The 121,896-nt window shown below is 28.2% G+C and overlaps 14 protein-coding genes across 14 annotated transcripts; 11 read left to right on the top strand and 3 right to left on the bottom strand.

The window, feature by feature from the left end:
• Positions 1-7,068: 7,068 nt before the first annotated feature.
• Positions 7,069-8,997, bottom strand: OCT59_008358 (uncharacterized protein; the record flags this gene model as incomplete). Its single annotated transcript, XM_066142395.1, has 3 exons — positions 7,069-8,245; positions 8,301-8,509; positions 8,743-8,997. 3 exons carry the CDS (start codon positions 8,995-8,997, stop codon positions 7,069-7,071), a joined length of 1,641 nt encoding a protein of 546 aa, XP_065999281.1.
• Positions 8,998-12,641: 3,644 nt separating this feature from the next.
• On the top strand, positions 12,642-12,902 carry OCT59_008357 (uncharacterized protein; the record flags this gene model as incomplete). The annotated part of the gene is made up of 1 exon (XM_066142394.1): positions 12,642-12,902. One exon carries the CDS (start codon positions 12,642-12,644, stop codon positions 12,900-12,902), a length of 261 nt encoding a protein of 86 aa, XP_065999280.1.
• Positions 12,903-30,843: 17,941 nt separating this feature from the next.
• On the top strand, positions 30,844-32,867 carry OCT59_008356 (uncharacterized protein; the record flags this gene model as incomplete). The annotated part of the gene is made up of 3 exons (XM_066142393.1): positions 30,844-30,880; positions 30,948-31,249; positions 31,392-32,867. 3 exons carry the CDS (start codon positions 30,844-30,846, stop codon positions 32,865-32,867), a joined length of 1,815 nt encoding a protein of 604 aa, XP_065999279.1.
• Positions 32,868-39,303: 6,436 nt separating this feature from the next.
• Positions 39,304-39,558, top strand: OCT59_008355 (uncharacterized protein; the record flags this gene model as incomplete). The annotated part of the gene is made up of 1 exon (XM_066142392.1): positions 39,304-39,558. The coding sequence occupies one exon, from the start codon at positions 39,304-39,306 to the stop codon at positions 39,556-39,558; it is 255 nt and encodes an 84-aa protein (XP_065999278.1).
• A 377-nt stretch (positions 39,559-39,935) lies between these two features.
• Positions 39,936-40,364, top strand: OCT59_008354 (uncharacterized protein; the record flags this gene model as incomplete). The annotated part of the gene is made up of 3 exons (XM_066142391.1): positions 39,936-39,976; positions 40,071-40,126; positions 40,198-40,364. The coding sequence occupies 3 exons, from the start codon at positions 39,936-39,938 to the stop codon at positions 40,362-40,364; spliced, it is 264 nt and encodes an 87-aa protein (XP_065999277.1).
• A 77-nt stretch (positions 40,365-40,441) lies between these two features.
• Positions 40,442-40,890, top strand: OCT59_008353 (uncharacterized protein; the record flags this gene model as incomplete). Its single annotated transcript, XM_066142389.1, has 2 exons — positions 40,442-40,511; positions 40,586-40,890. 2 exons carry the CDS (start codon positions 40,442-40,444, stop codon positions 40,888-40,890), a joined length of 375 nt encoding a protein of 124 aa, XP_065999276.1.
• Positions 40,891-51,341: 10,451 nt separating this feature from the next.
• OCT59_008352 (uncharacterized protein) lies at positions 51,342-52,340 on the bottom strand (the record flags this gene model as incomplete). The annotated part of the gene is made up of 1 exon (XM_025319085.2): positions 51,342-52,340. The coding sequence occupies one exon, from the start codon at positions 52,338-52,340 to the stop codon at positions 51,342-51,344; it is 999 nt and encodes a 332-aa protein (XP_025174634.1).
• An 8,823-nt stretch (positions 52,341-61,163) lies between these two features.
• OCT59_008351 (uncharacterized protein) lies at positions 61,164-61,619 on the top strand (the record flags this gene model as incomplete). Its single annotated transcript, XM_025332259.2, has 1 exon — positions 61,164-61,619. One exon carries the CDS (start codon positions 61,164-61,166, stop codon positions 61,617-61,619), a length of 456 nt encoding a protein of 151 aa, XP_025174635.1.
• A 4,217-nt stretch (positions 61,620-65,836) lies between these two features.
• Positions 65,837-66,689, top strand: OCT59_008350 (uncharacterized protein). The gene has a single exon (XM_025330523.2). The coding sequence runs from the start codon at positions 65,909-65,911 to the stop codon at positions 66,506-66,508; it is 600 nt and encodes a 199-aa protein (XP_025174636.1). The 5' UTR covers positions 65,837-65,908; the 3' UTR covers positions 66,509-66,689.
• A 3,197-nt stretch (positions 66,690-69,886) lies between these two features.
• Positions 69,887-72,343, top strand: OCT59_008349 (uncharacterized protein; the record flags this gene model as incomplete). Its single annotated transcript, XM_025319086.2, has 1 exon — positions 69,887-72,343. The coding sequence occupies one exon, from the start codon at positions 69,887-69,889 to the stop codon at positions 72,155-72,157; it is 2,271 nt and encodes a 756-aa protein (XP_025174637.1). The 3' UTR covers positions 72,158-72,343.
• Positions 72,344-73,174: 831 nt separating this feature from the next.
• On the top strand, positions 73,175-74,603 carry OCT59_008348 (uncharacterized protein; the record flags this gene model as incomplete). Its single annotated transcript, XM_066142388.1, has 4 exons — positions 73,175-73,565; positions 73,629-73,859; positions 74,010-74,120; positions 74,185-74,603. 4 exons carry the CDS (start codon positions 73,175-73,177, stop codon positions 74,601-74,603), a joined length of 1,152 nt encoding a protein of 383 aa, XP_065999275.1.
• A 6,728-nt stretch (positions 74,604-81,331) lies between these two features.
• OCT59_008347 (uncharacterized protein) lies at positions 81,332-82,021 on the bottom strand (the record flags this gene model as incomplete). Its single annotated transcript, XM_025326744.1, has 1 exon — positions 81,332-82,021. One exon carries the CDS (start codon positions 82,019-82,021, stop codon positions 81,332-81,334), a length of 690 nt encoding a protein of 229 aa, XP_025174639.1.
• A 30,202-nt stretch (positions 82,022-112,223) lies between these two features.
• On the top strand, positions 112,224-112,628 carry OCT59_008346 (uncharacterized protein; the record flags this gene model as incomplete). Its single annotated transcript, XM_025332261.2, has 1 exon — positions 112,224-112,628. The coding sequence occupies one exon, from the start codon at positions 112,224-112,226 to the stop codon at positions 112,626-112,628; it is 405 nt and encodes a 134-aa protein (XP_025174642.2).
• Positions 112,629-115,994: 3,366 nt separating this feature from the next.
• OCT59_008345 (uncharacterized protein) lies at positions 115,995-116,261 on the top strand (the record flags this gene model as incomplete). The annotated part of the gene is made up of 1 exon (XM_066142387.1): positions 115,995-116,261. The coding sequence occupies one exon, from the start codon at positions 115,995-115,997 to the stop codon at positions 116,259-116,261; it is 267 nt and encodes an 88-aa protein (XP_065999274.1).
• Between the last annotated feature and the right edge of the window lie 5,635 nt (positions 116,262-121,896).

Here is a 121,896-nt window from a genome sequence, read left to right as displayed (position 1 = left end):
TGATGAGCGTGAATTTAATATTATACGTGAAAAAAATTGATTGGTCGAATGTCTTATGATCGCTGATCATTTTTAGATTATTATTTTGACATTTCGACATTTCTGATTGGCCGAATTACTAAAATTGTAAATTAAAAAATTTTACTTTGTAAAATTCTTATCAATACAACAACTATTAACGTAAGAGAATTCAAGTGCCTTCCGGCTGTTCTCCTTTACGGCGGGTTATAGCTTTCCTAGTTGTAACCATATTAGTAAAAAGAATTTAGGATTTACAATCGTTATGTTTCACAATTTGGTTTAGCGCAGAAGTTACGTTCGTGTGTAAAATTTTTTATTTATTTTATTTATAATAAAAACACTACTACGTTTGTGATCAAGGTAGAAGAAGAAAAATAGAAAAAGGTTTCTTTGATTTTGACTTCTAATACCCTTTTTAAGAAAATTTTATAGCGTAAAAGAATATAATATTAGAAATGAAAGAGAAATAAAATTTATTAATATATATTTTTCCTTGGCAAATTTGATTAAAAATTAAAAAAAATTAGAATAAAAATATGGGATATGAGATAAAAATATGAACGAAACAAAATTAAAAAAAAATGATAAAAAAAAAAATCAATTTCAAAATCCATTATATTCGTGACAAAGCATTGAAATGTAAAATTTATAAAATAACAAGTTTTATGAAGTTAATAAAAGTGTACTTTTAAGATTAAATTAGGCATTAAAATTTCATAAACTAGTATATATAATTGAGTTTTTCTTTCAAAGAAAAAATCACTTTTTCGCATTTCTATTAACTTTTCTCATTCGCTATCAAAAAGGATACTATTTTCAGAAGGATAACCCATAGAATAATTGTTAAGAAGATGTAAAGTTGTTTATTTTCTATTATATAAGAAATTTGTCTTAGAATTGTTTCATACGACATAATTTTATTCTTTAATACTGATTTATTGAAATTTTACCAAATTTATGACGATAATAATACTACAAATATATTGCAATATAGTATTGGATACCTTTTAGAACAAGTTTTCAACTAAAAAAGTTATCTCACTTATCCATGATGGTAAATTTTATTAAATTATTTTGTGTTAATTATATATTTAATACTGTTTAAAATAAAACTTTTGTTTCTTATATGATATAAATTTCTTCTATTTTATTTTTGAAAATTGATAACTAAATAAAAAAATTATATTAAAAATAAACAAGTATCTTAAAGGCTTTAGATTGGTAAAATATAAAATTTTTTAATATTGCGTAATAACATATTCAAATATAACATTTTAAATTAGAAATATTAAAGCTAAATTTTTTAAAAAGATTTTTGTCAAAATTAGTTTTGAAGCTTCAAAAACATTAATTTGCTATAATTCTAAAGTTAACAGAAATAGCTTTAACAATTTTTAAATAATAAAATATAGAAATACTATTTTTTTTTAGAATTTTAGAAGTTACAAAGTAATATTCACAAGAAAAATTTAATTTTGCACTTAAATAAATTAAATAACTTCCTTATAATAACAACATTTATTTGTTCTGCGAAGATTATAATTTATTATACTTTTGTAGCAACAAGATGAATTATGTGTACAATAAAATAGAAGCGGAAACAATCGATAATATAATAATACTGTATGCATTTTTGTAAAGAGAAATAGTAAAGTAATAAAAATATATTTAAATGAATACAAAAATAAATTGTTCGTGACATGAAATTATGAGTTACAAAATTATAAACTAATGAATAATAATTCTGGATTTTCACCAAGTGTTGACGTTTTCGTCATTGAAGTTGTGTCACTAAATTTACTACTTCTTCATCCCGTGAAAGATTTTTTTCTAGATCATTATCTTTAGATGATTTTAGAGGACCATCAATTTTATCTTCTTCATATTCTTCTTTTCCATAATCATTTCTGCGAAGGCGTTCCCATTACAACATTTGCCCACTCAAAGAACGAAAATCTTTTTAATTGACACAATTGTTATTTTGTTGTTTTAATTTGACCGTGAGTTGAACGGGTTTGAGGTTTTGAGCATGAATATTCAGGGAGATTATTACCATTGGAGGACACATATACTTTTGAGTGACTTCGTAAATTCTCACCACTACTTGATCCCTTTTTTTATCTTTTCCCTCAATGACTTGCACAATCTTAGCATCAGCAGTAATTACATAAGCTAATGCAATAGATATGTTTTTATAGTAATTGATGTTATTTTGAGCAAAATGTGTAAAATATCCAAAATAGATAAAAAATGAAAGAAAAAAGATACGAATAATCGCAAGAAATTCTAGTACAAAACAGCTGTGAATAATGATCGTTTGCTTTTAATATTTGTTGATATTTGAAAAACATTCTTATTAGCTTTGACTAATTTTGAACTAAGCGGTAGGTTAGATAAGGAATTCCACGAGAATTCCAAGGTAAAGGAGTAGTAGCATCATCATCACAAATGACTACATCAACAACAGATTATTAATTAGTAAATTAATTATTTTTTTATAAAAGTGAATTATTAACAAAAAAAATTAAAAATTATTGCACGTGCAAATAATATAAATCTATATCTGACCTATAATTATGTACATGTATATTATGTATTTGCACTAAACGCCATAACAAAACGCTGATAGTGCTAATCTAAATATAATATTTCCGACATTGTAACTTTCTGAAGAGCAATACATTGAGTGTACGTTAGCTATTTTGGTGTCATATAAAGATCGAAATTTGCTCCTGTACGCACAATTTGAGCAAAATTGAAAATAATTTTAAGTATACTCGAAGTATTTATTTGTATTACGAGCTTTGTACAGTATCATCAAAATGAACATATTGCGAAAAGATTTCTAATATACTTTACTAAAAATGGCCAATTTTTTGAAATATTTTTATAGACCTAGATACAATGGCTTTCAAAACAATTGTGCAATTATTTTGTAAAATTTTTAAAATATATCAAGATATATTTAAGGTATTTTTGAGATTAAAATATTAAAATAATATCAAAGTTAATTATATTATAATAATAAAATAATAACAAAAATATTAAAAAATTATTGTGATATTATTTTGAGTTATTTTTATAGACCTAGATACAATATAATTACAAAATAATAGCAAAAATATAATAAAAACATTTTGATGTATTAAATGTATTTTTGTAGTATTTTAAAATTATTACAAAATCATTTCAAAAAATTGGCCATTTTTAGTAAAGTAATACACCTGCCCAAATTACCATATACACTTAAGTCTGAACATTTTGTATAAAGTTATCTTAAATTTTTTTTTAAAAAAAAAACTTTATGGTGTGGGTTAAAAAAAACATAAAAAAGTCTCTAAATTCTTATCGTTATACTTATAATATAAAAAAAAATGAGCAAAAAAAGTCGACAAGAAATTTTAAATATTATACATTTTTAATTTAAATCTTTTAACAGAACATACTAACAAAGTCAACAACTGTAAAATATTATATATTGTTAATTGTACTGTAAAACGTTATAAATATAATAAACACTTAGGTGTTGTTCTTCGAAGTCTTTGGTAAACTCGGGAATGAGGTTGCTAATTTGTTTTCCATTGCATTCCATTTTCTTTGTACGTAGTTTTATCTACAGACAAAAATTTACGAGAGTTATTTTTTATTTATTTTTCTTTGTAACGTGATTTTTTTTACTTTAAAAAGGTTGTCAGAATGGTTAAAACTTGCGGTAAACAAGTATATAGAATCTCTAAGCCATAAAATATCTTTATTGATAAAAATATAAAAAAAAATACGTTATTATACTACACAGATTTAAATAGTGTATCATGATTTAATATCATTATTATTTTTTTCGCAATGTGATGTAACGAATACACAGATATTATTACCTATTTAACAATGATGATTGGTTACTTTTTTGGTTACTTTTTCTCCGACTTAGCAAAATATCAATCTCATCTTGTAAACTTTTATAACTAAACGTTCGGCTACTGTAAACAGCTTCCGAATGAATAGGTTTATTCGGTTTCCAATTCATTAAGGTATAAATGTAACCGGCATTTTGTGAATTGGCAAGTTGATTTGTAATTGTTCCATCAAAACAACCGAAATTATGAAAACCATTCTTTTCAAAACGATCATTCTTATCATATAACCTTATATTATTACTTATGGTTTTATAATTGCACCTGAATAAATTAGATCCGATAATATTGTTACTAATTACGACATCAGTTTGCCTTCTATGATAACACCAAAACTCAATAGAATTTAATACATCCTTTATGCATGGGCGTTTCGAAATTAATTTTTGATAAACACGAATATAAACTTCCAAATATTTAAAATTCTGACATCTTGAAAATTATAAATTAAAAAAAAAAAATTGTAAATGTTTAAACAAATTGAACTTAAATTACTTTAATTGAATTGTGTAATGTGAAACGTGTGATATACTATTGAAGTCATGTGTACACGTTCCAATTCCGGTTAATGAAATTTTTTATCATTTTTCGGCTCCTTTTTAGAACGATGCAATCAGTCATCGGCCGCAGCAGAATGTTGATTTTGTTTTATTTTATTCCATTCATGAAATTACCTGCAACATTGTAAATTTCTTGATTTAATCTGATTTTTTCATTTAAATAAAATTTTTTGGCTTTTTTTAAAACCAAAAAATTTTTTACTTTTAAATTTTTTTCCGATTATTAATTTTTTCCCTTTATAATTTACTACATTTTTTTTATCCATCCCAGGGTAATACAGCTACTTGACTGATCATCATGGTTTTTGATCGTATCCTGACTGTTATTTAGCGTAGAATATTAAATTTTTGTTCTGCTATTATGGTTCGTCACCAATATAAAGGCTAACCGACTTTGCATCTTGTGTTGAGATCACTGTATTATTGCTAGTATCATCATTAATATCCTGTACGATACAACATTTTAAGATATGATTACTAGACATTTATTAATAATGTGAACAAGATGAACCCTTTTCTTTTTAACAAATTACCAGAGGAATTTACTGTATTCACGTAAAAATGGGCAAGAATTTTTATATTAAGACTTTAAGAGTCAATTTAAATAAGAGGATAACGTTTATAACGTATTTTATGGAAAATTGCAAAATGATTCAAAATTAGGTTAAAAAAACATGTTTGTGGTACTTCTGTTTGTGAAATGGGTGGAAATTTATTCCACGCGTGAGATGTAAAAAATGCTTTTTTTTATCATCGCCGGGGATAATACTTATCCATCAAGTAAGAAAGTAATAATGACACACTTATATTTTAATTGTCATGCAGTGTGAATAGGTCTAGTTTTTTACTATTATTATGATGGCATTCCCGCATTAGTAGGAAATAAATGTAATAAATTGCACAATTTATATGATTATACAAATAACAATGAATTGTGTGCAAGCGTTATACAGTATATGAAATATTATTATTAAATACAAATTTTATTTATCACACGAAACAAATGTTGCAGTACTGTGAAATTTACAAATTCATTACAAAAAATATTTTGTATAAATTACAAAAAAAAAATTTTTTTTTTATCATAAAAGTTACATTGTAGCATTAAAAAAAATTACATCTACTGTTGAAAAAAAATACATATATATTGTTACCATATCTCATTATAGCAATCTATAGTTATAGAAAAAAAATATCTCACTAGTAACTCTTTTACATAAAGTTACTAAAGTGACGCGCAAAATCGCGCAAATTGCACGTGACTATTTGTTGCGCAGAAAAGGTGGTATTTTACTATAAATATATGTAAGAAAAATCTGGTGTAAGCTACTTTATCAAAAAAGATAATGAAAAAAAAAATTCCCAGAAAAATTAATTATAACGATCTATATTAATAATAAGAATCAGGAAAAAACTGTGGCGCTACAACATCGATCTGATCACTGATCCAAACCTAAATGGTAAAGAATGTATTCGGGAAAAAAAATTCAGCTTGAAAAAAAAATAGCCAAACCAAAAAAGGAAAAGGGGAAAATGAAAAAAAAATGAAAAAAATTTGAAAAAAATAAAAATGAAAAAAAAAAATTTGTGCAGATGGACAGAGAACCTGATTTTGAAAAAAGAAACTAAAAGGAAAAGGGAAAGAAAAATTGAAGAAAAAAAAAATAAAAAAAATAATTATTTTTCAGTTTTGGAAAAAAAACTCTCTAAATGGAAAACAAAAAAAAAGAAAGAGGAAAAAAACAAAATTTTTAAAAAAAAGAAAAAAAAAGGAAAAGAAAAAAGGTGTTTCAAAAGAGAAAAGACGAAGAAAAAGAAGAAACAAAAGTAAAAGATCAGTTCAAGAAAAAAAAATGAAGATTAAAAAAAGGGGAACTGAAAAAATTTAGATCGGTTGGATAGAAAACTGAAAAAATGAAATTCTGATTAAAATTTCATTAACCGGAATTGGATTAGATGTACAACAGTACATGACTTGCCGATCAAGCGGGTCTTACTATAATCAAAATTAATTTACACAGATGTTAGTCACACAAACACCATTTTTTAATTAAATAGAATTACACCCGAATTTTATTAGCTATTAATCACTTTTTTTTATATTCATGATACTAAGCTTTTTGGAACATTTTTAGAAAATTGTCATTATAATTTGGAAGTGATTAATTTAGATATTAGTATTTAATTCTGAGAAATCAATATGATTTTTAAATAAATAACATTAGTTTGAAATTTTTAGGTATGAAAAATTAAAAGATGAAGATTAAGGCAAGAGATATAATGTTAGTGAATTTTTAGTCCACTTACTTATTTTATTCAATTTGAATAAATAAATAAAGTACTTTAAAAGTCAATGACTCAATGTACAGTAACTGTATATATTTGTGCATTCTGTTTAAATATTGCTTTCAATGATGTAGAATTATGTTGAGTCACATAGTACAGTATATATGTAGTGTTAATGAATATATGAATTAATATTTTTTCATAATAGCTTTATATTTTGTTATAAAATTACTGACTAAATAGCACTTAAATGTATAATTTAAATTGCTAAACTAAAATAGTACTTTAAATTATATTACATTATATGTATAATTTGATATTACTTCATCAACAGGTTTCCATAAAATACGTCGAAACCCAATTACTAAGATAACAAATCCTTTTAATTTATTAGGATTTGATTTAACTATTTTAACACGTTCATCAAATATTCCTGAGCTAAAATAATCAGCAACTCTTCCCTTTGCAATTGTATTCATATATGATTCCAGTTGTCTTATACCACTATTCAATACCTCACCTATAGTTGTCTGATTTGTTCTTTTATACTCTTTAGACCAATATGTATATGGTCTTTTTAATAAGATTTCTTCATCTTCCTTTTCAAGGATTTTATCTAAGTTTTCTAGTTCATTTGCACCATATTTAATGTTCTGATTTCTTATTAAACCAACTAATGAAATATATTTTAATTCTAAACTAATATAAATATCTCCTGTTACTTTCAAAACAAAAATATCTGAATAGCCAAAGCAACCTGATCCCTTTAGCTTTTTACCATCCATTACTAATGAAAGTTCTGGAATACAATATTTTAATGGTAGAAGATTTTCAACAATTGCCTGAAGCATAGATTCATCTGCTGAAGATAAAGACATCCTTGATCTTGTTAATAGAAAGGTCTTTAAAATTTCAATAAAAGGTATAATATTACCTATAACAAGACTTTCATATGCTGAAGCAACAAGAAGTGCATTATTAATAACCTGCCTATATATTAAATTATTTTTATTTTGTTCTAAAATTTGAATTTGTTTCTTCCAGGATCTATCTGTATCATCAGTATCATTATCTCTTATTCTTTTCAGTTTTCTTGTTTGTCTATCTTGAAGAATAATTTTTTCATTCCATTTTTCATTAAAAATAGATTCTAATTTTTCACCTAAACAATATTCTTTACTTTTAATATCATTATATGTATAACAATTACGAAATATTAAACGAATATCTTCTTCAAATTCTTTTAAACTTTTGTATTGATTATTTTCTAATTTTAAATTTATAGTAAATAGGTCCATTGGATGTTTTATAACCTTATTTTTAACATCCTCATCAGCATATTTATAAAATAAATAAGCATGAGATTCATTTTCAAGTTCATGAAATATATCATAACAAAAGTTAGTAAGTTTAATGTTCTCTTTAGATAAATCTAGTTGTGAAGATTCAGAAATATTTTTAACAGAACTTTTAACTATTTTTTTTGAAATCTTGTTGTAAAGTTTCAGAATGTTCAACTGACTTTTTTGGAAGAGATGTAACAGTGGTAAAATTATTTTCTCTTGATTGTAATGTTTCAGTAAGTTTAATTGGCTTTTTTGAAAGGGATGTAGTAAATGTATTTTCTTTTTCACATTCTTTAATAATTTTCTGATTTTTTTTATATTCTTTAATAACTTCTTGCCAGAATATTTGCAACTCTTTCTTGCGTTGGGAGTGCTCTGTATTTACCTATTATAAGAAAACAGATTGTTAATTGTATGCTAAATTTTTATTTAGTAGTAAAGAAGGTACATAGCCAATTCCTCCTCCAGAATTAGCAGACTTTACTAACAACAAAGTTAGGGTGCCTGGAATGAGAGCCCGGAGTGGTTACCGGGCGAACGAGACCAGTAATTCTCACAAAGTGACTACGACGAGTATTAGGAGTTACCCACCCTTTGCAAAATAAAAACAAAACATACCTTTTTCTTTAATTCATCAAAAGTATTTGAATCCAATAATTGTTTTGCTTTATTTAAAAAGCGTTTATTCCAAGTAATGTTAAAGCTTTGTTGCCACTTGGTTGGTATTAATAAAGTGTTAGTAGTTAGCTGAGTTAGTGAAGCAATAATAGTATTTTTGTTAAGTATTAAAAATCCATGGTAAGACCAATTTCTTGGTTCATTTAAGTAAGAAATAAGAGCTTCATATCCAATATAATTTTCATCTGTATTCATGATTAATTTGTAATATAATATAATATAAGTAGATTGTATTAATATAATATAAGTGATTAGTATTAATTATAAGTAGATTAGTATTAATTATAGATTATAAAAAATTTATAGATTATAAAAGATTATAAAAAATTTTCAAAGAGAATTTAGACATCTTAAATACAAAAAAAATAATATGGTTTGTACTGATATATTGATGCAAAATTAATTGTCAATCTGACCCATTATTACAAAAAATGACAAACTAAAATTCATCAAAGTTTATTATTTTTTGTAATAATGAGTCAAACTGACAATAAATATTATGTTTCATTATAATATTTTTTTTATAGTCATATCATTAGTTATTATTGCAACACAGATGTATCATTTAGAGTAAAGCTGTATTAGATTGTGTATATTAATACAATATTTCCCTAATTCTTTTATTAATAATGATACATTCTACTTCAGAAATATTTGTCATGACTAGATAATTTTGTAAATTAATAAAAAACATTTGATCAATTAATCATGAAGTAAATGTGTAATAAAGAATAATAATATTAGGAAAAATTTTTATATGAAGTCCGTCAAAAATAATAATAGTTAACACTCATCAAAGATTGATCTATATAACAAATAACAATGTGTCATCTGGTATATATGCGTACTACATCACATATTATGATAATTAATTTGTTTTTTTTTCTTGGTTTATATCATTAGTTTGTTTTAGATTAATATAATAAATTTTAAATTATGAATCTATTTATGCAATATGATGAGCCATAATGCCATATTTATTATCATATTAAAGTTTTTGTAATAATAGGTTAGACTGACAAAAGCTGAGTATTTGTAGTGCATCATATTGTGTCAATATTAAAATATATTTCTTTAGTAGGTCTTAGAAAATGAATGAAAAATCTAGACAAATTACTTGAAAAAGAAAATGAAGATCTGAGTCATATTATTTTTTATATTTAAGATCTCTAATTTCTCTCTCAATGAATACTATACTACTTTTAATAATAAATACATTTGTTTAATAAATTTACACTTTTGTTTAATAATCTAAAAATACTTTTTGTGAGACACTTTGTAAGTTAATAAACATGAGTATAGGAACTAAAAACTATATTAGATATGAGTAAGAAAATTGTATAACAACCTCTAGCAAGATCTTTATTCAGCTTCTAATCAACCCTTTGACCACATTACTTTTGAAAAAGTGTCAAAGCTTTAATATAGCCTGAAACAATTGCTTTTTAGTTAAAGAAAAGAACTGTTGAATACAAATACTTTATTTGTTGAATTAAAAAAAAGGTGCGTTTGCTTTTATTTTGCAAAGTATGGGTAACTCCTAATACTCGCCGTGGTCACTTAGTGAGAATTACTGTTTTGACAACCTTGGTAACCACCCCAAGCTCTCAACTCAGGTGTCCTTACTTTGTAGTTGATAAAGTCTGCTAATTCTGGAGGAGGAATTGGCTATGTACCTTCTTTATCACTAAATAAAATTTAATGCACTACTAATAATCTCTTCTTATAATAGGTAAGCACTATTATTTTACCTTAAAACCTTATGATAACCCTGTATAATTTAGATGGTGAAGTATATTGTTCGGATGTTAAAATAAAATTTAATTTGGAATGGTCTAAATAAAAAAAAACATATAATTTACTCACAATCTTATTGTAATAAGTATTATTGCTTATTTTATAATAATAAACTTTTATTGTTTTTTTACCAATTAAATTTTAAATTGCTAAATATTTAGTAGTTGTATTGAACTGAATTGATGTAATCATAAATATTTTAACAAAACATTTGTTATTATATTTATTTTGTTAGAAATTATTTGCTTTATATTTCATAATACTTTTAGTTTTTGGGTTTATTAGTAATATAGTAATTTTGTGTAATAAACTTGTAAAATAGTCACCAGGAAAAAAATGGTAGCTGGATTTATGTGCCAGTTCTTTAGAGCTAAGGATTAGGGTTAGGATTAGAAAAGGGATTAAAATTAGGATTAGATTAGGGTCATATAGAGTCACGGCGGTCACACCCTAACCTTATAATATTCTGGGAAAGAAATTTTTTATATGTAAAAATGCTAATTGTCACGCAATCCGGCTACTATTTTTTCCTGGGTTATTTATATACCTATCTTATCACATGATTATTTAATTACTGCATAATCATGCGTCACTTCAGAATATATTGATTACATTGCACACTATTAGGTCTTTACCTCCCCATAGGATGGTCGACAATACCATATTCCTTTACTACTAATAATGTAATAATTAGCACACTATTAAACATTTGACTACGATGAATCTCTTTCCATTTCTCTGCCTAATAAATAAATAAATTAGAAATAATATAGTTAATATAAATGCATCTTGTCTATACCAAGTATAGTTAGTACCACACTTCATACTATACTACAACATTGGAGGAATAATGAAAACTTATCAGATAATTAAGAAAACTAAGAAAACTATTCAATACTCATCACAGATAAAAAGAGATTATCATTAATTTTGACAATTTGGCTAGTAGTTAATTAGTCCATCCAAGTTGACAAGACGATTCTGTTACTGTTTAGTAATTTAATAATATATTACATTTATAGGTGCCGTCAGAATTGCCGAATTGAAATTTAATACGGGCATCACAAAATATGGATTTTACAATTTAAATATTTAACAAATCATTGAGACCAGCATTATAGATTTATGATTACAAATCATCTACAGCATAACCAGAAAAAAATATTTACTTACTTTGTATTTTTGACATTAGGCATTACGGTAATTTAATATATCACGGTATAAGCTTCATATACCGTAATCAATTCTGACGGCAAGTATAATTACATTACGTACCTTAAAAAGTCAATATTAAAATCTTGTATCATGTTCTCATTCATTCTCCTTTTGTTTTGAATTTGGATACCATTACGTTACGTTGCGTATAAATAATATAACCAATGAAAATTAAAATCATTAAACTAAATTTATACGTTTAATAGATTTACTTACATAATTACCTTTAATTGGTAGGTTTTACTCATTCAAACCAAGTTTTTATAACAATATTTATAATGATAAAAACAAAAAAAAAAGGATTGTATCTCTGTAATGATCATTTTATTAAAGATAGAGCAAAACTTCTTTTGGAAAATCGTCATACCATATTTTCCAATTTTGTCATTAAATGGTTGTCAGGAGCAATGATTATTATATTAATCATCAACGCCATAATAATTGTTACCAGTATTGTATAATAATCATTTTGAACTTAACATTTGTGTGCTGAATAAATTTCAAATCACAATCAAAAAGTGGTAGATTATTATTTTCTACATCTTTAGAAAAATTTTGTAGAAAATGACGTATCATATGATATCAGAGACTCGTTTTATTGGTAAAAAACTGGTTAATTTCTTGTCATTAGGAGCATGCGATTCTACGCCCAGGAATTCTTTCAAAGAAAACTATATTTATCGTTAAATAACAAATATTAACGAATCTTTTTATATAAACAATGTATGTATTCCTTCCCGTACAAAATTTAACAAAATATTAACAAATAAAATTTTTAAAAATCTTAAATTCGACTAAAGACTACTCTATCTTGTTACTTTATCACAATGCCAAAATTTATTCTTATTACCTTGTTTCTTACCTTTACTTTGGCCTGGGTTACTCAATCTATTCCTGCCATAAATTACCTTGAACATGCTACTGAACCTGCCAAAGAATTTTTCTATTTTCCTTCAAAAGTTAATCGAAAACTTAATGAATGCAATTATTGTGGTGGATTCTATCCCCAATGTTGTGCGAATTTATGTGGTGTCCTCGGTTACAAATATTATCAATGTCTTGAATGCAGTTGCGGTTGTGGGAATTGAAAATTTCACGTAAATTATAATTATATTTTATTATTTTCTTAGTATTTACTTGTCTTGTTTGTCTCATTATTTTTTCTTATTGTTTCCTTATGTTTCTTTATTATTTTTCTTTCTCAATGTAATTATTATATAAATAACAAAAAAAATATTATAGGAAGAGTCATGTGAATAACATGTATTACAATATAATAAACAAATAGCGCAATTCCTTTGAAATTGGGATCATTAATAAAATCTTTATCATGTACAAGTACTAATCAATCACTCCTAACTTATCCCTTTAAGTATTCGGATGATAACCCATTTATATACTACTAGATTAGTAAATAACTAATACTTATATATCCTTATAGGACCAAACTGTATCTTTTTTACATTAATTGAATAGCTTTATAGCTTTATTGATGATATACATAATAAATGACAAATACATAATAAAATTAGATTTTTATACAATAAACCTTAAATAGACTATAAATTATCTCGTGACTGATCTAATAGTGTGATCGTGAGAGTTTATATAATAAAACACTTATTGCATAGTATTTAGGCAATAACGTTCGTGGCACAATCTGAGCCAACCAAATGGCCTCAATCGAAAACAGCACGTTATTGCCTAAATACTATACAATGCAATGATAAGATTGATAAGTATATAATATCACATAGTGATATTATTAACGGAATGTTAGTTTGATATGGTTATAATATTAAATTATTAATTAAATATCTAACAAGAGCCCCTGAATACACTGTGATGATAGAAACCTCGTTGTAGGATATATATATATACTGTATATCCTTCCTTTTAAAAACTCTCCACACATAAAATCCCAAGTCCCAACTCCTTGGTGAGGGTTGGGGTATCGGCGGGTATTTGATAATTTAGCGTTGAAGTTCTTATTGTACGGATATGAAAAGTTGGCCGAAGTTTAGAATACGGATTTAAACAAACAATGATTTATTTTGTTGTACAGATTTGCAATAATAATTGCTTCCGCGTACAAATTTACAGTAATAATTGTTTCCGCGCGTACAGATTTACTCTAGAATCAGGGGGTTCGACGTACAAAACTCATAAATATACTTTTTATCATGTTTTTTTTATCAGTTAATTTAATTATAAATATGAATCTCAGCAAAAGAAGTAATTCAAATTCGTCCAAAAATGCTAACATAGATAGAACTGAAGTATTGATAGTATTGATGAAATCAAAAAAAAAATAGCCAAGAAAATCCAAATATTCAAAATAATATATGAAGTTCCTCGTATAGAAATTGAAAAAAGTTTGGTATATAGAAATGTGATTATTAAAAAAAGTTCAGTGTACGGATAAATATAAAACCTGAAGTTTTTTAACGTACGGATTTATAAAATTGGTTTGTACGGAGGTGGCCTTTGTTCGCGGAAGTTTCATTCACTGGAGAAGCTTGTTTTAAATGCTGTATATCTATCTTTTAACACATCACGGACATTCGTTTTAGCATTTCATTCTTAAAATTCTTTCTCAAGCATTACTTAATTATTCTCCAGAAAATTATATTTCTTGTATTAAAGAATATAACATCTTTAAAACCCTATAAAAAAAGAATGTCCGGAAATTGTAGCTGAAAACGTCCGGAAAATGTTTATTTGTCTGGAATATGTCCGGAATATTGCAATATTCCGGACGTTGGAAAATTTCCATTTTCTGGAAAATGTCCAGAAAATGTCTAGGAGGGTTCAGACCCAGCGTCCAGAAAGTGTCTGGAATATTGCAATTTTCTGGACGTTTTTTGGACACACGGACATTTTCCGGATGTTTTTAGCTACAATTTCCGGACATTTTTTTTTTACAGGGAAAGCATTCTTCATTTCTAATCCCAATATAAGATTTATAGCATGAGCTGCATCTTCTAATAGTGTAACCTACTGCTTTCCCATGTATTTACAGATAATGGATTAATATCTTGTAAATTTCTTCATTGCACAGGATTGTAGGCATTAAATGGATGATTGGGAGTTCTAGGAGCAAGTCCCACATTTCTAAAAAAATATTAGTCAACTGGTCTTATCACCTTTTTAATATGTTCAATTAATGATAAACTTATGAGGTTCAAAGTTATCTAATTTAGTAGGTACCTAATGGATATTTGATGCTTTATAATGTGGTTCATAATTTTGTTCTTGTTCTTGTTTGATCGGAGGACATCTCCATTTGGCCAAAGAAATCTTTGAAATATTGCATTTCCACAAAGTTTAATCAACCTGTATGTGAAGACAAAATATTCTATTTCCACATGATTTGATATGAGATCTGAAATCAACATTACATATATGAATTCGGAATCTATATGGATTACGAATCCACATATGTGGATGCGAGATGTTGGCCAGAATTAAAGCATAGTGCCGGACTAGGATTTCGTAATGCTGGCCAAGATCCGATTTCCACCGGTATTCAGAAACCACATACAATATATATATATGATATCCAAGAATCTTCTTTTATATTTAGAATGATTTTCTTACCCTAAATTGGTAAATAAAATTAATCATTTTCTCAAAATATTCGATCAAGAAACTTATAAATGGTAATAAAAAAATGAACCTTAATATACTAATAAAATCTCGAATTATATGAATTATGAGTTCGGTCAATTTTATATAAATAGGTACATAATATCGTTTTTGTTTCCTTCATCAACTTGTCAAGATATTTCAGTTATAAAACATTTTAAAATGTAACAAAAATTCCAACTATAATTACTATCATTGCAGGTCTAAGAGGGCTTCCCTTTATCATACTTTGATAAAAAACAGATAGAAAAGAATTCAACGTAAAAAATTTTGAACGAGAATTTGGTCCTCAAGGTACAACACAATATTGATTTTGGAAACCTAAAATACAGTGTACCATGTGAATTGTAACTAACTCTGACTGTTTTGTTTTAAAAAGACCGATGACAAGGATTTCATATAACTTTAAACAGTAAAGGAGTACAATATTTTTAAATCGTATTCCCTCTTCAGTTGCTTCAAATCTTCCAAAAGCAAATCAGTTCCTGACTTGGAATTTCATGGCCATATAAATAAGTTAAGGATGTTTATGAAGCAGAAAATAATCTTGCAATTATTATAGCTTATCGCGAATTAATGTTCCAGTCCTGTGAGTAAAAAATGTATTAGATACGAAGAAACTAAAAGTGTTTGGGTATTTTTAGGATTGAACGAGAGAATTTTGGGACATTTTAGTTGAGTAAATTTAATATATTATATATATTATATATTCCTTATATGTTTATTCTGATTAAATAATTTGATTTCTTCCCTTTTAGTTTGAATAACTAAACTTGATGCAGATATAGCAGTAATCATAACAAAAAATAAATATAAATTTTACTTAGTAATCTATAGATTTTACTAAATGCCGATCAAAAAGTGATTCCTTCATTAGGAGCAGAATAGGACGACTTTTAACTTTTTCTAAATTCATAAAACTTTGCTTATATTTCCTCATTTATTTCCTGATGCTAGTATTACTGTCTAGAAGATAATTTAACTTTTTAGGAAAAATTTTTTTACACGCGCTAGATTAGTATACCTCACTATTATCGATACTCTAAATATACTTGATAAATTGTAGTCGTTAATTCATTGCTAAGTGCAACATCAGGAGAATAAAATAAGCGTAGATCTACAAAATATTACATGTGTGAAAAACTACGCAAATCTACACCACTCGCGACGATATACGAGTGTGAAAAATTTAGAGTAATTTTCAATAGTATAAAATAGTGAATTTTTAAAATTGACGTAGTTTTTTTAATAGTTAAAATAATGTATAAAATTTTTCTTTTAATTTTTTTCACGTTTTTATTATTTTTTACTTACACTAAGAGTCAAACTTACCTCACATTTTATTTATTTATTTTTTTTACTTACACAAGTTAACATTAAACATGGCAGGGAGCTATAGTCATAGTATAATTAGAACTGTAATAATTCTGACTTTTTTTTTAATTAAGTTGGTTTATACTACCATACAGTATCATAATTATGATAAATAGTTTTTAAGATTTAAAGAGAATTTCTAAATTTTAACTGGTGGAAAAATTACTGGTAGATCATGTGATTGTGTATTAAATATTCATGTGATTTATTATGATGATGCAATTTCATTTGGCTCGCTTCGCTCGCCGGGCTTTTCTAGCCAAACCATAACTTTCACTTTATTTGCAAAATTTTTGATTATATTTAACATATCTATAAAAAAAAATGAGAAATTACTCTTAACTAGCTATTAACATAATTTTTTTCTCATTTGGTAAAGGATGATCATTTTCGGTTTATTTTACTTGTTAATCATTTTTGGCTTAGTTATTTCACTTGTTAATCATTTTAAGGTTAATTATCTTGATTGTTTATTTTTTGGTTTAAAAATAAAAAAATATATATATCAGAATATGTGATTAACTTTAAATAACAATACAGAAAGATTGTTTATTACTTGATAAAGCATTTATTTAATATTTACTATCATCATTTTTGGAATTACGGCTCTGGAAAAAAATTTTTCACGATTATATTGTAATAAAACAATTCTACTATCTGATTGCTGATCATTTTTAGTTCTGGAAAATTATGATAACTGAATATCATAATAATAAGACAATGATAATGAAATTTTACCATTTAGTTGTTGTTTATTGTTTTGTTTCAAAATAAAAAATTACTTGATATAACATTTATTTAATTTTATCATCCAATTGTTGAGAAAAAAAATTTTATGATAACATTATAATAAAACAACAATTTTATTATCTGATTGTTAATCATTTTTAGAATTACTACCCTGAAAAAATTTTCATGATAGCATTATAACTAAAGTTGCCTGCCAAAACTCTACAGGCTATTGTCGAAATGTTGAAACTAAAACCTGTAGAAATGCCGAAATGCCGAAATAGTTTTGACATGTCAAAATTGTCGAAACCTAAAAATATTACGTTTCACGTAATAACTCGGCATCCAATGATCGTAGAAAGATGCACCATAGCTCGTTGGAATCGTCTCATAACGACGGGTCGAATGGTGGCTAGATCGTCTTTATACGATCACTGGATGCCGAGATATTGAGCGAAACGTCAAAAATCAGCATTTTGTATTTTGCGATACTGCGCCATTTGACGTTTCACTTAATAACTCGGCGTCCAATGATCATAGAAAGATGCACCATAGCTCGTTGGAATCGTCTCATAACAACGAGTCGAATGGTGGTTAAATCATCTTTTTACGATCATTGGATGCCGAGATAATAGATGAAACGTCAAACGGCGCAGTAGCGCAAAATACAAAATGCCGATTTTTGATGTTTCGCTTAATATCTCGGCATCCAGTGATCGTAGAAAGACGATTTAACCAACATTCGACTCGTCGTTATGAGACGATTCCAACGAGCTATGGTGCATCTTTCTACGATCATTGGACGCCGAGTTATTACGTGAAATGTAATATTTTTAGGTTTCGACAATTTTGACATGTCAAAATAGTTTTGACAATTTTGACATGCTAAAACTCCCTTATTTCGGCAGGCAACTTTAATTATAACGATAATGTAATGACGACGATAATGAAAATTTACCATTTGATTATTGTTTATTTTTTTTGTTTAAAATAAAAAAAAAATGTATCTATATTTAAATAAGTAATAATACAAACAAATTGTTTATTTACATAATATTAAAATTTGTCATCCGGTTGTTGATCATTTTTGGCTAACAAAAAAATTATTCAGTTTTCACATGATTTGCTAAAAATTTTATCCCATAATTATTAAGCAAGAAAGATCATTCTATATAAGTGCTATATCACCCTATGGGTGGGTGGGTGGCGCGTCACGTTATTGTTATGACTTGAAATGATTGACATGTCATGATAGGTTAACGTTAACTTAACGTTAACATAAGATTAGTTTTTGAGTGATTTCCATTTTAAGATGCTGATCCCCCATCTTTGGTATTGATTTGCTGATTATATAAATACATTTCAAATCAAGCTTTTCTATTTTAGTACGATCGGCAACCAACAAATCTTTTAGTGTTTTAACTAAGAATCGAACCGAATACCTCAAGATTAACTATATTAAGTCTCATTATCCGACCACTACACTATTTATTCTTTTTTTTTAATTATTATATTATATTTCATATTTATCTTAGAATAAAAATGTATTTATATAATTTTTTTTAGTGTTAGACTATAAAAATACCAATTATTTTTAGTGTATGTCTATTTGTATAAATTTTATGCAACTTTTTTAAATACAAAATTATTCAAAATATTTTAAGTTACATTTTCGCGTGGGTTATGCAAAGTTGTATTTATGCAAATTTCTAAAGCGTAGATTGCTGGAACTACCTACTTATGTAGAATTTATGAAACTTTTTAAGTTACAAAATTAACAAAATATTTTTTTAAATTGTTTTTATGTGTAGATTACTTAAATCATATATTTAAGAAGCTATTTCAAGATAAAAAGTGTCATAAATTTTCATAAATGGGTAATTTCGAAGTTTTATAAGATACTCCTTATTAAATAACTATGTTTAAGTGTAAATTATGCAAAATTGTATATTTATAGATTTTTATGGAGTATAAATTTCCAGGGATTATACATATTTGACAACTTTACGCTAATATTCGCCTCATATAATCTCCTGATGAAGTAGCCGACAAAATGCAGCCATAAATCAATTTGAAATCGTTAAATGTAATTGAAAAATAGAACCATAAATGTATTAGTATAACTCAGATCATTGATTTGTAAGATAAACTAATAGTTAAAGTCGCAAAATATAATAGGTCGCAAAATATGTCCGCAGCCGGAATAATAAAATAATATTTTTACCTGCAGATTGGCAGATATTGTCGATCACAGAGTTATCAATGTTATGCTGCTGCACAATAGAGATAATTATTCAGTAATTACTGTTGTCTGTATTAGTAATCAATCACTTTAGTAAGCAAAACAATTTTATTATTGTTATAGAAAATCATGATCCCGATTATCACCGAGGAGAGATTCTCGATTTTAATAATGATTCACATTCAATAATCATAAATCAGGAAGGGAGGGAAACATAAAATCTTTTGGTTATGTGAAAATAATGAATTTACAATAGATGAAATTGTACAAGAATCAATATATCGATTGAAACTTATTTTTGAAGACCTTATCAACACGATGAAGTTAAAATTTTAAGAAATTATAGTTTTGACTTTATAAGGATTTTGGAAAGTCCTTCAATAATACTGAGAGGAAAAAGTAGAATTTGTGAGATGCTGAGAGGAGTATACAACGAGAATTTTAATAATTTAACAAGTAAGAAAGAAGATAAAGTTGTTATCAAAAGGCTTTGGAACTTCATCTATGATGAATTTAAAATAGAATTTGGATACCGAAAAGATTAGAAGCCAAAGCAGGCATACCAAGAATAGATCTTAGAAAAAAGAGGGTAAGATCAGAAGAAGATGACTTATTAGAGAATGATATAGATAAAATAAAAAATATTAAAAATAGTAAAACACAATATAATCTAGGGATTGGAACCGGTTAATGTTAACCGGTTAATTAACCAGTTAAAACGGTTAACCGGTTAAAGGATTTTGAAAATCAGTTAACCGGTTAAAACTATATTTACCATAATTCTAGTCAGATTTATATAATGCGGCCCAGAGACATGTAAATTGCGGCCACGTGTTCCTAAACTTGAAGTTTTAATGCCGAATTTTTTTCTATTTATTTATAATAATTTTAGTGATACATAGTCTTCCTATAACTAAATATGCAAGTAAAATCAAAAATTGGTACAATTTGCAGTAAAAAAAGTTTTTAAAATATTTTTGATATTAACCGGTTATTAACCGGTTAAGACCCTTGGTTAACCGGTTTTTAACCGGTTAAGGTTTTTTTGGACGGTTCCAATCCCTAATATAATCTAGAAAAAGTAAAAAAAAAATAAATTCAATCAAATAGTAACCTTATGAAAAATGATAGAATCAATTATGGGCGGTAATAGTATCAAGAAAACATGGGATTTGACGGCAAAAATGTATAATTATTTAGATTAGACAAATTATAGGATAGTTAGTTTTAGAAGTTTGTGCTTAAAATACTTAGTTATAGGGTGTTGAGAAATTTATTTTTGATACGCTCTAGGTGTTTAAAATTTAATTATGTAATTTGTAATAAATTTAAATAATTAATAAAACGCGTTACTATTTAAAAAAAAAAAAAAGAAAAGAAACATAAAATCTGTAATGAAAGAAAATGGAAAATAGTTTCAGCGTGATTCAGCAAATAATTTATTCCATATATTTAACTAGGGTAATTTGGTATTGTTAGTGAGTTATAATATAATTATTGCATTATTCAGTAATTATTTATATATATTTTAAGTAATATAATAGGGTTTATATTAAAAAGTTGATTTGTATTTTGTATATTTATCAAATAATAAATTTTATGGTTTATTTTGAGTTTATTAGTTTTATTAAAGAAATATTATATTTAATGATCAAAATAAATTAATCCTGTAACATGTTAAATGGTAATAATATAAAGATAAATATAAATATAATAGTTTGTATTGATTTTAATAAAATATTAGATATGATGATAATGTTAAGTATACGTCAAGGTTGCATGGGATGATCTCCCTCCTGAATATTATCGAAAATTAATTGATAGTATGCCTCAGAGGGTCAATGCTGTTATTTTCGCGAATGGATATAGAATTAATTATTAAATTTTTGTAAAATTCAATAAAGGAAGGCGTAATGAACATGTTAAATTTTTATTTTCATTTTATAAAACATATAAAAATTTTTTAATTTTGAAAAGTGGCCGGATCATTTAGGCCACCATCTGTATGTAACATGATCTGTCCATGTTATTTGATTGGCGGTCGGGTCATATTATACACAATTCTTTATTGCTAATATAATTTTCCGGTTAATGAAATTTTAATCACTTTTTTTACAAAAAAACTTAGTTTGTATTAATAATAATTTTTCTATTCCCATCCTCTTGGAATGAATGATGCAGCTATCCAGTTATTTTCAGTTTTTGTAATTACAAATTTTTTTTAAATGAATATTATTCCTTTTTCAGTCAAAGCCAATTTTTTTTCCATCATTGTAATTCTTTTATTTATTTAGTGTTTTTAATAATTTTTTTATCACTATAAAAATTTGTTTTTAAATTTTCTATTAATAAAACAGTGGCAAAAAAAAAAATAATAAAAATTGATATGAAAATATAGAAACATAATATGGACGAAATTATATTTATTTTGTAAAAGATATTTTGCGATGTGATTTTAACATGATTTATATAAAGAAAAAAACTCCATTAATCCATTTATATTTTGAAACAATAAAATGATATATCTTTTTTTTATACTGTATATTCATACTGTATGCTTATAAAAAAATAAAATCTCCATATTTTTTAATATTCCACATTTTAAAGTACTTAATTAAATTCATATATTTATTATTAAATTCAAATAATAGAATAGCATCTGTTTTTTAATACTAATATATTTCATTAATTTATAATGTTTCATACATTGCATTTATTTATTAAGTTTCATTTATTCACATTTATTGTTAACCTTTTGTATACATGCAATTTACTTTATATATACTGCCTATTATCAGAATAAGTATGTTAATTATGTAATCATTTATGAACTTAATAAATAAACGCGTTAAAAAAAGAATCAGAATAAGTAAAAATTGGCAAAAAATCGGATAGCCAATTTTTGGCTACATCTGTCCAATTTGTGACTTTTACAGCCGATTTCATAAATCGTTAGTGTATTACCAATATAAAAATGTAGATTCCATAATCCATATACAATTTTTTTGTATGGTAAAAAATAAAGAAAAATTTATATTGTAATATTAAATTTAATTTTAAATAATAATGCTTTATTAAGTAATATTAAATAAAAATTTAAATTTTAAAAATACATTAAAGAATGTAAATTTATTTGCAATTCAGTATAGTATTATCATAAAAAATATAAATTACTCCACTGCATTTTCATGAAAATTGGATTTTGACTGCTAAACAACTTTTAATTAATAAAAGAAGTCGATTTCCTTTGACCAAAATGTTCAAAATACGTTCTGAAGTGACAAAACAGAAAAAATAAAATTCATGAATGAGTACCGTTGTGAAAAACGTGAATAACCCTTCAAGTATTAACTGTACCTTCATGAAAATTAATATCCAAGCAGATTATGACCCACTGAAAAACTTTCAATTAATATAAGAAGTCAATTTACTTTGACTAAAATGCTCAAAATACGCTCTGAAGTGACAAAACGGAAAAAATAAAATTCGTGAATGAGTATCATTGTGAAAAACGTGAATAACCCTTCAAGTATTAACTGTACCTTCATGAAAACTAATATTCAAACAGATTATAACTCGCTGAACAACATTCAATTAATATACGAAGTTGATTTACTTTGACTAAAGTGCCTAAAATACGCTCTGAAGTGACAAAACAGATAAAATAAAATTCGTGAATGAGTACCGTTGTGAAAAACGTGAATAACTCTTCAAGTATTAACTGTACCTTCATGTAAACCAATATTCGAACAGATTATTACTCGCTGAACAACATTCAATTAATATATGAAGTCGATTTACTTTGACTAAAGTGCCGAAAATACGCTCTAAAGTGATAAAACAGAAAAAATAAAATTCCATTGTGAAAAACGTGAATAACCCTTCAAGTATTAACTGTACCTTCATGAAAATTAATATCCAAGCAGATTTTGACCCGCCAAAAAACTTTCAATTAATATAAGAAGTCGATTTACTTTGACTAAACTGCCCAAAATACGCTCTGAAGGTAAAAAAAATTTGTAACTTAGTACTATCATGTAAAAATGTAAATAACTCCAAAAATATTAACTGTGCTTTCATGTAGATTAATATCTTAACAGCTTCAAACTTGCTGAACTACTTTTAATTAAAGAGCAAGATTTACTTTGGCCAAAATGCTCAAACCATAATTTGAAATATGTGTAAACAAACTATAATATTTGTTTATATTTAAATTCTGAGTTATTTAATTTAAATATGTTTGTGTTTATATTTAAGGAAAAAAAATAAAATTTTACTTCTATTTTATTAGGTTTTTGTAAATGAAAAGACAAAAAAATAATCAGCTGAAAAAATAAAAAAATTCTTTGTTAATAACTGTAATACATGATCACATGTTGCAATATTAAAATCGGAAATCCTATATTTAAATTGGTAATACGTATTACATATATGACCGATAGGCCAAATTATATCTCCTGCTATTACAATTGTAAAATAATATTAAAATTATGAATAAATTAAAAGTTTTTCTAATTTGAAAAATGCAAATCTTTCTGAATTACTCAAATTTTCAAATCTGTTTATTATAGTATAATCAATAGTTAATTTTCACTGCAAAATCTCCTAGGAATGGATAAATAAATACATATAAAATTTACTACCCAGTAAGGTTTTTTTGGATGGTTCTAACCTCTACTTATTATTTATTTTATTTATTTTATTTTTTTTATAGAGAGAAATTGTCATAATACATGTATTATTTTAAAATTAACATTTTAAAAATTAAATTGAAAAACTATAATTTATTAATTAACAATAAAATGTTTTTTGTTAAAATTATTTAAAAATTTTTTAAATTATAGCGAAAATGCTACAACAGTAAATAATATTATAATAGCGAAATTAATCAGCAAACAAATGAAAACATGCAAATATTGAATGATGTCTCAATTTAACAGGTATTTTCAGTGGCACAGGAAGAGTTTTTGCGAAAAGTTGGCATTAGAAGTTTTTTTCATTGACATTGACATTGACATTGACATTGACATTGACATTGACATTGACATTGACATTGTCACTGACATTGACATTGTCATTGTCATTTACATATAAAGTTATATAAGATTAATTTGAGAGTTTTTTACCAAAAAGGAAATTTTTTTATAAAAAGAGAAATGATTTTCAATTTCGAGGCAATTCAGCAGGTGTTTTAATAACAAATTGAGAAATGATTTCCATAGAAAATCTCGTGACAAAATATATAATAAATTTAAAAATAAATGATCAACAAATGATCAACAAAATTGTTACTAGTTTTATAAAAAACGCCCAATAATATCTTTTTATTGTTTTAAATAGCGTACCGCACTGCTCCTCTTTGAGAACCCAGATCCAATGTACGGCTTAAAAATTTTAATTCCGGTAGAATTAGGCTAATTTTGGCCATGTATTTCATAAAATACATGGGTAATACGTATATATAACTTTAAAATCGAAAAAAATATATACATAATGTACATATACAGTATATGTATGAAGAAAATAAAAATAAATAAAAATAAGAAAATATTTATGTATATTTTGGATGTGACCGATGTAGTAAAAATATTTTTAGTCGTTAACGAGGACGCCACAACAAGTCACGTGAAACCAACATTTTTTATCGAAACAAATAATCATGATCAAAAAAATTCATTAAAACATTCAAAATCTTTATAGTATTATTTCTAAAAATAAGTCCAAAATAACCAACTGGAGAAGCTTGTTTTAATGCTGCATATCTACCTTTTAACACTTCTGCGGATGTTCATCTTAACGTTTCATATTTATATTCTTTAATACAAAAAATATAATTTTCTGAAGAATAATTAATTAATGCTTGAGAAGGAATTTCAGCATCTTTAAGAGCATTCTTCATTCCTAATCCAATAATAAGATAAAATGATTGTTACAAATACCATTACAGGATCATAGCATGAGCTGCATCTCCTAATAATGTTACTTTTCCATACATTTACAGATAACGGATTAATATCTCTTCGTTGTACAGGATTATAAGTTTTAAATGGATATTTTTCTGGATCGGGAGTTGTTTTAGAAGCCAAATCCCGTATTATTAATATAAGAAATCTTTCAAAGGCAGGGTTTAATTGTTATGGTTGCGGTCTTAATTTTCGAATCATCTAGTGTTGCCTGCCGTAATAGTTGTAAGTCTAAAATGAAGTAATTATAATGGTTGTAAATCAGAATTATCATCTTTTAGTTAACCACAATAGCACAGTATTTACAACCAAATTACAACTTGTGTTTATAATATTACAACCCGCTTAGGTTGTAATTCAAAATATAATAATCAATACTCATGGCACACAACCTTAGAATCATCCTTTTAACATGTTCAACTACTGATACGGGATCATTATCATCAACTTTCACTTTTTCAACGTTATCGAATTTAGTAGGATAACTAATGGATATTGATGTTCTATAATGTGGTTTGTAATTCTATTCTTGCTCTTGGTCAATTGGAATTAAAAGAAAAAAAATAAATATGACATCTAAGGACAGATTAATTAAACTTTATAGAAATGCTTTATTTCATAACACTTTTAGGTACAGCTACTCCTGCATTAATTAGTGTTACTCCATAATCGAAAATTTGTAATTCAAGTAATTTTTGTTTTCGAACTAAAAGAAGATGAATATAAAACACATATTCAGTTGAAAATAAATAAGGGCGAATAAAATATATTTAAAATGTTTTATTTACCTGGAGAATTTATTCCATCTGCACCAACTAAAATGTCACAAAATTCTCGTGAACGATCTTTAAAAATACCAAAACACCTTCTTTAGTTTCTTCGTATCAAAACATTTTTTGCTCCATTGAACTGAAACATCTTCCGATAGAACGTCCCTAAATCTATACAATAACTGCAAGATTATTTGCTACTTCATAAACATTCTTAACTTGTTTAAACGGAGGTTTCAATAAAAGATTTCCTTTATGATCGGTAAATCGGTAACTGTAATACCATGAAATTCTAAGTCGGGAATTGGATTTTGCATTACTTTTGGAAGATTTAACCTATGACATATTGTTAAGGTTTGCAAAATATGTACTGTATAACTGTACCTTGAGGACTAGATTCGATTAGACTTTTGTTAAAAAATCTTTACGTTGAATTCTTTTTTGCTTATTAATGCATGATATAAAGTAAGCCCTCCCAGCCCTTGAATTTTTTGTTGTTGCATTTTAAAATGGTTTAATAATGAATACAGAAACTTACAGTATTTCTTGACAATTACGAGCAACACGAGTCGATTTATAAAGAAAAACTAAAGAAATCAATTAAGCAAGCCCAAAATTCATAACATGTGCTTTCAAACTTTTCTAAAAAAGGATCATGAATATAACGAGTATTATACACCAAAATTTGTCGCTCATTTTGCGTTGCTTATTATTTACAATGATTTAGACGATGAAACTTCCAACTCAGCTCATCTCAAAGAGCTCACGTGATTTCATTCATCCGATCGATGCAAGTTTCGGTCATTTGACTACTTTTCGGATTGGTTAACGACATTGTATTAAAAATTATTTTCCCCTTTTACAAACATCTCTCTAATCTTTAATCTCTTAACCCTTTAACTTTTTAAACTTTATACCAATCCCATCCCTCCTACCAAGGGACCACTTTGCTACAAGATACAGTGGTGTTAGGGTCGTACATTACACGATTTGATCAATGTTGTGGAACTAAAACGAGGTAAGTGACCTGTCATCTCATCATTGTAATTTATAGTGGCGTTAAATACTAATGGGTTGAATTTGGCAGGACCATGATAATGATCTATATATTTCGTTAAAGGAAGTAATGTCAAGTGCGCCCTAAAAAGGGTGACGTATAAATTCCTTAATTTCCTATTCGTTTTCTTGATAAATATGTTATTAATTTGTTGTTACGGTGGCCCGTGTTACTCATACATCGGTGCTCTTTAACTTTATAGATATTTTTTCGAGACGACATATAACGAGTGACAAAATAAAGAATATTTTCTCGTCATAACATTAATTTATGAAAAAATCGATAAATTTAATTTTAATACATAAAAATACGAAAAAATAATTATTTGGAGGAATGATTAATTAATTTAAATTTAATATATATTTTAAATTTTCTTTCCTATAGTAACAAAGAAAAAGTTTTTTACAAAAAAAAAATATCTAAATACATCTCCAATTTAAAAAAAAAACATTGAAACATTGTAAAACGGATATTTCTAAGTTTAGAATTTCTGCATAAATAAAACTAACAAATACTTAATTACGTATTAAAATATTAAGTGAATTTTTCAAATTACCTTTCCTTTTATTTTTCTCCTATACAATCTTCACAATCCTCCAATGTATTCAAAACATTCTTTTTACTGGAAAGTTGAAAGGTTCTTTACCATCCCGGTTTCTGATAACTACATAGTTCGACCAGAGTCCGGCCTACTTCTTCCTTTCTTAAATACGTACGCTTTTAATACCACTTAAATGCTCTTTTCTGTGAAACACATTTGTATTTATTCAAGTAAGAAATAAACGTAAATCTTTCTGAGAAAACATTTTAATAGATAGTTCTTCACTAAAGGATTCAAATGTTCAAATGTTTATCTTCTATATCTTCTATTACTACTTCCTGATCTATGTATGATATGAGCGCTTTTTTCTAATAGTGAATTCTAGAATAAATATTTATGATATTTAATGAGAAATAATTTGTACGGTTATACTTTATATATTTTTTTTTATTGTATATTCTAATATTCAAATGTAAATGGGTCATACTTCCATATTGCCAAATATACAGTACTAAATGGATTATATGATATCCATTCAAATTTTTATCTGCAGTTTGTACAGTTATACTTTATATTTTTTTTTTATTGTATATTCCAATGACTTCCATATTGCCGAATATACAATATTAAATGGATTATATGATATACATTCAAATGTTATCGTTATATCATCAGTTTTTTTTTATGAAATCAACAATTTTTTGATTCACGCAAAGTCACATTCGTCACATTCGTCACATGACATCAACCGAATAGATGAATATTCTACGCATTTCTACAAAATGAGATCATAACGATCAACTTCAAATACCATATATTTTTTTTTAAAAAAAAAATTCTTTCCCTTAATAATACTCTGTCTCCTATCATTTTCTCCCCCAAATATCATGTCACACAAACAATCAAATTAGAAAAGTTTTTTACTTTAAAACAACATTATACAATATTAAAATAAATTAATAAATTAATAAATAAATAAATAAATATTAAAACATATCATAACATAAATATCTTCATTCATTAAATTATTTAAACATTTTTAATAAAATGTATGCAATCGCGAAAAAAGATTGTTACTCAATAGTGGCTTAGCGAACATATAAAACTGTAATTAAGAATATTCGAATTTTACTACCATATTAGTATTATATTCAAGGTAATAGTATAGCAAAAAAAAAATTTTCGGTTAATCGGTTAATATATAAATCCTGTATATGTAACACGAAGCAATTATATAATGTTTACAAATCGTACTTAAAAAAAAAAGATTAAACTTTAAAAAGAAAAAATATTTTAAAACATAAATTTTTTTATAATAGAATAACAAAAAAAAAATTTCTAAAGGAAAGGTAAAAAGTAAAGGTTTTTCAATAGGTCAATAATAATTTTTTTTTGATAATATATTTACACAACAATATTACTGGAATTCAACCTGTATTTTTTGATATTTTTTGGTACTTTCCTTTATAACTTTATTTAATTCTCTTTTAGTTTTTCCTTCCTTCTTAATATGATAATCTAAATTTTTTTTTCGTTTGTTCTATTTACTCCTTATACTTCTTATTAACTTTTCCATTTTTCTAATTGGTTCTCATCTTCAGACTGACAAATAATATTTTTAATCCAATGGTTATAAATATCTAATAAAGATTAAAATTTTTTTTTAGCATTTACAAGGCAATTCAACATTTGTGGTTGTATAATCAATTGTTGTAAATAATAAATGTTATCTTTAAACTGTCAACTTTAAATGCAAATAAATTTATTTAATAGATAAAAATTTGGATGCAAGTTAAATTTCAGGAACGGACTCAATAAATTTGTCAATCTAATCCATTATTACAAAAAATGACAAACTAAAATTCAAAGTTTATTATTTTTTGTAATAATGAGTCAAACTGACAATAATTATTATGTTTCATTATAATACTTATTTTTTTTAGTCATATCATTAGTTATTGCAACAAGGTGCATAAATTCACCATGTATCACGGATGTATCATTTAGAGTAAAGCTGTATTAGATTGTTGTATATTATTACAATATTTCCCTAATTCTTTTATTAAAAATGACACATACTACCTCAGTAATATGGTATTTGGCATGACTAGAGATGTGTACTAATAAAGAATATATAAGGAAAAATTTTTATACAAAGTCTATCAAAAATAATAACATACAGTCAAAAGGTTACACTTAATACCTTATTTAACTTATTAAGGGTTGATCTATATAACAATATATCTGGTATATATGTGTACAAATACATCACATATTATGACAGTTAATTTGCTTTTTTTTCTTGGTTTATATCATTAGTTTGTTCTAGATTAATATAAAAATTAAAAAATGTTAAATTATGAATCTATTTATGCAATATGAGCCATATTTATCATATTTATTTAATAAATTTGATTTTTTTTTTCATTCTTACATGGATTGTATATATAGTTTTAAAGTTTTTGTAATAATAGGTTATACTGACAAAAGTTGAGTATTTGTAGTGCACCTTATCGTGTCAGCCTGAGTCATATTATTTTTTATATTTAAGATCTCTAATTTTTCTCTCAATGAATATTGTTTAACAAATAATACTTTTGCTTAACAAATACTTTTGCTTAATAAATACTTTTATTGTTTAATAAATAATACTTTTGCTTAACAATTACTTTTAATCTACAAATACTTTTAATAAACATACAATCATGAGTATAGTAACTGAAAACTATATTGGATATGATGGTAAAAAAATTGTATAACTTCTAGCAAGATCTTTATTCACTTCTAACTAACCATTTGACCACTATAGCTCTTGTTTCTTACTTAAGTGAATCAAAAAATTTGTCTTACTGCAGATTTTTAAGCCTTAACCGAAATACCATCATTGCTTCATTAACCCAAATAACTAGCTCTTCATTAACACCAACAAAATGGCAAAGCTTTAACATTGCCTGGAATAATCGCTTTTTGGTTAAAGCAAAAGAACTGTTGGATACAAATACTTTTGTTGAATTAAAAAAAAAGGTGCGTTTGCTTTTATTTTGCAAAGTATGGGTAACTCCTAATACTCGCCGTGGTCACTTAGTGAGAATTACTGTTTTGACAACCTTGGTAACCACCCCAAGCTCTCAACTCAGGCGCCCTTACTTTGTAGTTGATAAAGTCTGCTAATTCTGGAGGAGGAATTGGCTATGTACCTTCTTTATCACTAAATAAAATTTAATGCACTACTAATAATCTCTTCTTATATTAGGTAAGCACAGAACATTTGCGTTATATTAAATATTTACAAATATTTTGGCAAGAAGTCATTAAAGAATGTGATAAAGAATTTGAAAAAGAGAATCAAGTACTTGCTGAAACTCCACAACTAGATCTTTCAAAAAATAACCAAGAATATGAAAAGGAGAATCTCTTACCTACTGAAACTTCACTCATTAAAGAATGTGATAAAGAATATGAAGAGATTCAAGTACTTGTCGAAACTTCACAACTAAATGCAGTTAAAGTTACTGTTACAGAGGCATCATTACTTCCAAAAAGAATAGTTAAAATTTCTGCTAAAAATCATTCTGAAGTAGATTTATCTAAAAAGAATGTTGAACTTATTAACTTTTGTTATGATATACTTCATGAACTTGAAAATGAAACTAATGCTAATTTATTTTATAAATATGTTAAAAAGGATGTTAAAAATATGGGTATAAAATATCCAATGGACTTATTTACTATAAATTCAAAACTAAAGAATAATCAATACACAAGTTTAGAAGAATTTGAAAAAGATATTCGTTTAATATTTCGCAATTGCTATACATATAATAATGTTGAAAGTGAAGTATATTGTTCAGGTGAAATATTGGAATCTATTTTTAACAAAAAATGGAGTGAAAAGCTTATTTTTCAAGATAAACAAACAAGAGAACTAAAAAGATTAAGAGATAGTGATGCTGATGATGATACAGATAGATCCTGGAAGAAACAAAGTCAAATTTTAGAACAAAATAAAAATAATTTAATGTATAGACAGGTTATTAATGATGCACTACTTGTTACTTCAGCATATGAAAGTCTAATTATAGGTGATATTACACCTTTTATTGAAATTCTGAAGTCCTTTTTATTGACAAGATCACAAATGTCTTTATCTTCAGCAAATGAAGCTATGCTTCAAGCAATTGTTGAAATTCTTTTGCCATTAAAATATCGTATTCCAGAGCTTTCATTAGTAATGGATGGCAAAAAGTCAAAGGGATCAGGTCGTTTTGGTTATTCAGATATTTTTGTTTTAAAAGGAACAGGAAATAATTATATTAGTTTAGAACTAAAATATATTTCATTAGTTGGTTTAATAAGACTTAATCAGAAAGTTGAATTTGGTGCAAATGAATTAGAAAACTTAGATAAAATCCTTGAAAAGGAAAATGAAGAGATTTTATTAAAAAGACCATATGCATATTGGTCCAAAGAACTTAAAAAAACAAATCAGACAACTATAGGTGAGGTATTGGATAATGGTATAAGACAACTGGAATCATATATGAATACAATTGCAAAGGGAAAAGTTGCTGATTATTTTAGCTCAGGAATATTTGATAAACGTGTTAAAATAGTTAAATCAAATCCTAATAAATTAAAAGGATTTGTCATCTTAGTGATTGGTTTTCGTCGTATTTTATGGAAACCTGTTGAAGAAGTAATATCTAATTATACATATAATAAAATTTAAGGTATTTTAGCTTAATTAATAACCAGTAAAAATAATTATTATGCAGCCAAATAGGATCATGCTGTTTTTAACGTACTGATATTTTTCAGATTAAGTAGACTAAGTTAAACTTTATTGTACAAATATCATTATAATATTACTGATATTTTTTACACATTACGTCATATGGATTAAATATCACTTATATTGCTTTTATGATTTTTATAATAAACATGAATATTATGCTAAATTGATTTTTCTGTTAAGCTGAGAAATTATACCATAATCAAATAACTCTTTAAAGTGATCAACATTCATCGAAATTTCTAATTGTGGATTTGTATTAGTTAATTTTAACGGTTGTTTAATAGTATTTTGTTGATTTTCACGAGACTTTTCAAGTAAAGCTAAAATAAATTGTAACAAAAAAAAATTATAAAAAAAATCCAATAAATCTACACAATATTTTGTTAATAATTAATATTCTTTACCTTCTTTTGCAGTTTTAAAATTATTATCCTCTTTGTCCATTATTTGTTTATTATTTTCATTCATACATGAAATTTGAGAATTTACTATTTCTGCTGATTTTTCATTAACTGATAATAAAATGCAAATATTTAATAAATCTTTAAAAATCAATGAACAGCAATGTCAATATACCCGAAGTCAACTGCCTATGAACTTTATTCATTAACTGTCCAACAATCTCATTTTTTTTATTATCAGTAGGTAAAGTGTATGATGATAATCCAGCATCAGATCTATGGCAAGATATTAATTTAATATCTTCTTTTGGAATTCCCATTTTTTCACAATTTTGAATAAGTGCACGATGTCCAGAGTGGTTAGTAATCTTCCTTCCATTAAGATTTACGCCAGTAATTTTACAAATTTCATTTAAAAAAGAATTTAATCTTTTGGATCCTACATGATTTGGCTTATACCAGACACCAGTTCTTAATGCTAATGTATTAATAATAAAATAAATCAATTTTTAGTGTTAATTAAATATTAATAATTTGAAATATTACCAAATTGTTCTTCAATTTCTTGAAGGTAAAAATCAGGTTCTGCATAATGAGGATGTAATGATAAATATTGATCAATAAATGGAGTAATATCCGGATGGCTTGGTAAGGTTAATTTATCTGCCTTTCCTCAGCTTTCAGTAAAACCATGTTGATTATTCTTAGAACAATAAATAAAAACAGTGTATCCATCATCTTCACTTTTAACAAAATCAGTTGCATTAAGTAATGTATGTTCTCCACCACGAAGTCCAAGATAAATTGCATTTATAAAAAATACTCTTCTTAACAATCTTTCAGGCGTGGAGCCATCTAACAATCTATGATTTAAAATTTGGGTTATTTCATCAGCTTCTAATGAGTCTGATCCTTTGGTTTCACCTTTGCCATTATTAGAAAGATATCTAATCTTTTCATCTACAACTTTTCTTATCTCTTTAAAACGAACATCATTATATAAATCAATACTTTTAATTTTTGAATTATCTTGAAGGAAGCAGTTAATAGCTGCAAAAGAAGCTCTAACAGAATTAACAGAATAGTCGGAACCATCTTTTTTACTCATATTAGCAAAATAAGAACACAATTTTTCAATTAAAACTTGTTCATTTTCTACTTCTTGAATTTGACCAATGTATAATTGTTCTTTTCGAAACTTCTCTAACAAACCCATCCAATTATTTGTCACGTTGACTGTATTTTTAACTTTTGAAAATTCACGATAAAATTCAACTTTTTCTTTTAGAGAAGCAGAAGTTTTCAAACTATCCTAAAACATAAAATATAGATATTGTTAGAAAACAAAAAAAAAAGCAAAATAAAGCAAAATAAATTAAAGGTGTACAATACCTTATTTCTTTACTTTTCAAATTTATTTGCTTCGTTTGTGACATTTTAGTTAATATAACCCTATAAAAAAAGAAAATTCGGAATTTGTCCTGAAAAGTATAGGAAATGTCCGGAAATTTTCCATGCATCCGGAAAACATTTGGAAACGGTCACGTTTTGGAACACTTTCCGGACACACAAATTCCAGACATTTTCTTGACACTCCAGAATTTGTCCAGAATTTGTCCAGAATCGAGCGTCCGGAAAATGTTCCAAAACGTGACCGTTTCTGAATGTTTTCTGGACGCACGGAAAATTTCCGGACATTTTCCATACTTTTCAAGACAAATTCCGAATTTTCTTTTTTTATAGGGTAAGTATAAAAGAAAAGAGACAGAGAATAAAATAGTTTAAAAATAGTTTAAAAATAGCTTAAAATATTATTCTCGCACTATGTATGATATAGTAATGATGTCATAAAAGCATGATCATCAGTGTCTACATAATAACACAGTTATTGGGTATGGTGGTTAAAATATCATCCGAACTGCTGCGCAGTTCGGTGATATTTCAACCCCCCTACCCAATAACTATTATATATTTCATTACATTTCATTCATTCCAAAATAATCATTCTTTCTGGCTGAAAATTTTGAGGGTGGGTGTTCTGCCTGTGGACTCCATTATGGACTATTGGATATATTGAAGGGGAGGTCTAAATAAAAAAAGCATATAATTTATTTGCATTTATAAAAATAAACTTTTATTGTTTTTTTTTAACATACTTTTTTACAAATTAAAATTTTAAATTGCTAAAATATTTAGTAGTTGTATTGAACCTGAATTGATGTAATCATAAATGTTTTAATTATTGTAAAGCGATTTTATTATCCCAGATTTTTTACTATATATTTCTAAACAACTAACATTTTGCACAATTTTCAATTGTACAATATCCAATTGGATGCTATTTTTATTTTACAAGTTTATTATACAAGATTACTATTTATTATGAAATATAAAGCAAATAATTTCTAACAAAATAAATATATTGACAAATGTTTTTATTTTACTCAAATTTTGTAAATGGCTGTCAAAATGCATTGGAGCAAATATTGACCAACAAGAAAAAAATGGTGAGCTAAGGATTAGTAAGGTAGGATTAGGGTTAGCGGATCCATTCACGGAAAATATAAATAATTCGATAAATTCTAAGGTTATTAATTCTGGAAATATGAGCCATTTACGGAAAGATGGAATATAAAAAATGGATTGACTTTTTTTACAGGGATTAAACTTTTGCGTCACTTCAGAATATTGATTACATTGCGCACTATTAGGCCTTTATCCTTCCCGGATGGTCAACAATACCATATTCCTTTACTACTAATAATGTAATTAGTCCAGAGTGAAGCGAAGGACTAAATACTATTCGTGTCAGTTTCACAAATATCCCGTTGTCCGCCCGCTCACTGTGTGAGTCAATGGCATTCATTCGTATTGGTTCTTTTGGTTATACGTTACTCTTTATTTATGCATGATAAAATAGAACCTATTTATATAATGAAAATATACGATAATTTTGTTTAAACTGAATTTTATAATGACGAAACATCCTTTTTTTTGATATTTCAATTAAATTTATCGTGCTTAATATTGTTTAATTAAGATTTTGCTTTTCGCTCCGGACTTCCAACAGTTACCGTTCCCTAGTAATTAGCATACTATTGCAGAATATACGCATAGCTAAGATTAGATAGCTTGCCTTCTAATTAAGAAAGAAACATTTGAGTAACAACCCTTTCTTAGAGATATCTGGTCATTGTAACTTTAGTTTTTATGCAAGAAGTCAATAGTCAGAATAGAGGGCTTGAAATGGATTTTAAGATTACGGGAAATATTGAAAATTAACTAGTAGCTAGAATAGTTTTGAGCACATTTATTATGTATCTCTTTACATTTCTCTGCTTAAATAAATAAATAAATCAGAAATAAGTTATTAAAATAATTGTGAAAACAAATAAGTTATCAAAATCAATAATAAAAACTTATCAGATTATCAAAAAAACTAAGAAAACTATTCTATGCCAACAGATAAAGAGATTATAGTTAGTCCGTCCAGGAAACCGATGATTCATCTTTATTGTCAGTGTTACTGTTAGAAATGAGATGTAATTTAATAATATATTACAAAATTTACATTACGTACCTTAAAAAGTCAATATTAAAATCTTGTATCATGTTCTCATTCATTCTCCTTTTGTTTTGAATTTGGATACCATTACGTTACGTTGCGTATAAATAATATAACCAATGAAAATTAAAATCATTAAACTAAATTTATACGTTTACTTACATAATTACCTTTAATTGGTAGGTTTTACTCATTCAAACCAAGTTTTTATAATAATATTTATAATGATAAAAACAAAAAAAAAGGATTGTATCTCTGTGATGATCACTTTATTAAAGATAGAGCGAAACTTCTTTTGGAAAATCGTCATACCATATTTTCCAATTTTGTCATTAAATGGTTGTCAGGAGCAATGATTATTATATTAATCATCAACGCCATAATAATTGTTACCAGTATTGTATAATAATCATTTTGAACTTTACATTTGTGTGCTGAATAAATTTCAAATCACAATCAAAAAACGTAAATAAAGTGGTAGATTATTATTTTCTACATCTTTAGAAAAATTTTGTAGAAAATGACGTATCATATGATATCAGAGACTCGCTTTATTGGTAAAAAACTGGTTAATTTTTTGTCATTAGGAGCATGCGATTCTACGCCTAGGAATTCTTTCAAAGAAAACTATATTTATCGTTAAATAACAAATATTAACGATTTTTTTTATATAAACAATGTATGTATTCCTTCCTGTACAAAATTTAACAAAATATTAACAAATAAAATTTTAAAAATCTTAAATTCGACTAAAGACTACTCTATCTTATTACTTTATCACAATGCCAAAATTTATTCTTATTACCTTGTTTCTTACCTTTACTTTGGCCTGGGTTACTCAATCTATTCCTGCCATAAATTACCTTGAACATGCTACTGAACCTGCCAAAGAATTTTTCTATTTTCCTTCAAAAGTTAATCGAAAACTTAATGAATGCAATTATTGCCCAGTAAAAAGTCATTGTATAAAAATCGTGCAGTTTTTGTTTTATTTTTGTAATAATTATCTAGTTTTTGTTTAGTATTTGTATAATTGAATAAAATCGCATTTTTTCATAAAATTTAATCATATGATTATTGTAGGCTTTTCGTAACATTATTAATATTCTGACATTTAATATTAAATTAAATTTTATTTCGTAAACTTAAATGTGTGATTATTGTAGATTTTTTATAAAGTTATTAAATTCTAAATAGAAATTGTACAATTATTTAATATAGATTTTTGAAATTTGTTTGAAATTTGTACTATTTATTTAATTCGTGCAATTACTAATTACTTTCACCATTTGAAATTTGAATCTATATCACTCTCACATCAATAAATTGCTCAACTAGCGTATTTTTGCAATATCTTTGTTATATGGTGAAAATTAATTAATGGAATATCATATTCTATATGTAAAAAATACACAAATTTAAAAATTAGAAAAATATGCTAAAATATTATATCAATATATATATATATAGTTTAAGAATCATAAACTTTGTAGCCACGCTCAATTAAGGCAATGTATTACTAGACCTACACTAAAGATGACTTTAGCAAGGCTTTCTTTGAGAATTAAAGAAATTTCATACAATTTGCCAGCTGGTGGGATAGCTTATGACCTCTAACCTCAAGTCTGTTTATACTAATAAACCAGAATATTTGCATACTAATAAAAAGTATAGTTAAGGTACTTCAAAGAATGCCTAAAAAGAAAAAAACAAATAAATGAACATTAGAAAACATTCATCAAAATTAAAAAAAAAGATAAATAAATACAGATGATCCCAGAAAAATTACAGCCGAATATAAGGGATATGATCAATATACTAACCAAATTTTACGTGTCATCTAGATCCATCTAAAGGAAACCTTTGGCATTTTAGGCAATTACAAGAGACTTTTAATCCTTTGTTACTTCTATTTTTTCTTTTTCTTTGACAATTTTTTGTAATCATTTTTTTTTAGTTTGTTATTTTGATAATTAAAATTTTGATAATATTTTTAATGATTATAAATGATATGATTTAATTTAAATAATAAAAATTCTAAGCACTGTATAGAAATAATAATGTCACCATAAATAGTCTAATTATGAAATAAGTAAGGCAAATGATGCAATATTAGCTAGGAAATTATGTAATGTTTCAAAACAATCAACGATTGTTAAAATTTCCAGCTGTGCCACATTCCTTATTAATGATAAGAAAATCAACAATGGGCTTATATATTAATAATAGGATAGGCGTAAATACTGCGCCACCAAAATTGATATATAGTTTAAGCATAATTTCGTGATTATAATGATTACAACTTTTATCTTTTCTTCCAAAGCAAGAAAAAAAAATAAAATAATTTCATATAAGTTTATATTATCAAGTTATTTAATATTCACTATTTACTATATTATCTAAAATGGAATATAATGATAGTGAAACAACTGAAACATCCAACTCTGAGAGTAGCTCTTTTAACAGTGAATATGAAGAAAATGAAACGTCCAAAAAAATTGCTGAACTTAAACAAGAAATTGCAAAACTAGAAAATACTAACAAAATAAAACAGAAAAAAACAAAAAAATTATTAACATTAAATCAACCAAAAATATCAGAAGCCAAATCAACTGATAGTAAATTAGCAATGAAAATAAAAAAAGGATCGTTAAATTGAAAAAATAATACAACAAAAATGAAAAAAAGATTATAAATCAAAAAAGTGATACTGCTGAATTCTCTAGCAATGAGCCTGAACAGGTAAAATTAACTAAAACATTACATATTTACATACATATTTTTTGGGTTTATTACTGATTATTACTGTATTTAATTTTATTGCACGTCATATAGCCAATTTCAAAAGGAAAATATAAACACCAAAACATTTCTTCTTATCTTCATATACCAAAAGAATTTGGCATGGTTATATGGTATTGTAATGTTTATAATTGTATTTTTTTTAAAAAAAAATTGTTCTCTAAAAATTGCAGGAGTTTATGAGACTTTTAGTAGCTGAAAAGCTCTATCCTTTATGCCCTACTACTGAATATCATGATATGCCTCTTAGTGAAATTAATAAATGTATTGATAGGGTAAATAATTGGCATGAATTTATTAGTTTGATTTTTTTTAACTTAATGTTTATTTTTTATTTGTTTAATTTCGAAAAAAATCCATCTTTTCCAGAACTGTAAGTGATTGGGAAGAACGTGAGATGATCCGTCGGCATGTTAATTATAAGCGTAAGTCATATGTTTAATTTTTAAATCGATCAGCAGAATTGTTTAACAATACTCTTTTTTTAAACATATAGGATCAACTCTTAGTGATAAAACTCAAAAGACACTTAAATCTCGTAAACCAAATGGAAATAGCAAAAGATTTAAGAGAAAAGTGGTTGAATCTAACGATGAAATCAATGAAGAAGAACAACAAACAAGCGGATCAATTTTATCAACAAAAAATTGTGGTAATTTTTAAATATTATATGAATTTTTTTTTGTAAATTAATCAATGAATTATATAATATTTCGAAATTATAGCATTATTACTGTAGAATGCCATTATTGGAATTTAACAGCTCAAATATAAAAAGTTTGGAAGAACTTAATAATGAACCTTCACAAAGTAAGTATAAATTATAATGCATTTTATAGATTCTTAACAAATAATTAACTAATAATTATATTATATATTGAAAGCAGTTGATAGAGTAATACAACAAAAAAGTGATGTAGAACAAGAAACTGATCAAGAAGTTTCACAAGTTAAAGATCATGGTAACAAGCATAAAGCAACACATAATAATGAAAAACAAAAAGAAACTTCTCAAGTAATATGTTCTAGTTGCAAGTGTAACGTAATACAACAAAAAGGTGATGAAGAACGAGAAACTGATGAACATGAAGATGATCAAGAGGCTCCTCAAGTAAAACATTGTGGTCGCAAGCGTAAAACAACACAAAAATTACATAATATAAAAAGCAAGAAGAAATCCTTCAAGTAAGACGTTCTAATCGTAAATGTAATATAACACAACAAAAAAATGATGATAATAAACAAGAATATAATAAGAAGCAACGTAAAAAATAGTTTTATTAATTATTTTTAGTATAGTACTATATTATCAATATTTTATAGCAAAATTAATACATATTTAATATATTATTCTTACAAAAATCTAATAAATAATATACAAATTTATTTCAAATTCTAAATAAAAATTCTACATATTTATTACAAATTTCGTATAAATGGATGCTCATAATTGTATTAAATTCATTATACTAACATATTTTACATTTTTTATACAAAAACTTGATAGAAACTTTTTACTGGGTTGTGGTGGATTCTATCCCCAATGTTGTGCGAATTTATGTGGTGTCCTCGGTTACAAATATTATCAATGTCTTGAATGCAGTTGCGGTTGTGGGAATTGAAAATTTCACGTAAATTATAATTATATTTTATTATTTTCTTAGTATTTACTTGTCTTGTTTGTCTTATTATTTTTTCTTATTGTTTCCTTATGTTTCTTTATTATTTTTCTTTCTCAATGTAAATAACAAAAAAAATGTTATTATAGGGAGAGTCATGTGAATAACATGTATTACAATATAATGGGATCATTGATAAAATCTTTGTCACGTACAAGTATTAATCAATCACTCCTAACTTATCCCTTAAACGGTAGCAATAGTAACATTTATTATTTATCTTTATAGGATCACACTGTATTTTTTTTACATTTATTGAATAGCTTTATAGCTTTATTGATGATATATATAATAAATGAATACTGTTTAAATCATTAAAATACATAATTAATAGTGTGATCGTGAGAATCTATATAATAAAACACTTATTGTATGCAATAACGTTCGTGGTATAATCTGAGCCAATCAAATGGCCTCAATTGAAAACAGCACGTTATTGCCTAAATACTATACAATAATAATTAAATATCTAACGAGAGCCCCTGAATACACTGATAAAGACCTCGTTGTACAGATTTTATAATTTAATGAAGTTCTTATTGTACGGATATGAAAAGTTGGCCGAAGTTTAGGATACGGATTTAAACAAACAATGATTTATTTTGTTGTACGGATTTACAATAATAATTACATCGCGCGTACAGATTTATTCTAGAATTAGGGGGTTCGACGTACAAACTCATAAATATACTTTTTATCATGTTTTTTTTATCAGTTAATTTATTATAAATATGAATCTCAGCAAAAGAAGTAATTCAAATTCGCCCAAAATGCTAACATAAGTAGAAGTGAAGTATTGATAGTATTGATGAAATCAAAAAAAAAAATAGCCAAGAAAAGAAAAAAGTTTGGTGTATAGAAATGTGATTATTAAAAAAAGTTCAGTGTACGGATAAATATAAGGCCTGAAGTTTAACGTACGGATTTATAAAATTGGTTTGTACGGAGGTGGCCTTTTCCGCGGAAGTTTCATCAACTGGAGAAGCTTGTTTTAAATGCTGTATATTTTAACACAACACGGACATTCGTTTTAGCATTTCATCCTTAAAATTCTTTCTCAAGCATTACTTAATTATTCTCCAGAAAATTATATTTCTTGTATTAAAAAATATAACATCTTTAAAAGCATTCTTCATTTCTAATCCCAGTATAGGATTCATAGCATGAGCTGCATCTTCTAATAGTGTAACCTACTGCTTTCCCATGTATTTACAGATAATGGATTAATATCTTGTAAATTTCTTCGTTGCATAGGATTGTAGGCATTAAATGGATGATTGGGAGTTCTAGGAGCAAGTCCCACATTTCTAAAAAAATATTAGTCAATTCACATTCTGGTCTTATCACCTTTTTAATATGTTCAATTAATGATAAACTTTATGAGGTTCAAAGTTATCTAATTTAGTAGGTACCTAATGGATTTTTGATACTTTATAATGTGGTTCATAATTTTGTTCTTGTACTTGTTAATTTGATCGGAGGACATCTCCATTTAGCCAAAGAAATCTTTGAAATATTGCATTTCCACAAAGTTTAATCAACCTGTATGTGAGACAAAATATTCTATTTACGAATCCACATATGTGGATGCGGGTAGAGTTTGGAACCGGATGCACCATCCAGTTTTTAAACCGGTTCTACCCGTTTTTTTTACGATTCGGTTCAATCCGGATTCATGCTGCAAAAACCGGTTTGCGTTTAAAGCGAGTGCAACCAGGTGCTCAACCCGGCATGATATCGAAACTTTATAGTGCCGGCCCGAATTACGAAATTATAAATCACGTGATACCGGGTAAATAGTTTAGCCACCGGGATTTTTATCAGTTATAGAAAATTATGGTACACAAATTCGTGAATTGTGTTACACAAGTTTTGTAATTCTGGCCGAAATTATAAACTCGGCCAATTATATGCCGATCACATTTAATTCTGGCCAAAATTACAGTGTACTGTACACTTGACAAATTCATGCAGGTTGTCAGCAAATAGAATTTTGTAATTTGTCACGTGTCCCGTACATTTTGAAATCTGATGCAAAAATGGAAACTCTAATCCAGGATGTATGATAGATCATAGTAGAATTCCATAAGTTAACTGAAAACCAGGAACGTACTTTATTATTTATTTATTATAATTAAACAAATATAAAACCGGGTACAAAAATCGGTTTCAACCGGGTTTGTAAAACCCGATTTGAAAAGGGTCGAACCGGTTGCACCCGTTTTAAATCCGGTTTCCAAAAATACAACCGGTTCCAAACTCTAGATGCGGGATGTTGGCCAGAATTAAAGCATAGTGCCGTAATGCCGGCCAAGATCCAAGAATCTTCTTTTATATTTAGAATGATTTTCTTACTAAATTGGTAAATAAAATTAATCATTTTCTCAAAATATTCAATCAAGAAACTTATAAATTTTAATAAAAAAATGAACCTTAATATACTAATAAAATCTCGAATTATATGAATTACGAGTTCGGTCAATTTTATATAAATAGGTACATAATATCGTTTTTGTTTTCCTTCATTAACTTGTCAAGTATTTCAGTTATAAACCATTTTAAAATTTTAAAATATAACAAAAAATTCCAACTATAATTATTATCAGTGCAGGTCTAAGAGGGCTTCCCTTTATCATACTTTGATAAAAAACAGATAGAAAAGAATTCAACGTAAAAATTTTTGAACGAGAATCCGGTCCTCAAGGTACGGCATAATATTGATTTTGGAAACCTAAAATACAGTGCATCATGTGAATTGTAACTAACTCTGACTGTTTTGTTTTAAAAAGATTGATGGCAAGGATTTCATATAACTTTAAACAGTAAAGGAGTACAATCACTTTAAATCGCATTCCCTCTTCAGTTGCTTCAAATCTTCCAAAAGCAAGCCAGTTTCCGACTTGGAATTTCATGGCCATATAAATAAGTCAAGGATGTTTATGAAGCAGAAAATAATCTTGCAATTATTATAGCTTATCGCGAATGTTCTATCAAGTAATGTTCCAGTTCAGTGAGTAAAAAATGTATTAGATACGAAGAAACTAAAAGTGTTTGGGTATTTTTAGGATTGAACGAGAGAATTTTGAGACATTTTAGTTGAGTAAATTTAATATATTATATATATCATATATTCCTTATATGTTTATTCTGATTAAATAATTTAATTTCTTCCCTTTTAGTTTGAATAACTAAACTTGATGCAGATGTAGCAGTAATCATAAGTCATAACAAAAAAAAGTATAAATTTTACTTAGTAATCAGAAAGTAAGAATTTACAGATTTTTACTTAAATGTCGATCAAAAAGTGATTCCTTCGTTAGGACGACTTTAACTTTTTCTTCATTCATAAAACTTTGCATTATATTTCCTCATTTATTTCTTGACGCCAATATTAATGTCTCGAAGACAATTTTACTTTTAAGCACCAACATCTTCTTTGTGTTACTAGCCTTGGAAAATTTTTTTTACACGCGCTAGATTAAACCTCACTATTATCGACACTCTAAATATACTTGATAAATTGTAATCGTTAATTCATTGCTAAGTGCAAGTAGCCGACAAAATTCAGCCATATTAATTTGAAATCGTTAAATGTAATTGAAAATAGAACCATAAATGTATTAGTATAACTCGGGTCGTTGATTTGTAAGATAAACTAATAGTTAAATTCGCAAATATAATAGATCGCAAAAATATGTCCGCAGCCGGAATAATATTACGGCAGATAATGTCAATAGAGATAATTACGCAGTAATTACTGTTGTCTGTATTAGCAATCAATCACTTTAGAAATCACGATCCCGATTATCACCGAACTATTTTATCAATTTTAATAATGATTCACATTCAATTTTCATAAATCAGGAAAGGAGAAATAAAAAAATCTGTAATGAAAGAAAATGGAAAATAGTTTCAGCGTGATTCAGCAAATAATTTTTAACTTATTTCATATATTTAAATACCTTACCGCGCTGCTAAAGATACCCCCTTTGAGAATACCCTCACGTCAAAAGACCCGGATACAATATACGGCTTAAATTTTAATTCTGGTAGAATTAGGCTAATTTGGCCATGTATTTCACAAAATACTCACTGTATATATACATTATGTATATATATATTTCGATTTTAAAAATTATATATTACCCATATGTGTATGAAAACATAAATATTTAAGAAGAAAATAAATAAATATTTATGTACATTTTGGATGTGACCGATGTAGTAAAAATATTTTTGTGGTTAACGAGGGTGACGCAATAAGTCACGTGAAACCAACATTTTTTATCGATCAAAAAAATTCATTAAAACATTCAAAATTTTTATAGTATTATTTCAACTGGAGAAGCTTGTTTCAATGCATATCTACCTTTTAACACTTCTGCGGATGTTCGTTTTAACATTTCATTTTCATATTCTTAAATACAAGAAATATAATTTTCTGAAGAATAATTAATTAATGCTTGAAAAAAAATTTCAGCATCTTTAAGAGCATTCTTCATTCCTAATCCAATAATAAGATAAAATGATTGTTACAAATACCATTACAGGATCATAGCATGAGCTGCATCTCCTAATATTGTTACTCTTCCATATATTTACAGATAACGGGTTAATATCTCTTCGTTGTACAGGATTATAAGTTTTATTAATAAGTGGATATTTTTCTAGATCAGGAGTTATTTTAGGAGTCAAATCCCGTATTATTAATACAAGAAATCTTTCAAAGGCAGGGGTTTGATTGTTATGCTTAAATAATCGGTTGCGGTCTTAATTTTCGAATCATCCTTTTAACGTTCAACTACTGATACGGGATCATTATCATAAACTTTTATTTTTTCAACGTTATCGAATTTAGTAGGATAACTAATGGATATTGATGTTCTATAATGTGGTTTGTAATTCTATCCTTGTTCTTGTTCAATTGGAATTAAAAAAAATAAAAAATAAATATGGCATCCAAGGACAGATTAATTAAACTTTGTAGAAATGTTTTATTTCATAACACTTTTAGGTACAGCTACTCCTGCATTAATTAGTGTTACTCCATAATCGAAAATTTGTAATTCAAGTAATTTTTGTTTCGAACTGAAAGAAGATGAATATAAAACACATATTCAGTTGAAAATAAATAAGGGCGAATAAAATATATTTAAAATGTTTTATTTACCTGGAGAATTTATTCCATCTGCACCAACTAAAATGTCACAAAATTCTCGTGAACGATCTTTAAAAAATACCAAACCACCTTCTTTAGTTTCTTCGTATCCAACACATTTTTTACTCCATTGAACTGGAACATCTTCTGATAGAACGCCCTAAATCTATACAATAACTGCAAGATTATTTGCTACTTCATAAACATTCTTAACTTGTTTAAACGGAGGTTTCAAGAAAAGATTTCCTTTATGATCGGTAAATCGGTAATTGTAATACCATGAAATTCTAAGTCGGGAATTGGATTTGGCATTACTTTTGGAAGATTTAACCTATGACATATTATTAAGGTTTGCAAAATATGTACTGTATAATGTACCTTGAGGACTAGATTCGATTAGACTTTTGTTAAAAAATCTTTACGTTGAATTCTTTTTTGCTTATTAATACATGATATAAAGTAAGTCCTCCCAGCCCTTGAATTTTTTGTTGTTGCATTTTAAAATGGTTTAATAATGAACACAGAAACTTACAGTATTTCTTAACAATTACGAAAACACGAGTCGATTTATAAAGAAAAACTAAAGAAATCAATTAAGCAAGCCCAAAATTCATGATCCAATCAAAACATGTGCTTTCAAACTTTTCTAAAAAAGGATCATGAATATAACGAGTATTATACACCAAATTTGCCGCTCATTTTGCGTTTACAATGATTTGGACGATGAAACTTCCAAATCAGCTCATCTCAAAGAGCTCACGTGATTTCATTCATCCGATCATGCAAGTTTCGGTCATTTGACTACTTTTCGGATTGGTTAACGACATTGTATTAAAAATTATTTTCCCCTTTTACAAACATCTCTCTAATCTTTAATCTCTTAACCCTTTAACTTTTTAAACTTTATACCAATCCCATCCCTCCTACCAAGGGACCACTTTGCTACAAGATACAGTGGTGTTAGGGTCGTACATTACACGATTTGATAAATGTTGTGGAACTAAAACGAGGTAAGTGACCTGTCATCTCATCATTGTAATTTATAGTGGCGTTAAATACTAATGGGTTGAATTTGGCAGGACCATGATAATGGTCTATATATTTCGTTAAAGGAAGTAATGTTAAGTGTGATGGTCAGCGCCCTAAAAAGGGTGACGTATAAATTCCTTAATTTCCTATTCGTTTTCTTGATAAATATGTTATTAATTTGTTGTTACGGTGGCCCGTGTTACTCATACATCGGTGCTCTTTAACTTTATAGATATTTTTTCGAGACGACATATAACACTAATCGAAATCTGAAAGTTTTTTTTTCTTCAAGTTCGAAGTTTCATTTTGAAACTTGAAAGCTTTTTTTTTAAAAAAAAAAATTTCCTGTAGCCGGAATCCCAGATGAGTTTTGAAACTACTTCTAATAATACGTTTTAATAACGTTAATAACAGTTTTGTTTATAGGCAGCTGGCACTGATGAGCACTGACGAACAGACCTAGAAATACCGGAATTCGAAATTTTTTTTTTTTATAATATTGATTTAATAACGTTTTTTTATTTTTTTTTCCAATCAAAAAGAGGAATGTTTAACCAAGAATAAAAATTTTTACAATTCAAGCATTTTACTACTTCTAGTTTTGAGAAAAAAAATCGATGCACGTAATAAAATTATAAGAATTCATTATAATCCTATTTACATTTTGCAACTTAATACGGTTTCTATAGACAATAGAATCGATTATTATTTTTTTTTTTTTTGATATAATAACAACGAGTGACAAAATAAAGAATATTTTCTCGTCATAACATTAATTTATGAAAAAATCGATAAATTTTATTTTAATAACATCAAAATACGAAAAAATAATTATTTGGAGGAATGATTAATTAATTTAAATTTAATTTATATTTTAAATTTTCTTTCCTATAGTAACAAAGAAAAAGTTTTTTACAAAAAAAAAATATCTAAATACATCTCCAATTTAAAAAAAAAACATTGAAACATTGTAAAACGGATATTTCTAAGTTTAGAATTTCTGCATAAATAAAACTAACAAATACGTAATTACGTATTTAAAATATTAAGTGAATTTTTCAAATTACCTTTCCTTTTATTTTTCTCCTATACAATCTTCACGATCCTCCAAAGTATTCAAAACATTCTTTTGACTGGAAAGTTGAAAGTTCTTTACCATCCCGGTTTCTGATAACTACATGGTTCGACCAGTGTCCGACCTACTTCTTCCTTTCTTAAATACGTACGCTTTTAATACCACTTAAATGCTCTTTTCTGTGAAACACATTTGTATTTATTCAAGTAAGAAATAAACGTAAATTTTTCTTTCTGAGAAAACATTTTAATAGATAGTTCTTCACTAAAGGATTCAAATGTTCAAATGTTTACTACTTCCTGATCTATGATATGAGAGCTTTTTTCTAATAGTGAATTCTAGAATAAATAAATATTCATGATATTTAATATGAGAAATAATTTGTACGGTTATACTTTATATATTTTTTTTATTGTATATTCCAATATTCAAATGTAAATGGGTCATACTTCCATATTGCCGAATATACAGTACTAAATGGATTATATGATATCCATTCAAATTTTTATCTGCAGTTTGTACAGTTATACTTTATATTTTTTTTTTATTGTATATTCCAATGACTTCCATATTGCCGAATATACAATATTAAATGGATTATATGATATACATTCAAATGTTATCGTTATATCATCAGTTTTTTTTTATGAAATCAACAATTTTTTGATTCACGCAAAGTCACATTCGTCACATTCGTCACATGACATCAACCGAATAGATGAATATTCTACGCATTTCTACAAAATGAGATCATAACGATCAACTTCAATATAACGATCAACTTCAATACTTCAATACCATATATTTTTTTTAAAAAAAAAAATTCTTTCCCTTAATAATACTCTGTCTCCTATTATTTTCTCCCCCCAAATATCATGTCACACAAACAATCAAATTAGAAAAGGTTAAATCCAAAATGTTTTTTTTTTTAACATTTACTTTAAAACAACATTATACAATATTAAAATAAATTAATGAATAAAATAAATAAATAATAAACATATCATAACATAAATATCTTCATTCATTAAATTATTTAAACATTTTTAATAAAATGTATGCAATCGCGAAAAAAGATTGTTACTCAATAGTGGCTTAGCGAACATATAAAACTGTAATTAAGAATATTCGAATTTTACTACCATATTAGTATTATATTCAGGGTAATAGTATAGCAAAAAAAAAATTTTCGGTTAATCGGTTAATATATAAATCCTGTATATGTAACACGAAGCAATTATATAATGTTTACAAATCGTACTTAAAAAAAAAAAAGATTAAACTTTAAAAAGAAAAAATATTTTAAAACATAAATTTTTTTATAATAGAATAACAAAAAAAAATTTCTAAAGGAAAGGTAAAAAGTAAAGGTTTTTCAATAGGTCAATAATAATTTTTTTTTGAAAATATATTCAAAAAAAAAAAACTTCGTTGCATAAACGAAATACCGAAAAATCCCGAAAAAAAAAAATTTGGAACGGTCTAGATCCTAGAATTTTTTTGATCAATCAATCAAATCAAATCAAATCAAGTGAAAAAAAAGGGGGGAAATAAGTTTAGACCATTATTGGGAATTTTTATCACGTGATTAATCAAAATTTAAATTAATCCCTTTTTTTTAATTTTTGGGAAAAGGGTTATTTCAATAATAATAATAATAATCCCTGTAGATCAACCAGATGATAAAAGTTTTGTTGACTAATATTGTACAAATTAATTTTTTTTTTTCGGAGCGTTTTTTTATATTTTTTTAGTATGGATGAAGAAATATGAAAATAAAATCGGTTTATAAAATTCGGTGTGGACAAATTTTAGCGTAAAATTCGGAGTGCGGGTTAATAATACCAATAGATAATGCAAAAAATCGAAATAAAATCGGTTTATAAAATTTGGGGTGGACAAATTTTAGCGTAAAATTCGGAGAGCGAGTTAATAATACTAATAGATAATGCAAAAAATCGAAATAAAATCGGTTTATAAATTCGGAGTGGTTAATAATACTAAAAAAAATCGATAAATGAAAAACAATCGTAAAAAAAAAAGATAATTAACAATTCAAGGACAGACAATAACAAATAATTTTTTAATATAATATATTAAAAAAAAATTCCAATAGGAAAATAATAGGAAATAACAAAATCAAAAAAAAATCAGATACAAAAAAGTTCATATAAACACATATAAACACGCATTGACCATATACAATTATACATGTACTGTATGTAAATCGATAACTGTAAGACTTTAAAAAATCATTTTTTTTTTTTAAGATAATGGATTTATTTTAATTTTTTTTTTTTAGACTTAGAAGAAAATAGATTTAAATTTAAAATTTTTTTAAGTTTGTAAAAAAAAAAAACTTAATTTAAAATTTTTTTTTTTTCAAAAAAAAAAAAACAATAAAAAAAAAAAAAATCTTTAAAAAAAAAAAGACAAAGTATGTATAATCATATTTCAATAAATTCTCGTGATATCTTTTTCTTCGAAATTAATAAAATAAAATTAATGTAATAACCAGTATTTAACAAAAAAAAAAAAATGAAACAAATAAAATATAAACGAATAAATAAACGCTGATAATACTAAGTGATAACGAGAAAAATAAAAATTTTTTTTTTTTCATAGAAAAAAAACCAAAAAAAAAAACGATTAAAACATTCTTTTTAAAAAATAAAAAAAACGAATGGCACAAAATAATATTAAATTCCAACTCTATATAAAAAGTTAATAATGGAATCTAAAACTTCTTGAGGTTTTTCATCTTGAGGTAAATGACCACAATTTTGTATTACTTTAAATTCAATTTTAGCATCTGAAGGAGCAACTGAAATAATATCATCGAAAATTTCCCTGTGTTTATCAATATGTAAATATTTATCATCATCACCTGATATATATAACATTGGTACTTGTGCTAAATATCTTTTATGAGGTAAAATTTCTAATGGTACAAAATATTTCATTAACCATGAAAGTGATTCATAAAAATTTGGTAAAGTTAAAGGAACTCGATAATTTGGTTTTACTACAGTTTCCCAATCAGGAATTGAATCTGGGTCATGATAAAGAGTCGTAAGTGGTAGATAACGATATAATGCAGCTTTTAAGAAAAGACGACCTGGAGCTGAACCTAATATATGTCTACCAATTGGTGGTGGTCCTTGATCATCAGGACTTATAGAAGGACCTAATAAACATAAAGAATGTACTAAATGTGGATATCTGATAGCAATAGTACAACTTATAGCAGCACCAGCAGATACTCCAACAAATACAATCTTTTTCTCCCCATATCCTAAATTATTCACAAATTGTAACGCAAATTCTACAGACGCTTCTTGAGTATAAGGATTTTTTCCTTCTTCCCATTGTGTAGGTCTTTCAGTAAATCCAAAAGTTATTCTATCATAAGCAATAACATGACATCCTGTAGCATCAGCTAAAGGTTGCATAAGATGTCTCCAAGTATATTGATTTCCAAGAATTTGATGTAATAAAAGTATTACAGGTTTATTTGGTTCATTTGGAACAAGTTGCTTTTTTTGTATTAATTGTCGATGACTTGCTGGGATTACTAATTTATAAAATGCTTGAACTCCATTGACTTCTACGAAACGTCCCTCAGGGTCTGATGACGATACAATTGATTCAAGAAAAACTCGTTGAATTGATGGAAGTTGTGGAAGTTGTTGTGTCATGATAAGATCTTTTTTTAAAAAAGAGAGTAAAATAAAAGAGAGAAAAAAAAATTAAAATAATTAATTTTATGAATAAGAAATAGTAAATAATATTATATAACGGGGAGGATATTTTTAATGATGACTTAAAAATATTTGCCTAAACGTTACGAATATATATAAACAATTTTTTTAGTGAACAAAAAAATAAAAAAAAAATTTTTTTTTTTTTGCGGAAAAAAAAATCATAAATCAAATTTTGAGGAGAAAAAAAAAAATAGATAAATAAATAAAATGCACAGACGAATAACATAATCAATGTATAATCATATAATGTAATATAAATATTTTAATCAACAAGATTTCATTTACATGATTGTACAAGTACACAGAAACTGGCTAAGATCGGAAATTCCTATATATATATTAACTTTTCTGGGAAAATGGCGTTATTTTAAGAGCAAATTAAATTCTGTAATTTTTATTCAAACTTATTCAAACCTTTTTTTTTTTTTTGTCGAAACAATGCAAACGTTAAAGTTTAATAGTAATACGTAAAGTTATGCCAAGATTTTTAATATAATGTAATTCTATATATATATTTATATAAATATAAATAAATAAAATTTATCATATTATAATATATATAAATATAAATTATGTTTTTATTTTATATATACATATATATTATATATTGGGGGATCCGGAATTCGGTATCTTGTTTACATGAAAAAGTTTAAACCGGAAAAACAAATTTTTTGAAAAATAACTTTTTTTATATATATATATATATAATATATATATATATAAATATATATTTTTATATATTTTTTTTTATTCAGAATTTCTATTTTTGGATTTTGGATTATTGAATTATTCAATGAATTAATAAATTATGGGTTAAGATAAAACAGTGATAATCCGATGATATGTTTGATTTACTCCAAATTAAAATTAGTTTAGTAAACTGTAAATCATCCCCAATAATGAATAAAATTTGTTGTATTGTGTTGTATTGTGTGTTGTTGTGTTTTTAATAAATATTTATTTCTCATGCACAGAAATTTTTTTTTTTCTTTTTCTTTTTTTTTTTTTTTTTTTGTTCAATATTTCAATATGTTAATATGTTTCAATATGTTTCAATATTTTTCTTAAAATATAAAATTACTTAATCGCTTACTTACGTTAGGAACTTTTTTTTCATTTTTTCCTTGCATCTTTGCAACCAAAAATGATCGGAATTATGTAGATCGTCTCAGATCCCAACGGATTCGGCCGAACGTCATTCATTTATTCATTGGTGCAAGTTACCGTACATCACGCTTGAAAGATATATAGTATGAAGTACTACCAAAGTAGTCAAATTTTAATTTTTTGATTCACTTCAAAGAATATTTCATTTTACGTGCTTCGTACTGCTTTCTTTTTTTTCAATTACTATTTATTTGTCAAATAATTCCTTAAAACTGCAATATGTCAATAATGCATGGTTTACACATGGATTTCAGGGATAAAACTAGAAAAAAAAAAACTTATGTAAAATTAATTATATAAGGTTTACAGAAAATTATGTAAAAATATTCAAAAAATGCAAGATTTCTTTCAAAAAAAAAAAAAGTCATTTTGTATATATAGTATACTTATTATTCATACCAAAATGTAACATGTACCTTAAAAGTTAGAATATTCTATATATATTAAATATTTATAAAAATATTATCGTTATAAATACTGTACAAGTATAATATATATATGTATCCATTGAAATTTTTATGGTTTGATTGTACGTTACCTGTGATTGTAAGGATTATGATTATTTAATATAATATTAATATTGTTTTTTTTGCGTTTTTATTACTGTATTAGATACATTAAAGTTATTATCTCCTGAGATTTTTTTGCATTCTTTAATAGTGAAAATATATTGTAACTGAGTTATACGGTTATAGTTTAGAATTACAAAGAACCATGCAATTAGGAAACACTAAATAATTATTTTGACCCTGACTAGTGACTAATGACTTAAATTAGAAATTATTGGTATTTCGGGATTTTAATCTTTATAAGAATCTTCCCATTTGTCGTTCTAATATTAGTAACATCAATAAAAATATAACGGGGGTAAATGAACCCCCTTTTTAATATATAATCTCCAACACAGTTGAGAAATATAAAAAAAAAATAAACTGTAAAGATGATCCTAAAATTTTACAACTTACAATTAATGTTTTTTTAATTTACGTCTCTAAATGAAAATTGTCATTTAACAATCGATTATCAAAGAAACTATACAAAATGATAATGTTAATCATATGGTTCCGAAATTATTAAGAAATTCGCTATTTACAAATTTCAATAACGATAAAGTCATTTTGTCAAGAAATTGTAAAAAGTTGTTGTTGACAGTTGTTGACAGTCCATTAGAAAAAAATTGCAAAGATATACAGTATATAGTACATTGATAAACGATTGTTGGTGAAGATATGGTTAGACTACCGCGAAACAAAGAAATGAAGTAAGAACACGTATTTTGATTTCATTAAAAGTTTACCTTCTTGATCTGTAACTCGCATATACTGTACAGCATGACTGGTCAAGTTTTACAGCGTTGTACCGCTGATCATGCGACAATCTGTACGACAAAATAATTTTCTCATATAAAGTGTTGGGATCCCCTTATCATTCATTCATCAAATGTTACAACGAAAATCGTTGCTTCCAGACCGAAAATGCAAAAAATTTACAATGTAATAGGTTATTAAAAATACTTTTCAGGTGTTAAACCCACCAAACATTAAAGTTTAAATTCTCTTTTAAAAGATAGAAACCCAATTTTGATATTCCCAAAAATGACAAGACGCCCAGGAGTTTGTTAAGATATATAAAATGAGAAATTTTGGAGGTAAACTTGATAACTCATCCACAAAAGCTATACATGAATACGAATGATTTATTAATATTTTCATTTTGATTTTAATTTAGGCATTTAAGGCTGATGCGAGAGGTTTTAAAAATATATCACAATTCACAACCATATTTTTCTAGGCTTAACCCCATTACTCAAAGACCAGAGACTTGGATATTTTCTTCCTCTGTTTATCCTCAATTAAACCACGTAAAATTAAAAACTAGCGTGTAAATGAATGAGTACGAGCGTCAAGTTGATGAAAAATGGTGGTTACAATGCTTTTGACGGTATTAAAGTTTGTCAAAAAATAAAATCTATAAGTTTTATAAGATAAAGAATTAAGGAGATATGCGTGTCAATTTACATTAATTATGGTATGTTTATTTTTATTATTTGGTTCTTTTCAGCACATTTGTAAACTTTAACATTTAATTGATCACGTCATTTTATAGATATACGGTATGTTTCTGATCTCCATTTATTCATTTCTTTTTATTAGATACAAAATTATTATTATTTTTGATTTTGGCGCATACATTTATCACCAGTGTTGCAAATAGATTATTTCTTTTTTTTAAAAAAAATAATCTTGTTACTTATCATAATTACACATGCTACTGTATTATCTCCAACAGAAACAATTATTTCACTTGATCCAATAATTCCTGGAATGTTGTCTCGATTAACTCAAGAGTCATTTATACATGTTTGACGGCTGATGATTTTGGCTCACCTGTTTACGGAACTTTGTTGAATCACAATTCACATGCGCATCTGTTTAATCACAATTCACATACGCATTTAAAGTCATTACAGCAGATGAAAATGACAAATTTTTAAAAGAGTTTCAATACGAATTCTAAATAAAAATCGACAATCCATGAAGCTGATCATAGCGGAATTTACTGGATCCCAGATAAAGGTGCCTGTCATATCGAAAGGGAAAGAACGGAAAAGGAAGGTTGTTATCCATTTATTATTGCAATCACTATATGTTCTTTTTGTAATGTATGATTACTTTTGATAGGTATGTTTGATTTGAAAATTATATATAATTGTTGTATATCTTATGTAGTTTGTTTATTTAGACTTTATATTACTATTAGGCGAATTACGGCAGCAATTACGGCGTCAGCGTCTTAATTAATTACGACATATGGGGGTTTTTTTTTACGGTTACGGATTTTCAACATGAAAAAAATTCGACACTTCGGCTTATGTCGTATATATTTTTGACGGCATCCATATTTGAACTATTCTTTGAAATTATAATACAGAATGCTAGGATTTTCGTCGCCACATTGGGGTAATTTGGTGATAACTGTGTGTGAAGAGTTCATATGTAACTTAAGGGAGGAATTTTCTAACTCTTGGCTGTGTAGCCCAAAGTGCTGAAAATCATCTTGTTAAACTAGGTTACTTATTCTGCTTCTAGCCATTAGCCATCATCAAAGTTGGTTAAATTGAAGAAGTTCAGTGTCTATTAAAGGTTCTCCCTGTCTGACTTTCAAGGTGGATTCAAAAGTAGAGATCTAGTTTTGAAAATCAGCTTGGGTTTGGGTTAGCCATGATTTGTATCAGTTGGTTCTGTTGGAATAATAAATCTAAGTTCAGTTCCTCAAGAGTTACAGGATCTTGTCTTGGTGGTTTTAGGAATAATTTTTCCTTGATAACTAGATCATCATTTGAATATTGGTTCGTCATTTCGTGAATGTTAACAAACGTTCCGATAAATTTAAAAAAAAAACATTCGAAACGTTAAAAACGTTTCGATAAAAAAAATTAAAAAATCGGAACGTTAACACATACCTTCGGCGTCTTGGACCTACAAAAAAATAGCTCTTCTACGAATTGCCCATTACATTCAAGACATCTACATTCAACTAACCTATTTGATATGGATAGACTTGAAGTCGACAATAGAAGAATCTGTAATTAATAGGACCAAAGATTGTTGGGTGCCCTGTTCCAAGTTGAGAATATATTTTTTTAAGTCGCCATTCTCATAAACTTGTTTATCGTATCCTATATTCAATGATTTTGGTAATTATGATGAAAAAAAGATGAAATCAAGTTAATAGTAGTATAGAAAAATATCATGAAGGTATAATTTCATCGTCATTTAATTTTAACACATTTTTTTTTCTTTTGTTTGTTGAAAGATTAGTTCTAATTTTTTTCACTTTGTTTTAGATATTGGTTGAAACCGAGTCATTTTACATATTATCACATCAATAAATCATATCAATGACACGGTTTCCCGACGTAATGTATGTAGAATAATATCCTTTTTTTTTTAAAAAAAAAAAAACTTTGACGCTAATATTTATAGCAAATTTATTTCTCTGGGATAGACTCGAGAAGAAATTAAAAAATTAATTTATGAACATCAATGGGATATCAAAAGATTTATTAGAACAGCTCATATTTCATATAGTTGAAGTTATAGTGTTAACAAGAGCCCAGTGATCAAATTATATAAATATTAAAAAATACATCTATATAAATTATACTATACTGTTAACTAGTTATATCAATAAAATAGATCTAGATTGATAATGGGAAAATTTTTCAATGAATTTAAAAATTAAGTAAAGATCATGCATGCACGCACGCACTTAACATAAAATCGTTTTTAATAAGCTTAAATTCCGCCTCTAAACATAAATTTGCAGCCAAACATTGTTTAATTGTGCAGGATGTTTAAAATAATATTGTTTATTCACAGATTTCAATTGGCAATAAATTGATTAAAAATCTACGCTAAAATCTTAACTACTTTAACTAAATTCCCACAACCAAACATGAATAAATCTGCATCGTCGATAAAATCTTAACTACTTTAACCTAAATTCCCATCAGCAAACATAAATTTGCAGCTAAACAATGAAAATGAAACAAACGCATAACCCATTATACCATTAGAATGGGCGTCATTTTCTGATTACTAAGCTGAATTTTTCAAATTTTTAATGCAAATCCGAAACCTGACTTGTGACTCAATAACCATGTCATATTTCAGAAGACTAAACGAGCAGCAATTTCAACTTAATTCTATTATGCCATTTTATCCTCTAAATTTGTGATAGAATATTCGAATACCAAAATTCGTGTAATCGTCCATTATTCATCGATTATCTGGTAAAGGGCGATAAATCATCGAATTAAGAGGAATCATATTAGTTTCATCACCTGATAAGTGCAAGTTGATTTAAAGAAATTCTGCCCTTCACGCCCATTCCGATCTCAATTCATGGTTAGAGCAACAGACAAGGAGTAATCCAATAAAGAAGCGGATATCTCTCTGGTTCCATTTTGGATTTTGTTCCTATCTAGACCAGAGAATATATATGCTCGAATGTTTCGGGATTAGACGGCCGATGACTCATTATTTTGGTAACTTTAATACCAAAATTTCTCTAGGTTCTAAAAGAAATGAATTTGTAGAACTGTTAAACAATGTAACTCGTTTTTTAACTTTCAATACTATTTTATAAAAAGATCCATTGAAACACGTTCAAGAGGTATTATTTGTTAGAAAGGTCAATATCATTCTGGAATAAAAAAAAAAACTTTCATTTAAACATTACAAATTGCTTGAATGAATAGTAGATCTTTTTCTATTAAAAGAATTTGATTTTTTCTATCGTATCTCTTTTTATCTTGCGATCATCATAAAAGCGGCCACGTTGTTGGCGTACATCGGAAAAAATAAAATTTCCGTTAAAAACTCTCACCTATTTTATACATTTTCATCCTCCTTATAGAAATTTTGTCCAATTTCTTCTTTTTTTTTTTTTTGTAGGGAATTCATTCTGTTCCTCTTTATGGACTTTCGTTCCTTTAGCCCTTTAGAAGGTATATAACTCATTTTAATTGAAACCGGTTTTTATTGTAAAGTTTTAAAGTAGCTTTCGTGAATGTAATTTTTGTGAAGGTAGTTATTCTTAATGAAAATATAAACAATACACAAATTTTCAGAAAAGAAAAAAAAGAAATTGACATTATTGCGTACTTAAATATTTTTATGAAAAATGATTATTTAATAAAATTTTTATGTGATTTTGATTTGAGCGTTAAAAAAAAAATGAAAAAAAAATGAAAAAAGCGTAATTCAGATTAAACCGATTATTAATTTCTTCTCACTTTATGTTAAAAAAGAAAGAATTATTTAAATGAAGGCAATATCGAAAAAAAAAAATTTTTTTCCTAGATTATGTGGTAGAACCGAGGACGATCACTCCTCAAAGGTTTTTTTTGGTTTTAAAAATTTGAGGAGGTGGTATACTACAATAGCCCGTGATATACATTTAAGTAGTACAAAGCCTTAAGCCAGTACAAATTAGGAATTATATCTGCAACACCGGAAATCAGAATCAGCTCAATATTCCATTTTTGAGTATGTACAAAATTGGGCTAAAACGACATTTTGCATAATTATTATTCCAAAATACATTCAAAAAAAAAAAAAGTAATCATAGAACACCAATAACCTTCGTGAATGACAGGATTAGTTCATATATAGACAAAATTAGTTATATTTAAACAAAGAACGAAAAAAAAAAAATTTTAAAGTACTAAATATACCGAATCAATTATGCGTGAAAAGTAAAATCTATACATTTGATCATTTGAAATCAGATAAATTAATGTTCGGAACAAATTTAAAGTATACATTAAGTAATATTTGAATGGTTTTTTTTTATTACCCCAAGATTTTGATCATTAGTGGCTATGTTAACCAAATCAATCATTCGTTATTATTATACACGTAACTCATTGTCTACATTTGCCATTATTATTGTTCCAATAAAAATTGTTAATTTCAAGCCGCAACAATAAATCTGTTCCTGTTGGATGAAAAAGCTTATTAATATTATGTATGTCATATGTTTCTATCTTAGTTATATTTATAAGATTACCGTTTATAAGATCCGGAAGTGATATTCCCCATGAATGATAATTGTTTAATTTTGGTGACAATTAAACTATTTATATCTCACATGTTAATCTGATAAACGTATTTGATCACCAGATCTTAATTTGAACCATCAAAAAGTAACAATATGTACGTACTTGATTCACTATATAAAGTCATATTTAGCCACTTTTTACTGTAAAAATTTAATTCATTTAATTCAAAAATGAAATTTTTTATCGATTTATTGATTGAAGCGGTAATTAAACTGCGGAAATTTCCGTGCGGAAATTTCCAATGATACGTAATACATTTTCTTTCCTTTTTTTATTCAAAATAAGATAAAAATACAATCATAAATAAAAATAATCATTTCAACTATATAAGCCTAATAATAGAACTCTTCATTTGACCTAAAAGATAATTAGCGGAGTCTTGTAGTTGATTGATAAAGTTAAAAGTGATATGGCGTAATAAGACTTTTTTTTTAATACAAATTGGTTTTATAATAACGCGTTCTATCTTTATTATTTTACTAATGTTATAAAGTGATAGTAGGCCATCGGCCGAGACAAAAAAAAGAATGATTAGTTAGTTTTCTTATTTAAGTCTGGTTATTTTCTTCGCGGAGATTACAATGAAACGACTGCTTATCTAATATTACTAAACGTTATTAAAATGCTGAACCACATTATAATAAAGTAATCAGACATCATATTATATCATGACGTGATTTTCTTATAGATGAATACTATTGATTATTTTGGCGTCGATAACGAATTGACCATTCATCTCTCTTTGTTAATACTATTTCCGATCAAAAAAAAGTCTTTGAGTGATTGTTCTACATTTAAATATTTCTTTTCGATTCAAAGTATCAATAAACAAATGAGATAACATGATATCTCTTGATGCATGAAACAAAGTGTAACTTTTTCTTATAAAAAGACCTTTTCACGGCCAGATGGAAAAATTGAATTAACCATAAATCTTATATATATATATATAAATTTTTAAGATGTCCGATGTTGGTCCAAAAATCGATAGTAATGAATTCGGGCAGTATTTTTTAAGTGTCCCGCAAGCTTGTGTTTACTATCATCTATTGCCTCCAATAGATGCACTGGAGTACAGAGATTTCCTCAGGTGTAATCCTTTCATTATGTACAGAAGATGTTTACAAAAGGCGTCTGGTCTGAGTACGCAAGAGTGCTCGAAAATTGCAAAGATATCTTGGTCTTCTGCTAATGATCAATTAAAAGAGTTTTTCAGGAATTACGCCAATGATGTTTTAAATAACAGGAAAAAAGTATATCGGATAGTAAACAACAGGAGCAAACCTAAAAAGAGTTCTTTTAGAAGGTTCGTCGTTGATCAAGAGGTACATACACGTCAACATTTGGAAGCTCAGACTGAATTTCAAATATGTTCGATGAGACCAACAATAATGAGATTTTCAATCTTTGATTTCTAAGAAAAAAAAAAAATGTATATGAGAAAATTTTCTTATCTAAAATTAAGTTTTAATCCCTATGGACTATCATAAATTATAAGGAATTCCAAAACATTTCGTAGAATAGTACTGTTCGAAATATGATATGCAATGAAAAATACTTAAAATAGTATGCGATAAAACCATTTTTATTTATTTTCTTATTTTATTTATTTTAGCTATAACTTTTTTGTTACATTTGTTACATAACCGAATTATTATTTATGCAAAAAATAGTATAACGGAAACCGGGGTGGTGGAAAATCAAAAACATCGTTTATTTATTTATTTTTTTTTTTGTTACGTAATCGACTAAACTGGGATAATTTAGTATGAAAATCATTATTTTTCGAAAAAATCGATAATTATTTTTTTTAAGTAAACCGGGATAATAATTTAATAAAATTTATGAAAACCATTATGTTTTGTTCATTTTTTATTTGAACATTTAACATCCACACTTGTGAGCTAACTGTATGATTATTTTTTAAACATATAATGTACAATGAATGTATATGCTATTTATTATTGACTAGCCTACTGAGCTACAAAAGCTCGGTAAATAATGCTGTCCTCACTAAATAAACATTAAAAAGAACTAAGGTTATCAAATCGACGGTTAATCGTACGTGCATGTAAGTCTTGTGGAGTTATACGTGAATACGTATGTGCATATTCGTACATAGTTATTAAATTTTGATTCGCTTTGAAAAAAAATATTGGTTATATTTTATAATAAGATGACCAGCGACAATTAATTGGATAATAATATTAATTAATAGACAATTTCGCGAATGAGAATGATCGTTGTGGATATATATGTTCATTAAAAAAGTAGTATAGACTAAAATATTTATTTCTCGTAATTTTTAACATACCCAATTTTTTTATACCCATATACGAATAGTTACATACTAATTATAAGATATTTTTATAAAAACAAAGAAAAATCTCCGTTTTCAACCTACGATATGACCGACATTTTTTCAATAAAAATAGTAAATACAAATTACATGACTGATAAAATTTTTTATGTATTTTATACTAAATGAGATTTACGTATAAGTTTTACATATTAAAATCTTTACTTTTTCTATTCATCTTAATTGCAATCCACGAATGAATGAGTTTTTTTTTATAAAAATGTAACCCAAAACTGGACTAGTTTGTTAAATGAAAGAACTTGTGAATCAGTAAAGTACAGTATCAAAATTTGACAGTTATATTATTATCATGCGGAGAAATATAGAAAATCCATTTAATATGATTATTTTTCCTATTCGCATATATACAGTCATGAAGGCGCTCGCAGATCGTAATAAACTTTCACCTTTTTTTCACTAAAGGTTACCATGTGAAGTACCTCAATGCAGTGGAATAATGAATTGTTGGAAATTTTCCTTTAAGAAAATTGTTGTTAATTATTATTAGCGGGAATTTGTTCCGATAGATGAAAATCGGATAATTATCTTGACGGAAAATTTTCGGTCCATATTATGTCAGCATATATTAATAATGATTATTAATAATTTCCAAATTATACCTTTAGAACCAAAAAAGTAAATGATTCTTCTTAATTATATCGGAGAATTTTTTATCCACTAAAAAAAAAAAAATTAATTAAATGTAAATGAAAAAGATTTTTTTTTTGGAAATACCACGGAAATTAATTTTTTTGTCATCAATTCATGCCCAAAAATGTTTGAACTTTGAACTTGAAAAATTACTGATTAATTTTTTTTTTTATTTGTAAATGAGTTTACAAATATCTTTATCTCTAATTATGATAAATATAAAGAATGCATAAAATAATAATTATTATAAATGAATTTTTATTTTGAATTGACCATTTGTTTTCGAATATGATGATTTTTTATTTTGAATTGACCGACCATTTGTTTTTCGAATATAATAATTTTTTATTTTTAATTGACCATTTGTTTTTCGAATATGATAACATCATATTAAAAATGAATTTAATTAATACCGAACATACCCTTCCTTCATATTATTAAGTATGATAGTAATAGAACGAATGTCTAATACTTAATGAATTTATATAAAATGAAATAATAATAATAATAATACATTATTATTTTTTTATTATTTTTATTAGTAATGACCAATAATAAAAAAAGGAGATTATATTGAATTTTATTAATTTAGAAATTAGATGAAAGTGAAAAATATACATCATATGAAAATAGTTTTTACCCAACAAGAAGTATTTTAAAATCGTACAATGTAAAAAAAAAAAATCCAACATCCTTACTAGCTAATCCCCTGCATAGAGAAATGCATAAAAGTGGGACAAAAAGTCTTTATAATCAATCCCATCCCACAATTCCACATACATGACATCTTGCTAAAAATTTTTATATTCCGAAAATTCTCTTAATTTGTAGCACAGCCACCACATTTTCTTTGATATTTTTTAAAATTGGAAAGCTATGTCAAGGATAAGAAAATTTTTTTTTTCTTTTTATGTTCCAATTTGATATATCCCTTGATATATCTGTACGTTACACAAAAATGACCATTTTTTTACGTCAAGAGTTCAATTCGGCCATCCTTTTCATTTAAATTATTGTAATACAATGCTTATTAAACATAAAATTTAAGTATGATAATTCAATTTTTAGTTTTGAGAATACAAAGACAAGTTTTAGAAAAATCCAAAAGTTGAATTTAAATCTAATCCATTTGTTCGCACAAAATAAAATGTCTATCAAAAAAAGCTGCATGATTTTTATCCCCTAAAAAAAATGGACTAGGATAAATTTAGTCTGTTATAAAAGCGATTACCATTACTAAAAGTTAGCCAATCTCTTAGGCAAAATTTTACAAAGACAAAATATACCAAATATGATACAATATGAACACAAAAGGCTTGATAATACATGACGATAAAATATTGTTTTTTTATCACCGTGATATTTAAATTATGTAATTGCAAATGTATGTTGATCCTAAAATGGCAGATTTTCTTTCTAATAAGCTGCATGTACTATTAGTTGAGATATAGGTAGATCAGATAGATTAGGCGTAAGAAACATTCATTTATATCGTTATTGCTAAGCAACGCGAAATTTTTTTATAGTATGGTGCGGCACAATAATCCCATTCATGTTATGACTTTTATGACTTACAATTATCAATGTAGATCATCTTAATTTTAACGTCTTATAGGATTTATAGGATTTGATTAAGACTAATTTGTTACAGAAAAGGTCATTATTGCCTTTTATTACCATGAATTACACTACATATGACAACGAAGAATTAGTTAACACAAATTCTTAATCGGTATTTAAAATGGTCGCTCTTAATTCCGATATATAATACCTCTCACTTATCTGACAAATAAATACGTGATTAAAAGTTAAAAGCCGAATAGACGATGATGTATTTGTCAAACAATTAAATTATTCTGATGTCATAACCATTGTATTGTTCCAACTTTGGATACGAACGAATGAATAATCAATAAAATTCTTTTAATGGTAAAGATGATTAGGCGCATATTCTGATTTTTAACACGCGTCTCATTGTAGATCATGATCGATGTAATGCTCGGTGTAATGCGGGGAGCTTTGCCATAATCTACATCAATAAACGATATAATTCTAATTAGAAGGATTTTTTTATTATGGAAATGGTACTCCGCATTGATCTAAAGAGATTTTTTTTCTTTTTTAATAATAATAATGAACACGTTGTAACGTTTATTTTAAAAATTGTGGCTTAGATTATTATATGATAAATTTCAATTGAGGTTAAATATGTCATATTATTTTTTATTTATTTTCCATTTTTCTCACACTAAAAAACTGAGATCAAAATGTCAAATAATATAGGGGTAATTACCTTATATAGTAATATTTTAATGAAATGAGGCTTGAAATAATTTTAATTAACGAATCGGGGTAATTTGAATTATCGGAATTATTTTGACGGCGAGTAAGCGAATTGACCATGTGTCAGCTGACAAAATAATTTAATATTATTAAGATTCGATACGATTGACTTTGTTAACGCTTTTTTTAGCCGAGAAAAAGGCGGCCGAAAAAAAAAAAGAAAATTTTTTTATTACCTTCTTTTTGACGAATAAATTAATTAAACAATTGATTCAATCGAAACAAAGCGATTTAAATTTCTTAAAAACTATATAAAGACCATGTTCTGAGATATTTCAAAATGATAACGAAGAAACAATTCCTTCCGTCTTATATTTATCGTATTTATTCGTTAAAGCTCATCGTAACGTCATAATGAGTCAATTCTCATCCGTACAACCTCCGGAAGTATATGAGGTTAATGGAATCAAGTTCATGAGAATCCTCGGTATAGTAATCACTCTGCCTCCTCCAGAATCGGAAGTTTATAAGGAATATCTTAAGTGCAATAACTTTTGCCTATTTCGAAAATCATGCACCGAAGCGCTTAAAGGGTACGATATAGACCCTAAGGAGATTTCACGCATAGCGGCGGACTGCTGGAATGTAGCGGATAAAAATTTTAAAACTTATTTCACGAAATATGCTAATGCAATTTTCAAAGATCGAAAAACTCAAGTGATTAAGATCAAAAACCCTTACGTTTACAACGCCGATCGTATTACCAAGCGTAGAACACGAAAGCCCAATAAGAAAAAACCTTCTAAAATGGAAATTAGATCAAAAGAAGCTATCGATGAGCTATCAGTTGGGCAAGAATCTCTTATGAGCAAACGTTATCAAGAGGATATTAGTAACTTCGAAATTATTGATACTTCGCCGCCACCCGAATTACCTTCGTCGTCATATTCTTTCTACATCAACGAGGCGAGGAGAGCAGAGGAGGTATCCTTCCAGCCTCTTTATGACTTTTGAGTAATATAAGCAAAAGAAAAATAAAAGAAAGAAAGAAAAAGAAAGAAACAATTCGTGTTCATATTTAAGATTTTATTTTATTATTATAAAAATTTAAATTTAGCTAAATTTAATAAATGATGTAACTTTTAAGCTTTGTTCCGCGGAAAAATAAGAATAAATTATTATAAGGACTTATGAATTACTTAGATTTTTTTTTTAAAAAAAATAATATATTTATATTTTTTTTTCTTTTCTTTTCTTCTTTTTTTTTAAAACAAAATTTTTTTTCTTTATTTTTTTTTGTTAATTTTTTTTTTATTAAGTTTAAAACGTTCAATTATTACGCTATTTATATACGTACAGTTTTGTTCAACGGTTATCTTTAAAAAAGGCTATTCCCATAAGATCTACGCTTCTGCTGTATTAACTATAAATTTAACTAAATTTTCATAGTATGCATAATTTTGCATGAAAAATCAACTATTAGGTCGGATGATTAATTCCAAAAAAAAAAACATATTTAGGAGAAATGTAACAAAAATGATATTCTTTTGATATAATTTCTATCTTATTTGTAATATTTAAATTCACAAAAATAAACTTTATAATCATTTTTGAAATTATTTTGCATCGAATCAATCTCAATGTGCTTAAATCAAATAAATAAAGAATTTAAGCCTTTTCCCTTTTATTTTGGAAATTTGAATCAAAATACGTGTCATAATTATATACATTATACAATCAAAAGTATTGTTCTACAGATTATTTCTTTTTTACTTTACTTTGTTAAAATTTCCATATATGGTTCAACCTATTTTATTTTTGTCGAATAATAATAAAAAAAAATTCCATTGAAGTTGAAATATTACGAAATAAAAAATAATAATTATTCTCAATGTGTAACTTTAATAATAATACGTAAGAAAATTTTCGATTTCCCTCCGCACAAAAAAAATTTTGTAAAACATAATAATTCATATACAAACGAATGAGATTAATTTTACATATATTATTATATTATGTACACTCCCCGGTAAAAAGTATCCGACCACCCTAAAAATTAAAAAATCTTAAAAAATTCAGTGGGCCCAACAATAAATTTATATTTATTTTAAAAGTTTGAGACATGAGACACTTTTTAAAAGTGTTTTTTTAGCTTAATTATTAGTAAAAATTCGCGGACATTTTTAATTCTAAAAATGGCAAAATTCTTAACTTTTTAACTAGAGCAGTTACGGCCAAATGAATTCCAGAAATCAATTCTTTGACTAAAAAATAGCTTATGTTTAAAAAATCAGAAAGATTGGACTGGTAGTTGCCGAAAAATCCACCACTGAAGATCATAATTTTTATACTAAAATTTGGCAAAAATGGTGATTTTACCGTTTTTACATATAAAAATTATGATCTTCAGTGGTGGATTTTTCGGCAACTACCAGTCCAATCTTTCTGATTTTTTAAACATAAGCTATTTTTTAGTCAAAGAATTGATTTCTGGAATTCATTTGGCCGTAACTGCTCTAGTTAAAAAGTTAAGAATTTTGCCATTTTTAGAATTAAAAATGTCCGCGAATTTTTACTAATAATTAAGCTAAAAAAACACTTTTAAAAAGTGTCTCATGTCTCAAACTTTTAAAATAAATATAAATTTATTGTTGGGCCCACTGAATTTTTTAAGATTTTTTAATTTTTAGGGTGGTCGGATACTTTTTACCGGGGAGTGTATGTGTAATATATGTATATTTATATAAGTTTTTGAGTAAAGCGTCTTTATTATTTACATTTCTTGATTCCAATTGTGATTTAAATTTATAAATACCCGAAAACATTATCGTCACTATTAAATAATAATTTTATGGAATTTATTAGAAGGTTTTGGAGTAGTTTCGTATAAAATATTTTACAAAAAAAGCTGGCTTTTCTTCGAGTAAAATACCTACAAAAAGCTGACGGGGAATGAGAAAAAAAGAATTGAAACTAGATCACGTGTTTATTTCTTTCGAATATATCGTAAACATGTATGTGCGAGAAAAAATCCTCATCGATCGCTTCATAAATTACACAACAATGACAACGTTGCATCATTTCTGTTCTTATCTAACAGTCAAATTATAGTAACATAGTCTAACCTCGATATATCGATAGTTTATATACCGATAATTGACATATACCGATGAATTTCCTTTGTCCCGTTTCGCAACTAATAAAAAAATCTCATTATACCGATATTATATATAATTTCGCGATATAACATATATCGAAACAATTCCTTTGCCCCTTTATAGTAATGTATAACATATACCAATATTTTTGGTTACACTTTGCCCAGCACCGTAAATTTAGCGGAGTTAACGATCATATGAATTTTGAAATTATTATTGGTTGGCCAAAAAGTTAACCATAATGCTGGCAAGAACTAGATTTTGGCCCGCATTATAATTTGCTAACGAATTACGGCATATAAAGGTAGCTTATTTGTTTTTCTTACTTCACATAAAATAAATAAAGCTTATTTGTTTCTATATATAATATAATCTATATAAAGTGTCATCACGTCGCATAATTTGTCCAATGAAAAATGTAGCAATCATGCTTAAAAGTTCATAAAACTTAATTATCTAATAAAATATAATATTTATAAAATATTATGATTTAATACAGTATCATATCGCTTTCAGTTCGGCTTGCAATATAGCTTTTGTAACTGTTTAGGTTAAACTCGATATCGCATTTATAAAGTTTAAATTATATATTTAAGAATTGTCTTTTCAATTTATTGAAGAATAGAAAATATGAAATTTTCATTTTCCAATAACTTTCTTTAAATTTCATGTTTAACATTATAAATTATAGTTTATTAAATTCGTCTAATTTATATAAATTTACAAATCAAATATTCTCTGTTTGAGGCATGTGATGCGATCACGTGTTGATCATGTGATGAATAAGCGATCCCGGGTGACATTTTGGGTGTGATGCCCTAATTGTCACACATTAATCGTCGCCCCCCTACCTTGATCGATGCCCCTGCCATAAAAATTTACTTTGTCAGTTAACAATTGCAACTCTTAAACAAATATATTTTTTTAAGAAATAATACGTCTTTAATCGTTAACAATTGAATATTTTATTTAACAAATACAATTTATACATAACAATTTAATAAATATAATTAATTTATAATTTAAGCAATTAGTTTTTTTTTTGTTAATAATTCCAATTTTTTAAACGAATTATTACCATATGATAATTTGATTGTCACTCCTTAATTAGTATTTATAAGGCGATCTATGATGTCATGTTTGATATGAAATAATCAATTTACAAAAAAAAATTCCCAAGAAAAAATTTTTTTCTTACAATTTGCCATTTTTTAACCGTTCGTTATAACTAAATATGAAATTCCAATTTTTAGATACTGTAATATCATCGGTAGATATATTGCAAAATTCCGTTTTACGTTTAAATACTGGTAATATTTCTCAAAAAAAAAGTAGGGAACGATTAATTGAAGAACATAAGAAATTAGATTATTTCGGTGATAAAAATAAATATTTGGTTCATACCGCTCGTAGTCAACCCAATTTGAGTTTAAATCTTCAACATCGGATATCCATAGCAAATTTACAAATTGATCATAAATCCACCGAAAATTTTTTGTTATGTCGAGTGATAACCAAATTCATAAACATAAGCGCTCTTTTAGCTCTTGTGGAAGATCCAGATGGTAATGTGGAACGACTTGCTTTATACAATTGGACAAATATACCCAAAAACAAAGTAGAACAGATGGCTTGTCGATCTATTGATCAAACATTTCTACCAGTAGGCACCAAACTCGTTATCAAAAACTTATCATATAAAGTTGCTGCCGATAAGAATACCATAATTAATTCAAATAATCCTGATGATGTTATTATCATTGATCATCATAATGACAAGTTATTTAGCGACTTAATATGGACCTCCGATCTATTGGTTAAGAAAGAAATTAAAGGAAAGACCGTTGATGAATTCCGTTGTCGTGGGAATGATTATTTTGCTTCAAAGAATTACACGGCAGCTATTGATGAGTATTCAAATGGTATCAAACTGAAACCACAAAATGGTACATTGTTCGCTAACCGAGCAGAGGCATATCTGCGATTATTTCAATTTCGTAATGCTCTCAATGATGCAGAAGTTGTTCTTAAATATGAACCTAGTCATTTAAAAGCAGCTTATCGCAAAGGTAAAGCTCTTTGTGGTCTTAAACGTTATAAAGAAGCCATTATTACACTTCAACATTTGCATCAAAGTTTAAAAGTCAGTACAGATGGTAGTATTTCTTCGATTAAGCAGAGTACAGAACAATTACTCAAACATGCGAAAATTTTAGATTCTGAAAATAAAAATGGGCAATATGATTATATTAGTATTATCAATGAGTATTGTGAAAGAGCTAAAATTAGAAAAGATAGTAAAGGCAATGACGAATGGGTCCACGAAGTAGGACCAAGATTGGATCATGCTGATTTTTTATGTAAAGATATTGAGATTTGTTCGATAAAAGGAAAAGGAAGAGGATTGATTGCAAAATGTGATATTCCTGAAAATACTTTATTGGTAGTCTCTAAGGCATTTAGTATAGTATATAGTCATGAAGTCCTTGGGTATGCTATGAAGAGTCATATTCAAAATGATCAGACTACGTGTGTTGCATCATCTTTGTGTACTGGGGAATTAATAACCCAAATTACGCAGAAACTTCTGGAAGAACCCTATCATTGTCAGGAGGTGTACGAACTTTACAATGGCTTGAATTTAAATAAAATTAACAAGAATTTAGTGAATGTTGATATAATTGGAAATATTGTCAAATATAATTCTTTTGCATTGGATAATGTTATAGTTGAAAGTGTTAATTTGAGTGGTAAAGGATTATGGATTTTACCATCTTATTTTAATCATTCATGTATTGATGGAAATGTTACACGATTTTTTCTTGGAGATTTAATGTTTATGCGATCTCTTAGACCTATTTTAAAAGGTGAGGAACTACTTATTTGTTACAGAAGTGCTGATAGTAGCTATGAGATACGATCAAGGTATCTTAAATCAATAGGCATAGATTGTCAATGTCGACTTTGTAAGTTGGATAAATCTGAAGCACCAAAAACCGTACATAGAAGAACACAACTCCTTGATACTGTTGAAAAATTAATCAAACCTTTATCAAATGATCCTGATTCTTCTCTCATTAAAAGATTAGAAAAGACAATTTTTGAATTACACGATCTTAGAAAAGAACATCCAGAGCTTGAATTTGATACACTAGCACCCAGTAAAATTCTAGCACTCGCTTATCGCGAAAATGGAAACCAAAGTAAGGCTCTTTCTATCCTAAAAGAGGTATACAGTTCATATAAAAATGTTCATCTGGAAATCATTAATGGTATTATCTTTGATATCGTGTTATTATACATTAATCTCAAGCAGATGGAGGAAGCAAGAAAATGGTTTGACATAGTATTGAAAAGGTTGGTAGAACCTATATTAGGCAAATGTATGGATGATGAAGATAAATGGAAAAAAGAAGCACTTTATTTGGCGGAAAAAATTATTCCAGCTTTGAATTCGACTGTTAAACAATTGTATAATGATAATGATAATATGGAGAATGCTTAAGTCAAATAGTTCTAGGAAGTAATTAATAACAGCAATAGTAAAATAATAACAAAAGTTATATAGTAAAACAATATAAGCAATAGAAATAGTACAAGTAATAACAACATTTTAATCAATCATGTTATTATTCTAAATAAATAAATACAATTTGAAATTTAGCAAGTATTATTATTGCTAATTGCTTAATTGGCTTTATATTTTCACAATGATCGTAAAGATAAAGTTTTTATAAAATTTTTTTCAATTATATCAAGTATATTAGGTAAATACTGGTGTTCATTATGAAAAATTACGAATTTAGATGATCTTGCCGTCGGAATTAATTACGCTTATACCGTAATTATTTAATGTCAAAAATACAAAAATTACACACAGTAAATAAATATTTTTTTCTGATTATGTCATAGATAATTTGTAATTCGTAAATGTTAAATATTTAATTGGTAAAATCCATATTTTGTGATGCCATAATTTTAATTCGGCAATGACACCTATAGATAAATTGACATTTTGAAGAAGAATATACCGTATATATTTTTCTTATTTCAGGCGATCTAAGCAATTAGGTTTATACGATTGAAATAACAATATTTGGTAAGATAGATAAGTTTAATTGTAGATAAAAAGTTTAATTAGAATTTTTTAATGCGCTTAATATCGTATAATAGATTCACCTTTTTCTAATTATCGATAGAATTTTCGGTATGATAATAATATGATTCTCTTGTCATAACTTACGAAATTAAAATTTATATCCCGTCGATTATGCCATCATAATTTTATAATACGATAACTTGTTACTCATCAACTCTTACCATCATAATAGTAAAATTAACTGTTGAAATCACAAGTCATGATTTATAATTATGAACAATTATGCTTGTGGTTCAAGTTCTTAAAGTTATTTAAAGACTTTACATACACTAAAAGAATAACAAAAGTGCAACTCACAATATTAATATAAATAATAATCAAATCACTCTTTATATATATATATCATTACTAAATCCTTTACTAATGTCTGGTATACTTGGTTATCTCGCTTGTTGTCGAGGTAGAAACAATGATAGTCGTCTAATTAAAAATGTAAAAGAAGGCACTCGACCTGAAATTAACGTTTCAGCTGATGAACTTTTTCCTCGACCTATAATTGTAAGCCACCTCAAAGCTATTTTCCAACCAGCCAAAAATCAGTCGCGTTATTATACAGTTTGTGGTGAACCTGGAACTGGGAAAACTACACTGATCAAACTTGCATTAAAAGAAGTTGGTCGTGGTGTTGTATACGTCGATGTCCCTCCTTTTGTTAATGATTTTGGCGAAACATTTGGGGAAGCTATCAACTTTGCATTTGAGGAGGATGTCTCTTTAAATAATCAATTGAGACGAAAATTGAGCGGTACTAATAGTGAGTTTATACCGTTACTGCATTTTTATAACATCCAATTGACCTTAATTTCTTTCTTGATAGATGAATCTGATGAACCGAAGTGGGTGAGGGCCTTGATAACTTTTCAACTTGCTGCTAAAGCATATAATGTCAAATACGATATACCTGCGGTTATTGTGTATGATAATGTTGACCGATTAGATCCAAAAACCATTCGTATCCTTCAAAATAGTGCCAAAGATAATGCTGATAGCCAAACATACATTGCATTGTTTGTCAGCAGTGAAGGCTCAGTTCTAAAAATAATGGAAGGTAATATAGTCATTATTTTTTTCTCTCTAAGAAATAGTGTGATTTATTGTGCAATTCCTATTTAGGTAATTCTTCCTCCTACTCACGAGCATTTGGTCCGATTGAAATTGGCGATCTTACTAAGGAAGAGTCGATAGAATATCTAGTCAGCAAGCACAAAATCAAAGAAGAAGCAGCAACTAGTTTATGAGTTAGCTGGTGGTCGTATTATTGATCTAAATCTTGTTGCAGACGAATTTCTAGCTGGACAATCATTTAAAGGTAAGAATTAGTTTGAGTTTATGCAATTTTGTTTTGGATTAATTACATAGCTCTTTTCCTATAGTTATTAAACAGGCAATCTTAAATATTACTGAGAAGAAACTTCTAAGAGCACAAATCTGCCCAAAACAAAAATATCATAAAGTAGCATGCCGAATTATTAATTCTTTATTGACAAACAAAGAACTTAAATATATAAAATATTTACAATTTTTTGATAATGATGAGGAAGCTGATGAAGTATTAGAAAAGAATGTATTTGCATACCATCCAGGAAAAAATATTATTACATTTCAGTCCCAGTCAGTAGAATTATACATTAAAACAGAAGCTGATGATTTTGGTGTTAAGCTAATTGATACCACCCCTGCTGATGAAGATAATTATGCGTATGCTATAATCCAAGAGGAATATCTTCCTATCACTAAAGAGCCTTCACATCAACATTCATCTAATTTAAAATCTCCTAGAGAAAATTATTGAAGTAAGAATCATAGTCCAGTTTCAAGCAAAAATAATGTAAATCCTAATCAGCATTCTGAGAACCTTCAGAAATTTCAAGAGAGCTTTCAATACCACAAATCACGTAAATAACAGATGAAATTATAGAACCCAAAAGTGGAGAAAATGAGATCAAATATTCTTTATATATATGAAAGTCAATTCTTTTAATGCTTATAAAAAAGTATTATATAATGTATTTTGTAAAATAAAAGCACAAATACACAAATCTGAAGTGGAATCTTATTATTATATTGTTATTTAAAGTAATAAAAAAAGTCAGAAGCTTGACTAAGTTAAAAATAAATTGGGATAGATAATGTTCAAAGGAGGAATAAAGCGTGAAAAATCATGCCCACCATTTTACATAGTAAAAATGAACACTACTTTACATTAGTATCCAAGCTATTATTAAGTTTACTATATAACCATAAACCAATATCATTTAATGTACTAATGAGACCATCCTTTTTCTTAATATTCTTTTCATAAAACCCCTGAACTGTAACTTTGTTAATTTTCTAATTTTCCCATCCACCAAGTGCACGGATTTCCATTACTACATGTAGCCACTTCTCCTCCAAGTTTAACCTTTTTTTTAGCCTGATTCGATTGAAAATTTCCTTGAATTAGGTCCAGGCAGAAAGGCTAGTGCCTTTGAATGAGAATTAATTCTATTAATGAAATGATTACTAATGTGTTTAGGCGACTTTTTTAGGGTTAGGGTTAAGCTCTTTGACGTAGGATTGGTTGTTTTTAACTGACAGTTCATTTTTCTTATTTATAGATAGCTGGTTCTGATTTCAAAGCACTTGGAAGTTCAAAAACTAAGTTGTATTAACACTTCTTTATTTCTATTTTGTAAATAGATAGGTTTTTGAATAAAGTCTGAAACTCCAATAAAAAATGTTAGTATGACATTTTTATTTCTCTCCTGAAGGTTTTTGGCATCTTATTTTTGGTCTATGAACGAAACCTAATAAGTTTACTAAGCTGAAACCCTTTAAAAAAAAATTAAGAAGCTTTTTAAACCACAATTTTGTGATTTAGAGCTTCCTGTGGCACTTTTATGTCATATTAAGTTTAACCATCAAATTGTAGGTTTTTTGGTAGAATTTAATTTTGTTGATCATTTTTATTCACTAAATTTAAAAAAAAACACTTCAATCGCAAATTCACAATTCATTATAACACAAAAAAAAAAATTTTTTATTTTTTAAAGAATGTTGTGTTAACATGTAATAAGTGATTAATAAAAAAATATTTTGAAACATTTTTTAATTATTTTAACAAAAAAAATGTTGCGAAAACATTTTTTATTAATAAAGCAACATTTTTTAATTGTTTTAATAGAAAACATTGCGAAACTGTTTCTTTAATAATAATTTTATAAAAAAAATGGTTTTCACAAACGTTTTTAATTATTTTAACAAAAAACGTCGCAAAAACGTTTTTTATTAGGTCCATCACTCCTTTCGTCTTTCTTCAACTTTCCATTACTCCCTTTCGTCTCCCATCATCACTCCTCTTCATCTTCCCATTACTCCTTTTCGTCTCCCATCACTCCTTTCGTCTCCCATCACTCTTTTTCGTCTCCTATCACTTCTTTTTGTCTCCCATCACTCCTTTTCGTCTCCCAACACTTCTTTTTGCCTCCTATCATTCCTCTTCATCTTTCCATCACTCTTTTTCGTCTCCCATCACTCCTTTTCGTCTCCCAACACTTCTTTTTGCCTCCCATCATTCCTCTTCATCATTCCATCACTCTTTTTCGTCTCCCATCACTCCTCTTCATCTTTCCATCACTCTTTTCGTCTCCCATCATTCTTTTTCGTCTCCCATCACTCCTCTTCATCTTTCCATCACTCTTTTCGTCTCCCATCGTTCCTTTTCGTCTCCCATCACTCCTCTTCATCTTTCAATCACTCCTTTTCGTCTCCCATTACTCCTCTTCATCTTTCTATCACTCCTTTTCGTCTCCCATCACTGGTCATTTTTTTTTTACAATAACTTCCACTTAAAAGATCTTTCAAAAGTATGCCAAGCTCCCCCATGAAAATGACCTCTTGTTGATTATTATCTAATTTAAAAAGAATATATTAACATAAAAGTAGCGTTGCTATTTTAATTACACATAACTATAAAAAATAAACAGTTAAATTATTTTAAACATGTACATTTTTCTTTCTTTTTTGAATCTCTTCCTCTTTTTTGTGAGCGAGTCATTTCTTTAATAACATTTTGAATATCATTCACTTATTTTTTTTTCTTGTTTTTTTTTTTAATTTCTAAAATTTTTCGATCACTGCTTTGTGTTATATCGTCTTTCTTTTTCGTGAAATCGAAATTTTATCTTATCATATTAATATTTTGTTAAACATTTTTGTCATATTTATTTGTTAATTATTTCGCCATTTATTCACTTCAAAAAAATTCAGTCATGTGATCAAACTATGTAAAAAGATTTTGAGCTGAATTAAAAAAAAATAAAAATCTCATTTAAGAGTTTAAATATAAAAAGAATGGAAATAATAGTATTTATTTAATGTCTGAACTAAATTTTTAGCGTTGTATAAAAAAAACTAATTAAAGAATTTTTTTTTTAGTTTTGAAAATAAATTTTTGAAAAATAAAAAAAGAACGATCAAAAAAAATTATTATTTCGGTATTGAAATAAAAACCAAAAATAAAAAAAAATCTCAAACTCATTTTTCGGTTTGAACCGAAAAAACCGAAAATAAAAAAATTTTTTGGTATAAACTGAAAATAAAAAACTGATTAAAAAATTTAATTTGAAAAGAAAGGTCGAAATGAAAATAAAATTTTCGGCATTAAAAAAAAAATAAATAAATAAAATTTAATTTCATTCTAATAAGAACCGGTAAAAAAAAAAATAAAAAAGGTAACCGTGGCTAATCTAATTCCAGTTAATGGACTTTTAATTTTTTTTGCTAACGAAAAAATGTTCAGTTTTCTTATTACTACCTGGAATAGATCGGATCAGAAACACCAAGCGTTTCATGTTACACAACCTAAATTATTAAAGCATCGCCAAATTTTTTAGTTATATAGATATAAGATAAATATGGGATAAAAATATAAGTGGATAAAATAAAAAAATATAAATTCTAAAAATCATGATATGTATGATAAAAATTTGTCAGCCAAGATTTATTTTATTAAAGTAACAGATTTTTATAAGGTCTTATAGGTTTAAAACCAATAATTTCGAGAAAAATATGGGAGAAAAAAAACCTTAAAGGCAAAAAAAAAAATGAAAAAAATTGAAGTATGTTTCACCGCTGACACAATTTCTTTTCACTTGTTTTAAAAAGGTAACTATTTAGATTCTAAAATCAGGAAAATACATAGAATACTCATAGAATCTCTCGCTCACAAGATTTATCATTCCAAGAAATTTTCTCTATCAATTATATTGCACATGCATACTACTCATAATGTTAATTTTATCAGGACATCCCGATTTTTAAAGTAAAATTAGTCATATTTCTTGATCATTCAACAGTAAAATATTTTTATTTGATTTATTCTAATCAAGTTAATTGTACCGGAATTTATAAATTATCCATTAATCTAAAGGGAAAGACATGTAATAATAAAGTCTTAAATACGATTATTCCCTAATCTTGAAATAATTGCAATTTATTGTAATTATTATTATTCTTTTTATATCAAAATTTATTTTATTTATTTTTATCATTCTAAGTTACCAATACTTGGTAAATTAATGTAACTTCATTTTCAAATTCCTAGTAGGTATCCAAATTTTTACCTATAAATAAACTACCCTAAAACCTTTTTAACAAAATTATTTTAATGTTTATTTATTAATACTATAACCTGCTGGACACGTGAGCAAAAATTATTATTAAATCAGTCAATTAACTTTAAAAATTAGCTAAATCCTTTTCTTTTATCCAAGAATTCATTGGTTATTTATTGTTAAACAAATTTATATTTCTTAAAGATAACATTTATTATTACAAGAGCTGATTATGCAGTCAATATTTTAACATAAAAAAAAGAGAATAAATTTTATATATTTATGGTTTATTCCTCTTATTATTCAAAAGGTATGCTACTGGTTTGCTTCTTTTTTATAAATAATTTATACGCACGCCGCGAATATATTACTAATATTCCTCTTTCAAATTCGTTCATATAAAAAAACAAGTTAAACCGAAAATACTATTACTAATAGTCCACCAGAATTACTTAATAATTTAAATAGAATTATCTAAAATATAAAAGAAATCCCGTTCTACATTTCTTGCGATAAACCTCATCCTCAAACATCAATTCTATATTTGAGAACGAGGTTTTACCGCCAGATTATGACGGAATTTCCTGTATATTTTAGATATATCTGTTTTATAAGGAAATTTCTGTTTCTAACTAAATTAAAAAAAGGTAAGTATTTAATCGTGATCTTTATGAAAATGATAATTATTAAATATTCAGTGTTGTTTATTAATATCTTGTTAAATTATAAATTAGACAATAAAAGAAGTATATGACGCTTAATAGTATTTATAGTATCACAATTCTTACCTCAAGGTCTATATTTTAGATTATAAAATTTATTAATCTTATGTAATTATAGTACCAGTCAAAGTACGAAAAACGTAGAGGGATTAATTATTTCGATTATATGGAAGTAGAGAATTTTTTATTAAGTTTAATATACGCGACATTTCAGATCACGCGTCATGTAAAATAGAATATTTCCTATTTTATCATTTAACAAATAGTTTATTTTAATATCGTGCTAGTGTTATAGTTATAGGTGGAAGCGGTATTGGTAACTAGAGAAGATAAGTGTCGACTAGGGATAGGGATCAATAGATTTATTTTTTTTCAAATTACCAGCCAAAACTCAAAAAACTAGAAAGCGGATCAATGATTTTTCTATGAATAACAGGATGAAGAGGAAGAAGTCGAGAAAAAGGGAATAGTCATGGTTCAGATTCCATATAAATTTCTCTGTATTAATAAAAATTGGTGATTTTATTTTTTTCTCGTAATTTACTGCACCCATATAGTAGCCATAAAAGAAGTTTTCAATTTTTCGCTTTGAATACTCTGGAAAAAGAAACTTACGTTTATTAATAATATTAAATTATTATTTGGATTTTTAATTATTTAATAAAATCACACTATCAATATGAATATGATTTAACAAAGAATTTTGAAACGAATGAATTTATGTTGGGAAATTTATTTAATAATACAATGAGGAAATAAAAATAGGTAAAAAAAATAGGTAAATGTTTTTTAAAGCCTGACAATTGGGACTGAGCATAGCGTGAACGAAAGTAAATTGAATTAAACGTATGTTATTTTTTTTTCAAATTTATTACAATATATAATATATTTAATTATTTTTTATTTTTACTTTTGTAAAACAAAATACGAGTTTGATGTAAATGATTTCAAAGGTATTATTTGATAATATCAATAAGCATCAATTAATTAAGATAAAGAAAGGTATGTGATTTGGGCAATGCAAACTATACAAGTAAATATCCTTGAATTCCGCTAATCTGAAAAGATTTATTATTATTCAACTTTATTAATTTTATAGAAGATACTTAAAAGAATTTGAACCAGAGATTAATGGAAATCTCACCAAAAGCAATTCACGCAATTATTTGAGATCAGGTATTATTTCGAAATTATAACTTTTACGATATCATTTTCAATATCTCATTGCTTTCTCATTCCTTATTACATATATATGAGGGTACTTTCATATGAGTTTCCCGAAAAGATGAAAATAAATAGTAATAGGTCTTCACGTACCGCGTAGAGATTTAGAATACAGTAATTAAAAAAGGCTTTCTAAGCGGTATGATGAATAATTTTCTGTCATCGTCGTAGTAGGATAGAACAATTTACCTAACAATGAAAAATATATAAAATTAACTGAGGAAGAGAAAAGATTAAAATGAAAAAAAAAAGATTAAAAAGAGCGATAATATAATTATGTATTAAGCTATTTATTATTCATTAATAAATTGATTTGTTGTTAATTTTTTAATGGCGTGTATTTCAAAAAGAGAAGTTAGGTACTAAAATTTTCCCTTGATTGTTTTAAAGAAAAGAAATGAGGATATATTTTTGTGATCGCTCGTGATGGTTAGTATATATTTAATTTTTATATGAAAAAATGGAGAAAATTGTTAAATTAAAAACAATTCATATTATTGATAATTATTAATTATTGATATTAATGAACTAATAATTATATTTGCATCACGTTTAGGAAAAATTGACAGAACAAATTTTTGTCGCACAATTCGTGGCTAAGCAAAAAAATATTCTGGACTGATTATCATTGCTACGGAGGAGAAGGTTCAATCATAAACTCGAAAGTAAATTATTTATCTTTTTTCGAATCTAGTGAGAGCGTCGCACAGGCATTGCATGATCTCTTTAGGACCGCATCATTACACATGACTCGTTTCTTATGTTCATTCAATAAAATAAAACTTTATTTATGGAATAAATCATTGCCGGCAAATAATCCGCCGCAATGATATAAGCGATTTGAAAGCGTAAAAAAAACAAAAAATTTGAAAAAAGAAAAAGGGAAAATAGAAAATAAAAAGTGGTTATGGCTCTAACATAGACTAGACCGCCAAGTTTTAATGTAAAAAGTATATTATGATGTTTGAGAAGACTTGATTTTAATTTAGTGAAATAACTGGTTCAATATCTGTAAATTGTGCAACTTTTCCGATCGAACTTAGACGTACAATATAAGCATAAGCAATTACTTCGTTAGCAAAAGCTGGATCATTCGGGTCTGAAATGCCTGGCATGAAGCAGAAAGATACAATATCATGCAATTTATAATTATTAATTATTTGGCTGTAATTGTGTTGATTCTCTACTTCACCAATTTGTTGGTTATTAACTCTTCCAACCACATCAAATACTTGTATTGGGTTTCCATTTGTATCATATGTATTAAATCCGATTGTTATAGTTTCACTGGTAGCACCTGAATCAAATCTAATAGTGCCCGAACAAACTTTATCATTATGATTGCCATTAGTCCAACTCAAAAGTTTGCTTCGTGGGACACACATTGCAAATGGTACTTCATCGTTAAGAACAAAATCAATACATTTTTCGCTTGGATTACATTGTTGTTGGTGACTAGCCATTACATTATTACCATTTTTACATTGAACAGTCATTGAGGTCTCTGTTTTGCAAAAGGAACCTACAAACACAGGAAAGTTGCGGTCTGGACATCTAGCAACCGTTTCTCTCTTGGAAATAGTTGAAATAGATACTCCTGCAGTTGTTGTTATGATAACAACTAAAAAGAAAGTGCATATTTTAAAAAATCGAGCAAATAATGTTCTCATCATGAAGAGAAAAGAGAATGCAAAAATAAGTGTGTTTTAGGCTGTTCTTGTAAAATTTGTAAAATGATCTAGTGTTTTTAGTGTATATTTTTACGAAGAAAAGTGTTGTTATTTAAATATTTTTACAAGATGCGATTTACAACTTCATTCTCTTTATTAATATAGTGAGTATCTTTCATTCAATTAATTTTTAAAAAAAGTTATTCATATTAAATTTATAAAAGATACCGGAAGGGTATCTATCATAAAGATAAATGATTTTGAATTGTGCAATGCGGTACGTCTGCGGATGATTTATTCCGTGTTAGTATAGCGTCTCTATATTATTATGGCTAATATTATTAGTGCTAAAGGAATTTTGATCGGTAAGTTCATATCATGATGTTTAAAAAATTTAAAAAAAATTTTCGTCTAACACTTTTTTAATTGATCGATCACAAGATCTACATGATCATCTACACGTTTTTAATTTTAATTAATAAAAAAAAAAGAAATATATTTGAAACTTTATTTATTTTGATCAATAAAGATCAACAAAATCAAATACAAATATAAAAACTTATTGTTTGATGCCGCAAGTTTATATGTAGTGAAAGTGGCACAAAAATGAATATTTTGTACTGTACGTTTATAGCAATAGCTATAGCAATAGCTAATAGCTTTTTTTTTTTCGCAAATCAATATCTATAGCTATAGCTATATATAGTAATTGATATATTTACCATGGCAATTTAGTTCCCAGCAATAGCTATAGCAATAGCTAATAGCTTTTTTTTTTTTCGCAAATCAATATCTATAGCTATAGCTATATATAGTAATTGATATATTTACCATGGCAATTTAGTTCCCAGCAATAGCTATAGCAATAGCTAATAGCTTTTTTTTTTTTAAGCAAATCAACGTCTATAGCAATAGATATAGCTATATATAGTAATTAATATATTTACAATGACAGTTTTAGTTCCCATTTCGCAATTAATAAAAAACCATGATAAGTCAATTTTTATGATATAATATATACCTGTTCTGTTCCCTTTATGCTGGTTAACAATATATAACTTTAAAAAATTTTCTGACCAATTAATAAACTGCAATTTCTTACTAAATGTAGATTTTGTAGCTTGTACTGGATTTTGTTTAGTGTAATGCAAGCCAAAATTTGATACATGACCAAATCTACTAATATTCATTAGTGGTACTTTTTCTGATTAAATCATAATGATGATAATATATTTTTATACAAAGTTCTTCATATTGATGTATTATTATTAATAGGTATACAATAAAAATGAATTCCATATAATAGTTAGTGTTCCGAACGGGTCGGGTCAATTCGGGTGACCCGTCGGCGAAAATTTCGGGTCGGGTCATCAAATTCATGACCCGACCTCGGGTCGGGTCACAGTTTGACCCGACATAATATTTCTGGTCAGATGGGTCAAATATGTAAAAAAAAAAACGCTGAAAACGTTTTTTTTTTGCATTACTATTAAGAAAAAACGTTTCGGCGTTTTTTCATATAAAATTATTAGAAAAAAGACGCTGAAAACGTTTTTTTTTTGCATTACTATTAAGAAAAAACGTTTCGGCGTTTTTTCATATAAAATTATTAGAAAAAAAACGCCGAAACGTTTTTTTTGTATTAATTATTATAGAAAAAACGTTTCGGCGTTTTTTTATATAAAATTATTAGAAAAAAAAACGCCGAAACGTTTTTTTTTGTATTAATTATATTATAGAAAAAACGTTTCGGCGTTTTTTCATATAAAATTATTAAAAAAAAACGCCGAAACGTTTTTTTTTTGCATTATTATTAAGAAAAAACGTTTCGGCGTTTTTTCATATAAAATTATTAAAAAAAAAACGCCGAAACGTTTTTTTTTTGCATTATTATTAAGAAAAAACGTTTCGGCGTTTTTTCGTATAAAATTTAAAAAAAAAAACGCTGAAACGTTTTTTTTTATATTAATTATTAAGAAAAAACAAGAGTCCATCATTCATGGGGAGCTGTGAAATTTATAATAAGGGAAAAATGCTGTTTCAGCATTTTATATCAATTTATGAAAAAAACTGCTGAAATGATATTTTTTTCATATTAACCTAAGAAAAAAATGCCGAAATGGCATTTTTTTTATCAATTATTGAAAAAAATGCATTGACCAGCAGTCAGGTTGACCTGAAATATTCGGTTACTAGTAATATTTATTCTTTTTTTCTAAATAGTTCGATTTTAGTTTATTCCTTTATTTATTTTAATTAATATATTAAAAAATACTTTTAAATTCTAAGAATTTTATTTTTTTTAGTATTTTTAGTATGATTTTTACTTCAAATCACCAAGGGTGATCATCACCGTTGGCCAGAATTATCAATTTTTACCGGCACTATATTTTTTTTAATGCTGGTCGATCATCATAATTTCAGTCACCGGTGATCATCACCCCAATGATAGTTAGAAAAATTCTTTAGTATGATTTTTCTTATTACTGATTTTTTTTTCTATTTTAATTTTAGTAATGTTTTTTCTTTATCGATAATAATTTCTTTTAGTAATTTTCTGATATTCTTTTTCTTTTTAGTTTTAGTAATTTTTATAGATCTTTTTCCCGATTTTTTCTTAGTAATATTTTAAAAGCATTTTTTCAAATTTTTTTTATTCCCGATAACAATAGACTGGAGGGACGTTTTTTTTTACAGCTTCGGTAAATTTTTTTTTTGAGGATAATTTTTTTTCGATCATATTGTATCTCCCTGATAACAATAGCCTTTCTTTCATTTATTTATTATTTTTTTTTACATATTTTATTTTATTTTTTTAACGATAGATCATTCAGTAATTTTTTTTTTCATTAGAAATTTTTTTTTATTTTTTTAAATTTTTTTTTCCAACAATAGAGGACTTTGCCCTTTCTTTATGTTCGGTAACTGACATTTACTAATATTAATTGGTAATAGTTAGTTCCGGTTATAAAAAAAATTTACTTTTTTTTTGCTTCCTGGTACTAACTGGCGTCATTCTAATACTTAAGTAATAGTTCTATCGATTTTTTAGTAATAACAATAGGCTTTGGTGATAAGAATTTTTTTTTTGTAACAATAGATTTGATAATGGAATTTTTTTTTTTGATATAAATTTTTATTTTAAACGATGGTATAATCTCTGTAATACATTCGTATGATGGTATTCTTGGTGATGAGAAATTTATTTATTTTTTTTTGTAACAATTAATTATTCAGAATTAATTTTGTGATGAGTCTGTAAACGTATAAACCATAAATTCTATAATACTGCAACATTTGTTTAATATCATAATATTTGTCTCAAGTTATTGTAATACTAAATCATTCTAATTTAATCATATTGTAAATACACTTCACATTATTGTATTGTAAATATTGTAAATATAATTTATATCATTCAAATATAAATAGTTGTATTATACTAATAAATATAATAATATAATAATCATATTGTAAATATAAATTACTATATGCTCAGTATTATACAATGTGTTCTTAAAATTAAATTCTTAGTCTAATATTAAATCAAATCTACACCTTTTCTTAACATGCAAAAAACCTTTTTAATGTGCAAAGAATTTTTCTATGTAAAAAAATTTTTTCTGAGGGTACTGACTACCTTTCAGAACTCTTTTTCAGGCTTTTTTTACACCTTTTTAAATTTTTATTTTATTTAATTTTATTATTTATTTTATTTTGAATTTCAATTCTTCAAATTTCTAATTACAAACAAAATTTAGTGTTATATAAGTAACAAAATTCTAAACATAAATCAGAATTTTCTTTTCAATACATACACTATAATATGCAATTAATATATATTCTGGCGCAGCGCGACGGGTTACGGCTAGTATTAACCTAAGAAAAAAAATGCCAAAATGGCATTTTCATATCATTTTATGAAAAATGCCATTTCAGCGTTTTTTTTAATATTAACTTATGAAAAAAAAATGCCATTTCGGCATTTTTCATATCAATCTATAAAAAAAACGCCGAAACGACATTTTTTCATATTAACTTAAGAAAAAAATGCCGAAATGGCATTTTCATATCATTTTATAAAAAAAAATGCCGTTTCAGCATTTTTTTTAATATCAACTTATGAAAAAAAATGCCATTTCTGCATTTTTTCATATCAATCTATAAAAAAAATGCCGAAACGACATTTTTTCATATTAACTTAAGAAAAAAATGCCGAAATGGCATTTTCATATCATTTTATGAAAAAAATGCCATTTCAGCATTTTTTTTAATATGATATTAACTTATGAAAAAAATGCCATTTCGGCATTTTTCATATCAATTTATAAAAAAAAAACGCCGAAACGACATTTTTTCATATTAACTTAAGAAAAAAATGCCGAAATGGCGTTTTCATATTATTTTATGAAAAAATGCCGTTTCAGCATTTTTTTTAAATATCAACTTATGAAAAAAAATGCCATTTCGGCATTTTTCATATCAATTTATAAAAAAAAACGCCGAAACGACATTTTTTCATATTAACCTAAGAAAAAAATGCCGAAATGGCATTTTCACATCATTTTATGAAAAAAATGCCGTTTCAGCATTTTTTTTAATATTAACTTATGAAAAAAATGCCATTTCGGCATTTTTCATATCAATTTATAAAAAAAAACGCCGAAACGACATTTTTCATATTAACTTAAGAAAAAAATGCCGAATGGCGTTTTCATATTATTTTATGAAAAAATGCCGTTTCAGCATTTTTTTTAAATATCAACTTATGAAAAAAAAATGCCATTTCGGCATTTTCATATCAATATATAAAAAAAATGCCGTTTCAGCATTTTTTTCATATGACTTATGAAAAAAAATACTGTTTCGGCATTTTCATATCAATTTATGAAAAAACTGCCGAAATGACATTTTTTTTCATATTAACCTAAGAAAAAAAATGCCGAAATAACATTTTCGTATCAATTTATGAAAATATGCCGTTTCGACGTTTTTTTCATATTGACTTATGAAAATATACTGTTTCGGCATTTTCATATCAATTTATGAAAAAACTGCCGAAACGACATTTTTTTCATATTAACCTAAGAAAAAAAATACTGAAATGGCATTTTCATATTAATTTATGAAAAAAATACCGTTTCAGCATTTTCATATGAAAAAAAAAAACATTTTTTCAAGAAAAAAAAATGCCAAAATGGCATTCAGTTTTATGAAAAAAATGCTATTTTTGCATATTTATTCATATTAATCTGTGAAAAAAAAATGCCATTTCGGCATTTTCGTATTATTTTATAAAAGTTTTGGTAATTAATTACCTTTGACGTTCCCAGTATGATGATCATTTGTTATTTTTTGAAATTTTTGAATGAAGATCAAAAGAATTAAAATATTTTAACCCTCATATCAAATAATTCGGTAGATTTTTTTGTGATCATATCCAGAATGCATTAGACCATTGACAGTCATATCTTAAAATGAAAAATTATGAAAAATTGTGAAAAATTGTGCGTTTTTATGGATTAGTTAGTGCATTTTTATGGATTAGATTTTGCATTTGATCTAACCATAAATCCAAATTTGGATGAAAAAGTCTCAGATAATTTTATATACTGTATATGTTAGTATAGCGAAGCTAACGTTTTTTAGATTTTTTTTTGATTAAAAAAGGAAATAGCTTTCTATTTTTGCTTTAATTTTTTTCTCTTTTCGTAAAAAACTTTTTTTTGTTGAAAAAAAAAATCAAAAAAATTTTATAAAAATGAAAAAAGGAAATGGGTTTCCTTTTTAATTTATTTTTTTTCTCCTTTTGTAAAATTTTTTTTCGTTGAAAGAAAAAAAAAATCAAAAAATCATAAAAATATAAAAGGAAATGGTTTTACATTTTTGATCTATTTTTCTTTTTTTGTAAAAAATATTTATTTTATCTTTATATCTCTTTTTATACAAAAAAAAATTTTTATCAAAGAATTCATAAAATTTAAAAAAGGAAAAATGACTTTCAAAATGTTCAAAATCAATTTTTTCTTAATTAATAATTTTTTGATTTTTTTTTTAATAATAATTTTACTCCATTTTTTAAATATAATAATAATTTTTTTTTTAATAGTAATTTTTTTTAATAGTAATTTTTTTTTTAATAATTTTTTTTTTAAATAACTTTATGATGTATACGAATTTGCAGATCACTATATCACTATTTACAGCTGATTTATCGTTCTTAAAAAAGTGATTATTATTATATCTTCAAAAAAATCTAGATTATAGTACAATTTAGTATCAATACTAAGTAAATTCAGTAGTTTTTTGTTTATAATTAGGAATTTAATATGGTAATAATTAGTTAACAAAAAATAATAAATAACATTATTAAATTATATTTATAATATTAAAATGATATAAATTATATTTACAATAATATAGTTTATATTAATGATTTGACGTTTGAGTGTATTTTCACCCTGGGCGATTTGGCGATTTAATAATTTTTCACCTTGGGTGATTTAACCTATATAATTTACCTGGTGATATTTACCCGGTGATATCACCTCATTATTAAATTTGTACATTAAATTTTATTGGCTAATTAATGTGCTTCTGTAACTACTAAGGTATGTTTTTTATTTTTTTGTTTTTGATTTATTACATGTAATTTCCGTTCCCTACTAACTTTATCTCTTCTTTTAATTTTATGAGTTTGGTTTTTACTTGGTCCCCCTGTTTATTTCATTTCCGTCCCTTCTCCATTTTTTGTTTTCTTTTTGTCTTTTCATTTCTTTTGCTCTTTTTATTCTTCCCTTCCTACATTTTTTCCGTTGTTTTTATTCCTCTTTGTTTCTTCGTCTTTTCATTCCTTTACATTACCCTTTGTTCCTTTCATTTTTATTCCATTCTCGCTTCATTTTTTTCGTTCCTTTATCTTCCCTATAAAAAAGGAATGTTCAGAAAACATACATAAAATAAACATAAAATGTACATTATACATAAAATGTCTATAGAATGTCCATAGAATATATAGGATATATGCAAAGGGGACTCATATACTTTTTTGTACATTTTATATACAGTGAGCCCATTTTGTATATTTTTTATATATTTTATGGACATTTTATAGACATTTTATGTATATTGTATATTTTACGTATATATTCTAAACATTCCTTTTTTATAGGGCTTTATACTACCCTTTGTTCCTTTCATTTTTTTTATTCCCTCTTGCTCCATTTCGTCCCCCTCCATTCTTTTCATTTTTCTTCATTCCCACTTGATCTTTTTCATCGTTCCTTTTGTTTCTTTCAGTCTCCCTTTGCTCCATTTCATTTCTCCCTCACTCCCCCTTCGTTTCCCTTTTATCTCCCTATTTTTTCATTCACCCTCATTTTTTTGATTAATTTTTTGGAAGTAAATTTTATAATTATTTCTTATTTTATATTACGTCAAACTTAAACTTATAACCAACTCAAAAAAAATATTTGAATAATTAAATGTATTAGATCTAATCTATTCATTTCATTTATTATTATTCTTTTGGTACTTAATTTGACTAAACCATTTGAATTAAATCTTTATTCAAAATCTGGTAGTTATTTAGAGAATTTCGGATATGTATTTGGTTATAATAATCTATTATTAAATCAACAATTCAAAAAAAATTGATATTTTTACATATTTTATAATTAATTAATTGATTTTTATGAATTTGAAAATCAAACTATTTATCCAACGTTCAATTTAATTGAAAAATCTTACTCATCTTTCTATCAACGTCGGTCAATTTTCCTATATCTGATATGTTATATTGATTTTTTTTAAAAAAATAATAATTTTGTAAATATATTTAATAAAAAAATTTGGGGGAAAGAAAAAGGGAAATCAAAAGGGAAATTTCCAAAAAAAAGGAATCTGAAAAAAAAATAAGTACGAATAAAATTCTGAAAATTTTTTTTAAAAAAAAAATCGGACAAATAATTTTCTGATTAAGGTAAAAATTTTATTAGTTGATTGGAATGCACATGGATCGAATAGTTTTTGACCATAAATAGATCAGAAAGAGGCTTGTCACGGGTTTTAATTGTATGGGATTTCAAGTTACACAATTCCAAATTATTTACACGGAGACTATAAATCCAAACGTCAGACAAATTTTTTTAGTTATATAGATTTTTTTTTTTAAATAATGATTTACTAGTGAATAAAGCTTTACTATTTGGTTTCCTCTTTTAGATGGTTCTTATTATCTTATAACACAATGAATGAATCGAATGGCAGCTCCCCTGCTCTCCTGCTAATAAGTCAATTTCTTGTTTATCAAAAACTATTATTTAATGGCTTAATTTAACATGCAGCAAAGGTGGCACAGATAAGCCTAATTCATGATTTTACTCTTATGATTCCATTATCAATTTTTGCTTTTCCTCCTATAATATGTATATAATATATATATATATATATATTATATATTATATAATATACTGTACATATACATATATATTATACATTATACAATATACATAAAACATTAAAGTAAAAAAATTATGCCCATATTAGGAAAATGACAAAGGAACCTCTGCCGATCATTTTTTATTGAAAATTACCCATAAATTTGGGTAAAATTTGACAAATATAGCAATTAAAGTTGCCGATTTGTGATCATCAAAATTAAATTCTAAATCAGGCCAGACAATTTTTATTTAAATATCTTAGTGGTGTCAACATTTCAGCATTTTTTCATGTAAATTATATTAAAAAAAATGCTGAAAACGTTTTTTTTTTGTATTAGTTGTTAAGAAAAAACGTTTCAGCATTTTTTCATATAATCTAATATTTAAAAAATACTGCAATCACGTGGGAGTTATGTTTAGACTACCACATAAATAACTATTTACAAATTGTGTAACCACAGTGCATGACACACATGACGCAATAACATCGATTTTAATAGTAATAATAGGCAGTTACGCATTTTTAAATTAACTTTATTCCCTTTCCCTTTCTTCAACAACGAAAAAAGAGAAGCAAAAAAAAAGAACCCACCGCGCGTACCTAAATGGAAAGAAAGTAGAGATTAGAATGAACGAAAAACAAAACAAAACAAACAAAACAAACAAAAAACAAAAATAAGTCGCACCATAGAGCTGAAAAGCCGGGACCTAAATGGAGAGGGTAAAAGTTAGAATAAACGAAAAACGAAATTAAGCAAACAAACAAAACTAAACAAAAAATGTACCTTAGGGTCAAAGAGCTGAAAGAACTGGGACCTAAATGGAGATAGTAAAGGTTAGAATGAACGAAAAATGAAACAAAGCAAACAAAAATGAAAACAAGTCGCACTTTAGAGCCAAAAGCCAGGACTTAAATGGAGAGAGTAAAGGTAAGAACAAGCGAAAAGCGAAACAAAACAAACAACACAAACAAAACTAAACAAAAAATGTACCTTAGGGTCGAAGAGCCAAAAGAACTGGGACCTAAATGGAGAGGATAAAGGTTAGAATGAACAAAAAATAAAACAAAACAAAGCGGAACAAGCGAAAACAAAGAAAGATTTACCTAGAATCTTGCGTTAAAAAGAGGACTGACCTAAAGAAAAAAAATGAAAAAGGTTAGCAATCTCTAACTAAAGGAAAATGAAAGAAAGAGGACTCTACCTACCCGGAATCTGATGCTGAAAAGAGGGCTGACCTAAAGAAAAAAAAATGAAAGAGGTTAGAAACTTCTAACTTCTAACGAAAGGGAAATTAGAAGAAAGAGAAAATACGAACCCGATAGAAGAATACCAAATACCGACCTACAAAAAAGAGAATACCAAACTGATCTACAAAAAAGAAAAGAATCCGATGAAGAATACCGAATACCGACCTACAAAAAAAGTAAAAGAATCCTGAAGGCGTCGTTCTACAAGAAAGAGAATCCCAGAGTGTCGTTCTACAAGAAAAAGAATCCCAGAGTGTCGTCCTACAAGAAAGAGAATACTGAACTGACCTACAAAAAAGAAAAGAACTCTATAGAAGAATGCTGAATACTGACCTACAAAAAAGAAAGAATCTCAGAAAAAGCTTGCGCTGCACCGTGATTTTGCATGGCGCAACTTTTGTTTTTTTTTCTTTAGAGACGAACTTGGACTTCAGCTTTCAGCTTTAAAGTAAGTATTCGCGTTATTTTTTATTTCTTTTTTTTTTGATTTGGGAATGCTAGGACTCCGAGCAATACTGAAATAGGTAACAAGAAATAACGCGTAGAATAGGCTAAAATAATCATGAAAATCTTTCCTTTTTTAGATAAATTTTGATAATGTTGGTAAGAAATATATTACTTTATTTAGTAACTGACTGACATTATCATAATTCCGGCCCTGAAAAAATGCGTAGAGCTAATAGTAAAATTTTGCCAATTTCCTATGACCTATTTATATATTGTTCAGGGTCCTGGAATGCTACTAACGTTTCTTTTCCTTTCTTTTTCTTTAGGAATGAACTTGGATATTACCGGACACTAGATTTCAGCTTTAGGGCAAGTATTTGCAATTGTTTTTTTGTTTGTTTTTGTTTTTTTTTTGATTTAGAAATGCTACTAACGTTCCTTTTCCTTTCTTTTTCTTTAGGAATGAACTCAGATATTACTGGACTCAAGATTTCAGTTTTGGAGTGAGTATTTGTGTTGTTTGTTGTTTCTTTTTCTTTTTTGATTTGGAACACTACTAATGTTCCTTTTCTTTCTTTTTCTTTATGAACGGACTTGGACTCCAGATTTTGGCTTTGAAGTGAGTATTTGCATTTGTTTTTTTGTTTCTTTTTTGGTTTTTTATTGATTTGAGAATACTACTAACATTTCTGATCTGATCTTTGATTTTTGCATTTTTATTGATCTTTGTGTTGGGATGTAATTGCCTTGATCTTATCCTCAATTTTCGCGTTTTTTATTGATCTTTGTGTTCTTGACTTTTGGGATGTGGTTACCCTTTGATCTTATCCTTGATTTTCACATTTTTTATGTATCTTTGTGTTCTTGATCTTTGGGATGTGGTTACCCTTTGATCTTATCCTTAATTTTCACATTTTTTATTGATCTTTGTGTTCTTTATCTTTGGGATGTGATTACCCTTTAATCTTATCCTTGATTTTCGCATTTTTATTGATCTTTATGTTATTAGGCAAAAATAAAAGAGCCATAACAAAAATAGTTCAAAGTCACTAAAAAATAAAAATTGTATTACAATGCAAAAAATTAACCAATAAAATTTATGTATAGTGAAAATCACTATTAGTGAAAATCACCATTAGCAAAATCCAAAGAATAAATAAAAAATAATTTTTTTTTTAAGAATTGTTAAGTAAAAGTGCATATTACTATAAATATACAGAATTATTATACAGATTGTAAGCAGATTTACCCCTAACTGTTAACGTAGTTAACAGGTGAATACTAGTAAATATTAAAAAAAATGCCGAAACGTTACTTTTTTAACAGAAAAATGTCAAGTTTGGCGTTTTTTTTTTTTTAAATAAAAAATGTCAGATTCGACGTTTTTCATTAAAAAAAACTTTTCTTTAACTAAAAATGTCAGGTTTGACATTTTCAATTAAAAACCCCGGGGTTTTTTTTATTTTTTTAGTCATTTTTGATATACAGGTCAAACGGGTCAACGGGTCAGGTCGGGTAAGACAGGACCCCGGAAAATACTTATATAGGTAAGGTCCCAAAAATATTTTTTATTAGTAGCTCTAAGCATAGGTTTTTACTATAATCGCTAAGCATTGTTGATATCTAACCTTAAAAATTATATAAAAATAAGCAAATCAATCTTCTAACCTAATTAAATTTTTATTATAACACATATAATTTATAAAATATATTTATTAATTAATATATTTTATTAAATCCAATTTTAAATATGTTGTGAAGCTAAACTAAACATAATATACAAGTAGATTAATTAATAAAGTTAATAAACAGTAAAAGAAAAATTCGAAATTAATACTATTACAAAAAATGTAAATTTCTCCATAAGTATTATACTTACACCCATAAAATTTAATATGTAGGTAGTTTCGACCTTGCTGAACAATTTTTAATTAATTTAGAAAGTCGATTTCATTTGACCAAAGAGGTGTAATTACGCTCTGAAGTTGTAAACGGAGAAACGAAAAATTCGGAAGTTAGTACCGTTATGAAAAATGCACTTTTCTCCATAAGTATTATACCCACACTCATGAAAATTAATATATAAGTAGTTTCGACCTTGCTGAACAATTTTCAATTAATTTAGAAAGTCGATTTCATTTGACTAAAGAGGTGTAATTACGCTCTGAAGTTATAAACGAAAAAGTGAAAAATTTAAAAGTTATTACCGTTATGAAAAATATGCTTTTCTATATAAATATCATACTTAGACTTAAAATACAAGTAGATTTAACTTGCCGAATAAACTTACTTAAACATAAAAGATAATTTGATATAACCAAAGTGGTGAGTAGTGAAATTATATTTTAAAGTAAAACATATTTATAGTAATTTTATTTAACAAAATAAACATGTATAATATAGTAATTTTATATTAAAAATAATACACTGAGTTTAATAAAAATTCAAAAGAAACTATTAACAGATAATTAATAAAACATTGAAAAAAAATGAAATTTCATCAAAAAAAAAATTTTTGTTTATGTATTTATATAAAATTGTGAAATGTAGTACAAAATTAACACTCACCGTTGAGATCCCCCAATTCCCCCTGTCATCAATTTACAAGGTTGCCACATCGAACGGGCATTCTCATGGTCGAACGAACGAATGAGCGAACAAACAAACGAACGAACGAGCAATCAAACGAACAAACACGTGATCAAAACATAATTAACGAACAACAACATCAGCGAACAATATACAACAACATTCTTGGTTCACAAAATAAATAGCGTTAGTAATATAAAACGTTGAGCGATATAAAATAAAATGTACTTCTCTTTCCTCAAATTATATCCACTTTCGATTTCAAACTGCGATAGCTCTCGCTACGAATTATTATCTTCCAAAGGTATATATTTAATTCATCTTAAATTTTCATTAATTAAAATTAATTAATCAAACATTAATTAAAGTTTAGGGCGAACCTATTACCTTTAATTAATATTAAACTTCATTAATAATTAAAAATAAAACTTATATTTTATTGAGTTCTGTGGATGCGAACTGTGGAATTACTTTGAATTCCGTTCTCTATATATACAATTTTTATGCTACTTTCTATTCTATCTATATACTATCTTTTATGTTCTTTACATATTATCTTTGAACTATCTTTCTAATATACTATCTATATTTTAAATACGCTATCTTTTAATATGCTATCTTATATATTATTTTATATGTTATCTCTTCTATTATTCAAATATTACATCGTAAAGAAATAATTTATAACCCATCTTTTATGGCTGTGCTATCTTTTCTTTAAAATAATCTTTCAAATATTATGTCGTAAAGATATAATTCATCTTTTGTGGCTGTGTTATCTTTTTATATATGTTCTTTTTAATATGTTGTCTTTTATATTCCATCTTTTTACTATCTTTTCATATTATCTTTTATATTATCTTGTGTTCTTTAATCTTTCCGACATTATTTTATATGTTCTTTTAATCCACTTTATGTGTTTTGCTTATAATCTATCTTTTGTGGCTTATAATTATTCTTTCTTATCGTTCTTGTTGTTAAAGATCGCCAAGCCGCAATTGATCGACTCTATTTATCCTATTGGTTCTTTGTCAATCATTCAATAAATATTACATCATGCAGATCATTACTCTTCTTAAATGTTTATCCTTTTCGGCTAATTATTTATCCATCCACACCAATCCACGATTAATTTGTTCGTTCTTAATACTTGATAATTACATTTGGCGGTGGTGTTTTATCATCTTCTCATGCTTGATATTCGGCCGTTTACACCGTTAGTGAAAATAAATAAAAATTAATTATAAATTCAATATATAATATTTTAAAAAGTTATATAAATATGAAAAATAAGCAACTAAAAACTCTTAGTATTTTAAAATAATACCAAAAATATGCAATTTAATTATCTTACATAGTATAAAATTTTCTTAAAATTAAGCATTATAAAATTCTTACATCATAAAACTTTACTATGTTGGCTAAGCACCTTGGTACCTTACATATATAAGCATTTTCTGGGGTCCTGGTAAAACGGGTTACCCAACCTGATCTGACCCGTTCAGAACACTATAATAGTACTAGGGAAACGGTAAACTGTTATGTAGTCCGAAGCTTATCAGTATGTAGATAACCATATGCTCAATTAACCGATTAAAATAATTTTGTGTAATATAAAAACCAACTAAATGTCAACTCAAAGAACAAGCGGAAGGACAATGGGATATTTTGTACCATCACGGCTAAAACATATAGAGTCCTTCACTACGCTCTGGACTAATTAATTATCAAATATGACTAGAAATGAATATTCCATTTTCCATCAAAGGTATGATTTTAAGCTTTTAAAGTTCATCATAACTAGAGCTCCGAAACCTGATCCAACAGATCGAGTGACCCAACGGGTTGACCCGAAATATTCAGGTCAGGTCATCAAATTCATGACCTGACACGGGTCAGGTCAGTGCTGGTCGGTACCCGACCCGACCCGTTGACCCAACATATATTTGGGTCAAATAAATTAAATAACGCTGAAACTTATAATGATTCCGGTATTTTTACATGTACAGTGCGGTACCTCTATAACCAACCCAATTTTATAGTCATAATGTGACATTTTCAAAAAGATGTCACATTAGCAAAAAATAATATTTTAAAATTCTAACCGATAATTTTAATAAAGCATATCAAGAGCTTTTAAACTTATCGGGTTAGATTAAAAAATAATAAATTTTGCTATTGCTACATAAGTTTGAAGTTCAGGTAATTTATTATGATAGGAAAAATTTGAGAATAAGTGATTTTTGTGTAACATAAAAAAAAAATAATCATTTGATAGTGCTTATTCAAATAAATCATTTTAGCTTATAAACTTACCCATGCTTTGTTAAAAAAATTTTGAAAAAAAATTTAAAAAAAATTTTGGTAGTTTTTATTTATTACAAATTATATTATATCTATTTCTCAAAAAGGAATCACAGGAAAACTTGCTAAAAAAAATATAAATCCTATAGAAAAGTTCCTGATAATATACTTAATCAAATTACTTTAAATAATTATAATGAATAATAAATTATATATAAAAAATTATGCATAATTCTAATTAACATTAGGTATTGCATTATCCAATCAAATTTATTTTAAGTCATGTGATTTTGTATTATGTCAGCAAAAAAATTGAGAAAATTTTTTTTATTTGCTTAATGTATTTATCTTTTTAAAAATTATCTAATTTTAAAATTTTATAAAATTCTGACCATTAGATCACAAGATATAAGGGGTACCTATTATAGAGGTACCGCACTGTAAAATTGAAAAAAAATGCTGAAACTATCAGTTTCGGCATTTTTAAATGTAAAATCAAAAAGAAAAATGCCGGAACTAATGATTCTGGCATTTTTACATGTAAAATTGAAAAAAAACGCTGAAACTATCAGTTTCAGCATTTTTACATGTAAAATCAAAAAGAAAAACGCCGGAACTAATAATTCTGGCATTTTTACATGTAAAATTGAAAAAAACCGCTGAAACTATCAGTTTTAGCGTTTTTACATGTAAAATCAAAAAGAAAAACGCTGGAACTAATGATTCCAGCGTTTTTACATGTAAAATTAAAAAAAAACACTGAAACTATCAGTTTCGGCATTTTTACATGTAAAATCAAAAGGAAAAATGCTGAAACAAATAGTTTCGGCGTTTTATATATAAAAACAAAAAGTAAAAAACGTTACAAAACGTTTTTTTTACAATATTTAATAATAAAACTTCAGGTAACCTGAGTTACCCGAAGTGATCTGAATACTTTTGGGTCAAATGGGTCGGGTCAGGTCAGAACGGTTTACCCAACCTGACCTGACCTGAAAAAAATTTCAGTTCGGGTTAACCATGTAACCCAACCCAACCTGACCCGTTCAGAGTCTAATCATAACCACGTTAAATTTTTACTTATAATGAAGTAACAAATTATTATATATCGTATAAATTGGAAATAAATATTATTAAATTTTGTAATATTAAACATAAATTAAATATATAGTTTATTCTATTTACAAAAATATTTTAGTATATAATATATTTGTTTGCAAGTGATATGTTGACATTTTAATTGTGACTGATGAATTTTCAGAATGTTATAAAAGCTTATATGATATAATTCCTTCATTGGTTTTTCAAAGTACTATAATCCTAAATAGAGTATAGCCATTCTAACTAGGGATGGCAACGGTCGGTCATGGTCGGTCATCGGTCGGTCATAACCGGTCAAGAACCTTTGACCGACTGACCGACCATTTGACTGACTGGTCTGACCGACCGGTTAACTGACCGTTTAACTGACCGTTTAACCGAACTTAAAAACGTTTGTGAAACGTAATTTAATAAAAAAACATATAAAAAACGTTTTCGCAACATTTTCTATTAAAATAATTAAAAAAACGTTTGCGAAACATTTTTTTTATTAAATTACGTTTCGCAAACGTTTTCAGGATCGGTTAAACGGTCGGTCAAACGGTCGGTTAACCGGTCAGTCAGACCGGTCAGTCAAACGGTCGGTCAGAGGTCTTTGACCGACTGATATCGGTCACGGTCATGACCGGTCATAACCGGTTAATGACTGTGACCGTTGCCATCCCTAATTCTAACTATTATGTCATGATTTAATAATAATTAAACTCTTGTTTTTATACCTTATAAAAAATAAATGTCCAGAAATTGTCCAGAATAAATCTGGCATATCCAGAAATTGTCCAGAAAATGTCTATTTTTTGCTACAAATTTGATACCTAAAATTTTGACATATCCGGACTTTGTCCAGAATATATCCAGAATTTGTCTAGTATGAAATTTTGGACAAATTGTAAAAATTCAGATAATTTGAACTGGACAAATTCCGGACATGAAAAAATTCTGGACAAATTCTAGACGTCACTTCCAAAAAAGGATAAATTAATTTTGTAAAAAAATGCAAAAAGCACGACTGATATTCATAACCTACTTTGTCATACTAATTAAATTTGCTAAGCAGGCAAAAATACTATATATCTATGATATAAAATTTTAGGTTAAAAGCAATTATAATGATGGTCACCTGTTGATCATGTGCCAAATTTTATGAAAAAATATTTCAGGTCAATTTCCAGACAATTATTTAGACAAATTTTCTGGACAATTTCTGGACAATTTCTGGACACTTATTTTTTATAGGGTATATAAGCTTAAAAAAAATATATTACATGATTTACATCTAATTTTTATTCAAAATTGTAATATTTTTCTAAACTAGTTAATAAACAAAAATTTTAACACAATTTATGGTTTTTTTAAGGGTAGAGTACACCTATATAATTATTTTTTATTAATTACCATGGCTTTTTGTGCAGGGTGAACTGAAAGTATTTGAAATTTACTTATTAAAATATAATATGCTCCGATCCTTGATCATTGATCATGTGATACTATTAAGTAATACACTCATAATTTGTTCCTGTCAGTCCCATATGGTGAGTACTGTAACAAAAAAAATACTGGCTAGTTTATAAATAAATTTTTTTTTTTTGGAAATTTGTTTCATGAAATATAACATCTTTCTCTTTTTTTAAAAAAAATTTTGAGTTGCATGATCACTATTTGCAAAATTATATAATGTTTTTCACTTTCCTCTGAACTAAAAAAAAACTAAAAAAAAATCGTATCAAAAAAAGTAAAAAAATAATATGAAATAAAAAAAAATCATGCTCTATGAAAAAATGCGTTTGGAGAATATTCTGAAATTGTTCAGAATATAATTGTACAAATTCTGGACAAAATAAGTGTCCTGAAAATATATGAAAATGCACAAGATTTAAAATATATTCTGGACATTGATTTTTGTCCAAAATTTGTTTGGATTTGGAATTTGTCTGGAAAAAAAATTTTCTCTAAAATGATTGGCAAGTCATGATATCAATGATATATTCTTTTATACAAATACCTAACTGATAACTGTTTATAGTAGTTTAAATTAACATCATAGATAGTATTTTTGCTTGCTCTTTAAGTTTACTTAGTATACTTTTTGTTTAGAGATTGTCCAAAATGTATCCAGGATTTGAATTTGTCCAGTTTTGTCTATCCAAAATTTGTCCTGAATTTTTCATGTCTGGATAAATTCTGGACTTCAAAAAATTCTGGACACCATATTTTTTCATAATTTCAGACATTTTCCAGACATTTTATAGGTATACTGGACAATTTCTGAACAGTTTTGGTGACAAATTCTGGACATTTTTTTTTTGTAGGAATGTTTCTAATTCTACAAACATTCTTTTCACTAATATTTTAACATAAAAAAAGAGAATAAATTTTATATATAGTATTTATGGTTTATGTCTCTTATTATTTAAAACAGTGTTGCCAGTGACTCAAATGACCTCAAATGACTCAAATGACTAGTCATGTGTCATTTGGGTCATTTCAACATTAAATGACAAATGACCTAGTCATTTAAAAATTACATCATAATTCTGGCCAGAACTATTCATACAATTTCACTATTTCATGGATAAAATTTTCATATGATATTAGAAGTTCATAATTCTGGCCGGCATCATTAACTTGGCCTGAATTATAAAGCATTAACTTTAAATGACTCAAATGACAAATGACCTAAATGACTAGGTCATTTGAAGGTCATTCGGAGGTCATCTCAAAATGGGCAAATGACCTAGTCATTTGCCATCACTGATTTAAAAGGTATGCTACTGGTTGCTTCTTTTTTAAAAATAATTTATATGCACGAATATATTACTAATATTTCTCTTTCAAATTTGTTCATATAAAAGAACAAGTTAAACTGAAAATACTATCACTAATAGTCCACCAGAATTACTTAATTTAATTAGAATTATCTAAACATTTCTTGCGATAAACCTCATCCTCAAATATCAATTCTATATTTAAGAATGAGGTTTTACTGCCAGAATATAATGGAATTTCCTGTTTATTTTAATATCTTTAGTGCTATAGTTATAGGTGAAAGCAGTATTGGTAACTAGAGAAGATAGGTGTCAGCTAAGGAATAGGGATCAATAGATTTATTTTTTTTTTCAAATTACCAGCCAAAACTCAAAAACCAGAAAGTGGATCAATGATTTTTCTATGAATAACAGGATGAAGAGGAAGAAGTCGAGAAAAAGGGAAAAGCAGTTATGCCTTACAGTGTCTGGTCTGATGATCTCTGAATTCAGTCATTTCAATCTTTAGTACAGTTATGTCCAGACCTATGGTGTACCGTTTGGATGAAAAGTGCCAAAATTTTGAAAAATTGATTTTTCAAATTTTTGAATTTTCAAAATCTTCTTATAAGAAGATTCTCCTTATAAGGAAAATCTCCTTTTATGGCAATGTAACGTTATGTAAATATCCAAATCAGGAAGTTGGTTATTACTAAATTTCCTTTTTCAGATGTTTTGTGTAATGTAAATCTATCCTATAAAAGGAAAATTTCCTTATAAGACGATTTTAAAAGTTCAAAATTTCAAAATTTCAAAAAAATTACCATAAATAGAATTTTTTTTTAAGATTTTTGAAATTTTGAAATTTTGAATTTGAAAATCGCCTTTAAGGAAATTTTCCTTTTATGTAAGAGATCTACATTGCACAATATTTAATTTATAATGCCAGCCAGAATTATAATCTCTTTATACAGAAATTTTGTTTAAAAATATTTTTTTAACAAATCTGATGGCTAAACTATTTACCTGAATTCCGAAATCATGTGATTGTAATTCTGGTGGGAATTATAATTGATTTTATTAATTTTACAGTTACTTGTGATCAATTTTTCAAAAAAGGAAATATTTAATTTCTACCAAAAATGGGAGTAATCCTAGGCAGATTTAAGAAAATTATTAATGTAACATTATACAAATTTCCAAAAAAAGGAAATTTTACTTCTCGCAAAAAATTGGAAATTTGGTTTCACAAATACTCCAAAAAAGGAAATTTATATGGTGATCACTTAATTTCGGCCAGCATTATAGCTTAATTATAGTGTGATAATTTTTTTAATATTCTTTTTAATATTCTTTTATATTCTTTAATTTTTATTTAATTTATTAGTAGTATTACTACAAAATTTTTTTTTCTGAAAAAATTCTGTTTTTAGAATACTTATAAAAATGGAAATGTGAAGAGTATTTAAAGTATTTATTATATAAGGTGATAAATTTTTGCTATAATTATATAAGAAAAATTTTGTAATAATACTAAAAAAGCTATTTATTACAGACATTATACTTTCTATTTTTTATTTTCAATAATTAATCTGTTATTATTTATTATTAGCTAGTGGTAATTAGGGATGGCAATGGTCGGTCATGGTCGGTCATCGGTCGGTCATAACCGGTCAAGAACCTTTGACCGACCGACCGACCGTTTGACCGACCGTTTGACCGACCGTTTGACCGATCATTTTTTTTATATTTTCTCAGCGTTTTTATTAAGGAAATTGAAAAAACGTGCGAAAACGTTTTTTTTATTAAATTATTAATAAAAAACGTTTTCGCAACGTTTCTATTAAAATAATTAAAAAAACGTTGCGAAAACGTTTTATTTTAATTAAATTACTAATAAAAACGTTTTCGCAACGTTTTTTGTTAAAATAATTAAAACCGTTTGCGAAAAACGTTTTTTAAAATTAAATTATTAATAAAAAACATTTTCGCGACGTTTTTATTAAATTTTTCATAAAAAAATTTGGTCGGTCAAACGGTCGGTCAAACGGTCAGTCAAACGGTCGGTCAGAAGTCTTGACCGACCGATATCGGTCACGGTCATGACCGGTCATAATCGGTTAATGACCGTGACCGTTGCCATCCCTAGTGGTAATGTTGTAGACTAAATTTTAACAATTGTTTAAACTGCTAAATTTTATTTTAGATAATTTTACCTAAAATGCAAATTAATAAAATTTTTTTTTTAATAAATTTTTTATATTTTTTCAATAAGTCTCTCCAATATTTGCCTTTAATATCCTTTTTATATTATTTTATTATAAGTAAATTTATTCATTATATATATAATGCATTACACTTTTCTTTTTGAAGAATGTCTAAAGTAGAAGTAAATTTATATTACTTAAAATACAAAATGAAGTTTTAAATGCCATTTTCAATTTATTTGAATTTTTATTTTTTGTTTTTCTATTTTTGGATATAATTAGCAAAATCTTTGTCTAAATATAAAGTTAAAAATAGTATTTAAAAACTATTTTTTTTCTTTAAGTAAACTTATAAAACAGACTAAGATATGCTTATTTTATGATTTTCAAATTTATATTAATTTTAATTTATAAAAAAAAAAATATTTATTAAAACAATTTATTAAAAAGAAAAGAATATTTATTAAAAAGAATATTATATAAGTTTTATTATATATTGCTTTTTCTTTATTAAAAACATTAATATATCGCTTAAATACAGATATTGGAAAATTCTAGCCATTAGTAAAATTGATAATCATTTTGTATAATTGAAAATAATTTGACAAAAAAAACAAAAAAAAATTAAAAAGTTAATTAAGAAAAAGTTAAAAAGTTTTTTAAGAAAAATTAAAAGATAAAAATATAAAAATTATAAAAAAATTTATTAAAAAGAATATTAAATAAGTTCATTATATATTGTATATAGGGTAATTTTAATGCTCGCCAGTGGTGAAATTCACCCAAGGATATTACATAATTTATTAAAATTTAAATTGTTTTGTTTTGAAAAAAATAATAATTTTATTAATAAAAATATTTATATAAAATATATAGTTTAAATATAATAATATATTATACAATAATTCATAAGTTAGTATTATTATAAAAAATGAATAAATCCTACAATATTAAGTAGATTTTATATTGCTGAACAATTTTCAATTAATTTAGAAAGTCGATTTCATTTGACTAAAGTGGTGAAATTACGCGCTGAAGTTAATAAACAGAAAAAAAATTTGAAAGTTAGTACCGTTATGAAAAATGTAGATTTCTCCATATCCATTATATTTACACCCATGAAAATTAATATACAAGTAGTTTCGACCTTGCTGAACAATTATCAATTAATTTAGAAAGTCGATTTCATTTGACTAAAGTGGTGAAATTACGCGCTGAAGTTAATAAACAGAAAAATAAATTCGAAAGTTAGTACTGTTATGAAAATGTAGATTTCTCCATATGTATTATACCTACACCCATGAAAATTAATATACAAGTAGTTTCGACCTTGCTGAACAATTTTTAATTAATTTAGAAAGTCTATTTCATTTGACTAAAGTGGTGAAATTACGCTCTAAAGTTAGTAAACAGAAAAAAGAAAAATTTGAAAGTTAGTACCATTATGAAAAATGTTGGTTTCTCCATATATATTATACCTACACCCATGAAAATTAATATACACGTAGTTTCGACCTTGCTGAACAATTTTCAATTAATTTAGAAAGTCGATTTCATTTGACTAAAGTAGTAAAATTACGCTCTGAATTTAATAAATGAAAAAACAATTTTGAAAGTTAGTACCATTATGAAAAATATGGGTTTTTTTATATGTATTATACCTACACTTATAAAAAATAATATACAAGTAGTTTTGGCTCTGTTGAACAACTTTTAATTAATAAAAGAAATTGATTTTATTTGACTAAAGTAGTGAAATTACACTCTAAAGTTATTAAATAAAAAATATAAAACTTTAGGAGTTAAACAGTTAGTAGTGTTATAAAAACACAAATTTCTCTATAAATTTCATTTTTAATTTATGAAATTGAGTTGTATGGGTTTAATAGTATGTTTGGAAAAAAAGTTACAGTTTAAAAAAATTCATAAAAAAATTTTTATTTACGTGTATGAAATTGTAAAACATAATACAAACAAAATTAATATAAAACTTATAAAACTAAAATTATCATATTACTGGTGAATATAAAATTAATCCTTGTATATATATTGTTTTCTTTTTATTAAAAACATATTTAATACATTACTTAAATACAAATATTAAGCCATTAGTAAAATTAATAATTATTTTGTATAATTAAAAATTTGATAAAAAAAAAATTAAAATGTTTATTAAAAAAATTAAAAAGCTTATTAAAAAAAAATTAAAATGTTTATAAGAAAAATTAAAAAGTTTATAAAAAAAGTTTATTATAATTTATTAAAAAAATATAAAAATTATTTAAAAAGAATATTATATAAGTTTTATCATATATTGCTTTCTCTTTATTAAAAACATTAATATATCGTTTAAATACAGATATTGGAAAATGCTAGCCATTAGTAAAATTGATAATCATTTTGTATAATTGAAAATAATTTGACAAAAAAAAACAAAAAAAATTAAAAAGTTTATTAAAAAAAGTTAAAAGAAAAAAAAGTTTTTTAAGAAAAATTAAAAAATAAAAATATAAAAATGGGGTTTGTTTTTTATCATATCTGTGTTATGTCGCATTCCTATAACATATTACATATAAAAGTCAAAATGACAATCTAAATCTTTTTTGATATATTAAGAAAACTTGCAGAGCGGCCAAAAATACATATAGTACACAGTGAAATTCGATAAACCGGATCTATCAGTTCCACTAAAAATATCTGGTTTATCGGGATATCCAGTTTAGTGAAAAATTTCGATATATTGAAAATCTATTATATTGAATTTTTAAAAAATTTTCATGCTAATAAAACTAATATACACTATAATTTGATTTTTTCATCTAGTTTTAAGTTATAGAGGTCATGAAAATGAATATAAAATATTTTAATTGAATATATAAGTAATACTTAACTTCAGCCGGAATTAAGATTTTTATAATTTCGGCCAAATTTAAGATTTACCAAATCACGTTACTTAAATTTTATTGGTTCCCAGTCACGTGATCCAGTTAATCGAATCATTTTTACTATAGCTGGTTAGAAAATTGAGTCATCGGGCTGGTAGTGTGTCTCGCTACACTCACCCCACCTCGACCTCACGGCCTCGCAGTACCTACATCCCCCCTCCGTGGGGCAGGGAATCCCTATATATCTGAAACAATATGAAACAAGATTTGAAACATAATAATATAAGCAAAAAAGGATAAAATAAGGGAAAAGAGAGGAAAATAAGAGAGAATCAGAGAGGGCGTTTCGATGTTTCAGATGTTTCAGCAATTTTGGTAAAAGTCAGGCGAGGACAACCCCCCAGAAAAAGTTTTGATTTTACCCCCAGATCCGAAACTTCTGAAACATCTGAAACAGATTCAGGATTCCGTTCGTTTTCTTATTGGAGGCAGTGAGATAGCAAACTGAGTGAACAGGTAGGTTAATAGCCCCTAGAAGGTCTGTAGAACCACAGGAGGGTAACCGGGTAGGAGCGCGGATCTTTGGAAAAAATATATTCGGCAATTAAAGATTAGGTAACTATAAATTAGTACTCGATTTGATAGAACGAAAAAATGACCACTCAAACTCAAGTTATCTCCAAGTTCGGTGAACAGAAAAAGGCTTTTAGTATTGATGAGCTTAAACGGCTCATTAACGCTGCAAAGAGTATGAGTGATCTTGATCAAGCCAAGAGGTATTTTTGCAGTTATTTCATTCCCTGTGCAGATCCTCATGGGGTTTTCTGGTGGGACCCGGATAGTAAAAGTTTGAAACACATTATTGACAAAAATATTGGTAAGCTTATCCATCCAATCACGAAGGCATTCTACACACAACCTGAACAAGGACCCTCTCAAAAGACCGAGTTCAACATCTACAAGTGGTTTATGGTCGAAAATACCGATGTATGTAATGCAACCTGTGATCTCCATAAACAGCGAATCTTCAGATCCTTAACTGGTTAACTCTATCTAAATATCTTCCCGGGATTCCTCCACGTCTTGCGTCTGATATCCACCTTTGAGTCTACAATTCACCTCGCGGTTAAATTTATCTTCTCTCACATTCAGGATAACTGGTGTTCGGGTGATTGGAATCTCACTGAGTATATCATCAAGTGGTTGGCCGGTGTATCTGCTGGAAGGAAGATGTACTCGATTCTCTACCTAAAATCTGGACAGGGTTGGGGCAAAGGTATTATAACAGATTTCATTCAGCGCAGCGTCCTAGGCACTCAACTTGTTTATAAGACCAGCGATCCTCAGACGATTCTTGAAAGTTTCAATGGGCAATTACAGGGTAAGGTTCTTCTTCTTCTCGAGGAAATGCCCACGGAAAAAAGCCAGTGGAATAATCTGTATCGCTCTTTAAAGGATAAGGTAATGAGTGACATAATGGAAATCCATGAAAAATACAAGATGCCAACACATTACAAGAACTTTATGTCCACCATTGTCCTAACCAACGAAAATGCTCTCAGAGTGGAGAATGACGATAGGCGCACAGTGTTCTTAGATGTGTCACCATCCCGCAAGGGAGACCTCAACTACTTCAAAAAACTCGGTGACGCTATGAAATACCTAGGCGCTAGTGAAGCATTCTATGCTTACTTGAGAGCCATCGCGGACACTTACCCGGACTTCAATGAAAATCCGCCACCCATGACAACATCCAAACAGGAACATATCATTTCAACACTTCCACCGTTATTCCAATTTATAAAGGACACATACCTCGTAGTGAAAAATTATATGACTGACCTATCTGTTCAAGAATTTTATAGGGTATATACTTCATATTGCGAAACTCATTACATTTCACCCCTATCAAAGATAAATGCTTCTAGAATTCTATCAAATGAGTTGGGTATAAATAGCAAAGTAGTACGCAAGGGTGGAAAAACACCACGAGTATATAGCATATCCAGGGAGGATCTTTACAAGAAATACCTCGGCAAAAACTGGATTCATGAAACAGACGAGATAGACATAGAAGGGATCGATACAGAAACTCCTAAAAAACCCGCATCTGATCCCAAAGCCTTAGAGAAGTTCTTGGCAAATATATATAATCCAGCTAACAATTCACAAGACGTACAAGAAAAACCCGCCGAGGAAAAACTGGCTACCCCCGAGCCAAATAACTACAACGTCTTAGACGACTTGTTATCAGACTCGAATTTTACAACCGCAGACCCAGTTCCTAAAAAACTGTCAGCCCCCGAGCCAGATGACTACGATGTCTTAGACGACTTGTTATCAGACTCAGATTCTACAACCGTGGACCCAGTTCTTGAGAAACAACCCGAGTCATCTGCAGAATCTTCTGCAAAATCCGAATCCCTCGCAGATTCCAAATCTTCTACAGAACCTGTAGTAGTACCGGCTTCTGAGCAACCTATCCCAGAACCTGATACAGAACCAGAAGTCGACTGGGACCTTGAACCAAAGGAAGGTACTCGAGCACACTGGGCTTGGCATGAAAGGCGCTGATGGGATCGTAAGCCATGGGTCAAGAATTCAAAGGACCAGGTCTTCAATGATCTCTACAATACAGGTAAGGATTTATGGGCTAAGTACCAAGACGTGTCAGACGACTATGACTGGGAAATACTTGCGTTTGAAGTAGAGTAATGTCCCACAACACGTATTGAGGACAAGTACCAGTACTACTTTAGGGAGGTAGTAGACCACTTCAAGGACTGGATCGAATATAATGGGAACTTACTTAAAACACCTAGCCGTAAAGAACTCGCAGATTTAATAAGAGCATACAAGGAGAATCGTAATGCCGAGATTATTCCCACCCCTCTGGGTATGAAACTATGAGGGCAGATAAGGGAAAAGCACGAGAGATCCCCGAGGAACATCCAAAAACCGATATGGAACGTGAATGAGAGGCTGCCAATGGAATCATCGATGACTGGGACGAAGAGGATACTGAGGGCGCTATCAACGACATATTGTAAGCGCTATTTGAGATTATTTCTTTTTTTTTCGTATATATATAGAAAGATATTATTTATAGTTGAAGACAAATCATATACATAAAAATGCAATACTCAAGAATCGCCCGCACTATACCAACACGACCTGACATTAAGGAACTTCAGTATTCTGGTGCCCGCTTTTCCAGAGGAGCTATCGCCAGACTCGGTCAGACTCTCCAGGCATGATTTCCAGATAGAAAGTTCCAGATTCTACTTCCCTATGAAAACTGGAAACCCGGTGGATGGACATCAGGAAACCAACCAGCCAGCCTCTTCTCACTCTTGGACCACTACGACGAAGCACAACTATCGGATGACGCAGACCCTGATTATTTTGAACGATTCATAATTTATGTGAGAGATGCCTCACCGGTTGCAGGGGGTTGCAACGGGGAGCTAAATGATTGCCTGTATGAATGCCTGAAATATATCTACGGCACATTCTCTAAAATGCCAAAGTCAATCGAAAAGCCCGAGTATATCAAAAAGGCATTAGGTCTCAATCATGATGCTCTCATCCCAGTTTCATGCATGGACAAGGTCGAACAACTCGCAGGAAGTCTCGCAATTAATATTGTGGGGGACATTACCCGAATCTCTAAGAGTAAGTCTGATAGACGTGTAACACTCATCCTATTAGAAGGCCATTACTCCCTCGCGTTAAATCCCGGAAGACTCCACCCCAGTAAAATAGATAGAAAGCGTAATTTACCCATTGTATACCATAAAGATGGGACCAATAATGTAGTCACAATATACAACGGCAAAACAGTTAAGTCTTGTACAATTGGGCAGTTTCAAAAAACTAAGAATTCCAAGAGTTCCTTTATCTCTGTTGAGAAAAACCGTAAAACGGGAATATATGAAACTCTTGAAGAAGCATATCAGAGAATCCACGAGGAGCGGGATGTCTTCTTACAGACTACAAAGAAGTTCAGTTTAGGAATTGACTTATCATACCATAACTGGTCTTACAAAAGAACGGCTCTCTGGTTATTCGAATGATTAAGTGTAGGGATTCCAGCCAATGATCCTCTTGACCCGATAGAAGCAGAGTGGTTAAGTGATGCAATGATGGGAGGATTAATCTGGGCAGATAACGAGTGGAAGGGCTATGAAAGACAGTACGACGCAACAAGTTTATACCCGAGTATCCAACAATCAAACGCGAACTTTCCAATCAGATGGGGTAAATTCCAGACACTTAATGACTTTGTTGACCACAGGGGTTATGCCTTGTATGGATTATTCCGTGCTAAGGTAAGTGGGAATAATATTCTCTTCCGACAGAATAAAAGGGGAATCTATACATTCATCAACTTACAACGAGCAAAAAAACTTGGTTTCAATATACAGTTAATACAGGATGGGAAGCCAAATGCATTGATATATGATAGAGAAGCGAGAATTCCTGGAACTGTAATATTCGGTGAGTATGTACACTTCCTCTTCAAAATTAAAAACCAGGGTGGCGTAGCTGGCCGCGTGGCAAAGCGAGTCCTCAACACATTATGGGGAGCATTATGCCAGAGGAAGCGTAATTACAAGACACTCACCACAGATCAAACAGACCCATTTACATTTCCAGAGGGCCATAACTCGATTCTATCATACCAGTAGGATCTGACCAGTGGCGATTCCAGTTTACAAACCCGGGTAATCCCTTCAAAGGTGAGTATCCCAGGATCGCCCCATTCTTATTAGCATGTAGTCGCAAAATCACATCTGAGGCAATTCAACCATACAAGGATAAAGTACGACGTATCCATACAGACGGATTTATTTTAGAAGAGCAGCCAGATAGCCCCGTGCTTTTCACTTGTTCAGAGAATGCAGATACGACTCTAAAGACTTTCAAGTTTGAAACCGCGGGATACTGCCATGTGAAAAATGCGAACAAGGTTATCTGGACATGATTGCTAGGGACCGGTATGTATATTTTTTACTGACATACCGTGATGGCATAATTGAATAAACCTATAGAACATGCAATCTTACGAGATACCCAAATGCAAAACACCGACGGATTAGGTAGACAAGACGACGAAAGTTTCCACACGTGGGCTAGGCATTCAGAATGCTGTGCAATATTATGAGACTTGTAGTAGAATAGGTTTTCATAAGCGGCCACCTTATCCAAGGTCTCATCAAGATGTATATGCTTATATTGTGCACATTAGGAGAATAGTATCACGACTACCAAATAGGTGGTACTGTACCTACTGTAAATCTTTTATTGATCGCGGATGGGAAGCTGACGCTTCCATGGATCAAGCAGTACGACTACATTTATATAGTTGCCCAAAGCATTTTAATTTCGACTATTATACTCATCATGCTGAAATGATCCAGAAAGCCTTTAGGAGATATATAGAAAAAAGGAACAATAAAGCGGCTAGGATTATCCAGAAAGTCGCTATCCCCTGGTTGTTTAGACCAGGCTCTCCATTGATACAAAAGGCCAAGCAACGCTTCTACTGCCTTGCAGTATCCCAAGTGTAAACCCCGAGATTCATATTTATTTTTTCTCATTCTAATGAACAGGTAACTGAAGATTCATATTTATTATAAAGTACAAAGAATCATGTCGACATATACCGAATTCGCAAGCATTGTTAACAGCACTGACAGCACTAGTGAGTAGGTTATTTACGAGGCATCGCGCATTCAGCCTAATGTTGTCTCTGACGAAACTGTCCCCAAGATTATCCGCGCATTAAAAGATACTATAGTAATCGCATTAGTATCTGGGTTTAGCAAAACCAGTTACCTCATCCAGGACCACGTGAAGTATATCAAGCGAATCCAAATGGCAAATTCTCCTGTATCATATGTGAAGTTCGTGGCCAGAAAACTCTTCCCAGATAATGCGGCATATACTGCTAAGATAGCAAAAATCTGCGAATCATACAAGAATAAACAAGCTCTCCTAGATAAGCTTGAGGCCTTCTTCGAATTGTATTATAATGTGACTAAGGACTCATCAACCGGTCCCCCAAAGCGAGCTATTACTAAAAACGAGGCTGAGAAAACCTTAACAGAACTTCTTGCATAAGCGGCTCCTGTGGTCCTACGATCCTATACGAATTTAGTCTATATTTTTTATCCATGTGTAATAGGCATACAGTAATTGAAGATAGCTATAGTATAAATAACATAACATCATGTTGGACCGATTACCAGTAGAAATAGTCGAACGCATTGTCGCAAAGATCCCGGATACTGACCTTATTGCAGCGAGTAAGGTAGATAGAGTGTGGTGGCAGGAAGTTCGTCGAGAGGCATATAAGAGGTGGAAAAATTATGCCACTACGATCGGGGATGTGTACTGTGAAATCCGAGCTCTCGGAAAGCATTATATAAAGAGGGAAATTGACTGGATAATGTTTGAAGATGTAAATGACCTCTATAAAAGATGGATAAACCGCCTTACCGAGGATCAGCTTTATATTATGGAGAAAATGCTTAGGAATGGGATGGTCGTGGACCCCCAAGAGAGGGAAACCATAGAGTATGCATTAAGTGAACAAAGATGGGGAGGTGATCCTTGGGGATTGGGAGTGGTATGAATGGACTCAACAGGAGTAAGCATTTTGTACTTGACTTTCGTAGGAATTACCCTGCAGAGTCATATTTTTTTAGATCCGGCCGGCATTACCGCGTAATCCCGAATTACCGAAAAAGGAAATTTGTGTTACACAAGATTCCAAACGCATTTTTACCAAAGTCGATTTTTTGTGGAACGGGTATCGCCCAAAAAGGAAATGATCTACGTACCCGCATGAAGTCACATGACATCGAAATTATTAGATCGAGACATCGTGTCCCGATCTCAAAGTTTAGCACTTTTTTTATACACTGTACTGTAAAAAATTCCACGGTTTTTCCATGAATGCTTTTTAGGCCAATAATCCAATAACTTATTCATCAGGTATCCTCATGTTTCGCAATAAGGACTGATGACCACGTAACCTTATCATCAGGTATTCTTGCATTTTTTGATAAGGACTGATGACGATGTCACTTGGTTATTGTAAATTGGAGATAACAATTAGGTATGTAGACACGTACAGAAAAAAAACATGTCATACCCTTATATAACTAATCCTATAACCGGACGTCCAATCCGTGTTGGTGGAGATACCTTTAATCGAATAGTTATGGAATCCCATGATTATATCGATGGAAGGCTTGTCCGTAGACAAACCGCACCGCCTCCACCCCAGGAACAACCTGTATATTTAAATACAGATACAGGACGCTATATTCAACACGGTACTAGAATGTATCATAGACTGGTTGAGAGTGACTACGAGGTAGTTGAGGACTACTACCTTGTTCGTTATGAAGAGGAGGAGCTTATAGAGGAAATCATCAATGAAACATGCTATAATGAGGAAAATCTTGATGGCCAGCGGTTAACTTTCAATGATATATAACAAATCAGGGCCGCTATTCAGGCTGACCAAGATGAATATGATGATTTTATCTTACAGCAAGATACGACTAACGGGGCACCTTCCTCTGGTCCTTCCGGTCGTCCACGAACTTTGGAGGACCATGCCCCGAGACTTGCAGAGCTTAATATTGAGTTGTGTAGGGAATGTCTCATGCCTGTAAGCCCAAGTGACTTAACGGACAAGTTGTGCAAGGACTGCGCTTCCTAATGGTCAGTCCTCCGGTCCTCTGGTCCTCCGGTCTTTCCAACGGTCGATCCCTTAATGCCATTATTTTTTTTTTTCTACAAATGACAGGTATTTAAAGATAACAATATATAAAAAAGATTGTGAAGGATACTAAGTGAGCAAATAATCAAAGAAAGATAGCCATGTCAACATCAATCGTAATAAACCAGTGTCAGAACTGTGGAGTATTCTCTGCGAAAATGGCATATAGAGGATTATCCAGCGTGTTGTATAGACAGATTATAAAGAAGATTAGTGATGAGGATGAACCTTTACAAGCCTTGGGACTTGCCAGGGATAAGTTGGTCCAGATTATCCGTCGGGCAAGTAATGCAGATTTTACGCAATTATTCACACAAAGACTGGATATAAAAATTATGGACGGAGATTCATACGAGGATACTAGAAAGTGGCTTCTTGAACAGCTTATAGCCATTGGATGTGACAGTGGGGAAATTGCCTTATATCAGTTCTTACGGAATACATACCCGGATGGTATTGACGAATCCTTTACTACATTCTATGAGAACTATGTAAGTCATGTAAGAAATCCGATAACTAAGAACTTTGCTTCTCGAGCCTTAGGAGCTATTGGGTTAAAAGCTAGGATGCTACGGATTGACTTCGAAGGATGTAAAAAAAGCGCCATGATTCTTAGGGCTTCTGCGGAAGAACTTCGCGAGATGGGTTGCTAAAGCAACCAGATTCTTACAAAATACTATTGATCCCTACTCGTAATGCTTGACGGTCCATGTGGCCCTTAGAAAAGATCTGTAAAAGGACCCCGATGCCTTCTATTATTTTTTTATTATCCAAAGGGTGACTAGACTTCAGGACTTCATATCGAGAGAATAACTCCTTTACGGTCTCAGGTTTTGGAATTTCAGTCTTCGTGGTCCTATCCCGTACTTTCGCTAAGAAGTTTTGGAAGTCTGATCCCAGGGTCTTACCAGATAGTCCGTAGGCTTCCCGAAAGACGTACTTAATCCAGGTATCTGCGTTCTTAGCTATAACACCAGATACGAGGAGGTGTTTTCTCTCTTTAGGCGATGGATATTCCCGAGCAAACTCGATTAGCTGGGAGGACTTTTTTGCTTCAGCTACGGCCTTCTGGCCATAAGGACTAAACTTCAATCGAACTGGGTTCAAACTCGGATCGAACGGGAATCGAACTGGGTTCAAACTCAGATCGAACTGAGATCGAACTGGATTCAAACTCAGATCGAACGGGGATTGAACTGAGATCGAACTAGGATCGAACTGAGATTGATTGGTGATCGAACTGAGACTAGTATCCCATCTAACCCGAATGGATAACGGATCGCTCTTAAATCTTCTAAGATCAAATACTATAAATTTGCGTTGCAGAGTAAGGTCATCGATTACTGGAGCAAGTGACTCTGATTCTTCTGTATACTGGCGGATGATCCTCTTAGTATCGGTCAAACTCCCGTGACCTCCATGTAGAGAAATATAATTCACATTTTCACGAATAGCCTTGGGAATGGTAAAGAATCTTTGGGCCACATAGATACATGAAATATTTTTGTGTCATCCATGTGTAAAAAATCCAGTGATGAGATCCTGGATTTTTTTAGGCGCATCCATCAAATCCTCGAAGATTACCACAGTAGCCTGGGTGGAGTTGAAGTCCTTAACATTTGGAATCTCACTATGGGATACTGCGGTAAACGGAATTTATTCTTCTTTGAAAAAATCACGTACGACTGCCCACTTCGGTTCATCAAGGTATCTGCCAACTAGAATTACCGCATCACATAATATGTACCTTTCACCATCCTCCTTTGCCTTCTTGTCTCCCATTAATAAATTAATGATCATAGTTGTCTTACCCGAGTCAGAACTTCCTGCTACGGCAAGACGGAAAGGCCATGATGGGGCAAACTCATTACCCTGTCTCGAGTCGGTCGTGTACTCGTCCAAATTGTATACATAAAGATCCATTTGAATTTTATTCTAACTTAGTTTAAATACGATGTCGACATCGACACCAATTGCAATTTATACTCCTTCAGAGCCTACTGGACCGCCTCCTAGAGATTTGCGTGATATGAATAATATACCATTAGTTGCGGTAATTAAGGATCTAACAGATTTTTTAACTGTCAGTGATCGCATGGTCATTAATCGAGATGTACAAAATGCAAACCATCGTCTCAAACATGCTCTTAATTTATTAATTCATCGCTGTAGAGAAACATATGAAGAACACGATATATTAAAAGCGGAATGCGATCGATCTCGAAAGAACGCGATGAATTACAAGACGAACTCGAGGTTCAAACAGGTTTGTTAGGTCTTACACAAGATGAGCTAAATATCGTACAAGATACTATTACTGGTTTAGAAGCTAATTTGGCTGAATTGGAACATAAGTTTGGTGGTATGCGGACGACTAATCGCCATCTTCAGCAGCAATATAATCTTATGAGAGGTGAACGTAATAGAGCTATAGGTGAACGTAATAGAGCTTTAGGCGAGCGTGATGTTGCATGAAATCGGCTTGTATATGCTAACAGTCGGGTTCTTTTTGGAATTCGGACATTGGGACGTCTTAGAAATCGACTTTTCCAACAAATAGCCGCTCTGCGTATCCAAGTACAATGGTTTTGAAGTAGACAATTGAACCCTCCTCCACCTCCTCTCAACCATCCACAAAATACGATATGGCTGCCGTTGGTATAGCTGCCCCCATATTTCATGGTTGGGAAGATGAAGATCTTAATCTTTTTATTGATAACTTTTTAGGGTATATTAATACCGTTGGTATTGATCCATTGGATGATGCCGGTGTGCCTCCTGGTCGGGTGAGAGCGATGGGGTTCTTCGTAGCTGTATGAAAGATGAAGCGGTGAGGTAGTTTGATGCAGAACTTACTGGAAAAAATTGGGAACTCTCGAATATTCGGTTAGTGGCTGCTGCAAATGGTGGAGCCGGTGCCACTCGCCGAGCATTCAGAGCTTTGGCTGTTCCTGAGGCTGCTAATGGATTACATGTTGGTACTTACTTACCCGGGTCTGATGCTGATGCATATTCAAGGGTTACAGTTAATGCGGCGATAACCGTTGGGAGATGCATTTTTCCCGTCACGTGCTGATATCGTTAGAACGAATTTTAAAGTTGAAGAGCGGTAAAGGCGTGCAGGCGGACGTCCTACTCATCAACCCGTTAATGGGTTGGGAAATCATGGAGGTCCATTTAATGCTGCTGTCCAGAATCAACCGATAGTCTTACAGGGGATTCTCCTGGATCAAGCATTTATGCATATGCGCACAAATTTTCCAACCGTCGTGGAAGAAAGACTTCAGATACGATTTAGTAACCTTTACCAGGAACAAGGCGAACCTGTTTGATCTTACTATAAGCGAGTTGAAAGGGCTGGGGATATTGTAGGATATAATCAAATTATGGTTACTGACCAGTTCTATAGAGGACTTTTGCCGGAAAATGTTATTGAAGCTTCTAGAATCGGGGCGGCACCTCTTAATATATTAATCGATAGATTGAGTGATCTTGAACGATGAAAGGGTGAAATGTTCTATGGATTACAAAGGCGCCAGGATATTGAAAAGGCTAAAAAAGAGGAATTGGCTGGCTATACTCATCCCGTGACTCCACACGAAGGTGCTGTAATACAAAGGTCAACAGACGTTATTACTCAAGAACGATTACAAGAATTGCTCAAGGCACAAGCCGAGGAACTTACCAAGAATTTCCAGGCACAATTTAAACAATTACAAGCATCTAAGCCAGTTCGTAAACCACCGGTCTATAGACAACAGATTAAACCTGTTCGGCCGAAGTCACGGCCACGCGTTGTCCAACAAGAAGATGATAATTATCCTGATCCTGATTGGGATGATAGTTATGTAGAACATGATGTTGGTGATGACCCTGATGCTCTTGAATGGACTAGGGAGGATGATCAATATGTTATTGATCTTATTATGGGATACGAGACGTCTAAAAGATTTCCAAAGTGACTTCAGAAAGCTAAAGATAGACGCGATGATTTGGAATTAGCCCGAGCAATAAGAAACCTCGATCTTAACGATGATGCTATGGATATTGATACTAATACGATAGTTTTGATGACTTGAAAATTGTTTCCGATGAGGAAGGTGGTTTTCGGATTTGTGCGATTCGAAGTACAAAAAAAAAGTAAACTCGGATAAGGGTGTAAGTATCTTGAAACTTCTTAAATCTGTTCCAAAAAAATCAGTTAAAATGACTCCTATTAAGATTCCTGCGAAGGTTACTAGTAGTAAGACCACACTTATAAAAGCCGTCACCAAAAATGATTCATTAAGTTTATTAAGGTCTGCAGATTTTAGAAAATTACTCCGTGAGATTCTTCGGGAAGAATTAAAGTCTGCTCGTAAAAGTACGGAGATTCTGGAAGACTTAGTTGAGGAAAAACAAGAAGAGGATATCAGGGAAGATGACCCGATGGATATTGACATAGCTCGTTTGGAGAATACTAAAGATCTTTTAGCGCTGGATGGGAAGGTTAATGGGATAACGATTCAATATTTAGCAGACACTTGTGCTAACGCGTCTTTTATTCAGAGGGAAGCCGCTGAGGAATTAGGGTTGGATATCGACAAGAGTATTACACATAACATATCGGGCGCTCTGGAATCTGGTAGGACATTCGGCATGGTAAAAGGTGTGTCAATCAAACTAACCCCTGATTGTGTAATCACTGAGAATCTCGCGGTTTTAAGCGATTACAAGCATAGGGAGATTGGATTGAGCCAGACGTGTCTGAAATGTTACAATTATGATGTCCATGAATCACGCGAACATATCGCCCTTACTTGTAATGGGAAGAATGTTTTTATCCCGATAGTTTCTGACGTGAATCGAGAAGACAAAAAATAGGGAATATTTATTTTTTATTCCCAAAACTTGCGGATTAAATCGGGAACATCCTCCTCTAATTTACTAGCAGGTTCCCAAGTGGCTTCGGTATCTGGGTATCGTTCCCACTTGACTAGGTACTGGTCTTGACCCTTCCTGATGCGATGCCGGAGTATCCGCTCAGGTACAAATCTTTCAGGTTGCCCTCTTATCACGGAGTCAGGTGGGGACATTCATTTTCTGGGACAACCTGCAACTCTTTTCGGGTGTACGCACATCTGGATACACCTAGTCGCCCGTGTGGCCCATCAAGAAGATACGTAGGAGGCTGTTCGGGTGAGAGTATCATTTTTTTGATTACACGAATATTGGGATTCCATCTTATGTCTCCTGTACAAAATTTTTCATGGAGTTTGTTCCAGAGTACTGAAATAGGTTCGTCTAACTTGACTCAGACACGCGTTCCTTCAGAGAGAAGTTCCGTCTTTTTTGACACTTTGGGTGACCCAGTCGGAATGTCTGGGGGATTTCTTTGCCAGATTTCATCTATTTTATTAACTACATCACAGAAATCTTCTGACCATTCCACGGATGTCACCCCGGTCTTCAACTCCTGTGCCACCATTCGTTTTAGGAGAGGCTCCTGGATCGCTTGGATAGCTCATTCAGCGTATGATTGCTGTTTGTGTCTTCCCGGCTCTCCAAACCTCATCATCACCCCTAGACTGTTCAGGAAAAAATCACGTACCTGATCATTGGTGAATTCTGATCTGGAGTCTGTCTCCATTCGATGTGTTGGTGGCTTAATGCGATTTCTTCTGTAGATTTTAACAAATCCATTGAGAACCCTATTTGCAATTTTATCTTTTAGGGGTTCTGCGTCGACTCGTTTACCCGCGACTTCCACTACTACGAGGAAATAGTGGAATCCTTTGGGGTCCACTGGCATCTCTGCGAGATCTGCCTGATGCGTCGCATTTGGTTTCCATACAACTACTCGTAGACGCTCTGATGACTTCTCCTTTAGGGGCTTTTTGTATAAGTTGTAGTGCTCTTCACCTTTTAGAATTCGTGCCGGTACTCCGGATAGACTGTAGTACTTGTAGTAATTCTCTAAATGTGACATATTACGACAAATTAAAGAAAAGATTTCGGACTTCAAATCCTAAGATGACACGATTTTACTACCTAAAGTGTAAGAAAGAAACCAAGACTGCTAGTGAAATACAAGATATGACAATAAATGAGCGTTACCGACTGCATGGTGACTGCACAATTTGTAGTATGCATAAGAATACTTTTACTGGGATAGACTGGGTGATCAAGAAGAAGACTAAGGAGAAAAGGAAAGAAACTGCTGCTAAGAGACAGCAGACGGCTTACAATCGGCAATGCAAAAAACTCGGACAGAAAATCTTAGATTCTGATGACACGTGTAAGCAGTGTATTGATAAATGTCTTAAAGAAGCAAAAAAGAGGAAGACAGATTAGTACCGCCTTCTAAAAGTATTCCTTATCATCCGAGTCATCGAGAGATACCTCTTGGCTTGATCAAGATCACTCATACTCTTTGCAGCGTTAATGAGCCGTTTAAGCTCATCAATACTAAAAGCCTTTTTCTGTTCACCGAACTTGGGGATAACTTGAATTTGAGTGGTCATTTTTTCGTTCTATCAAATCGAGTACTAATTTATAGTTACCTAATCTTCAATTGCCAAATATATTTTTTCCAAAGATTCGCGCTCCTACCCGGTTACCCTCCTGTGGTTCTACAGACCTTCTAGGGGCTATTAACCTACCTGTTCACTCGGTTTGCTATCTCACTGCCTCTAATAAGAAAATGAACGGAATCCTGAATCTGTTTCAGATGTTTCAGAAGTTTCGGATCTGGGGGGTAAAATCAAAACTTTTTCTGGGGGGTTGTCCTCGCCTGACTTTTACCAAAATTGCCGAAACATCTGAAACATCGAAACGCCCTCTCTGATTCTCTCTTATTTTCCTCTCTTTTCTTTTATTTTATCCTTTTTTGCTTATATTATTATGTTTCAGATCTTGTTTCATATTGTTTCAGATATATAGGGATTTCCTGCCCCACGGAGGGGGGATGTAGGTACTGCAAGGCCATGAGGCCAAAGTGGGGTGAGCATAGCGAGACACACTACCAGCCTGACGATATTGATCTGTTATAGCGAATATTGAGCTTTTACTAGTAAACTCCGGTATATCAAGCCTATTTTAATATACGTGATTTGATTCCAGCAAAAAAGTCCGGTTTAGGCCCAAATCCAGTTTATTGAATATCCGGTTTATCGAATTTCACTGTGTATAAGGTTTCTTATAGTACATAATAAGTGCATAAGGTTTCACATCAGGATTTTTTAAAAAAATGGGAAATCTTAATAAAGTCATGTGATCAAAATGATCAACATAATTAGTCTGAAGAAAAGAATGCTGAAAATCTTGTGTAATATGTCTAACTTTAATTGTAGTTTTTTTCTTAATTAATTTGATGATCGTACTAACCATGAAATTCAAAATATGGTTAGTTTGAGGCCAAATATGGTTTAGACATTTCCGAGATTTTTTATTCATATACTTAAGCTTGAAGCTTAAGCTTAAGTTTAAGCTTAAGTTCCAGCTTCAAGCTTCAAGCTTCAAGTGTTGAATCCGCAGTCAGCTTCTTTACGGATGGTGGGTTAATATATATATGAAAAAAAAAAGAGTGACGATAAAAAAAAATCAATTTGATGATTAAAAATGATCAACATAATACGTAATAAAATAATGATAGACATCAATAATTACGTAATTATATGATAATTATATAATAAACATTTATAATATGATAAATATGAAAATTTTTGACAAGTTTCATAATAATTAGGCCACACAAATTTGAATTTTCGGTTCACTTCACCCGGCCGGGTCACTTTTTCAAATTTCAATAAAAAAAAGTTTATATGTAAAAAATTTATCATGTGATCAGAACGTAATTTTATTGGCGGGTAAGTTTATCACGCGGCTGAGAACTTCTAGAGCAAAAATAAATTCCTCCCTTTTAAAAGTCAACCAATCAAATGTCACGATTTTATATATAAACTTTTTTACTAATAAACAATAAACCCCGGGTCCCTGGGTCGATTTTAAATTTCAATGTTACGTGAACCGAAAAATTGAATTTGTGTGGCCTTACCATTCACTTTCATTTTTTATTACTAAAAATAAAAAAAAAACAATATAATAAGAACTTTTTTGTTGTATGATAAAT

Source organism: Rhizophagus irregularis, chromosome 16, assembly GCF_026210795.1.
Source record: "Rhizophagus irregularis chromosome 16, complete sequence".
Lineage (NCBI taxonomy): Eukaryota > Fungi > Glomeromycota > Glomeromycetes > Glomerales > Glomeraceae > Rhizophagus > Rhizophagus irregularis.
Note: the sequence above shows the minus strand (reverse complement) of the source record. Positions and strands in the feature narration are given on the sequence as shown.

What these genes read in the sequence shown, in the direction of transcription:
- OCT59_008350 (XM_025330523.2), top strand. Translation starts at nt 65,909, where the DNA reads ATGAGTCAATTCTCATCCGTACAACCTCCGGAAGTATATGAGGTTAAT.